Source organism: Pinus tabuliformis, chromosome 8 (assembly GCF_031772625.1).
Source record: "Pinus tabuliformis cultivar Carrire ecotype Pingquan chromosome 8, CPIR1, whole genome shotgun sequence".
In the NCBI taxonomy this organism is placed as follows: domain Eukaryota; kingdom Viridiplantae; phylum Streptophyta; class Pinopsida; order Pinales; family Pinaceae; genus Pinus; species Pinus tabuliformis.
In genome coordinates this window covers 2079439335-2079583513 of record NC_142294.1, presented here as the reverse complement: position 1 = coordinate 2079583513, position 144179 = coordinate 2079439335, and the positions used below count along the sequence as shown (strand labels likewise).

The 144179-nt window shown below is 39.5% G+C and overlaps 2 protein-coding genes across 2 annotated transcripts; both read left to right on the top strand.

Annotated features, from left to right (window-relative positions):
* The first annotated feature begins 23062 nt into the window (after window positions 1-23062).
* LOC149244827 (disease resistance protein RUN1-like) lies at window positions 23063-127499 on the top strand. Its single transcript, XM_089368081.1, has 3 exons — window positions 23063-23667; window positions 23801-25034; window positions 127098-127499. The coding sequence occupies exons 1-3, from the start codon at window positions 23144-23146 to the stop codon at window positions 127497-127499; spliced, it is 2160 nt and encodes a 719-aa protein (XP_089224207.1). The 5' UTR covers window positions 23063-23143.
* A 54-nt stretch (window positions 127500-127553) lies between these two features.
* LOC149244826 (uncharacterized) lies at window positions 127554-130206 on the top strand. Its single transcript, XM_089368082.1, has 4 exons — window positions 127554-128777; window positions 128945-128986; window positions 129320-129421; window positions 129540-130206. Exons 1-4 carry the CDS (start codon window positions 127554-127556, stop codon window positions 130005-130007), a joined length of 1836 nt encoding a protein of 611 aa, XP_089224208.1. The 3' UTR covers window positions 130008-130206.
* Window positions 130207-144179: the final 13973 nt, after the last annotated feature.

Sequence of the window (144179 nt, the reverse complement as noted above, 5' to 3'; positions counted from 1 at the left end):
AATTTACCTGCTCCTAATTTATCGAATTCTTGGTCATAAAGCAAGACCAAATCACCTTCTGAGAAGACACGGGGTTTGACATTTTTGTCGAACTAAGCCTTGACTCGTTTCTTATGGGCTTCGTTAGCCAAAGCGGCATCACGATGGGTTTCATCCAATTGGATTAATTCCATGAAACGAGCCTCTTCTTCCGAAGTTCCGGGGAGGAGATCAATTGCGAGTTTAAGTGACGAAATTTCACACTGGATCGGTAAGACTGCTTCTAGACCGTACACCAATTGAAAAGGTGTGAAACCGGTCGCGTTTCTTACCGAGGTTCGGTAGGCCCACAAGGCTGCATACAGGATTAGGTGCCATCTTCTTTTATGAACTCTGATCATCCTCTGCAACATATGCTTCAGGACCTTGTTGATTGCTTCAACTTGTCCGTTGGCTTGTGGATAATACGGAGTAGAGCTGTTGTGAGATAGCCCTAGTTTGGCAGCTAATTCGACCATCATGTGATTGCGGAAGTGCGATCCATGATCTGTAACTATAGCCTGGGGTACACCGAACCTGGCGACTACATGATTGAAAAAGAAAAGGGCAGCTGTTTCACCAGTATTGTCCAATGTAGGCATCGCCTCGGCCCATTTGGTAAAATAGTCAACTGCGACTATAATATACCCATGCCCCCCGGTCGAGGTGGGGTTACATTGCATGAAATCGATGCCCCATTTGGCGAAAGGCCCAACCGCAACTATTGGTTGCAGCGGTGCGGGTGGTCTTCTGGTTTTGCTATCAAAGATTTGGCAGGAATGACAACTTTGGACTGCGATTATGAAATCTTTGAACATTGTTGGCCAAAAATATCCTGCTCTTAATATCTTTTGGGCTGTAGCGAAACCTGATTGATGCCCCCCACACGCGCTTGAATGACACTCATTCAGGGCTTTTTCGGCTTCTTCATGGGTGAGACACCTCCTCAGAACGGTATCGATACCACGACGGTAAAGAGTATCACCGACGATTATGTAGTCTTTTGCTTGGTATCGTATACGTTTCTGTTCGGAGTGAGAGGTGTCAGGCCGAAACTTTTGGGTTTGGAGATAGATAATTATATCTCCATACCATTCATCGCTTGCAGATATCAGAAATAAAGTCTCGTCCGCTATAGACTCTTTGGAAGTCTCGTCGTTGGACGATGATGGGAGATCGCATAATAATTCTGCGAATACTAGAGCTTTCTTTGACTTGGATTTCACAAATTCCAGATCAAACTCTTGAAGGATTGCTATCCATTTGGAATATTTGCCCCCCAGCAACTGTCGCGACAGTATATAAGTCATGGGGTTGCAATCTGACAGAACGGTAGTTTTCCTAAAGAGGATATAATGCCGAAATCTTTGTACCGCTTGAACAGCAGCGAGCGCTAGCTTTTCAACGTAAGAATATTTACTTTCTGTATCATTTAAGTTTTTACTTAAATAATATACAGGATGTTCAACTCCATCGAATTCTTGTACTAAAACCATCGCAATGGTTGTATCTGCTGCAGCTAGATACAGGTTAAAATCCCTAAGATAATCTGGGGCGTACATTAATGATGCTTTTACTAAGGACTCTTTCAAAGCGTCAAAGGAAGCTTGCGCAACCTGGTCCCAATCGAAGGGTACATCTTTTTTCAGAAGACGTGTATAACCTTTAGCAAGTTCTGCGTAATTTGGAATGAACCTCCTCAGAAAGTTTGCTTTCCCTTGGAGTATCTGAATCTGAAGCAAATTCGAAGGTGGAGGCAAATTAATGATTGCCTGAACCTTACAGGGGTCGAGACGAATCCCATCTTTAGAGACTACAAAGCCAAGTAAACGGCCAGAGCCAACGCAAAACACACATTTGTGAGGATTGAGTCTTATCTTGTAGTGTCGGCAACGTAAAAATATCGCTCTTAAATGCTGCGGATGATCAGTCCGCTTTCGTGAATGAGCTGGAAGATCGTCGAGATACGGTTGAACAATGCTCTTGATGTCATGGAAAGCGTAATTCATAGCCCTCTGAAAAGTTGCCCCTGCGTTCTTCAAGCCAAAGGGTAATTTTCGGTAAGCGAACGTGCCCCACGGACATATAAATGCAGTCTTCGACTGGTCCTGTGGGCGGATATTTATTTGATTATACCCGGAAAATCCATCCATAAAGGAAAAGATTTCACATCCGGCGCATTCATCAATTATCTGGTCGATGAAGGGTGTAGGGTAGTTGTCCTTCGGACAAGCTTGGTTTACATCCCTATAATCGACGCACACTCTTATCGTCCCTTGTTTCTTCATAACATGGACAATATTCGATACCCAATCAGTTAGAGGAACCGGGTAGATGAATCCAGCATGGAGAAGTTTTTCAACTTCTGCTTTAATGGAAGCGGCTTTCTTAGGGTGCACCTGTCGAAGCCGTTGTCTTACTGGTTTGACATCAGGATACATTTTAATTTCATGTTCAACGATACTCGAGTCGATGCCTGGCATTTCATCGTATGACCAAGCAAAGACATCTCTAAATTCACGAAAGAGAGCGTTATATATTTTCAGTTCTGAAGGGGAACAACCTTTGCCAACATGGATATTCTCTACAACATCAGGTTTTGTTGAGATATTTATGGCTATAGTCTCTTCGATATTTGATAAGTTTCGCTCAGAATCCACCGTGTTTACAGTATTTGTTAGGAATTCAAAGACTGAAGGGTGGTAAAGATCTTTCTGAGTATCTTCCTCGTATTCTGGAAGAAGGGAACGATGGTGGTAATCATTCCATGGTGCCCCCTCAATCATCATTGATTGTAAGATTCCTTCGTCAGTCCCATGTACTTTCGACCAAGGATCTAACGGGGTACCATATTCCTTAGATCTATCTACCCAAACGCTCGACGAGCGTTGATTTGGGTTTGCCTCCCACGCATGAAACATTGATTGCTACAATATTTCAATGGGGTTTGGTGGCAACACCATTGCATGATCCATAGCGACTCTGCCTTCTGTGACTTTCAAGGTGGATACCATATTGCATGTTTCTACAAATGGTACATTTCCTATGCAAATAGGAGGTGGTAGAGCGAAAGTTCCCATCATAGTGGGGTCTTTCAACAGACCTACTCCAATGTCTTGAATCGAACGGTCGCTGCCATGGATCATGGGAACGCTTCCTGTAACTTGTGAACCATTAGGGAGGAAGTTTTGTTGATCGACGACCGTAATCCCTCCTTCAAAGGGGAATGCGATCTTCCTAAAATAAGTCGACACAACAGCTTGCATGGCATAAATCCATGGCCTTCCCAGTAGGATGTTATAGTCAAGATTGCCATCGATGACTTCAACATCTATTTCTACTGTTTTGCCCCCTAGTTCAACCTTCAGGTTACTAAGGATACCGTAAGGGGTATATATCCTCCCGTCGAATGCTTTTAACGTTGTCGATGATCGCGACAAGGTTGGAGATCCTAAAGTTTTCCAGCAACTCATCGACATAATACATGTCGATGCTCCCTCATCAATAATCGTTCTATGAACTGTTTTGTTGAGGGCTTTCACTTGGACGAGGAAAGCTAATTGAGCCGGCAACTGAGGATCATACCCTTTATGATCAAAGGATACCAGATTGGAATCTTTAGGATCCACCCCACCAATTGCTGATAACAATGCCTGCCTTTGGGATGGGCAATGCTGTAATACTTCAAGAGTCGACATAGCAGATGGCGATTGCACCAAATCCTCTACTATGTTGTAATGCTGTGCCGCTCTGGCACGAGGATTGAATGTCGACTTGTGTATTACTCCCTTTGGCGGTTTTATTGTTAATTCATGTGTGATGGGGGGTACAACTTCTGCCGAAGTTGTCGTCGAACTGCTAGGTTGATCTGTCCCTTTATCGCTCGACACCTGTGGATTCCCATAATCTTTGCTCCTTGTCGAAATTAAAGCATCATTTTGCTGTTTCGAAATCGACAACATAAGTACTTGGGACGGGGAAGCGTTTCCACTATCAACCAGATTTTGACCTGGGTTAGGAAATTGATCACTTGACACAGTTGAGGTATGAGGACTTTTAAAGAACCTCTTTAGCTCAGCTTTTAATGGGCAATCCTTAGTGTAGTGATCTTTGTCATCGCATATTTGACACGGAAACCGTTTCCTATTCCCAGGAGGGTTTGAAGAATTTTTCTTAGGGGATGACCCACCTTGTTTATTCTTCCTCCCTTTGTTTTGATTCTTCTTGCTTCCTGGTTGATTGGTTTCTTTGCCCCTATCTGTCGATACGGCATTTACTTCCGAAGTAAGAACTTCTTCATGCGCATTTTGATTCGAATCCTTACGGGCCTTCTTTTGATTGGTCCTTTTTGGATTCGCGTTTGCCGTGCCAATCACGCCATCGCCGGCATGAGAGTCACTGTTTGATTTAGGAGGAGGAGGGATTGAAAACTCTGGTCTAGGGGCGTCTGGGATTTTGTCATAGAGCGTGCCGGACTGAGTATATACTAAATCCAAGTATTGGGCACGAGCGATAACTTTCTCTTCTGTTACGACTCCTCCCTTTGCTACATCTTCTGTTATAGCGGGAAGTAATGACTTTATAAACCACTCAGCTAAAAGCTGATCAGGAACGTATGTTTTAACCATTCTTCGTCGACGTCGCCACTCATGTATATGATCTGATATATGAGTTGCGGTTGTCTGTTTGAAGTTAGTCAATATCTCTGTTCCTGTTTCATACCTTATTGGTAATTGAAAGTGGGTCAAAAATGTCGTGGCAAGGGAGCCAAAATTGTCGAACGAAGCTCTAGGCAATTCTATATACCATTTTGCCGCCGGACCTGTCAATGTCCTCTGAAAGAGGCGAAGCCTTATCGAATCGTCATTCAAAGTGTTCGACGAACACCATAGATGAAACGTCATCACATGATTCGACGGGTCTTCGCCTGGATTTCCATTGAATTTAGGAATGTCGGATGGGAGTTTGTGTGGAATCACTGGCCACCAAGGAGCGTAAGCAATTGGATCGTTTGTTAACCGATGTAAATCAGGCAACTCTAAAGTCGCCACGAATGGTAACTGCTGGTTCAAGTTAGGTGAAGCGTAACCAGGATACGATGGAATCGCCTGCACAGTCGGTCTTTGCATACCAGCATAATGGAGTTGATGTTGGTATGATGAATACGGTTGATGGACTTGACCACTATAAAGTGGTTGATTTTGACCATTTTGAATATTTGGTTGTCCAGTATTCGCAAATATTTGCTGTTCAGAACCTTGGTACACTTGTTGGAATTGCGGCTGTTGGTATTGCATTATCCACGGTTGCGACACCATGGGTTGTTGTGCTACACTAACCATTGGACCAAGATGTGGGGTAGTTGTACCCAAATGTACTTGTGTTGTCCCACCAGTAGGTGATTGTGGTTGGGTTGCAGGGTCAAGTGGCTGTTGCATGAGAACCTGAGCAATCTGAGGTTGACACACAACAGGCATTGTTTGAACTTGCGACACGGTCACAATAGCCGGTGTAGTTGGGATGTTTGTCACAGGTACACACTGTTGCATAGAATATACAACTCTCGGTGGCTGGGATAGCACAGGTACCCAACTACTCGTTGCAATTCCGCCATAACTTGAATAAGGTTGAGAGCTCCCGTATGGGTACTGCCCCCCATACGGTAGCAACCCAGAACTCAAGGCAATTGCCTGCCTCGGAGGACTGGATGGCCTAATTAGATTCCCAAAAGGGTCAATTTGATGAGCCTCACCATAAGAGTTACCAGACATTACTCCGGAACAAACAGGAACAGACCATACTGTCGAGATAGTCTCTTGCTGGACTCCTTCTAGCGACTGCGAGCTAGTTGGGACAGATGGTATGCCGGCGAACATTGTTGGATTTGCAGCAGGTAATTCTGCCGTCGCCGTGTCATTCGACACAGTCCTAGATGTCGACGGTTGTTCAGTCATTTTTAGTCTATCCAATTGATCACCTAGTGATTCTACAGGAACTTCCACTGGTGGTGGACAAACTTCTGTTGTAGCAGGAAATAGAGCGACCCCTACTCCAAATTGAATTGGAGTGGATACTTGCGGTTCTTCTATAATTTCCTCTATCGCAATCAGACCAGGTGGAAGAGGAAGACCGTCAGGTCCGTAAAAGATTTCCAGTGCCGAAGAAGGGGTTGTAGCGACCGCGACGGATGTTTGAGGAACAAAACTCTCTGGACCGGTTACAGCTGGAACTGGTTCAGTCATATGAGTATTTGCCCCCAGACTAGGATCAGTATTACTGTCCCTCTATGGCGATTGAACTTCTTCTATTGAGGCAGGGTTTCCAGAAATGTTTGGAGTGACCAGAATCTCAGATGTTGTTGGAACGCTTGTTCTAACTTTTAAAGGAGATTTTGAACTGGTTCGACGAGCTCGCTTTGTCCGGATAGTTTTCGATTCCGGAGACAAAGACGGTTGACTCGCAAGCCTCCGAGAACGACAAATATTCAATTGACTTTCTTCCACGATTGCGGATTACTCGATCAACTAAAATATAAAGGGGAAAATTTGTGTTTCCGATTTGAATGAATTTTATTAGACGCTTTTAAACATAAGTTTGCTTTTTCATGTTTTAAGAGTCGAGAAAAAGCTAAAGATGACTCTAGTCGCCTTCGATGTATTAACGAGCCCGAAGTGACAAATGCTCGGTTGGACCTTTTCAGTTATAGAGTTTGAAAAGGGCCAAAAGAAACTGCTCTGGAGATCTAGGCAGAGGGTGTGCCAAACCTTTCGCGAAACCACAGAATACGTTTTACGGTACGGGTGGTCGATCTTCGTGAATGCTGTGTTCACTGCATCGCGATTAGTAGGGCGGCCGACACGGCTTCCTATGGATAAAGGATAATTGCCTATAGGGGTCTCCCAATATATACGCGACGGTACGTGGGAGCACAAGTCCGTATTAGTGCCACCGACTCTCAGGAGGAATCACCCACCTTCGTAGAGATCGACAGTCACTATGTTTAACGACGCCGGAACACGTCTCTACCTAGACCTCTAGATGTTTGCGTTATGTTTCAAATGCGTTGTTAGGTTCATTCAGTATATTTTAAGTTGATCTTTTTAAAGTTTGCCTTTCAAGGTTCACCACGAGATGTATATGACAAATTCCTAAATGCAGCCTAAGATGAGAAGCAAGCTTTTTCAAATCTTTTTGACTGATGAAAATCTTAACTACTGAGAGAGAAAGAAGGCAAATTCTTTTCACACAGTTCATACAGCACAAACTAATGCACTTTCTCCTAAGTCATCATGCAAACTTTTTCAAATGCAAAATGCACAATGCATGTATTTTCTTTTCCCTTTCTTAATGTGGATGGATACAAAAAGAAAGTGGTTATATAACTTTGATTTCGATTTAAAGCGAAAGTAAACAAGCTTGTCCAAAATCAAAAGACGCCTTAAGATTCACTTGCTTAATCACTGGAAATACATGAAATCAAACCAAACTAACGAAAGTAAAATGACTAATCAGCTATGGACAGCAAACAAGCTAGCTCTTTAGACCAGCAAAACGCCTAACACAGGTTCAGATCTAAGAGGCCAAAAGCATGACTAGTTTACTTTTCGTTATGGGAAATTGTAAATGAGCAAGAAATACAAAGAACAAGTACAATTTCGTTATATAACAAAGGCTGAATGATGGCAAGTAATATTGGTTTCAAAACAGGCACAAGACTGACACTTAGCAGCAAAACTAAGTGAAAACAGGCAAGAGAAAGGAGGAAACCCCAAATGCACTAAGCAAATTTGGGTCAACGCAGGCTCTGCACAGTCAAACTGGCTCTCAGCGCAGGTAGCCAGTTCGGGACCTGCATTGCAAAGCAGGTAGCCTGTGTACTACCTGCTCTGGAAAACGAGAGTTGCGTTTTCACAGTTTCCGAGTCATAATTTTCTCAAAAATGCACGGTTTTTGCTCAAATCAGAAGCATTCAGTCAAGCAAACTTAAAGGGATGATTTAGAAGGTGCAAAGCTATCACTAAGAGCTTACAAGGATCTTTGTAGATCAGCTCTTCAAATCATGAATCTGCTCAGAAAATGAGCAAGAGTAGCAGCCCCTCTACTTTGCTTTTGATATAGTCAAAAGCTTTTCGATTCGGTACTCTTTTCTTCAGGAAATGAATAGCAAAGATACTACAAACACAATCAAACGGATACGATCCCCAGCGGAGTCGCCAGTTTGTTGTAGGGAAAAGTATCCGACTCGGATGACCTTAACCCACTCTAAGGGTGACAGTTCCTTAGCAACAACTGTAAAGCAAACTACTGACGGTTTTCTTCTTTATGAAAGCAAAAGAGAATGGAGAAAGCACTAACCGTTGCCTTGTGCTTAATGTCGAATCCAAACTCTCCTCCTTGGCCGCTTGCTCCTAGCTCTTTGTCCTTCTGCTCGCCCAGATGCAATGAGATCCTGCAAAACAACAAAGAAGGAAACTACAAGAGGCATGCAATCATAACTGGTTCATGGATTAGTGTAAACCAAATATGCAATCATCACAATATACAATTGAAACAAGAGCACATAGAAGAACCTCAATAGCTTTTATTAATGAAGAAATAAAGGTTCTGAGAGGATTACAACCATTGCAGGCTCCAACCCAGCAACACCTCCCAGCAGAAAGAATTGCTCTTCTTCACCTCTCTCAAACAATCACCCAATAACTCAAGAATGAAACCAACAGCATATCATTACTTTGCACAAAATTCCAGCCTCTTGAGCTCATAGGAGAGAGCTCAATATATAGATGAATTGAGAAAGGATGAGTCAGCTTGCAACTGATGTGTAGCTGCCTTGTGTCCTCTCTCTCTTCAGTTAATCTTTAGTTGATCTTCAGTTCTTGAGTCCACTTGGTGAACCTTGCTTCCACTTGGAGAAACAAAGCCTCTGACTCATCACAAGGCGAAATACCTGATCCAAGTGTCATTTTTGGAAGATTCCAAAGCTATGACTCACTCTGCCACATGTCCAAACTCACCCAACGCAGGTGGGCTTTGTTCTGCCTGCTTTGCAACGCAGGTACACCATGGAGCAGTTGTGTTTCAGCGCAGAAACCCAGTGGAGCACCTGCTTTGATTTCAGGATTGCTTGTTTTTGAGTGTTTTCAGGTGGAGAACTGATCTGAGAGCTGTTGGTTTGCTGACCTTGTTCCTCTAGGGGTAGGAACATCATGTTTAGGGAACTTTGGATCCCTTGGATTATTGACAATTCATGCTTGTTGCTGTAAGGCACAAAATTGTCTATAACATCTGATACCACTAATCTGGACTTAAACAGGAACGCAACAAATTACAGAGATAACTATAAGCACAGATATGCAGCGGAAATAATACTTCATTTCATTCATGTAAAATACTGAAATATGCTTACAAATAATGATGGAAATAAACTAGCTAGGGCGATGGTAGCTTATCTCTGAGAAGAGATGTGGTGGCTACATGCCTCTGATCTGTGTTACAATGAGGCTCGAAGGCCTATTTATTGTTGAGAAACAATGGAAAACCCTTAACATTCCGAAACCTAACCCTAGAAGATGAAACGCCAAATTGTGGGCCCTATTTGGGTAAATTGGTACACCAACTTCCCGGGGTCGTAACTTTGGCATACGATCTCCAATTGACGCATACAATAGCTCGTTAGAAATATCTATCCGAGCACTACCACTTTGGGAGGCAAGATAGATGCCCTAGATTTCCCAAAAAACGTCGTTTAGGGCCTGAAAATGGCTCCGGAAGTTCAGGACCCGAAAAACTGCTAGAAATAGTAAGTTGTGCTACAATTAAGGAAACTGAAAATGCTGATAGAAACAATGGTGGGGGTCCGGGTGGACTTGGCAGGTGGCCACCAATATCCACCTGGATCAAAACAAGAGTAATGCCACTCAGCCGAAGAGATGATAACTGGACCTTTGCCTCATCTTCTTCAATCCGTTGGATCCGACAGTAAACCTCTATTTGTCTTATCCAATTATTAATTTTTTTTGCACTACACTCTCCATTATACATGGGCAAGTCAAACTTTACATCTATCTTGAAGAATAGTTTCTTTACATGTATGTTTGGAATCACGATGAAAACTATCACTTGAAGAAGGAAAAGGAGGAGGATTTTCTCCACCACCTTCATGATTTGCTGATCTATTATCATCGACACCTTCCTTCTCATGCCCAAGTGCCTTCCCATACTTTGAAAACAGCTTGACCGCTTTCTCTGGCATATTGTAGAATACCTTACGGAAATTTTGTTTCTCTTCCCAACAATCTTCTTCATTTTCCATGTTTCTTCTTCGTTGTGCAGGTCCTGCTTCAAGATCAAAGGACTTAAGTGTTCCTTCTCCTTTTTGCAGCTTGTTCCAAGATCTTTGAATTATAGATGCATCAGAATTACATGAAACAAAACTTATAAAACATGGAACTTAAAATAACATAAAACAATGCAGAAATAACACGACAAGTGAAAAACCATGACACAAATATTTGATTACGAAGTTCATCCAATTTGGACTATGTCTCCCGACCCTACTCAATAGTGGGGAGACCTTCTTTCATTAAGTGGCATAAAAAGAGATAAAGGTACAAGAAACATTATTTACAGTCTTTATACCTCCAAGCTGGAAGATGGACGAAAAATGGAGAGACTAGCTTCAGAAACAGACAGTACCACTGAAATCTTGGCGAAAAATCATGCAAAACCACCTATCCGAACACCCAATTCAGATAATCAGGCCTTCTTCACCTTCTTGGAACCTCCCTGCTACTCAAGGCGAGGTCTCGCTTGCTACCAGTTCAGGGTCTATTACGCTCAATAGCTTCTGAGCTAATTTGCTAGTCCTCTCTGCCTTTCTTTGACACATACAATCCTTTATATATGTTAGTGGTAAAATACCTTACTACCTGGGAAGTTCCAAACAAATGACAAAGTTAGCAGGCGAGTTTGATTTAATAATACAAAGAATCTCGGCCCTGAATAATACACGGAAACAACTCTTTCAAATATGGTAGAACTCTTTTAACTACGTGTTTAACTTGGCGACCCTTTACTATCAACGTTTCCCCTTATCGACATTTACAATCGGCGAGTAGACCCAGAGCCCATAAAAAAATCGCCCTGCGATAACCATGGACCTGATGAAATTATTAACCATAATATATAATACATCAGGTCCAGAGGTTGATATCGCAAATCACAATCCGCGAAAACCCAAGTTTGATACAACATGCGACTGCTTCCCCTTGTGAAATGCGATTGCGATGTCGCAAATTGCAACATGATTTTGCAATTTCGATCGCATCGCAACTTGGCTTGCTCCGGGGTCGATTTTAACCCTTGCGAAATGCGATTACGTTTTGATCACGTCACAAGAATGGTCGATTTTCCTTAAGTCGTGACTTCTTTCTTCTACGATCTACAATATGCGGGACCAATGGCAACCTGCCAAATGGCGCATTCCCATTCACTAAGAGTGTCTGCCACGTCGTCTCCTCCTGCCACCTGGACAAGTCAAACATAAACTTTGACTTTCTCTATCTTCTTCATATGAACATGGATTTGAGTGTCATTCACACCGTTGGAATTGGGATGATGAACACTTCGATGCGATGCTAGGTTTATCCAAATTCTACCACTATGATTTTTTAGCTTTTTACCATGCCACTGGTACTTCTTTAAAGATCCACCTAGATCAACAACAGAAATAAAAAAAGAGAGTAATGTTCGTTGCAGACATAAAACTTCTAAAAAAAAATCGTTTTGATGAGAAGAAGAAATAAAGTTTTCATACAGTGGTATATGTATTTAAGGCACATCAAAGTGTTCATATTTTTTGCATACACTTTCCTATCTTGAGCAATGAAACCACAATGAAACAAAGGTACACAAATTTTAATTAAGTGAATACAAATAAATTTGAAAATCTGAAGTATGAGGTTTATTCACTGTTTTGTGAGTTTGAATTAGAATATTTGGGATATATGGATATTCAAGATATGTGATCATATTGAAGTTGTAGAGGAGGTATTGTGGTTGGTGAAGTTTATATAGTTATTTGATTGATTAAAGGTTACAGGTTCAAATCCTTGAGGAGATAATTATTAAAAAAATTGTGTTTTTTACAACAAAATTTGTTAAAGTTGAAAAGTCAGAGTTTGAATTGAAGATTCAAAGTTAAATTTATGTTGTAAGTTGGTGCATGATCGGTTGAACCTGCAACTGGTTAAATCCTCTTAAATTTGTTTGTATTGGGTGCATTTTTGGTGGTAGTTAACATCCCTTTTTTTAAGAAAAATTTAATGTCTCCTACTATTCATAACAGTGTCCAAGTCAACAAGGACATGCTCTCTCACATCCAATCATGTTTGCAAAATGCCAAAAGCACAATTGAATTCTTGGAGCTCGAGTCTCATTTTGAGAGAGATGAACTACATGAATTACAGAAGAAGAATTATGAACCTATTCATGTTCATAACAACAATTTGTTTGATCTTAGTCATCGGCCAGAGAATGATAAAAAAAATGAAGTGATTTTAGGAGAAGATTTGGATGCGGTTATAAGTTCTGATGCGAAACCCGTTATAAGACCATGGGAAGTGATTACACACAATAAAAATAGAACTGGTTTGGGTCCAAAAAAGGATACTCTGAATGTATTTTTTCACATTCAAGATTTTGCTAAACCTATACAATTCTGAAGCGCTAGATTTTTGGATGGTGTTGTTCTAGAACAAGTTGATAGATGCCAATAGTGTAACAGAGTTGGACATGTGAAATATTGGTGTTTTGATCTACACCTGTGTGAGCATTTTGGAAAGTGAAATCATCATACAAATAGATGTTCCAAAAAGAAGACTACTACAAGAGAGAAGCTAACTTTCGGATGGATTTCTTCTTGGGATTGGAAGAAAATAACCAAGAAGTTTTATAGGTCATATTGAAGCATATGTTTGAGAGTGATGACCAACCTTGCAGTGATGAAGAGTATTTCTCACCATGTATCCAATAAGGGGGGATTGCTGATGGTCTTCTACAGGTTCGAGTTCGAGATGTCAAGCAAGCCTGAGTTAGAGTTGAGTTGATTGAGCATTTCCATATTTGGAATTGTTCAAGGAATTGTTGTGACATGTCTGAGTTTGTGGTCACCTTAAAACCACATTTTTTGTTGTTCTGAGAATTGTTATGAAGGTTCTAGAGTTGGTGTTGGTTGAGACCTTGATTTCTCCCATATTGGTTTGTGGTCATCCTTAAAAACCATTTCTTGAGAGATGTTCATCTCTTGGCTGAGTTGCATTTCTACATTTTTTGCTCTCATTCTTGGACTTTGGTACATCCCTTCAGATTAAGGGGGGAATGTTAGATAGCTAATCCTCAGGATTATGCATGGGTAAGTTTGGGTAGTTATTGGAGTCCAAGAACACTCCTAAACTAATTCAAATGTTTCCTTTATGTATTAATATGTACACATTGTACATAATTGATTGAAATCATTAATATACATTTGATTTTGGTTTCCAGTTTGATTGTCTTACTTGCTCAATGTAGGTTGTAGGAGGGGAGACAAGATATTGTTGAGAAATGAGTCAATGACTCCCTCATTTACATATGAAAAGAAAACATATGTTAAAATGATTAAATGTAAGGTTATGAAAGAGAGATTCACAAGGCAATATAAGGTATTATGGATATAATGAATTTGCATACAAGTGAAGTAGCTAAGTATCTAATTTTACGCAGGGGCTTCAATGAAGCTTGCAACAGCAACACAGCTGCTAGGCCTTGCTGAGTCTCTTCTCTATTTTTGCCACTTACTCTGACTTACATGAACCTACTAACACATTTCACGCACTGTCGACCTTCTCAACGGCTTCCTCGCCTTTACACGGTCTGGCGTCCCTTCTGTGCATTGGCGAACCTCTGGCGAACCTCAATACAGAGTAACTTAAATAGATACTACCTCAACAACTCATTTTAATGCATAAGTACTCAAATGCGGAATGGTGATAACACTCATTTATATTATTTCAGAAATGGATTACAGAAGGATTACAATCTGTTCAATCCTGAGATAGACTGTGTTCGCGTTTACCAGACTTTAGCTACTCAGCTAGGAGATAGCTTACTACAGGCTACCTGGGGAGATCACAGACTCGGTCTTTGAACATTGATATTAACACTCATAAAGACAGACTCTCTATAGATTTGGCCACTTTAGGTTCTCACCTGTGCCGAACACACAGATGTGCAGGCTTCTCAGATCACCTAAGACTTTGAGATTTCTTCGTGATGCAAGCAGATCAGAAAGGAGTCCGCAGTTGCAGAGCAGGAAAAACTCTCGACTCTAAGACACCAAAACTTCAAAACACTCAAACTCCGAATGCCCCGAATGAGCCTTACTCCCTTTCTTATATAGGAAAAGGAGGGGACAAGCATCCGACCAACGGGACAACAAACTTGGTACTGAAGGAATCTGTCAGATCACGAGATGTGGCTCAAAGCGCACCAGAAGTCAGAGAAGTGCTCTGAGTCTCATCACTAAAGATTATTACAAATCTATGGAGAATAAAATGTACAAAGTGGATGCTTTTTGAACGCAAAAATCCCACGGAAAAATCTGGTCACAAATTGTCCTTGTGACTGGACATCATTTTTACAATGTGGAGATTTTTACGGACAAGTCCATGAGAACCAAAATAAATTAAAAAACTGAAATTTTGGGAAACTGAAATTTTTTATACACATTTTCATCCCAAGCCTTGGTAAAAATCCTTCTCACAATAATAGCCTTATTTAATATAATTTGATGCTTAATTTTTGTGAGAATAAGCCATTGGTGATGTCTGTTCATATGTTCTTTTAACACCTCGTTATCTCAAAAAGGATATCGATCTGGGAGAGAAAACATGTCTTTAACGGTATCATAAGGAGAATGGAAGAAATCAGGAATATTGTGTTCAAAACGTATATCACACCCCATTCTAACACATGATTCATGGTAAACATGATCTATGCCTGTTCTGTTCATACCATAATCGGTCCACCAATCCCATATCCAATCACTTTACTTGTTTCGTTGCATGATTCCTGTGGTCCCAAACCTTATCTTGGTGTAATGGGTTTCTTCTTTGCTGTCTTTATTTAATATGTCCCACCATAATCTTTTATACATGCCAAAATCATAGAATGTGTTTGGAAACATGAGGTTGGGGTCCTTTCAAGGCCATAGTGCTGCATTATGTGTTGGAAAAGGCCAACAAGTGTTCCTCATTCGATTTATTGAAAATATCTTTCGTATACCCCACTTCTACTTCCCCCGTGTGACCATATCATAATCAATTCATGAAAGTCATGTAGAAGAGCATCTTGTGCCTGGCTTGTAGCATTCATGTTGTTGGAATAGACCATATCGTGGATCCATCTGCTCCCTTTTGGGTACACTTTTCGTTCACGTACTAGATGTAATATATCAATGTATGCTTAGAGATTAGCATCTAATACTTTTGTATTTCTTAATTTCCAAGTGCGCTTCTAGCTTTCTTTGTATTCTGACCAACTAAGATTATCTGGAATTGTTCTAAGTACTTCTTTTTGTTGGCCTTGATCCCATTTTATTACTATTATCATCACATGTTCAGCTGGCTGAATAAATTCTATACTGAGAAAATCTGGCAGATAATTTTCTTTCCCTTTAATATGCTCCACTTCGAAATCAAAGTTGGCGAACAAAGCCTGCCACCGAGCAAACTTGGCTTCTCCCAGCTTTTTAATGTCTTTGGTTAAGACTTTTTTCATAGCCAAGGCATCAGTCCTTAGCAGGAATTTTTTATTTACAAGATTTACCTCAAATTTATTTATACAATTCCAGGCGGCTTTAACTTCCTTCTCTATAGTAGAATAATTTTGTTCCACTGGATTCCAAGTTCCTGAAGCAAACTGTACAATTTGTTCTGCACCTTCCTTTTTCTGTTTGAGAATGCCTCCCCAACCAATATTGCTTGCATCTGATTCTATGATCTTGAAAGCATTTTCATCAGCTACATAAGGGATAGGCAGTGTCTTGACTTTAACTTTGATTCTTCGAGCAGCTTTGGTATGGGCCTCAGTCCATGGAGGTGAACTTTTCTTGAGCCTTTGATTTAACAAACTTCTATCCTTTGCATAATCTTGATAGAAGTTACTCACATAATTTAGACATCCTAGAAATCTCTGAAGCTGGGTTTTATCAATAATAATGTCAGGGAACTTTTCAGAGAATTCTAATGCATGTTTCTGCAAGGATATTTGGCCATTGAATATGGTATGGCCAAGAAACTTTACAGAGGTTTGGAATACCTCTATTTTATTTTTGCTTAAAACCAAACCATTTCTTTTTACCAACTGTACAAATGTCTGCACATGCTTGAAATGATCTTGAATATTTTTCGAAAAAATTAAGATGTCATCAATATAGACCAGGAGCCAATCAAAGTAAGGTTTGAAGATGGAATCCATCACCTTCTAGAACTTAGAGGGAGCATGCTTCAATCCAAAAGGCATTACATTCCATTCGTAATGTCCTGCAGGCACGCTGAAGGTTGTTTTGAACTTATCTTTTTCAGAAATGGCGACCTGCCAAAAGCCTGACTTTAAATCAAATTTTGAAAATATTTTTGCTCCTGCTATCCTCCCTATCAAATCACCTTTGTGGGGGATAGGATATGTATTATCTGCGAGAACAGAGTTCAGAGGTTTGTAATTGATTACAAGCCTTGGGATGCCTCTAACCTGTTCTGATCTTTTATTTACATAGAATCTGTAACAGTTCCAAGGACTGTCAGATTCCCTGATGAGTCTTCTATTCAAGAGTTGCTTTATCTCTTTTTCACATAGCTCCCTGAACTCTTTTTTCATTGGGATTGCTCTGCTTTTGCATGGCTTCCCACCATACTCTGTTTTGTATGGTAATTCAACTGTGTGTTGTTTCTGATGCCAAAAGGCATTTGGTTCTTCTGAGTAGCATTCATCCCTTATTGTCTTTTTGAGCCCAACAATTTTCTTTTTGTTTAGAGGACTTTTCAATTGTTCTTCAATTTGTATTGAAGACTTCAGATCTTTTAGATCTGTTAACTTTACTTCAGCTTTGTCTAAGTCCCTGATTGTCTGGACCATGGTTGAAATCCTTGGGCTTGTGATGTAAGGCATTTCAATCCTTTTTGACTTTCCATCTGAAGTTGGGACTGTAATGAAGTAGCCAGCTTTATTATTCTTTAATCGTATTGAACCATGGGGTTCAACTGCGGCTAGAAAGATATTACCCAAAATGCAATTAGCGGGTATATCTAAGACTGCAAACTTAAGATTTACATAATGTTGGTCAAAACATACAGAAGCTTTTGGTACTTCATATATGAGTATTTTATTCCCCAGACCAACAACTTTCCTTTCTGCACCAATCCAGTATTTTGCTGGAATAACTTTTGAATTTAAGATATTTACATCTGCACCAAAATCTAATAGTGCAGTTAGTGAAAACATTTCTCCTTGTATACAAAGATTTATTTTTACATGGTGCTGCTGATATTCAATAGCCATGATCCTCATCTCTCTGAATCCTAGAATAGGATCTTTCTGCCCTTCAATGATTTCTACATTCGGGTTTTGGTAGGAGGTTGTAGTGTTCCAATCTGGAACACTTTCAAGTTGTTTTCCCTTTTCTAATTATGCAATTCTAGATTTTAAACTAGAAATTTCAGATTTAAGATGGTGTATTTCTCTACTTACCTCCCCCAAGGTGAGTGAGCGAACCTTGTCATGCAGTTGATGTTTCTGGAAGGATTTTGTATTTCACCCAAACAAGGCATCAACAAATAATGGCTTTTTGGCAATATTTTTGGAAGAACTGGATAGACGTAGCTGATCCATGAAAGCTGCAGTAAGTATTTCCTTCATATCACCTTCTTCCATTGCTCGGATTTGAGAAAGAATCTTGAATTCTTCTTCTTCAGATGCGACCATCAACACCTTCTCCTTTGGTGGTGCTATGTGTGTTTCCTCAATAGAGGATTCACTGTAAAAATAAGAATCATAATCATAAGGACATGCAAATTTTTCTAAGTCTGAGCATGCACAAGCTTGCATATGTGCATGTAAATCTTCACTAGATGAGTTTGATGAAGAGCTGAAGGAGTCACTAGATGACTCTTCTAATTGTTGCTGCTGTAGATGTTCTATGATTGAAATATTTGGGCAATGATTTGTGTCTTGATTTTTAGACCCACACTTTCTGCATTGTGTTTGGGTCTCATTTTGACAGCTTTGTCCTGTCTGCTTAAAGGTTGATTCTTCTTGCCTCTGTTCTTCTTTGATTCTTCGCCTACTAGACATTGATTAGATGTATGTCTCGACTTACCACAAAACCAACAGGTAATCTTATTCCATTTTTCTTGTTTGGAAGTATGCAGGTGTATATCTGAAGGCTTATAGTATTGTGTCTTAGGCACATACCTGTAGTGTCCCTTTCTGGTCCTTGGTGTGACTTTTCTTCCTGATGATTTTCCTTTATAGAATTTGGAAGTCTGCTTATATTCTTTTTTGGCTCACTTTTTGGCTTTCCTTTTTCTAACCAAAGGATCATCAATGGTTAGACCATATTTGTTGTATATAGATTTACTATCTGGAAGCCTTGACAACTTTTCTAAAGATCTATTTACTTTAGAACTGGTGCACAAACTGACCAATGTTTTTGTAATGAGAGAATAAATCTCTCCCTAGGTATATGATTCGAATGGTAATTGAAACACTTCTTGCAGTTTGATATAATCAACAAATTTGGATGGTAGAGCTGCAAGATATACTTGTTTCCATAATAAATTTTTGGAATCTTTCACTTCATATATTCTTTGCACCCAATCTCTGTGAAAGTCTTCAAATTGTGACATTTTGTTACATTTGAGGTTCATCAATATAACCTCATGTTTGTCAGCCAATTCTTCTTCAGAGCCACACCATTGCTCTAAGATCATCGAAGTCAAAGCCTTTGAACTGACCCATCTGCAGTATGGATGATATTTTCATCTGTATCTTTAAGGCATTCTTCTTCCATCTTAGCTATTAAGGTTGGGGATGATTCTGTTTCCCACCATCTGAGAAGTGTTCCAGTGAAACATTGTATGATGGTCTTGCATGCTTCAATCTCACTCTTACCCCTGAGACACATTAGCTTATATTTAGAAAACATTACATCAAGTAGTTGTCTGATTTGGCCAATGCTAAGATTATCAATATTCCACTCCTTGTGGGATTCTAGGAAGAATGTATGTGTCTCTGGAAGTTTTCCTTTTCCAGCTAGATCAAGATCTGGATATTTATTGAACTGATTTTCTAAAGGCTCATAGATGGGAAAAACCTTGGCCAGTTTCTCTTCTTCTTCCTGAAATAATGATGCCAGAGAAACATGTTCTAAAGATTCTTCCTTTTGTAATACTACCGTTTCTTTAGGAAATAAGGATGGAAATCTATCCACTGGTCTGTCCTGTATCTTTATGCTTCTTTTGCGTAAAAAGGAATCTGGAACTGGTTTGTCTATCTTTGATAGTGATATCTTTTCTACTTTCCCCGCCAGTTCACTTATTATTCCTTTAGTGGAATCGAATTGTTCTACCATTTTTTCTCCTACTTCTTCTATCTTGTTCAAAGATTCTCTAGTATATCCTCTAACAACTGAAAATGTAAACTGTACATCATTGAAATTTTTATTTACATCATTCAAAGAAACTTGCATGGCATCAAATTGATTTTTAACCTCTGCATATTTTATCACATTCATCTCTAGACCTTTAATGGCTATGTTTGTCCAGTTTAATTGTTTAATGGCCTTCTGAACATCTATTCCCAAGGCGTTATCATCCTTTAATACAATAGGAACGGCCTTTGCAGAATTTTGACCTTCTCCTAAGACAATACCTTTATAGGGAGGGAAGGTAGTTACTATCTCAACCTTACTACCATCTAAGGCTGACCAAGAATGAAGTGATGAAGTAAAGGCTCTATCATCAGCCATCATAGCATCTTTCGTCTGTCTCATAATTTTCCAGGAATAAAAAGATATCGAGGAATTTTTTTCTTCCACATATTGTTTCCATTCATGAGACAACTTAACCTTTTCTTCAATAGTATGAGCAGAACCAAAAGATTCATCTTTTGGATGAGTGAGAAGATCTCAATTTAACATGGTTTTCATCCATGCACCTCCAATTTTATGTTTGGGACAACCATCCATTAATGTAAAAAAATTATGCATTTCCATTATAGCATGTTTTTTATAATCATTTACAATTTGGCCGAATCTTGAATCAAGATTAGTCCATTTGCTTGTTCTAGAAATCCAAGACAATATCGAGGCTTTTTTGGCCTCAATGTGCTAAAGATTGTTGTTAACCTTGGATCCTCTTTTTCCAAAGTAGTAATCTCATGCATCATCATGATATGTTCAGCTTCATGGGGAAAAGGTATATCTGAACATTTAGGATTAGGACAAGGATTTATAGAAGTGGTAGGTGGAGCATCTCCTGTCCTAGGGTTATGGTTTTCATGCATGACAATATCAGCGAGATGACTGAGGTTAACAGGGCAATGACACTCTAGACATTTTACTTCAAGAGAGGAAAAATTGACTAATTGTGCGAATTCAAACAATGAAATATGTTTACAAGAGTTTGAACTAGAACTGGAGCAAGCTGTATCTACAAATTCAGGGTTTCTGTACAATGGTGAACTTCTGCACATCTGATCTATTCTCCTTCTATCAATGGTGGATCTTCTGGGGAATGAAATAACAGCAGAGGATGACTCTTCACGGATGTCTGCAGAAGTTATTCTCTTCATGGCAAGAGGTTTGGGATTTGACACTACCCAATGTTCTGGGAAAGTTAAATCTTCCCATTTGATGGTTTGATGTTCAATTTTCTGATTCCTGGAATCAGTTAACACCACAACACTAGCCTTTGACTCTTTACTAGGAGCATGCAATACTGCAGGACAGAGGGTATTAGTATGTCTAAAACAACCTCTGGTTTGGATGGCAATATTGTGTCTTTTCTTAGCCATATCGAATCCAGTGGTCTGGATTTGCAACTGGAGGATGCTTTCGATTGTTTCATCGAAAACATAAACTGAAAAGTTTGGGTAACAATCGAAGTATACTGGGCCATTAGACAGAGGGGCCACAATTCCTCCAATCAATGAATCTGTGTATTTATTGTGGGTTAGATCTCTAACAGTGGCTAAAACGAATGTATTTAGACCCTAGTGTGTCAATGCATGAATCCCAATTCTGATACAACCCAGATGGAGATATTGGGTTTTCAACCTCTTGGCTTCAGCTTGAAGCTGCTTAGGATCTAATAGTGGAATAGACTAGACACAATCGGAGTTTTCTTGTATTTGGCTGATTGACTCTTTTATAGATATTCTAGTGGCGGCTTTTAGATGGAAGACTGATAAATCAGAATAGACTTCTGAGGCATTTATACTTGGGAGATGCCATCTAGCAGTAGGCTGTAATTCTTCATACTCTAATTCAGCAGAATTTAAAACACTACTAGAAGCAAATTCGAACATATCCTTAAGGGGATTTTCTTGGGAAGATGGCTCTCTCTCTTCTAATTCTATGAAAGAAACAGACTTTCTGAATGGATCCATTTATATAGAGTGTTTTACTTGAGTACTAATCTGAACCAAACACTTTGGCTCTGATACCAATTTTACGCAGTGGCTTCAATGAAGCTTGCAACAGCAACACCGCTACTAGACCTTCTTGAGTCTCTTCTCTATTTCTGCCACTTACACAAACCAATACATGAACCCATACACGAACCTACTAACACATTTCAAGTGCGACAAAGTCATCTAGAATGCAAAGTGAAAAAAACTTATTCAACAAGCCACATGAAAGTGAAATCGACTTGGTAAAGAAAGAGTGAAATTAATAGGTTGTGGAAATTTCGATGCAAATTTATAAAAAATATAGACTAAAGAAATGTTTAAAAATATATAAACATGTTCCATCAAAGCTAGAAAATGTTCATTAAAGTAGCGAATAAGGATAAGCATTACACGTGCACTAAGTCAACACATCATGGATGAGCCACCATCGGTGAAAGACAGATGTAAGATGTGAATTTCCAGTGTAAAGATATTCTAAGAAAATGTTCAGTATATTAGTGAATAAGAATTCCGCGTGTACCTAGGCCCATGTTGGTAGGCAATGAACGAGTATGGTGGAACTGCCACGACGAATGCGTCAACTGTTGCCGCACATGCCCACTTGATTACGGAAGATTAAGCCCAAAGGAAACGAAGAGTGGTCGGCCGCTGCATCGTACCATTTATTGGAAATTTCCCTACGCGCCTATAATAATACAACCCCCACAACTCACGTGGGTGACGCATGGTACAGCGAAGACTTGTGGAATTCCCTCTACGCGCCGATCATATTACGACGTCGACACCCACAACCCAAGTGGGGTACGCATGGTACAGCGAAGACTTGTGGAATTCCCGCTACGCGCCGATCATATTACGACATCTTTAGATAAGACCTCCCACCTTCGTGACGACGGTGATTTTACTTTTCGACCTCCCTATTAGCTTTTCGACCGGCCATTTCTCTAGATTTCATCTCCATCTTCATTGCCGTGACAAGGTTTCCTCATCTTCCAAACTGATCCGATCGATCACTAGAAGGTATCAAGTATGGAGGCAGTACGGTTAGAGTGGGGCCTTCACCTCGAAGACTTGTGGAATTCCCTCTACGCGCTCATCATGAGGCAACTAAGAGTGGTCGGCCGGTGCATCGTACCATTTATTGGAAATTCCCCTCCGCGCCGATCATAATACGACACCCACAACCCACGTGGTTGACGCACCGTACAGTGAAGATTTGTGGAATTCCCTCTACGCGCCGATCATATTACGACATTTTAGATAAGACCTCCACCTACGGTGATTTTACTTTTGGACCTCCCTATTAGCTTTTCGACTGGCCATTTCTCTAGTTTTTCATATTCATCTTCATTGCCGTGACAAGCGTTTCCTCCACCTTCCAAACTACAAGGTATCAAGTATGGAGGCAGTAGCAAAGTCATCATGCCAGCCATACCAGGTTTTCATAAACCACAGGGGAAAGGATACAAAGAAGAATATTGCCAGCCTCATTTACCATGCCCTCGAACCCTATGGGTTGCGAGTCTTTTTGGATCAGTACGTAATTAGACCGGGAGATACCATCGAGACTGAAATCCGAAGAGCCATTAGCAGTTCCTCTGTTTACATTGCCCTATTCTCGAAGAATTATGCTAAATCACGCTGGTGCTTAAAAGAGCTTTGTTGGATGTTGACATCATCTCATGAGCCCTGGTTTATTCCCATATTCTGTGACGTTGAGCCTTCGGAACTTAGTTTCGTTGAGAACGGATGTTATGCCAAAGCCTTTGAGAAACACTTTGGAAGAGAACCCGAGGCAGTAGTGGTTGAGTGGAAGGAAGCACTCCGAAAAGCCGCAGGCATTTCCGGTAAGGTGTTCAAAGGGAAGGAAGCACTCGGAAAAGCAGCAAACAATTCTGATACGGTGTTCAAATGGAAGGAAAGGTGAATACATACTTTACTTATTATCATATCACAAAAGAGATATTTCACTTATTTATCATCTATCAACTTGGTGAATCTTGAATCATCAATTTTTCTAACTATGATAGACTGCAAATAATTTTTTTGTTTACAGTGACTATGGAAAGCTTGTGAAAAACATTGAAAACATTGTAATAGAACACGTCAAACGGGACCCATTAGAGTTGCCGCCTCGCCCAGTTGGACTAGACCAGGCCAGGAAGGATTTGGATGATCGAATTAAGAAACAAAGCTCCAAAAAGGTAGTAGTAATTGCCGGATTAGGCGGTATAGGGAAGTCAACTCTGGCGAGACATATCTTCAACGAATTGAGCCGTTCGGAGTTTAGAAGGGCTTCTTATTTGTTTAACGTCAGAGAAACAGATGATCATGTTTTGCAGCAGCAGCTCTGTCGTGATTTGCTGGGTAAAAATATGGTATCTAGCTGGAACGCGAAGAATATGTTACGAGAGAGTCTAAAAGGATTAAAGGTTTTGATTGTTTTCGATGATGTGGATCAGTGGGACAAAATAGAACGTGTACTGGATGTACATGCTCTGGAAGAGGGTAGTCGGATCTTCGTAACATCTCGTGATAAAGATGTAGTGGGGGCCTCTTATGCAAAAACTTCTTTCGTGTATGATGTACAGCGATTGCAGAACGAGCATGCCCGAGAATTGTTCCGCTATCATGCCACCCGTCAATCAAATTCACTTGAAGGGTTGGCAGATTTGGTGGAGGATTTTTTGAAAATTTGTGGGGGTTTGCCTCTCTGCTTAGAAGTTTTGGGGGAGCAGCTATATAAGAATTCTACTAAAGAGCACTGGCAGCGGAAGTTGAAATTATACTCTAAAGGAGCGAGTCTGCCCGAAGCAAACAAAGTAATTAACAACTTAAAATGGAGTTGCGAAGATATGGACAGCGAACAGCGAAGGATGCTTTTGGACGTGGCTTATTTCTTGGAGGGAGAAGACAAGGAACTGGCTGTTCAAGTGTTAGAGGGATTAGATTATGGGGAGGACGTTGACGACTCCCTCACAAGGCTCGATGAAACTTACCTCATAAGTTTCCAGAACGACGTCGACTATCATCTTGATCTTGATCAAGTTGCAGCGATGTTCCTTTCTGCGTCGGAGGCATGGCAACCATTGTTAGGTTTCGAACATTATGCGCCGGAGACACTGGCATATTGTGTTCAGAAGGCAGAGCGATCATTGTCAACAGTTTTAACGAAGCGCAGTTTAAAAATCATAATGCATAATGAAGTCCGGGAAATGGCTCGATGTATTGCTAGAGAAAATCAAAGCGAGCCACTACGCCTACGCTGCGCAGTGGATTTCGAAAAGCAGGTATGCGAAGTTTCCATTTCCTTGCAATTCTCCGCTTCTAATTATAATCTTTTGACATTTTGACTTTGGATGTTTCCTATAATGGCTGGTTTGAAATTATGCCATTTGATATTTTTAAAATTATGTTTTTTTAATAACCGGAGATTATATTGTTTTTTCTTTTGTTCAATAAAAAAAATTGCTTTTTAAACCGATTCTAGGTTTCTTAAGATTTAAAAAAACAAAAATTATTACGCTAAATATTTTGAAAAAAAATAAATTAAATTTTAATCTTTTCAATATAAAAGTAGTAAATTAAAATTTTTTTTTTTTTTTTTAATAATTTTCAAAATAAAATTTAATCTTTTCAATATAAAAGTAGTAAATTAATTTTTTTTTTTTTTTTTTTAATAATTTTCAAAATAAAATTTAATCTTTTCAATATAAAAATAGTAAATTAAAAAATAAATTTTAATTTTTTAATATAAATTGTTTTTCCTAATGAGTTGCTTGTTATTTTTATTTGGTTTTAATTTAAATAATAAGATATAAAATATATATTTAAAAAAAAATTATTCAATTTTTGGACAAAAGAATGTTAGGTAGATAGCTATCTACCATTTTTTTTTATGCAAGAATGCCATGTGATAGCTGTCCACCATAGTTTAAGCAAATATTTGCATAAAAATGATGGCCACTATCTATATAGAAATTTATTGTAAAAGAATTCCTAATTATTTTTATTTTCACTATATGTCTACTAGTTACAAAGAAATTTCAAAATATGTTGAAACTCCCACCTAGTAAAGTGTTAATAATTATATACTTTATGTATTTCTATAATTTTGGTCATTTGATTTGGAATTAATAAAATTTTAAAAAGTGTTTAAATATTAACTTCTGGGACCAATAACTTTGATTGTCAATTATTTTTTGCATAAGGCAGGTACTAAGCAGCAACGCTGCATATTAAATTTATTGTATTTTGTAATTAGATATTTCCAGTAATTAAACACTAGTTAAAAAATATGCCTTTTGATGTTTTGTTAAGAGGGTAACAATGGTTAAATTTGATATATGTGTGTGTGAGAAATATTCATTTTTATATGTATGTTTGCATGATAGAGAGATATATCTCTTGCATCTATTTTTATAGCAATATATCTTAGATATAAGCAAACTCCCAATTGGATTGGGGAAATACAAGATAAAACTCCAAGATAAGCACATATTGCATGGTACTTATAAACTCTCAGATAAACCATGGTGTAGTAGTAGGCTCGTTACTACACAAACCATGGGTTTTTGGGCATGCTACAAAATGCTTGTCTCTTTCCTAACTCACATCATGCAATCCCACACCATGCACCTTGAACATTAAACTCTGAAGCTTGGGGGTTTAAACTCGTGGTCATGGCCCATCTTTATGCTATATAAAAAACCTATGGTGATAGAGTAATGAGATTGAAGGGTATTTTCGCTGTTCAATAAAAATAATAAAAATGACATAACAATTTTTTGTTTGATTTGAGAATTTTTGTGTAGTTTGTTCAGCTTTAGCATGCTCATAATACATCCCATTTTTTAAAAAATGGATCTACTTAGTGGTTGGAAATGGAAATCTCAAATGGAAAATCACAGTGACTTTCTTACATTCCTTACATGATCACATTCCTGTCTTTCAAATTTTGGAATGCCTAATTGAGAATTATTCTACATGACTTACAAAAGCTAGAAATTACATGAACAATGAATATACATAATTTTCCTAAATTATTGATCAGTTTCACAATTACTAACACAATTTAATATGTTATTTTTTAATGTGTATATCATTAATTTTACTAGATTTTATTTAGTTTATGCGGAAGCTAAAATTAACAAAATAAACCTCATCTCAATAAAAAAATTTACTATGATCAAAAACTAATAAAATAAATATAATAATAACATTTAAATGACAAACCTAAATAAATATAAAATATCATTTGAAAAACAATTTTGACCAAAAAACCATGCAAAACAATTTTGACAAAAAAAACCATAGTAAAAAAACTTTGGTAAAGTGTCCATCAAATTTATACTCTGGGAAGATTAGTTCTTGATAATAATAAAATATTCCTTAAAAAAAAGAGAAAGAGGCCATGGAAATTCCGATTACAATACAAACTAAACATAATTAGTTCTATTATTACGATAAATTTTTTTAACGTAATTAGTTTTTCTCTTTCGCTGGTGTGTTGTGAAAAAAGGTAAAAAGGAGAACGTAGTATATAATCCAATCACAGAAATAGTACTGGGCAAGAAGACATTACAGACAGACTTGCCGTTGAGGTATCAGTTTATTTGTTTTTCTAAACTATGTCGCAGGCTTCCCAAAAGAAAAGTCCAAAGTCCATTACTTCAACAATTTTAACTTTTGGGATGGCATATTAAACTCAAAGTCTATCACTTAAATATTTCCAACTTTTGGAAGGTCGAGGATTAATAGCATCATATTAATTAAATGCAGTAAAACAACATTAGTAGAAATGGCATAACAAATTGCAAACGAATACGTTCTTCACCTTCCGTAACGAAGTTCAGTTAAAAGGAATATGTTTGAAAGAGAATCAAGTTACGTTAAATAAATCGATGTGAAAGAGGAAATGAGTTTCTATGGGATTCAAAACATTGCATAACTATTTTCTAATATAAACGTTGCGAGGTAACGAAAATGTTAAATGGGAACAAATTATTATCGGACACACAGTCCGTAATGTACAAGAAAACATTACATGAAAAATTATGATCAAGTTATCAGTTTATTTGTATTCTAAACAATGTCCATCGGATTTCTGAAAAGAAAAATCTAAAATCCACACTTAATTGCCATTTCTCAAACATTACAGACTTTGCATAGACTATCCTTCAAGCATCCGAATTTCACTATTTCTGTGTCTCTCTATATCCTTTACATTACACTAACGTAGAGATGTATGTTGTGGGTGGGTGTGTTGCAACCACAATAGACTTCTCTATTTTTCGGGAGCATGCAGGCTTATATTAATTGTAAATACCAAAGGCTCTAGATATAATGGTGCGGCCACAAGAGTTTTTGATGGAAATTTGGATGTGTAGCTTTGTTTATTACAAAATATTTGTGAAAACTATTAAGTTTATTATTTTATTCTCTCCAAATTATATCTATATCTGGTTTTTCGCTAAATTTTTCATATGTCAAATGTTCTAAATTTCCATGTGTTTCTCAACTACCGAGTTGGTTTTCAGTAGTTTGATTCCATTTAGTTGCTATAACCATTAAATGTGGTTGTTATTGAATATTTTCTCTACTTAGAAAATCTGGAATGCAAATTTTACTTCTATGAAAGTTTTAGGATTAAGAATAAGATTCCGTTCAGTTGCTATAACCATTAAATGTGGTTGTTCCTAAATATTTTCTTTACTTAGAAAATATGGAATGTAAATTTTACTTCCCTTGACCTATCTAATTTCAAAATCAAAGTTTGTGAAGAGAGCTTCTCATCCAACAAAATTTGACTCTCTTGGTTTTTTGATATTTTTGGTTAACACCTTCTTCATGGCTGAAGCACTAGTTCTAAGAAAAAACTTTTATTTATTAAGTGTATATCCAACTTATCAATACAATTCTAAGCAGTTTCCACTTTTTTTCAATGGTCGAATAGTTTTTCTCGAGGGTTCCACACAAGTGAGGCAAGCTGAATAATTTACTCCTGGCCTTCTTTGAGTTGTTTGAGGATTACTTCCCATCCTATATCACTAGCATCCATTTCAACAATCTTTGGCAAACTTTCATAAACATAGAGGATAGGAAGAATTTTTACCTTCTCTTTTATCTTTTTAAGTGCTCCATACTCCATAGTTCTGGTTTTTTTTAGTCTTTGATTTAGAACCTTTCTATTCTATGCAGCGTCTTTATAAAAATTACAGTCATAGTTTAGACAACCAAAAATGGGTTTTGTCTTTTATTTCATCTGGGAAATTTCTCTGCAAATACCATTGCGTGCTGCTGAAGAGCGATCTCGCCATTTTCAATGATGTGTCCAAGGAATTTAACCTTGGTTTGGAAGATTTCCATATTATTTTTGCTTAGAATTAAATCACTACTTTTGAAAACTTGTTTAAATTTATGTACATGCTTAAAATGTTCATCAATTAATTTAGAAAATATCAAAATATCATGAGATGATAATGGTCAACTATCATGCTAGGGTATCTAAGATATTTGTTTTGGGGGGTTTTGTTTTAATTTTTAGAGGACTAATGTCTGAAACAGATTTAAATCAGTGATGACTAAAGTTGTTGAATAATACTAATATTAACCAAAGGGCTGCTATTAAAATCCACACAATGATCTAGCTTATATGGTGATGAGTAGAAACAAAAAAATGTTGACTATTATAGTTTTCAAATAGAAAATTAAATAACGATAAGTAAGAAAACCTTCAAACAATGTTAAGAAAGTTTGACAAAATATGCCCAAGATTACCGATGATTTTATGATTTAGAGGGAATTACTTAAACAAACAGTTTTTATAATTCATTCTCTTTAAAGATGATCTTTTCAGAAAGCTTCTAAGAGTGAATTGAGACTCAACTACTCCTATATGGTTATCTTTGTAAAACTTAAGAATACGAAGAAAACAAGTGAATGAAAATTGGAAAACTTACCAGGAATACGAAAATGTATGAATCAAAATTCAGAATCCTTTGCTTTGGTATTAATGATTCAGAAAAAACTGACTACATTTAGTGATTACAAATGTTTCTTCAAGGGTGCCACCCTTAATAACTCGTTAAAGGGAGTTATTTATACAATCTTAGAGAAAAGAAAATATCTTAAACAAATTTACAAAAATAGATTAATACAAAATCAAGAATATGAAATGATAGTCGATTATTTTGGTGTTGAACTGTTGGTGACTGTTGAATGCTGCTGAGCTTGGTGATGACTGTCCCTAGAAATATTGATTGTTGTTTGATCCTACTTTTAGTCAAGTAAATTAGTTAACTGTTCCCAACGTTTCTCATCTGGGATAGATAACTTAGTCACCCTTCGATAAACCTCATCCATTTCTATATATTTAGTAAAAGTGGGTTTCACTAAAAATATATGTCTAATTTCATTTAGGATGGAAAAGGTATCTCTAAGTGCATTCAACACAACCCTTGGTGTTTCTTCACCTCTTATGTGTGAAACTGTAGTTGCATTGGTACTAACCTCAGCAAGTTTTCAAACATAGTCTTCAATGGGAATTAATTTATCATTTATCACCAGCATAGAGGGAGAAACCTTGCTGGTCAAGGGTTCCAACTTACTGAAAAAACGTTGAACTATAACATTAACACTGCTGCATTTATCCTCCAACTGAAGAATGAGATTTCAATAGCTTCCTGAGCTTTTTCCAACAAGTCCTTTTGATCAAATATTATCCTGATATAAGGCGAGATATCTTTGATTGATTCAATTTTCTCTTCCCTAACATTTCCTTTACCAAACCCAGTTTATTTCCAAGGTAAGATTCTTTGATTTCTTTATGCAATACCTCAATTTGACTTTTTGCCCTCTGCAACTCAGTTGCATGTGAACTGTATGTAATTCTTTTCATGTGTTGTAATGTCTTCATTTGATCCTACAATTTCTTCATTTCTTCTGTCTGAATAGACAGATTCTGCACAACTCCTACTGTTGTTCCTGTAGTTGCTGATGGCAGAAGCTATAGTTATAGAGATTGCTTTAAGAGAAACTACATCCATTGGAATATTGGCCCTTTTACAGTTTCCTCTTTCTCTTTGACAAGTTTCTCCATTTTCTCCTCCCTCTGTTTTATTTGCAGATTTTGTTTCATGATGAGCTTCATCATGTCAGATTTTTAGGTTTCAGTTTCTTCAATCTCTTTAGTCATTGGGTCCTTTGAAGCTGGCAATTTTAGCTGCTTCCTTAATGCTGAAATTTCAGTATTTTGTCTTGACAATTTCTTATGTAGTCTGTTAGGTCCCTATACCAATAGGAATCATAATTTTTGAATGACTGAGATTAAACATGTAATATGTACATACCTTTGCTTGTCCAAATGTTTTCCATATTCAAGAAAAAATTAAAAAATGTAAAGAGGGTATGTCCTAAAAGAAAAATGAAAGGACAAAAAGAATATAAAGGTTAAAAAAGATGAAAAATATGAACCCCAATAAAAGAAAATAAGACCATGAAAATGTGCAAACCAAAAATGCCACTACCATTTACTTTTTATGAAGCATAATAATGATTGTGTGCAGCTAGTTATTCATGCCACAATCCATGGTAATCAAATAGTTTAATCTTGGTTACTCCATGATTTGAATTTCATATTATAGATAGAAAATAAAATCTGACCAAACTGTTTAATCTTGGCAGATAATTAGATTAGGTAGAGTAAATAAAAGGAGCTCAATAGTTTAATCTGAGTCCTTGGATATAATATGGTTAGACTTAGATAGCTTACTTTTGTAAAAGAAAAGAAAATTTTTTGATAAGGGTTTTCCAGCTTAAGTGCACCCTAATAAAGAGAAGAAAAATAGTAGGATGAGTAGGTGGGTAAGTAGAAAAATGGTTGCAGAATTGTGATGATTGTTAGATAAAAGCATATTCATCATATTCATCATCAAAGTTCTAAGTATGGATAAAATTGGGCATGTCTCAAATCTACAAAGTCAAATTGATTAACCTCCCTCACTCATTACACCTTTCACATAACTAATTTCCAAGAAAAGTCTTAAGTACCTAAAATCTTAAGTCAAAGGTGTTGGAGAGGTAAATCCCCTCTACGGATAGAGGCGATCCCTACTAGCCCAGCAAGGGTCTAGCAACAATCGTACAATGCTGCTACGCATATTCCTAGTTACAATTAAACAAGAGGTAAAAAGCACCTACTTGGATTCCTGCGCTGTCGTTTGGCGAAGAGATGTTGCCTTCGCTCCTTCGCTTCAGCTGGTCACAATCCTCCGCGATCCCCGCGAATGGACACCTGCACACACGAAGAGAAAGCAAACGCAAGCGTGAAATCTAGTAAAAGTAACCATACATCAGTCAGAAAAGATATAATTCACATTTACCCATTGCATAGACAAACGAGAATGGAACAATAATAGCAGTCATCTATTATTAATCAGAATAGAGAAGAGTACAACCAAATGTTCTGACGTCGGTAACCTTCTCAGGAGGGGCCAGTCAGCATGTATCTCAAGCATTCACCTTTGAGGATGGTTCTCCCAAGACAAACAACTCTCTCTCTCTCACACAAATGTCACAAACAACCTTCCCTAAGCAATCAATCACTTCCACACCTAGCACACCAAACCTATAGCAGCAATCTGAGCACTACAAGCTCTGTACAATCCAAGCTATTCCAAGCTAAGTCTAACTAGCTGCTCATGGTAATGGTGAGAGTTTATATAGGAGAAGGAGTCTCCTAAAAAGGTGGAAGGATGAGCTTATCTTCAAGGGAAGTTGTTGGAAAGGGTCGAACAGACATGCCATAGAAGGGAGTCGACATTCACAAAGCTAACAACCAAGCCTGGAGAGATCTGGAAGGCAGGTTGTTTGAACAAATTCGCCCAAACTGGATCAGCGCGGATTATAGGGAAACTGCCGCGCTGTCGGCGCATCTCCATAACTGAAGAAGTCATGTCAGCGCGGAAGCACACGGGAAAGGCGCGCTGTGGACCATCGCGGAAAAGTGATGTTCTTCCGCGCTGGCAGCGCACAGCATACACTGGAAGGCGCCTGTCATCGCGGTTATTTTAGGAACAGACGCGCTGATGAACAAAACTTTGGAAAAATGGGTTTTTAAGCCAGTTCAGGGATCAAGCACTTAGTGATTGTGAATTCTGGGCACAGCAGGGTGACTGACAGGAAGGCAGTGATAAACTACTGTGTAACAAAAGGGGCTCAAAGCATTTCTCTGACTTCTGGAGGGAACGGACCCTCGGCCGAATGACTTATAGGTCCTAAGTACTAAAAGCCCCCTCATGAACATTCACCCCTTTTAAAAACACTCGTATTCCCCAACAATCCCCTTTTCCTATGAAAAATTTATTTTCCTAAGGAAAAGTCATTCCCCCCTAATGAACCCCTTTCTCTAAGGATAAGACCTTGTTATCCTAGAAAAAGTGATCACCCCCCATCAAAAAACCCCTTTTTCCAAAGAAACCCACAAGAACAACACTAAGCCTAAGTTATAATGTGTTTATAAAAGCAAATAAATTATGAATACACATTTAACTTAGCACTAAGTTATTTTCCGCTTTCAATTCATATTAAATTTAACTTTATATATTAAAATCCCAAAAAAGAAATATAATCCTTCCCGTATATCATTATAAATAAAACCCTTATATTAATACCCCACCTCGCAAACATAAACTTTATAATAAAACCCTACCCCGATAAAACGAATTAATTGATCGATCTGCGGTTAATTAATAATCAACCTCTGCCAATGAAATCACCCCCGACGCCCTTAACCCACCATAATCCGTGATTAATTAAAACCCGCTACTCTTAAACTTTCACCGGACCCCTCCATTAAGCTTCATGACAAAACTCTGCCCCGATCACCGTACGATCAAGCCCCCTTCGATCCAACAGTGGACGATCATATCGGGCGGCCTCTGAAGTCTGACCTTTACTCACCCGATATGGGTGGTTTTCCTATTGGGCCTCGATGCTACGTGGCACCCGATGAATGGCATCGGGCGACGTCCCCCCAAAACCACTCTAGCCCAAAAGCTGTGCGATTAAACCCGCTTACTGCCTCCCGCTAGATGATAAAACGTCCCATAAGCCCGCCAAACAGTTGACTTTGCAAATAAAACTAAAAAAAACTGATTATTTTTTGTTTTATCATGGAAAAAGACGCTCAAGCCTCCATGCAAGCTACAGATTACGTACAATTTCCAACCCACGTCCGATCGCCAACCTGTAGAAGCCACTAAACTTCTGGTCCACTCTTCAGTCACCTACACCTCCTGTAACTGTGCAAAGTCGTCCATTAGCCCATTCAGAGCCAAAACCAGGTATTTATTCAAATTCACCAAGAAACCTTGTCTCATTCCCAAACCTGTTACTCAATTGCTTTAAGTTATTAAGTAATTAAGTAAAAGAATTGCCCAAAAACCCCAAACTACTCTGAATTGAACCAAATTGCTCCAATTTGACTGAAAACCCTTTTTCCCCATTCTTAAATCCACAAGAACTAAGAATGGCCACTCCCATCCCCATGGATGTCCGACCACTTTCCACTCCCCACTTGGATTTAGACCATCTCCCTTTGGCAGACAAAGACTTCCAAATCAAGGACACCATTATCCAGGAATCCCCATTGAAATTATACTACCAGTACAGAGACCAGTACTTAAACCATCATACAAAATAGGTCTTTGGGTGTCAAATTTGCCTAAGTACCAATTCCCTAGAGTACATATCTCTCATGAAATCGTTCATTATTGCCACGCAAAATACAATCATAGCCAAAGAGCAGTGACATCCCCTGACCATATTGTACTTTTCACCATCATTGCTGAATCCATCAATGGAATGATGTAGTTGCAACCAGGACAAAATCTGAATCCCATTTCTATTGGAGACCTGCTAGACAAATTCCCCAAGATTACTACTGCCAGACTTGCTGAAGTGTTCCAAACTTTTATTGTGGAAGAGAAACATATCTTAGATGATCCTCCCCCATACATGTGGACCATATTTTCCAAACTTGGCCAGGACATTGTGTCAATGATATCTAGTGTCTTAGGCTATACTACTAGCGAATATGTTGATGAAATCATTATTGCCTTCATGTCAATTTTCATTCCTCGACAACCCCCTGCCATCATGTTTAATTATGCGAAATTCATAGCGGATAAAATGCATAATCAATTCATGAGAATGGACAATGAAAGAGTATTTAAGTACTCCTCTATTCTGTATCACATTTTCTTTTACTATCAAGTTGATAAAATTTCATTCCCTCTGCAAAAGTTTGATACCAGAGGCAACTCCGATCAGTAGTCTTCTGGACCCCTTTGATCCACCAATATGACTCTCCATATACTTACACAGACTTCATAGACCTTTTTGTGCATCCAGTAGCAACCATGCTATTAGGAAGTCCTCCCCCAAGGATCAGTTCAGATATCAGAAGGATCCTACAACTATCTAAACAACACAAAGTGGGAGATTGGTACTTGTACCAAAATCACACTGAAATCAGAATCTATCGCTGTGAGTTAGCACCATACAAATTGCCCACATACATCCCAATGAGGTTATTTGCTCTGGAGTACTACAGGGAGATAATCAACTCAGATGAGGTACATTTTGTAAAGGCCAAGAAGAAGGCTCAACTTAGAATAAAAGACTAGCTAGGCCCCTTTGTATGCAATAATAGAGAAGTTGGAAGAGAAGCAGATCAAATCCTTCAAAGGCTCAAACTGAAACAAAGCTTCATATGGAGATATGACCCCTTTGACTTTTTCTGCAATAGAAGACAGAAAAACAAATTGTCTCCTTACATCCACCACAGAATTCCTGAGATAGAACAATATGCAAATCAATTGGAATGGGTGGAAAATACTCTAGTGGATAGAGATAGCACTGAAGTTGTTGTCAATAATGTATTATTTGATCTAGAGAGGAGAATTGATGAAGATTCTTTCATACAGGTACCAGAAAAATCCCATGCCCAAAGGGAAACACAGGAACACAATGAAACATAAGCAGAAGAAGAACTTCAGGAGCAAGAAGAGTCAGAGCAACCAGACTTATCAAAAGAGCTGACTCAAACAACACAGCAAGAACACATCATGAGTACCCCTCCTATTGTGTAGACTTCTCTAAATGAGGAGATGAACCCCAAAAGAGATAGGGAGGAGGCCACTCCTTCTGGCAGACCAATTGCATAAACTTATGTCAAGAGGCAAAGGTTAAATCTTTTATCAGAGCAAGAATACACAGAAGAAATAGTTGGAAACACAAGCATAGAAAGGGTAGAGAGCAGGCAAGCTACTCCATCTGGAGGAACACAAGAAACTTTCATTACACCTACTCAGGTGTTGGAAAGACAACAATGTATGGAAGTCTCCTCATTCAGAGCTCTAGCTGGCCAAGACCAAGTTATCAGATAAAAGTACAAAGAGATAAAGGCCAGGAATGAAAGGCTAAAGGCTCAAAGCTATGCACAATACCTCATAATGGCTCCCACCAATCAAACAAGGCTTATGTCAGCATTTGATGTAAAGGAAGGTAAAATGAAAATGACTTACATGAAGTCTACTATGCAGCAATCAAGGTCAATAGTTGACCATTTAAAGACAGATTTTGAAGTGTTGGCAAAGGATATACATCCTATTGACCAGATTGAATTGCATAAACAGACAGGAGAAATGGTGTATTCCACATTAACCAGCAAAGCCATTGCAACCCATTAGTTACAAAATTTTCTAAATAATATATCAGCGCAATTCCAACTAGAGAAGGCCTCCTCACAGGCCAAGGATACAAGAATCAAGTCCTTGGAGGACTTAATCATTGAGTTGGGACATGATCCCAAAGATGTAAAGGCTGCAGAGAGATTAATAAAGAAAAAGAATGATGACATAGCTGCCTTGAAAAAGCAGCTCAAAATTCCACCATTGCATCATCCACAAACAATAGAAGTATTAGAAACTCAAAAGGAACAGGAGCTTATGGACTTGGTTCTTAAGTTAAATGATCAATTGAAAGAAACAGAGAAGGAGCTGGGCAACTCAATTCAGTCTAAACAGAGTGAGTTGACCACCACTCCACAGACTGTTATTCCTACAGTTTCCACTGCAGTTTCTTCAACCTTGGCAGCAGCACTAGCACCAACAGCCCCATTTGTTACAGCCATGCCAATCATAGCAGAATCCACAAGTACAGGTACATCTACAGACAAGACAATAGAATTAGACAAAGCCATGGAGGAAATGACCATCCAGGCTACAGAGCTGAAAAGATTTGAGGAAAGTGTCTAGCTTAGAAATTGACTGTAAGCTAGCACAAATACAACAAAAAGAGGAAGCATAGAAAAACTTGAGGATGAGTGAGAGGATAAAGTTCCTTGAAAAGGACTTGACATTGCAACAACCACTAGGACAAATAAAGGAGATGCTCTTGGCCAACATCATTGACTCTGTAAATGATGTTTGGCCATCAATTCAAGTAATTTTTGAGCAAATAGAACTGGTGAAAGTGGCCACCGAAGCAATCCAAAAGACAAAGGAAGACCTGGGTGACTAGCCTAAGGAGGCCAACCAACTTATCACTTCTTGAACATCAAGAGCAGGTATCAACTAGCTGAAATTGGTATAGAGGATAGAACCGAAACCATCATAGAAATAAAAAAGGTTCAGACTAAAATGAACCTTATGACCAATTTAGAAAAAAGATGCCAAAGCATGCAAGGAGATATTGACAGATTTATGGTGAAGTTTGAAATTTTGAGGGAAAAAGTCCTTCCCAGTCCTATGGTCATCAATGACAAGCTTATGACCCAATAGGACTATGTTAATAGATTACACAAGTTGTCCAAAGACCAAGCAAGCACTTCGGGAGTTAAAGCGTTAACCATAGGAAAGGCATTGTATGATAATTTGGAAAATCTGTTTTTCCTGGAGCATGAGGTAAAGCACATGTTTGTCAATAAGCCAAATTTTTCCAAATATACTGAAGCAGATGAGGTCTACAGAAAGATGCTTAAAGTAAAGTTACTTGAAGATGAATGATGGGTAAAATTGACAGATTTACTATAAAGTTACCACAATAAAATAGCAACCAGATGAAAAGGTAAAACAGGGTCAAAGAGTAGCAGGTAAAGTGTATCATTAGGTTGATGACAAAAAGTGATTCCAACACAAAAATATCAGTGAACTGAAAGAGTCAAATTCGAACTACAAACAACCAGCACAATCACAATAAAAGGGACATGAAGAAGCATTTTTCCATCTATCTCTATCTTCATGTTGAAGATATTTTTATTTTCCTAAAATAATTCCCAAACTGTTATGGGATATTTTGTATAAATACTTCATATTTCGAAGTATTAGGTGTGGATTCAAAAACATTTCTATGGACTATTTTCTCATATCTAAAAAGCTATTGTATCTAAGGCTGGACTGGTTTTGCTGGATCATGGAATAAAGCTCAAATTTCACAGGATTCTTGTGCAAAATGGAAATCAAATAAGTATTTTCTCTCATGTGTATTATTGCTTTTCCTTATGTTTCTTAATAATCATATGTATTTCTATGAAATCTGAATGGTAAATAAGGAATATTATTTCAGAATTTTCTTCACTGCACTCTTTCTTAACTGTTTACATTCTTAATGTTTTCTACTAAACTATCTTAGCTAGGGAATTCTTAATTGCTCCTTAGCTTCCGTAGTTTTCGTTCTGGTCTATGTAACAAAGGATTCTTAATTGCCCTTTGTTGATGATCACTATCTATTCCTCCTTTCGACCTGGGTCCACGGATTCTCAAGTGCCCTTCACCTTGGTTAGAATCATTCCATCTATCAGCTCTTAAAGATTTGCCTTTTGTTTTGCTAGCCTGCCCTATGAAGTTCCATTTGATAACTTGATCCAGTTGTGCCATCCTTTTCTTGACTCCATAGCCCAATGGTTTAAAGAAGTTATGTTAAAATTGGCAACTAGGGCCAAACTCCATGTGGGTCATCTTATTTATGGCAGCTGGTATTTTTCTTGGATCCCTCTCATCAAGAGATGTAGGATTGATCTAAAGATCAGCCAGAAAAGCCAGAAAAGCTAGAAAAGCGGAACTGTCGGAAAAGCTGGAACTGCCGGAAAAGCCAAAATTGCTGGCAAAGTTGGAAATGCCAAAAATGCCAGAAAAGCAGGAACTGCCAGAAATGCCAAAAATGCCAGAAAAGCCGGAACTGCTGGAAAAGATGGAACTGCCGGAATTGCTGGAAAAGATGGAACTGCCGAAAAAGCCGGAAATGCTAGAAAAGCTGGAAACGACGGAAATGCTGGAACTTCCAGAAAAGCAGGAAAATCCAGAAAAGCCAGAAAAGCTAGAACTGCGGGAAAAGTCAGAACTGCTAGAAAAGCCAGAACTATCGGGACTGCCGGAATTGCCGGGAACAACCGAAACTGCCGAAATTGCCGGGAACAGGCGAAACTGCCAGAACTGCCGAGAACTGCCGAGAACTGCCGAAGCAGCCGGAGCATATGTCTCCGAAGGAGAGCAGTATGCAAGGGACAACTAATTGGGACAGTTGTATGGTACTTAGCAACAAATACACCAAGCATACAATTTTACAGCTAGCATGCAACAACAAGCATGCTAAGGACAGCAAGCATGCTAGGGACAACAAGCAAGCAAGGGAAAACAAGAAAGCAAGGTGCAACAAACACATAGGTCAGGATGGGAACATGGTGCAGCAACGGCACATAATGCAGTACATTGATGGGTACAATCATGATTAATGAAGCGTGATGATATGCAGCGTAATGATGATGGGTGCAGTGTGGTGAGGTACAGCATGATGACGAAATGCAACACAACGAATATGAAGGAGTCACCTTGGAAAATTAGTTGAAGCAGCATGTCTTCAACTAATCTCATGTATCATCTTCTTAGAGATGATCTATGCTCTTATCTAGATAACTCAAAGTGTTGACTTCTGTTGTAAACGTACTATCTCTCTCTCTCTCTCTCTGTGCTGAACTATTGAAGAACATATAAAAAGAATTGATCAAGGGTTTCCCCAGATTAGGGTTTATCCCTGGCTAGCGCCACATCTTGTGTGCTCTTGTCTTGGCTTGTCTTCTTTGATTTATGTTTATGTTCTATCTGCAGTTTATTTTAATGCTGATGTGATTGCTTATCTAGAAAAGATATGGAGCCAATTGTGAAATTTGAAATAAATTGCTCTAAGCATAGAACATACCTAAAATCAAGATGGGATCAGAGCTGAAGTGAAGACAATGCCCAAGCAAGAGTGAAAGAGAAATCACTGAAGACAGTTGGGAAAGGACAAAAGGATCAATGGATTCCTCATCCCTCTTCAAATTCACCAAGGGTGAAGTCGAAGCAGAGAATATTATCAGAATGGCACAGTAGAATATGACCTACCTAAAGATCACTTCATTGGAAGACCGGATCTTAGGGTGGAAGGAAATGCAGATAACTAGTTCGGCCACTATGCGAAGGAGTGTCCGAATGGTAGGGACATGTCACTTGATGATGATAACAATCATTCTAGAGACATCTTCAACGATCAAAGGAATGATAGGTAATGCAGGTCATCAAGGAAATGGCCGACTCTTCATAGAAAGCAAGGAACCCTAGGTATGAAGAATCAAAAGTTGTTTTTGATAAGATAAAGAAGCGTTATATTGTATTGGCCCTCTCCTTCAGATTCTTTGGGAATCTGGCTTATAGATTGTAGTGCTTCAAGGCACTTCATCGGATAGATGGGTGCACTCTCTAATTTGGTAGAGATGGAAACAATCGTGGGATTATACTTGGAGCCGATACCACCTATCCCGGAAAGGGTGTAGGGAATGTTAACTCTCAATTGAATAAGGGTTACTCGATTCATTTACAGAATCTCTTTTATGTACCTGATCACAAGAAGAACCTCGTGTCCATCTTGGAAATGGAAGTCAAAGGTTTCAGGGTAGCATTCATCGATGGAAAGGTACCTGTTAAAAAAGATAATTTTCAAAGATGTTTTTTCTCATGGGTTTAGGGTTGGAAATTTGTATCAAGTTGTAGGATGGTCCATTGGGGATCATGTCAATTGACATATCGCATCTATAAAACTGGAGGTCTACCTATGGGGCCCTACCTGATGTGAGTCAAATGGTGATAGGGATGTCTGAATTCAAGTAGAGCATGAAGGTACATGTCTGAGATGTACCGTAGGAAAATCTTATAAGGGGACCATTCTCTTCATGCAGCAGGTCCACAGATTTGGAACAACCCGAGGAGTTTGAGATTCATGATCGGGAATCTCATGTATACAGGTGGAAGAAAGCCCTCTATGGCTTGAAGCAAAACACCCCGGGCGTAGTATGAGAGGATTGATAGTTGTCTGATGAAGCTGAGATTCACTAGGAGTGAAACCGATCCAAACCATTACCTAAAGGTTGTGGATGATAGACCTCTCATACCAGCACCTTATGAGGACGACCTATTTCTGACAGGTGCAGACCCTCTCATTTGCAGAAGTAAGAGGGAGTTGGATTCCGGATGTGGAATGATAAACTGCAAGCTTGTGACTACCTCAAGGATCTTAACTTTCAAAAGTTATATGGTAGTGATGTCGGACCAGATTTGGGAAATGCCTCTGAGTTTCATAAACTCATTCGCATTGATGTTCTTGGTGAACTTTCGTCTGGACATATGTTTTGCAGTTAGCATGGTGAGCTCATATTTGGTTGAGCCTCACTGGATTGGTGCCAAGAATCTTCTGAGATATCTTCAGGGCACAATCTCTCATGGATTGAGATACACTACTGGAAATATGAAACTGCATGATTATTCGAATGCTAACTGGGCAGGCAATGTGGAAGATCATTAGATCACTTCTCAGTGCTGGTTCTCTTTATATTCTACTTCGATATCATGGATGAGCAGGAAGTAGAAGTCGGTTGCTATAAGCACCGCCGAGACCGAATACATAGCTACGAGTATGATCTCGTGTGAAGCTGCATGGTTGTAGAAGCTCTTAAGTGGGTTGTTTGTACACATGATGAATACCACTGTGATTCTCTGTGACAACCAGAGGGGGGATTCGATTATTGAGGAATCCTGTATTCAATGATTACTATAGCATATAGACATCAGATACTGCCTTATCTGTGATATGGTAAGTCGATGAGCGAGGAGGCTCCATCGCATTGAGACTGATGTACAGGTCGCAGACATTTTGTCAAAGCCCTGGGGAAAGGTCAAGTCTGTGACTTTCTCGAACAACTTGGAGTTGTTGAAAGACCTTCTTATAAGGGTCTTGCATGTTGCATGCATTGAGCTCTAGGGAGCTTGGGGTACTTACTGGAGCAACATACGATCACAGGGCGACTCACCCTCCCCTGGTGGTGCGCTATGAACAGGATGATTAGTTATTCTGTGGGCCGGTATGATTAGTTCTCCCGTGGCAACTGTGGAACAGGGTGATTAGTTCTCCTGTGGGCCGGGATGATTAGTTCTCCTGTGGAAACTGTGGAACAAGATGATTAGTTCTCCTATGGGCCAGGATGGTTTGTTCTCTGTGGTGACTATGGAACATGATGATTAGTTCTCCTGTGGGCCAGGATGATTTGTTCTCAATGGTGATTGTGGAACAAGATGATTAGTTCTCCTGTGGGCTGGGATGATTAGTTCTCCGTGGCATCCACTAAAAGGGTGATTCGTTCTCCTGTGGACAGGATGATTAGTTCTCTTGTCAAGGCATCCTACCCATTCAGTCTGGGACTCATGGGAAGTACCTCTCATCTAATCAATGATCAGGGAAATGAGGATAGGGACCATAGTAGTACTATCAATGGATGCATCGTTGTATCTACCGTACTCCCTATGCTAGGATGACCTCCATTGATTTGGGAACAATGAAACTGATCTGGGATCAGTATTAGTGGTTTGAGACACTCTCTTGTGACATTGATCCGGGATCAATGAAACTGATCTGGGATCAGTATGAGTGGCTTGAGATGCTCTATTGTGACATTGATCTGGGATCAATGAAACTAATCTGGGATCAGTATGGGTGGTTTGAGACACTCTCTTATGATAATGATCTGGGATCAATAAAACTGACTTAGAGTCAATAAGAGTGATGTGACACACTCTCTTCAGATGAAACTGACTTCTGGTCAGTAGAGAATGGTATCATAAATTATCGATCAATTCTTCTTCTTCATGGTTCAGCAGAGTAGAGCAAAGCAGAGCAGAGCAGAGCTCAACAGATCAAAGCGGAGCAGAGCTCAGTAGATCAGAGCAAGGCAAGGCACTGATGGCAGAGATAGTACAGTTAGACATATGGATCAACGGATGGAGTTCTCCCTAGTTGAGAGGGAGTGTTAAAATTTGCAACTAGGGCCAAAATCCATGTGGGTCATCTTATTTATGGTAGCTGATATTTTTCTTGGATCCCTCTCATCGAGAGGTGTAGGATTGATCTAAAGATCAGCCAGAAAATTCGGAAAAGTCAGAAAAGTCGGAACTGTCGGAAAAGCCGGAACTGTCGGAAAAGCCGGAACTGCCAGAAAAGCCAGAAAACCTGGAACTACCAGAAAATCCGAAAAAGCCAGAAAAGGCGGAACTGCCGGAAAAGACGGAACTACCGAAAATGCAGAAAAAGCCGGAAATGCTGGAAAAGACGAAAATGCTGAAAAAGCCGGAACTGCCAGAAAATCCGGAAATGCCGGAAAAGCGAGAACTGCGGGAAAAGCCGAAATTGCTGGAAAAGCTGGAACTTCCGGGACTATCGGGAACAACCGGAACTGCCGAAACTGCCGGGAACAGCCGGAACTGCCAGAACTGCCGGGAACTACCGAAACAACGGGAGCATCTGTCTCCAAAGGAGAGAAGCATGCAAGGGACAACTAACTAAAATTGGGTCAATTGTATGGTACTTAGCAGCAAATACACCAAGCATGCAATGTTACAGCTAGCATGCAAGGGACAACTAGCATGCAACAACAAACATGTTAAGGACAATAAGCATGCTAGGGACAAGAAGCAAGCAAGGGAAAACAAGCAAGCAAGGTGCAGCCAACACATAGGTCAGAATGGCAACATGGTGCAACAATGGCACATAATGCAGTACAGTGATGGGTACAGTCATGATTAATGAAGTGTGATGAGATGCAGCATAGTGATGATGGGTGCAACATGGTGCAACGCGGTGAGGTGCAACATGATGTTGAAATGCAGCACAACGAATATGAAGGAGTCACCTTGGAGAATTAGTTGAAGCAGCATGTCTTCAACTGATCTCATGTATCATCTTCTTAGAGATGATCTATGCTCTTATCTAGATAAGTCAAAGTGTTGACTTCTGTTGTAAACATATTATCTCTCTCTCTCTCTTTCTGCTGAACTATTGAAGAACATATAAGAGGAATTGATCAAGGGTTTACCCACATTGGGGTTTGTCCATGGCTAGTGCCACATCTTGTGTCCTCTTGTCTTGGCTTGTCTTCTGCGATTTATGTTTATGTTCTATCTGTAGTTTACTTTAATGCTAATGTGATTGCTGATCTGGAAAAGGTATGGAGCTAACTATGAAAATTGAAATAAATTTCTCTAAGCATAGAACATACCTAAAATCAAAAAGTTAGTTCTTTCCATCTGTTCCCAGAGTTCCACCCTCCAACTTCAGTTTCAAAATCAAAATCCCATAAGCTCTAAGAACTAGCCTAAAATCTTATCTAAAGACAAAGTTAACTTATAAAGAGAGAGCCCTCTCTAGACTTAGGTTGGATAGATCCTAAGTCTAAAAGATTGGTTTTTGGTTACCTCAGATTATGCCCTCTTTGAATAACTTCAAGGGAAATTCTAAGTGATAACATAGTGGCGACCATACTGGGGATCGAACCCAGAATCTTTGGTTTCGCAGACCAGATCCTCAGTTTTAATAAACCTTTTAGATAATTGTAAATCGTTATTTTATGCCTCTTAAAGGATTTGTTTGAAGTTATTCACAAAACTTTATAAAAAGAAGATAATTGAAAAAGCTTGAAATCCTGGCTTCAAGGAGAACTCACTATACTAGGGCCAACCCAAACCCAAACCCTGCCCCAGTGTGTGATAATCCCAACCTGATTTCGAGAAGACCTAGAAGAGAAGAAAGTCCAGTTAGCCCTACACCTTCAGTCAAAGCAGAGTCATGTCCGGATGAATTTCTGTTTTTAGAGGAACTCCCTTTTGATGTAACTTTTGATTTGTCCTTGTTTAAAACCCAGTCTGAAACTGCTCTTGATAAGATTGTTTTAGACCCTGAATTCATTACATATCTCGAAATACAAAGGGAAAACCAACCAATTGGTGAGTATGTTTTAAATTCACCTTAGTCATCCTCTGTTATTGTTGAAATCCCTCAACTTTCTGAAACAATATCCACTCCTTTCAATTCACCATCATTTCCTTCTATTTCCGAGATTGTTTCCCAACCTCCATTGATACCATCACTTCCTCACCAACATATCATTACCCATCAGACACCCATAATTCTCAGTTCTCCACCAACTATTGTATCATCCCCTAATACCTCAACTCCCAGTTCTCCATCCACTATTGTATTATCTCTGAGAACCTCAACCCCACAATCTAGCCCCACTCTGCTTAGAGCCATGGGGAATAGATATGCTCCTTTAGTACTACCTGCCCAATTGGGTGCTATGCCACAAGATTATCAGAGTAAAATTATCTTGTTTAATGGCACATGATCCTACACAGCACATTATCATACAATAAAAATGATAGACCATTTCGAATTACATGAAATTGACATTGGATATGTCCAAATGAGAATTTTTGCCCAAACTCTAGCAGGAGATGTGAGAACATGGTTTAGATCTCTTCCTAACAATAGTATGGATAGTTTAGAAGTTTTTTACTAGAAATTTTTAAATAGGTGGAAGAAGAAAAACAACCCTCTTCAAATCCTTTCTGAATATGAAAACATTAAGAGGGGATCAAACGAAACAGTTCAGGACTACTGTACTAGATTTAACAACATATATAATGCCATACCAGTAGATCTTAGACCCCCGCCTGGTTTAGCTTTAATTAGATTCCCTAATGGATTTGATACAGACATGGCTTTTCAACTTAGAGAACAAAATCTCCCTACTTTAGAAGACATGCAGAGTGTTGTTGTGAGTGTGGAGGCCAACCTGCTAGCAAAGAGAGCTAGGATTAGAAATGAGAGGAGAATCCCAGTTAAAGATGAAGCCTCATCTTCAGACCTTAAAATAGATGTTCTTACCAAAAGTATGGAGAAACTTATGAATAGGATAGACAGTATGGAGAGAAAGCCTCAGTGGGATAATCAACAGGCTCCTCCAGTAAGGAATCCAAACTTTAGGAAAAACCAAAACCAGAACACTGGGAAGAATGGACCTGACCAAAACATTAGGCCTCCTTTCCAAGAGAATTATGCTGAAACTTCACATTCAGATGACCCTTAACTAGACACTCAGATAAATCTGATGGGATTGGATGAAGAAGATACAGTCTTCCTAACTCAAGATGATCAAGAACTGCATACGCTGTAGCAATTGCAGACCCAATCCAGGGAATCATTCAATTACAAGCAAGGGTATGACTTTGCTATCTTCGAAGTGCATAAACAATACAATTTGAGGAGAAAAAAGAACACTGATGCTCCATACGAAAACAAGAAAGCAATACCAAGTCAGCCTAAAAATATTAAAGTAGCTCCCATCACAAAAACTCTCCAAATCCTCTCTAGACCAAATGAGAACCCTCCCAGTCCCACTATTGAAGATATAACCAATGACCAACCTTCTGATGAGCAACCTTCCACTTCAGTTCCCTCCAAAGAAATAGGGGAACAACCTCCAGAAACTGTGTTACAAAATCCACTAAAAGAGACTCCAAACACTGAAAAAGAAGAACAAAATACTCCAAACCCTGCTGTTAAAATTCCAAACATTCCAACAGACAAATCCCCTTTGCCCTTCAATCTGGGAGCAGAGGTGGCCAAACTGAAAATATCAGTTCTTTTAATAGAACTGATTAAACATGAAACTTATAAATCTCAAATAAGAAAATATTTAAACTTCGTTGAGAATGAAGATTCTGTGAATTTATTTGATGATCAACCTGAACTCATTTTTGGTCCTGATGTAAATGGAAAACCAGTGGAAGGCAGGGTACCACCCTTCTACATTATCCTTAACATTCACGATAAAATCCTACACAATGCCATGCTAGACTCTGGGACTTCACACAATCTAATGCCTAAATCTGTTATGGAGAAGTTAAACTTGGATATCACTAGACCTTACAAAGACCTATTTTCATTTGATTCAAGCCAAGTTAAGTGCCTAGGACTTAGAAAGGACTTGTGTGTTTTCCTAGTTTAGTACCCTGCTAAGACCATTCTTATGGACATAGTTGTTACTGATATACCACCTAAAAAAGGCAAGCCACTGACACAGTTATCATAACATTCCTTGAGGCCAATATCGTATCCAGATTTGGATGCCCAACCAAAATCATCACTAATAATGCAACAGCTTTCAAATCCAAGAGAATGATTGATTTTTGTAATAAGTATCATATAACCCTAGGCCATTCTACAACTTATTACCCTCAAGGAAATGGATTAGCAGAATCCTCAAACAAAAGTCTGGTTAATATCATCAAAACTTTGTTAGAGGATAACAAGAAGACATGGAATAAAAAGCTAGTAAATGCCTTGTGGGCAGACAGGTTAACCACAAAGAAATCAATTGGTACCTCTCCTTACCAGTTAGTATATGGAATGGAAGCTGTCTTTCCTTCCTCTCTGGGAACACCAGTGATGAAGCTGCTTCAAGAATTGCAGGTTGAACCCAATGACATCCAAAGAAGAATCAACCAGACAATTCACTTACAACAAACCAGGGAAGAAGTGTATATTAGATCTCAAGTTGTGCAAGAGAGGATCAAGAAGATTTTTGACAGAAGAACCAAGGCTGAGAATTTCTACCTTGGGGACAAAGTGTTGAAATGGGACTCAAGGAGGGAAGATAAAGGTAAACATGGGAAGTTTGACTTCCTATGGAAAGGCCCATATATCATTTATGCTTTCAGGGGTAATAATGCTTTCTTCCTAAGAGAAATGGATGGCACAGAAGCAGAAGGTGGACCAGTAAATGGTCGAATTATTAAACACTATATTGAACCTAGTTACTAATTCCACTTAGCATTTGTACATACTTTACTTTCAAATGTCTAGAGTTAATTGGATGGTGAATTTTTGGAGTTAAAGCTTGAAGAGAAGGCCCTAAGCTTTAAATATTTTACTGTCATAAATAGTAATAAGGCAGAAGCATAAAGGGAAATGTTACATGAAAGATCACAGTAATTCAGAAGGCTACTGATCTACAAAGTTCTTGACATTTCACCAGGAAATGCCATCCCCAAGTGGAGCCACTGTTAGTTTCTGTTGAAGCCCCGAAAATCGGGTCTACAACAAGGGGGATACCCACCCGGTCCGGACCTTGAAAGAAGCTCCTTTTCTGTTTGGGATGGTGGGTCTGACTGGGGATAATGGGACCAGTTTCCCAATTTGTGTGTGTGTGATGAGAATTGATATTTCCTTTCTAATAATTCCTAAGTAAAATGCTTTTATTCTAAATCTAATTTTAACAATATGCAATTGTATTCTAATAAATAGAAATATCTAATTCTAAAACTAACCCAGGATTTAACCTTTCAGTTATGCGATCTAAAATAATTTCTAACAGCAATTGGTAATAAATATCATTCAATTGCTATGAGAAAAGAATTCAATAAAAATGAACCGTTTCGTATAAAAAGTTAGCCGAAACAATTGTGAGAAACATATCGCATAATAAGTCATTCATACATTAAGCATAAATAGAATAGTCATCACTGTACAGAAGTGCCAAATGATAACTCAAACATTCAAGCATTCATATATAAATAATTGAACATAAATATCACATTAACACATAAGCAAAAATCATTAAAAGATAAAAGTACCATTGATAACAAGTTCTACTCATGAGCTTCAGCGATAATGATTTATCTCTTCCTAATTCAACATCTAATAAGAGTACAAAAGTGCATTTCAGTAGCAGACATTAAACACAGATATCAATAAATCTTGTTCCATTCATTCATCAAAACCTCTTCCAAGGGTGCAAAAGTGCATGTTCTGAGAAAACGTTTTTGACAAATTTCAGGACCCTTCTCTAAATGCATGAGAGGGGTTGAAATACTACTAGCTAAATCCTAAAAATAGTCTATTACAAAAATATAGGAGGAGGTTTAAATGACCGTCCTCATCTAAGGCAAAAATAAATCAAAACTAAAACTAAAACTAAAACTGAATCTGGAAATTAACTATCTATGTATCTGTTCTCTGTGGTCGCAAGCATTCAGCATCGGCTTGAGGAGAGTTGGTTGGCCGACCTTCGATTTTAGTTGCCCTGCGAAAATAGAATCGGCAAGTGCTGGTGCTATCTTCTCGGCAGAGTTAGTAAGGCATTTGAGAGTCATGCATTGATTGTGTGGTTTAACCAAGTATTTCCAGTAAGAATCCCAATTCAACTTGGTTAACTTCTTGATGGACTCTACTCTTTCTTCAGCCTTTTGTCTCCAGCTTGTTTGCAGATGCTGTGCCTTTGGGAGAAATCCTGGAGTGGTCTCTAATATGAGGTTTGCTCTGTGTAGGTTTTCATTGACACAGTCAATGACATTGTTTGCCGTTGTGGCTGCTTCTTCTGCTGCTTGTTCTGCCTTCCTGATCTGTGCATCCCACTTATTAAAGAGCATTTCTTTGTGGGCTTCATTGATTCTGGGCACGCTTGCTTTTCTTCCTTCCTCTGATTCCTGCCAAGCCAAATAATCAGAAATTATTTTATCAATTAAATCATAATCATGTCGCAAGTCCACGACTTGATTAGTGATTTTGTCGCTTATCTCGCAATAGGAGCTCCATTGCGATATTCTTTGGCATAATGTTTCTTGCTGTTGCAAGAGTTGGTCATTTAAGGCAAGGGCTTCTGTGACAAACTCTGTAAGCTTGGGATCATCTCTATGCATCTCTAGCATAACCTGCAACTGATTTTCTTTTTTGACCAAACTGTTTTGGTATCCCAGCTGCATTTGTTGAAAATATTGCTGTAACTTTTCTAACTTTTCCTCAGCTTCGCGGTTGGCACTGGCTTGCTGTAGCTGTTGCTGCAAAATCTGTATTTGTTCCTCTCTATCCTTCAGTAATTGCTGTACCTCGGACGCTTTGTCAATGGTCGTAGAAGCATAGGCTCTTGCGATCTGAGATAATTTAGTGAGATTTTCAGTAGGGTCAGTGGTAGGATCTCGCCAAAGGACATCTAACTGCTCCGCCTCAGGTGAGAGCACGTTGTCCAATTTCCTTTTCTTTCTTTGCCTTCTTACCACTGCCTTATGCTGTGGACTATAAAATACATCTAGAGGAGGAATTTCCTCTATTTTGAGCATGATTTCAGAAGATGGGGTAATGGGAATATGCTCCATTTCTGGAGCATTGTTGACTATTCCAATGACCATATCAGTCACTGTCTGTACATTATTCTCAGGTGTCTTTGTGCTCTGCTCCTCAGTATTAATCAACTCATTGAATGTCTCCCATTCTTTATCCAGCTCAGTTCTTACTGGCTTTGGTGGTTGGATGATGAGAGGGGGAAGATTTACCTGTGGAGTAGTCAAGACCTGTTGCTCTGGGCGCTCTTTAGATTGGGCAGTATCTCTTACTGACCCTTCGCTTTTATTATGGTCACTCTCAGACCTTTTAGAGCGTTCTGGTGATTCTCTCCCAGACTTAGATCTGGACTTGTCTATGCCTGAACTTCCACTTAGACTGATACTGGGAGTTGGCTCCCTTATTGGTTCCAAGCGTAACTTATCCAAGGGGATGTTAGCTAATCTCCTTTCTCTGTACAATTTGAATTCTTGAAATTCTGCTGGGGGAAATTGAATTTGGGCCGAGTGCAGAACTTCTTTCAGTGTACTTTTCTATTGAAAGGTATCATCAAAAAGATCGTCTTCTTTGGAAAATACTTTTATCTTGACGACAGTAGTGAAATTCTTAATGATATCATAGGGGTCGAATTGTCTCCCTGGAAATTTGAACAATCATAGACATAACATATTGTCTACTTCTTTGAATGCATGACCTAAATCAAATAGTGAAAAGGCCCCACAGGCCACAGGAAATTGCAGCCAAATGGCCTTCTTCTTGTCCTTCAGCTCTTTGCTCATACCTCCCACCCCACAGGTCTGGTAGGCAATCTCTCGCGCCAATAATTTATTAGGGACATATAAGGGTAGGACATGAGGGGAAGAAATGCTTCCAAATACTCTGACATAGGTGAAAAGCTCTTCTCCAAACCATCTTGCGACAGGGAGAATATCAACTTCCGCTTCGGGGGAAAATCTTGGAGCGTCCCTATTATACAACATTTTGTGCAGAGGTAACATGACTCCATGACAAATTTTGTAAAAATACGGAATAAACTTGGAATCCCATAATTCCTTATGATAAATGTGAATGGGCAAGGGATTCTGAGTAGTCCACTTCCAACCCATTAAAGGAAACTTGGAAACATAATAGATTGTATCCATAACATAAGCAGCTAAATAGAAAGGAGGATAAATCCTCTGAGTAGTAGTTCTTTTGGACTGGTAGTTCCAAATAGCTGTAGCTAAATTATCAGACAATATCTTAGCCCAATCCACAATAGTAGCATTAGTGGTTGCATCTAATAGGGGTAGCCATTCAGATGAAAACTTGTTGACGTCGGGCTTTCCAAAAAGTCTACAGAGCATAGCAGCAACAAAGCAATACGGGGAAGAGAGAGAACCAGTACTGTACATACCGTGTTTATCCTTTTTTAGTGGTTCTTCCCTTGCCGACCAGTCCTTGGTGCATTCCGCCAAATCCTCGTTTTCTTTAGCGAACTTCTCCATGAACTGTTTATTGTAGGTTACCTATGGCTCTGGTAGATGATACATGAGCCTTAAATCTTGTGGAGTGAATGACTCAATGCGTTTTTGGCTCTGAGTCTTAAATTTTCTATTTGTTATGTTAGCACTATCCAGTACCCATTTGACCATGTCCGTGTATAGAAGAATCTTGGGTCTCGCCGCTATCCGGTGCAAGAATGAACATGCAAGTTCTGTAATCGACACCTTAGATGACCTGCATGAGTCTGCAGTTGCTTTAACCTCCATTACTCTGGGATTTTCTTCTTCGAGTAGACTGTACATGCCTTCTCAAGTAGTTATGCCGACGTCTCTGTTACAAGTGTTGTTTGTGTATAAGGGCGTCATTTATTTGTCTTTAGAAATCAGAGTTTTCCCTTCTTTCCCATTATACCCTAAACATTGCTATGTATACCTTTCTGCTTTCTGCTCCTGCAATTCACAAATAAGGAAAGAGTAATGATAAGAAATAAGGTGACGGGAAAGCTTTTAATGTCGAAATCATATAAAATATATCACCCTACGTGAAATGATCTTTCAATCAGATCTAAACCTTATCTCATTAATGATTATCAACTAACTCATTAAATTAACATTAATGCGCATAACTTGGCATCATATTACGAAAAAAAAACCCTTTTTGAACGATGAGCCTTGCAGATTTGCGATAAAGCGATTTTGCGATTTGCTTCGCAATATCGCAGATCACAATATCGTAGATCGCAATATCGCTAATCTGTTGTGTTTAACAATCATCTATCACCACATGTTTCTGCGAGATGCGATTTGCGAGATGCGTTATCGCATATTGCTGGGTTGAGGTATTTTACCTTAAGTGATACTTGAGGCATATGAAAACTGTGACGCGCGATGAGCTTCTTCAGTGTGTGATCTCGCATCGTGATTTCACAATCTTAGTAGTTTGCTTATATGGTGTCATCCATTACCTTTTTGCGATGCGACGCTTTATTATTGAGAGAACGATTTTGTTCGAACTTATCATAAAACTTAAGTCCTTTTGGATTTTTTGTGGGTGTTCTCCTAAGTTTATGATAGTAATATTTATTCAAAAAGGGATTATAAGTGCTAATTTTTTTTTTTTATTTTGAAGGGTCCCCACTTATTTAGTATTAGTAATAAAACTAAATAAGAAGGGGGGTTGTTGCTGGCCACAACAATTGGCGATTCACTTGGAAGAACCAGTTATCTCTAATTTTCTTTTGAATTTTCTAAACTTCCAAAACAGAAGGGTTTTTTGGAAAATCAAACTTTATTATAGAAAGATAAAGTACATCATGCTTTCAACTGTTAATGATAGTTTGTTTCTTCTATGTTAACTCTGATTATTTACTTCCTAAAGCTAGTCATTGTATTTACATCAGCCACTACTTGGTTTATAAAGATAAAAACAAAATCTCCTCTGTAAATCAGTTTTAAATATGCTCATTTGTCGTAGGTAGAGCCTCTGCTGCCAGCAGGCATTTATAGCCTCGACAGGGTTACCTGTTACCCAACAATGATCATGTATCCTACTTGGAGAAATATACGATTTTCAAAGGGAAATCCATATCCACACTTATTGCTTTTATTTTCTTTTAATTCTTAAAGAACAATGTCTTGGTTTGGTAGCCAAATTATGACAGTGCCACTCACTTGATTTATAACTTTGTTGAACAAGTTGGCTCGTGATGAGACCCCTTGTCTTTTGATTGCAACAATCTTGAGTCATTGCCCTGTTGTGGTATGCAGTTTTGGCAAAGTCAGCAAGCTATAATATCTATGATCATGATAAGTCGGCTTGTGATGAGACTTCTTATTTTTTAAGTTTACAGTGTATCACTGGATTATTCCTTGAAGCTCGTAATTCTCTAGGTGGGGAGGAAGTCATTGGTTCCTTAAGAATAGCTCTAGACGACAATGATAGAGTTTTTGGAAAGAGATTTTCTATAGAGAATCTTCGTTTTTTGTTATTGATGCTTTTCATTGACTGATATAAAACAAATTCCCACTAAAGGTTGCTTTTTATCAAAATTCGCAAGGTTGAAACTAGTATCATTTCCATGCTTATAGCTTTTCACTGTATCTTTCAATAATAATGACCAATTTTCCAAATCAGTTCTATTTATACAAGTGAAAAACAAAATCTAAAAGAAATACTAGTCTTTTTCGTGAATTCCAAACGTAAACATTTACAACTGGTTTTATTATCAAAATAGAGGACTAATTTACAAAAAATAGAAGAAGCGATCTTCTATGGAAAGTATTTTTTGAGGATCTGCCCATTAACAGGTAAATATTTTCTTTTCCCTGCTAAATCTTGCAACATAAAAGTGGATGGATCTATGATTTCCGCAATTTGGAATGGGCCAAGCCACATTCGTTGGAATTTCGTATGTTTACCTTTTTCTTCGTGAGCCTTATTCCATTTTAAAACTAAATCTCTAATTTGAAAGTCCTTTCTAGATACCATGTTTGAATCAAAAGAAGCCTTTACTAATACTTGATGATGAGCGTGTGTTATTTTAGCTTGTTCTCGTTGCTCTTCTAGCTTAAGGATTTGCAGTGGTTTTAGCGGTAAGGATGAAGTTGGTGTTTCGTCAATAAATTGAACTAAGGCCAAAGAGGGAATTGCTAGGTGAGTTGGGAGAACCACTTCTTTCCCATAAACGAAATTAAAGGAAGAAGTCCCAATGGAGGCTTTCTGCGTTATTCGGTCTGCCCATAGAGCATACATCAAAGATTTGTGCCAATTCTTATGATTTTGATCGATGGTTCACTTAATGATTCTGATTAAGTTTTTATTCGTTGATTCAGCCAACCTGTTCCCTTGTGGGTAATAATTGGCAGAGTATTTAAGCCTAAACCTTGTTTTGAGCGCAAATTCAGTCATATCATTGCGAGAAAAATATGATGCATTATCTAACATTAAAGCAGAGGGTAAACCAAACCTAGTGATTATGAACTGAGCTATGAAATCAATGATGTGTTTAGCATTAGCTGTCTTGAGAAGAACTGCTTCTACCCATTTAGTAAAATAATCTCTAGTTGTAAGGATATACCTATGTTGTTTAGAAGAGTGAGGAATGATCTCACCTATTATATCCAATCCCCATTGATCAAAGGGTTGATCGATATTGACTGGTTGCAAAGGCAACGACGGTTTCTTTTGTCTTCCAGCAGCAGTTTGACAAACTTGACATTTCCTTACATAGCTATGCGCATCTTTAAATAGTGTAGGCCAATAGTACCCTGCGCGCAAGATTTTATGTGCTGTAGCATCTCCAGCATAATGTCCACCTGCTAGTCCATCATGGAGTTCCTGCAACACTTTTCTAGCTTCAGATTTCTCAAGATATCCAAGGAGAACAAAATCATAATTCATTCTAAAAGGTACATCGTTTACGAGTTGATATTGCTTAGCCTTCAATCTTAGGGCTCTTTTCTTTGTATAATCCAGGTTTGAAGGAGCATATCCATTCTTTAGATAAAATATGATATCAGCATATAATGATTCAATATCGTTTAGGCTTACCTCATACATTTGTACTTCTTGATTTGAAGATGGTATTTCGGAAATAAGCGATGCTCCAGCTAGCATTTTGCAAAAGCCTTGACCTTTTACAATATTTGTTGGTTTAATTTCAGCGTCGTATTCTTGTAAGGCAGTAACCCAATTTGCTCTTTTCTCACCCACGTCTTTCTGTACTAAGAGATTTCTTACCGCTGGAAATGGTACTATGATTTTTGTATGGGTTTTAAGAAGGAAGGGTTTGAAGTGCTTGATCGCTTTGAAAACAGTGTAAACTTGTTTCTCGATGTCAAAATAACTTAATTCGGCCCCTTGCAAATTTGTACTGAAAAAGGCAATTGGGGCTTCCGCCTTGTCTTGATTTGCTTGAGTGAGTATCACAGCATATGATCTATCAAAGGCAAATGTATACAAAATGAAAGGATCAGAAAAATTTGCAGTTGCTAAGGATGGGACGTTTACAATCGCTTGCTTAATCAGATTGAATGCTTCATATTTCTCTTGGACCCATTTGAAGAGTGAATTATTTGATCGCTTTGAAAACAGCATAAACTTGTTTCTCGACATTAAAATAACCTAATTCGGCCCCTTGTAAATTTGAACTGAAAAAGGCAATTGGGGCTTCCACCTTGTCTTGATTTGCTTGAGTGAGTATCGTAGCATATGATCTATCAAAGGAAAATGTATACAAAATGAAAGGATCAGAAAAATTTGGAGTTGCTAAGGATGGTGCATTTACAATCGCTTGCTTAATCAGATTGAATGCTTCATATTTCTCTTGGCCCCATTTGAAGAGTGAATTATTTTTAGTCATTTCTTGTAAGGGAGATACAATCCTTGAGAAGTCTGGAACAAATCTCTTAACAAAATTAATCTGGCCAAGGAAGGATTGTATGGCTTTCTTGTTGTGAGGCAAGGGTATTTCGGAAATCTTCTTAATTCTATCGAGATCAATATGGATTCCAGATTTAATCCAAGAAGTTTTCCTTCACTTAATGCAAAAAAGGACTTTTTTGGATTAAGTGAAATCCCATACCTTTGGCAACGTTGGAAGATCTGTTTTAAGTCTCTAAGATGATTACCACGTTTTTTATAATATGCAGTAATATCATCCAAGTAAATTACTACTGATTTGGTTATTAATCCCTTAAATGCGATGTCCATCGCCCTTTGAAATGTGGGGTCAGCGTTGATCAGACCAAAAGGCATCTTTTGATATGCGTAAGTACCACAACGTGGTCTTTAGTTGATCGTCAGGATGGACCAAAACTTGGTTGTAGCCGGAGAAACCATATAAAAAGGACATTAATTCTGATCTTGCAACTGCTTGCAATATTTGCTCCATGGGAGGCAGCGGAAAGTTATCCTTTTGGCAGGCTTTGTTAAGGTTTCAAAAGTCAATACAAATTCTAATGTCTCTGTTTTTCTTTATGACGGGAACCAAGTTGGAAACCCATCTAGAATGTCAAACAGGAAAAATAATTTTGGCTTTCAATAATTTGTTGAGCTCAGACTTAATCTGGCTTTCCAGATTAGGATGGATCTTCCTCAGCTTTTGCTGGACAGGTTTTTCATCGGTTATCATTGGGATAGTATGTTGAATGATAGAAGTGTCGTAAGTCTTAAGGTCATTGTAGTTCCAGGAAAAGACACTTTTGTATTGTTTCAGGAGACGAACATAAGCTAATATTTCTTCAGGGGCTAGGCCAAGACCTAGGTTGATATTCTGTGGCTTGGTATCAGTTCCTAGATTTACTAATTCATAGTTCAGAGTTGAACTCTGAAGTTTTGAATTGGTAGATCTCTTGAATCGGTCTTTCAAATCATATAGGTCTTCCAACTTGACTACTGATTTTGGCATAGCATTATTAGTGCTTTCTTGTTGCAACTGTTTGTCATGTTGGTCCTCATCAATTATCTGATTAGTGTAAGATCCCTCTGATGTGAGGAAGCTTACAATATTAGGATCATCGTTGAAAATTCTCCAGTTTGTAACATTATCAGGAATCGAGGGTCTAAAGATCAATTCGATTGAGAATTTGTCTGGGCTATAGTCTTCTGAGGGAATGAGCTTGGAAGCTACGTTTGCCAAGAGGTCAGCACTAGCATTTTGGAGTCTGGGAATTGGTGAAATATTGAATGCTATAAAATGTTCAGTCAGATCTTGCACTAAAGATTGATAATGCTTTAAATGACCTGATAGACAATGTATAGTATTTCGTACCTGTTTAATAACAATTTCAGAATCTCCAAAGACTTGTAGATACTTGATATCTAATCCGATTGCCTTGTATAATCCTTGGACTAAAGCCTCGTATTCTGCAATGTTATTGGTGCAATCAAACTCGAGTCTACAAGTTAGCATAGTTTTGTTTCCCTTTGGACTAACTAATACACATCCTGCTCCTGCTCCATCGTTAGACTTAGAACCATCAAAAAGTAACTTTCAAAATAAAGATTTATTTACAGGGCTATCTATAAAATTAACACATTTAGAACTATCTGTTTGAGAAAAGTTTTCTACTTGAGACAAAATAGAATGTTCTAAGTAAGGCGAAGTATGAGCATTAAAATTTCCTAAGAAAGAGTCAACAGAATAGTTGCCAATTATATTTTTTCTGTATGCTATAGGTTCATTTTCTCCTTCCAATTCCGTCACTATATATTTTTGATGTCTTTCTCGCTCAACCTTTATCTGATTCGGTTTACCATTGTAAGGGAGCCACATATGTGACCAATCGGTTGCAAAGTATCCATGAAGCTTTTCAGACCAATCCCTACTAAGAATTAAGCCATAAAATTCTGGAATGTCTGCAACTAAAATATCAATGACTTGACATACCTTTGGATTAGATGACAGCCTTATGGTAACCTGATTTAGTTCACCGATCACTTCAACCTGCGACCGGTCCAGCTGAACTATGCGTACTGCAGATTTTTGAGGTTGAACGTTTAATTTTGCACATTGATTTAGGTAAGATATTAGATGAAGCTCCTGAATCTACCAAACAATTATGCAAGTTTTTGTTGAAAACTTCATAAGTAAGAAGAAATGGGGGAGTATGAGATCTTGACCTTCCTCCAATTAAAGCGATATTGTTTGGATCAACTTTATTAGTCACATTAGTTGGAGGTCTTCCCATCTCATGAGAAGCTTGCGAGATTACAACGACAGGCAGAGGTGCAACAGGTATTGTGTGTAACTCTTTCAAAAGTAGCTTTTGTTGATGTTTTAATTTGCTCAATTCATGAAAAGTAATGTTAGCCCTAGTCTTCTTCATGTCTTCAACGATATTATACTCCATCTCATTAGAAACAATCAATGTTTTAGATGGAGTTGGTGAATCAGATTGGACTGGGCTTGTTTGAGTTGCTTTGGGTGATGATTTCTTACCTGCGACTTTATCTTTAGATATCGAGCTTGCGCTCTTCTGTTTAGGAGTAGGTTGTGGAGGATCGAGTTGATTTCTACTTCTGGTACTGACTGGTGATGCCTCTTGATCCTCTTCGTCTGGGAGGATGAAGTCCCACATTCCCTGTACTTCTACAACTTCTTCTTCATCAGTAGGTTCCTCGTTAGAAACTTCCTCTTCTTCTTCTTCTGATTCTGCATTTGTGATAGCATTGGGAGGCTTTGAATCAATTGAAGGATTTTTTCTGTAAGGCTTGTAAGGCTTTTTAAAGGAAGTCTTTTCTACTTGTTTCTTAATGTCAACCATTTCGTTAGACATGGTTTTCAAAACTTTTTGCAATCCTTCTAAATCAAATGGGTCTTTTGATTGTTTTTTCTTGGGATCTTCTCTAAAAGTGACCTTCTTAGATTTTCGTTCATCGACAACGTTTTTCTTTTCTAAGGCTATGATACGTTTTTCTACCGCTATTGCTTCCTTCATATTATCAGCCAATGTTGTTTTGGCAGCCCTATCAACGAAGATCACTATGTTTGATGGTAGAGCAGATATGTACCATTCACTTCAAACTTCTTCGCTAGGCTTGGAAGCGGTAGGAATTTTATTCAAAAGTTTATTAAAACACGAGTTAAAATCTTTGATAGGTTCCCTTGATTTAGTCTTAAGATTCGACAGATCATTGATCAATGTTGCAGTAGACCTATCATCACCGAACTTAGTCAAGAATTGCTCTTGGAAAATATCCCAACTAGTGATAGATCCTGATGGTAATGAAAAATACCAGGATCCAGCTGCTCCTTGCAAAGTGTAAGGGAAGAGCCGGACAACAACATCTTCATTAGTAACTCCATTTAGATTTACAGATAACATAAAGTTGTTTATGTGTTCTTCTGCTAGCATGCCTGCTTCAGGATTAAACTTAGGCAACCATTTTTTAGGATGGGCCGGTATTTGACTCAAGGGCGCAAGCATTAAGACTGCCCCTGGGTTATTCCATGGGGTTTGGGCCATCGTTGAACTACTAACAGAGGAAAGCACAGAAGATGTTCCTTGTGGTTGGGAAGATGAGGATATTACAGTTCCAGATGATTGAGAAGCAGATGTTGAAGTTCCAGTAGTCTGGTGGACAACAATTTGAAGTGGAGGGGTGGATGGTTGACTTCACAGTGGAGAGGTTGAGATGGATGATGATGATGAAAGAGTCTCACTATTAGACCCTTTAGGTGATTTCCTTGCTCTTTTCCTTTTAGGTAGAGGTAATTCAGTTGGTTCGATACCAAACTTTTCACTCTGCAATCTGGTAAGAGGATGAGAAGGATTATATTGCGAAGTCACACTACCTTGAGATATTTCAGATTTTTGGGGTGATATAGAAAATCCTTGAAGTTTATGGATCAAAGATTCAACTTCAGGAGGTTCAATAGTAGATTTCTCTGAAATGTTCGGGTTTGTGGCAGTGGTTGTTATTTTATCGACTTCTCGCTCAAGATTTAAAGATTCCAAGTGTGATTGAAAAGTCGGGGGAGATGTTTAGAGCGATTTACTCTCAAAATGGTATTTAGATTTAGATTTACTAGCCATTCACAGTTCGGGCCCTCCTTCTAGCGCCAAATATGTTGAAGCCCCGAAAATCGGGTCTACAATAAGGGGGATACCCACCCGGTCCGGACCTTGAAAGCAGCTCCTTTTCCGTTTGGGATGGTGGGTCCAACTAGGGATAATGGGACCAGTTTCCCAATTTGTGTGTGTGTGATGAGAATTGATATTTCCTTTCTAATAGTTGCCAAGTAAAATGCTTTTATTCTAAATCTAATTTTAACAATATGAAATTGTATTCTAATGAATAGAAATATATAATTCTAAAACTAACCCGGGATTTAACCTTTCAGTTATGCGATCTAAAATAATTTCTAACAGTAATTGCTAATAAAGATCATTCAATTTCTATGAGAAAAGAATTCAATAAAAATGAATCGTTTCATATAAAAAGTTAGCCGAAACAATTGTGAGAAACATATCGCATAATAAGTCATTCATACATTAAGCATAAATAGAATAGTCATCACTGTACAGAAGTGCCAAATGATAACTCAAACATTCAAGCATTCATATATAAATAACTGAACATAAATATCACCTTAACACATAAGCAGAAATCATTAAGAGATAAAAGTACCATTGATAACAAGTTCTACTCATGAGCTTCAGCAATAATGATTTATCTCTTCCTAATTCAACATCTACTAAGAGTACAAAAGTGCATTTCAGTAGCAGACATTAAACATAGATATCAATAAATCTTGTTCCATTCATTCATCAAAACCTCCTCCGAGGGTGCAGAAGTGCATGTTCTGAGGAAACATTTTTGACAAATTTCAGGACCCTTCTCTAAATGCATGAGAGGGGTTGAAATACTACTAGCTAAATCCTAAAAATAGTCTATTACAAAAATATAGGAGGAGGTTTAAATGACCATCCTCATCTAAGGAAAAAATAAATCAAAACTAAAACTAAAACTGAATCTGGAAATTAACTATCTATGTATCTGTTCTTTGTGGTCGCAAGCATTCAGCATCGGCTTGAGGAGAGTTGGTTGGCCAACCTCCAATTTTAGTTGCCCTGCGAAAACAGAATCGGCAAGTGCTGGCGCTATCTTCTCGGCAGAGTTAGTAAGGCATTTGAGAGTCATGCATTGACTGTGTGGTTTAACCAAGTACTGCTAGTAAGAATCCCAATTCAACTTGGTTAACTTCTTGATGGACTCTGCTCTTTCTTCAGCCTTTTGTCTCTAGCTTGTCTGCAGATGTTGTGCCTTTGGGAGAAATCTTGGAGTGGTCTCTGATATGAGGTTTTCTCTGTGTAGGTTTTCATTGACACAGTCAATGACATTGTTTGCCGCTGTGGCTGCTTCTTCTGCTGCTTGTTCTGCCTTCCTGATCTATGCATCCCACTTATTAAAGAGCATTTCTTTGTGGGCTTCATTGATTCTAGGCGCGCCTGCTTTTCTTCCTTCCTCTGATTCCTGCCAAGCCAAATAATCAGAAATTCTTTTATCAATTAAATCATAATCATGTCGCAAGTCCATAACTTGATTAGTGATTTTGTCGCTTATCTCGCAATAGGAGCTCCATTGCAATATTCTTTGGCATAATGTTTCTTGTTGTTGCAAGAGTTGGTCATTTAAGGCAAGGGCTTCTGTGACAAACTCTGTAAGCTTGGGATCATCTCTATGCATCTCTAGCATAACCTGCAACTGATTTTCTTTTTCGACCAAACTGTTCTGGTATCCCAACTGCATCTGTTGAAAATCTTGCTGTAACTTTTCTAACTTTTCCTCAGCTTCGTGGTTGGCACTGGCTTGCTGTAGCTATTGTTGCAAAATCTGTATTTGTTCCTCTCTATCCTTCAGTAATTGTTGTACCTCGGACGCTTTGTCAATGGTCGCAGAAGCATAGGCTCCTGCGATCTGAGATAATTTAGTGAGATTTTCAGTAGGGTCAGTGGTAGGATCTCGCCAAAGGACGTCTAACTGCTCCGCCTCAGGTGAGAGCACGTTGTCCAATTTCCTTTTCTTTCTTTGCCTTCTTACCACTGCCTTATGTTGCGGACTATAAAATACATCTAGAGGAGGAATTTCCTCTATTTTGAGCATGATTTCAGAAGATGGGGTAATGGGAATATGCTCCATTTTTGGAGCATTGCTGACTGTTCCAATGACCATATCAGTCACTGTCTGTACATTATTCTCAGGTGTCTTTGTGCTCTGCTCCTCAGTATTAATCAACTCATTGAATGTCTCCCATTCTTTATCCAGCTCAGTTCTTACTGGCTTTGGTGGCTGGATGATGAGAGGGGGAAGATTTACTTGTGGAGTAGTCAAGACTTGTTGCTCTGGGCGCTCTTTAGATTGGGCAGTATCTCTTACTGACCCTTCGCTTTTATTATGGTCACTCTCGAACCTTTTAGAGCGTTCTGGTGATTCTCTCCCAGACTTAGATCTGGACTTGTCTGTGCCTGAACTTCCACTTAGACTGATACTGGGAGTTGGCTCCCTTATTGGTTCCAAGCGTAACTTATCCAAGGGGATGTTAGCTAATCTCCTTTCTCTGTACAATTTGAATTCTTGAAATTCTGCTAGGGGAAATTGAATTTTGGCTGAGTGCAAAACTTCTTTCAGTGTACTTTTCTGTTGAAAGGTATCATCAAAAAGATCGTCTTCTCTAGAAAATACTTTTATCTTGATGGCAGTAGTGAAATTCTTAATGATATCATAGGGATCAAATTGTCTCCCTGGAAATTTGAACAATCGTAGACATAACATATTGTCTACTTCTTTGAATGCATGACCTAAATCAAATAGTGAAAAGGCCCCACAAGCCACAGGAAATTGCGGCCAAATGGCCTTCTTCTTGTCCTTCAGCTCTTTGCTCATACCTCCCACCCCGCAGGTTTGGTAGGCAATCTCTCGCGCCAATAATTTATCAGGGACATATAAGGGTAGGACATGAGGGGAAGCAATGCTTCCAAATACTCTGACATAGGTGAAAATCTCTTCTCCAAACCATCTTGTGACAGGGAGAATATCAACTTCCGCTTCGGGGGGAAATCTCGGAGCATCCCTATTATACAACATTTTGTGCAGAGGTAACATGACTCCATAACAAATTTTGTAAAAATACGGAATAAACTTGGAATCCCATAATTCCTTATGATAAATGTGAATGGGCAAGGGATTCTGAGTAGTCCACTTCCAACCCATTAAAGGAAACTTGGAAACGTAACAGATTATATCCATAACATGAGCAGCTAAATAGAAATGAGGATAAATCCTCTGAGTAGTAGTTCTTTTGGATGGTAGTTCCAAATAGTTGTAGCTAAATTATCAGACAATATCTTAGCCCAATCCACAATAGTAGCATTAGTGGCTGCATCTAATAGGGGTAGCCATTCAGATGAAAACTTGTTGACGTCGGGCTTTCCAAAAAGTCTACAGAGCATAGCAGCAGCAAAGCAATACGGGGAAGAGAGAGAACCAATACTGTACATACTGTTTTTATCCCTTTTTCGTGGTTCTTCCCTTGTCGACCAGTCCTTGGTGCATTCCGCCAAATCCTCATTTTCTTTAGCGAACTTCTCCATGAACTGTTTATTGTAGGTTACTTGCGGCTTTGGTAGATGATACATGAGCCTTAAATCTTGTGGAGTGAATGACCCAATGAGTTCTTGGCTTTGAGTCTTAAATTGTCTGTCTGTTATGACAACACTATCCAATACCCATTTGACCATGTCCATGTATGGAAGAATCTTGGGTCTCGCCGCTATCCGGTGCAAGAATGAACATGCAAGTTTTGTAATTGACACCTCAGATGACCCGCGTGAGTCTGCAGTTTCTTTAACCTCCATTACTCTGGGATTTTCTTCTTCGAGTAGACTGTACATGCCTTCTCAAGTAGTTATGCCGGCGTCTCTGTTACAGGTGGTGTCTATGTATAAGGGCATCATTTATTTGTCTTCAGAAATCGAAGCTTTTCACTTATTTCCCATTATACTCTAAACAATGCTACTTATACCTTTCTGCTTTCCGCTCCTGCAATTTACAAATAAAGAAAGAGTAATGATAAGAAATAAGGTGACAGGAAAGCTTTTAATGCCGAAATCATATAAAATATACCACCCTACGTGAAATGACCTTTCGATCAGATCTAAACCTTATCTCATTAATGATCATCAACTAACTCATTAAATTAACATTAATGCGCATAACTTGGCATCGAATTACGAAAAAAATAAAACTTTTTTGAACGATGAGCCCTACAGATCTGCAATAAAGTGATTTTGTGATTTGCTTCACAATATCGCAGATTGCAATATCGCTAATCCGTTATGTTTAACAATCATCTATCACCACATGTTTCTGTGAGATGCGATTTGCGAGATGTGTTATCGCATATCGCCGGGTTGAGGTATTTTACCTTAAGTGACACTTGAGGCATATGAAAACTGCGACGCACGATGAGGTTCTTAAGTGTTCGTTCTCGCATCGTGATTTCGCAATCTTAGTAGTTTGCTTATATGGCGTCATCCATTATTTTTTTGCGATGCGACGCTTTATTATTGAGAGAACGATTTTGTTCGAACTTATCATAAAACTTAAGTCCTTTTGGATTTTTTGCGGGTGTTCTCCTAAGTTTATGATAGTAAGATTTATTCAAAAAGGGAATATAAGTGCTAATTTATTTTTTTATTTTGAAGGGTCCCCACTTATTTAGTATTAGTAATAAAACTAAATAAGAAGGGGGGTTGTTACTGGCCACAACAGGTTCCTATACCAATAGGAGTCATAATTTTGAATGACTGAGATTGAAACCTGTAATATTGTACATATCTTTGCTTGTGCAAATGTTTTCCATATTCAAAAAATTAAAAAAATGTAAAGAGGGTATGTCCTAAAAGAATATTCAAACGAAAAAAAAAACTAGAAGGTAAAAAAAAATGAAAAATATGAACCCTAAGAAAAGAAAAAAGACCATGAAAGTGAGCAAGCCAAAATGCCACTCCTAGTTTATTTTTATGCAGAATAAATGATTATGTGCAGCTTGTAATCTTTGCCACAATCCATGATAGTCCAAATGTTTAAACTTGGCTATTTCATGTTTTCAATTTCATGTTTATAGATAGAGAATGAAAATCTGACCAAATAGTGTAAACTTTGCAAATAATCAGATAGGTAGAGTTAATAAAAGGAGCTCAATTGTTTAATCTGAGCCCTTGGATGTAATAAGTTTGGATATAACTAGATTTCTATTGTAAAGAAAAGAAAAATGTTTATAAGGGTTTGCTAGCTTAAATGCACCCTAATAAAGAGAAGTAAAAATGGTAGGATGAGTAGATGGGTAAGTAGAAGAAAGGTTGTAGAAAGTTATGAAGATTGGTTAAACAAAAAGCATATTGATCATTCTCATCATGAAAGTTTCAAATATGAGTGAGCAAATGAGCATGCATAAAGTTCACAAAGTCAAGTAATTAACCTCCCCCATTCACTTTACCCCTTTCTTTTACTAATTTCCTATAAACAAAGTTTAAAGTACCAAAACCTTTAAGTCAAAGAGGCTCAGAGCATTTCTTTGACTTTTGGAGGGATTGAACCCTCGGCTCTATGACTAATAGGCAATAAGTACGAAAATCCTTTCATAAAAATTTATCCCCCTTCATTTTCCTACTAAACCCCTTTTTCCTAAGGTTTAAACACTATTTTCCTAGGAAAAATAATCAACCCCATATAAAAACCTTTTTTCCCAAAAAAACCCACAAAAGCACTTTAACCTAAGTTATAATGCTTATATGTGAAAAACAAATAAATCACAAAAATATATTATACTTAGCGCAATTCATTTCCGCCATGTCCATATTAATTTCTAACTTTAATATATATTAATTCCCAATAAATACCCTTTTCCCGTATGTATTTATTAAATCCCTTACTTTAATATCCCTAGACCTAGTTTAAATATAAACTATATTTTTTTCCCAAACCCCAAAAAAGTCATTAATTAATCGATTTGTGATTCGACTAAGTAAATCCCTCCGATAATGAACCGGACGCCTTAACCTCTCCTTAATCCGTCATTTAATCAAAACCGCCGCTCTTAATCACCTGTCGGCCCCCCCACTAGCCTTTGCGCAACTCCCACGCCCGATCACCGTGTGATCGCCTCCCATCACATCTGACGGCTATTATCCATATCGGGTGGGCTCGATGTCCAAACATTACCTGCCCGATAAAGCTGTTTTTCGTCAGGCCCCTGATGCTACGTGTCACTCAATGTATGGAATCGGGCGGCCTCCCCCTAATACCACCCAACGCCCAAAAGCGGTGCGATGGATACCACTTACTACCTGCCCGCTACACGACAAACTGTCACTATTCACCCAGCTAAACGCCAAAATAACCACTGTTCACCTTACCTGCCAAAAGTTGACTTTCGCGCATAAAGCCAAAAGCCCCAAAATCATTTGTTTTTATCCTTTTTCAACTGAAAACTTCCATGCGCACACCTGCGAACGTCGAAGCTACCACTTACGTCCAGTGGCCACCCTAAAGACGCCACCGAGCACTCATTTCGCCTTCCAGTCTACACACAACCTCTTCGACCATTCGCAGTTGCCGGTTAACTTGTTCAGAGCCCTTTTTCCTCAAATTCCAGGTATTTAAGCCAAAATTCACTGGAAAACCTTGTCAAATTCTGAACCAGTTACTTAGTTTCTTAATTAAAGTAAAGAATTAATTAAAGGAAACTCAAAGCAACCCAAGCCTAATCTGCAGTAAAACTCCATTGCCCTAAAAAAATGAAAATCCCTTCCTCTGTTCTCAAATCCACAAGAACTAAGAATGGCTGCCCCAATTGCCATGGACGTTAGACCCATTTCCACTCCTCATTTAGACTTAGACCATCTCCCTCTAGCCGATAAGGATTTTCAAATTAAGGACACCTCTGTCCTAGAATCCCCACTGAAACTATATTGCAAATACAGAGACCTATTCCTAAATCATGCTGACAAAATTGGGCTTTGGGAATCCAATTTTCCCAAGTACCAATTCCCAGAAGTGCATAATTTCCTTGAAATTGTCCATTACTGCCATGCAAACTATATCCCCAGCCAAAGAGCAGTGATGTCCCCAAACCAGGCTGTACTCTTCACCATCACTACTGAATCTATTAATGAAATGCTACAATTTTAGCCAGGACAAAACCTAACCCCTCTGTCAATTGGTAATCTACTAGACCAATTCCCCAAACTTACCACTGGTAAACTTGTTGAAATGTTTCAAACCTTCATCAGGAGGGAAATCATATCCCAAGAGATCCCCCTCCATATGTGGCTACCATATTTTCCCCCTTTGGTCAAGACATTGTAGCAATGATATCTAGAGTCCTAGGTTATACCACCAGTGAGTATATAGATGAAATCATCCTGGCTTTCATGTCTATTTTTACTCCAAGACATCCCCCTGCCATCATCTATGATTATGCTGAGTTTATAGTCGACAAAATGCATGACCAATTCTTGAGAATGAGTAATGAGCGAGTCTTCAAATACTCCTCTGTCTTATACCACCTTTTCCTATATTTTCAAGCAGACAAGTTCCCATTTACTCTCCAAAAACTTGACACTAAAGGTCAACCTAGATCAGTAATCTTATGGACCCCATTGATACACAAATATCACTCCCAATACTCATATTCTGACTTCATTGACCTATTTGTGTATCTAGTTGTGACAATGTTGATAGGAAGCCCTCCTCCAAGAATAAGTGCAGACATAAAAAGAATCCTGCAATTGTCAAAACAGTCCAAGGTAGGTGATTGGTACTTGTACCAAAACCATACTGAGATCAGGATCTATGGATGCATGTTACCACCATACAAGCTCCCCAAATACCTCCCAATGAGGTTATTTTCTTTAGAGTATTACAGGCAGATGATCAGTGCAGATGAAACCAATTTTGTTTATGCCAAAAAGAAGGCCAACTTCAAAATCAAAGACCAATTAGGCCCCTTTATTTGTAATTCAAGGGAAGCAGGCCATGAAGCTGATATGATATTACAAAGCATGAAGTTCCAAAGGAGTTTTGCCTGGAGGTATGACCCTTTGGAGTTTATCACTAAGAAAAGACAAAAGGTCAAGCTGGGACCTTTCATCCATCACCCCATTCCTGAAATTGAAGCCTTTGCAAATCAATCAGAATGGGTAGAAGGGACTTTGGTAGATCAGGACAACACCAAAGTTGACATTGAAAATGCACTTATTGACTTAGAGAAACAACTTGATGAGGGTTCTTTCCTGCAGGTGCCAGGAGAATCACAGGTACAAGGAGAATCACAGGGGCCAGGAGATTCTCAGGTACAAGATGAGTCACAGGTGCAAGAAGGATCAAAAGTACCTAAACAATCAGAAGTACCTGAACAATTAGAGGTACCAGAACAGTCAGATAGACTAGAGGCCACTATGAGCACCCCCCCAGTCCTACAGACTCCTCTAAATGAGGAGAGAAACCTCAAAAGAAACAGGGAAGGGGCCACTACTTCACAAGCCTATGCAGAAACAAGCCAGGCTAAAAGACAAGGAGTGAATCCTGTCTCAGAATAGGAATATACAAAAGAGACAGTTGAGGTCGCAAGCACAAAGAAAGACGGGAGTAGGATGGCCACTCCATCTGGAGGTATCCCAGAACCTTCAACATCACAGACCCAGATGGTGGAAATACAGCAAGTGTGGAAGTATCCTCTTTCAAAATGCTAGCAGACAGAAATCAAGATATAAAAGAGAGATACAAAGAAATAAAAGTTAGGAATGAGAGGCTGAAAGCCCAAAATTATGCACAGTATTTAAATATGACTCCTACAAACCAAATAAGGCTCATGTCAGCCTTTGATGTTAAAGAGGGAAAAATGTAAATGTCATTCATCCAACCAACCACTCAGCAGCAAAGGACTGACAAATTTCAAGACAGTGGACTTTGAAGCACTGGAAAGGGATATTCATCCCATTGACCAAATTGAGCTGCACAAACAGACAAGGGAGATGATATACTCCACCTTGATAGGGAAAGCAATTGCTGCCCACCAACTGCAAAACTCTCTGAATAATATATCAGCATAGTTCCAGTTGGAGAAGGCCTCCTCACAGGCCAAGGATACCATAATCAAGTCCTTAGAGGACTTAGTCATAGAGTTGGGACATGATCCCAAAGATGTAAAGGCCACAGAAAAGCTAATAAAGAAGAAGAATGATGATATAGCTGCACTAAAGAAGTAGCTCAAAATTCCTCAGCTACATCATCCACAAACCATGGAGGTCCTAGAAGCCCAAAAAGGACATGAAGAGCTTATGGACCTAGTCCTAAAGCTAAATGACCAGCTCAAAGAAACAGAGAAAGAATTGGACATTTTGATTCAGTCCAAACAGAGTGACCTGGCAACCACTTCCAGAACTGCCATTCCCACAGTGTCAACAACAGTTCCTTCAAAAATGGCAGAATCATTGGCACCTACAGCTCCACCAGCCATAACACTGCCAATCACCACTGATTCTACTACAACAGCAGGAACATCAACTGAGAAGACAACAGAATTGGAAAAAGCCATGGAGGAAATGTTAATCCAGGCAAAAGAACTAAAAAAGCTAAAGGAGAAAGTGGCAAGTTTAGAAACTGATTGCAAACTTTCCCAAATTTAGCAAAGAGAAGAACCACAAAAGGCCAAAAGTATGGATGATAAAATCAAAGTCCTAGAAAAAGACTTAACACTGCAGAAACCACTAGGACAGATCAATGAGATGCTCTGGGCCAATATCATTGACTTTGTCAATGATATTTGACCATCAATACAGGTAATATTTGAGCAGACATAATTATTGAAAGTATCTACTGAAGCTATTGCAAAGGTAAAAGAAGAACTGGGAGACAAGCCAGAGGATGCAAATAGACTCATCCACTTTTTGAACAGTAAGAACAGGCATGAGCTCCATGAGCTTGACATAGAGGATAGAACTGAATTCATTTCGGAAATTAAGAAGGTTCTCTCTAAAAGAAACCTCATGCTCAACCTGGAAGAGAAGTGCCACACCATGCAGATAGCCATTGACAAGTTCATGGCTAAGTTTCAAATTTTGAGGGAGAGAGGCCTTCCCAGTCCAATGGTCATCAACGATAAACTTATGACCCAGCTGGACTATGGTGACAGGTTAAGAAGGTTGGCAAAGGAATAGGCAAGCACATCAGCTATTAAAGCCTTGCTAACAGGTAAACTATTGTATGATACATTAGAGAACCCGTTTTTCTTAAAACATGAGGTGAAACATTTGTTTCTTACCAAGCCCAATTTTTCAAAGTACATAGAAGTAGATGAAATTTACAGGAGAATGTTAAAATTAAGATTACCTGAGGCAGAATGGTGGGAGAAAATGACAGATTTACTATAAAAAGTTTCAGATCATAAGTTTACCACAGTAAATCTGAAGACAGCCAGATGAAACAGGTAAAAGGCAGATCAAGAGGGTCAAAGAGTAACAGAATCAAAGAGTATCAGTAAAAGATCAAAGAAAATAAGGTTCCAGCATAAAAACACCACTACTACCAGCCAACCTAAAAGGCTCACAACTCAACAGAAACAGCTAGCAACACCACAATAAAAGGGACAACATGATGCAGTTTTCCATCTGTCTCTATCTTCATGTTGGAAGATATTTTTATTCCCTAGATTAAATCTCAGACTATTATGAGATATTTTGTAATTATTTTTGTATAAATACTTCACATTGCGAAGTATGCACAGTGGATTCAAAGACATTTTTATAGACTTTTTTCTCTCAACTCAAAATTCTATTGTATCAATGACTGGATTGGCTTGCTGGACCAAGGAATAAAGATAAGATATTTTGCAAGATCCCTGTGTAAAGCGAGAAACAAATAAGTATCATCTCTTGTTTAAAGTTGTGTTTTCTTATGTTTTCCATAAATCTTTTATGTATCTCTAAATTCTAAAAGTTATAACATGGAATGATATTTCAGAAATTGCTTTAATGCACTCTGTCTTGACTGTTATACTTTATCAATGTTTTCTTCACATACTTAAGTTAAGGAATTCTTCACTGCTCCTTAGTTTAGGTAACCTTCTGTGATCTATAACAAAGGATTCTTCATTGCCCTTTGTTCATGATTATCCCTTGTTCCTCATTCTGATCCCGGTCTAAGGATTCTTAAGTTCCCTTTTACCCTGGTTAGAACCTCTTCACCCATTTGGCCTAAAGATTTGCCTTTTGCTTTGCTAACTTGCCCTGTAGACATTCCCTTTAATGATTTGGTCCAATTCTGCTATCCTTTATTTGACTCCATAGCCCAATGGCTTGATGAACTTGCTCTATCCATCTTCTCCAAGAATTCCACCACTCAACCTCAATTTCAAAACCAAAACCTCACAGAACTTTAATAACTAGCCTAAAATTCCATAAAAACAAACCTAATTACAAAGAGAGAGCCCTCTCTGAGTATAGTTTGGCTAGAACCCATACTTAAAAAATTTGTTTGTGGTTAGCTCGGATTATGCCTTCTTCCAATAACTTCAAAGGAAATTCTGAGTGACAACAACAGGGACATTTTTTCCTCACCTACGGGGGTACCTTTGCACTGCCAGGTCAAGCACTCCATTGATTTGACCCTGGACGTGCTGCTACCCAATGGACCCATTTATTGACGATCTGTTATGGAGAACGATGAGATCAAGAGGCAGATTCAGGATCTATTGCAAAAAGGGCACATCAGACTAAGCTCATCATCCTGTGGGATCTTGATTGTATTGGTACAGAAGAAGGACGGGACCCGGAGACTCTTTATTGATTATCAGGCACTTAGCAAGACCACTATTCGGAATAGGTACCCAATCCCACAGATTGATGACCTTCTAGATCCGCTCAACGGGGGCAAATATTTCAGCAAGATTGAATTAAAGTTCGGTTATCACCATGTGCATATCAAACCCTTTGATGTGTGGAACTCTGCCTTCAAATCCAAGGAGGGCCTTTTCAAATGGTTAGCCATGCCTTTCGGGTTAAAGAATTCCCCCACAACCATCGTGAGATTGATGGAAGACATATTACGATCCTTCACCAATGCATTTGTTGTGATGTATTTAGATGGCATGTTGATCTTCAGCCAGATTTGCAAAGAGCACCTCCACCATATTCGACAGGTCCTCCAAACCCTGCAAAAACAAAATCTGTGTGCCAATCTGAAGAAATGCACTCTTGGCATGACCCAAGTTCAATATCTAGGGTAAATCATTGATGAGCATGGGATGCATGTGGACCCAGCCAAGATACAAGTTATTCAAGATTGGCAAGCCCCAACCACTCTAACAGAGCTCTGTAGCTTTCTAGGCCTCGCCAATTTCTACTGCGGGTTCTTTTTGGGGTTCTCTCATATCACTTGGCTATTAAGTCAAGTCACCAAGGGCGGAGTGAAAGAAAATTTCTTTTGGTCTGAAACCCAACAAAAGGCATTTGTCGAGTTGAAGCGGGCCTCTGCTCTGCACTAGTGCTCACGTTACCAAACCTGCAACAACCATTTGAGATTGATACGGATGCCTCTGACTATGCTGTTGGAGTAGTTCTTACTCAACAAGGGCATCCAGTGGCTCGCCATAGTGAGACACTGTTAGACACAGTCTGAAAGTATCCCACCTATGACAAAGAAATGTATTCCATTGTGTAGGTATGCCATCAATGGAAGCATTACATTCTGGGGAAGAAAATGGCCATCCACACATATCACCAACCCTGAAGTTCATATAAACACAAGGGAAGTTGCAGAATGATCACCATCAGAAATGGTATACATACCTATAACAATTCCATTTGAACATTACGTAGAAGAAGGGAAACACAAATAATGTTGTAGACTGCCTCAGCCAACCACAAGTCATGGCACTGATCACTATGCTCAACTTCTGTGGGCATGATACTTCAGGATGGCCTCAACTTTACAAGAGCCATCCAGAATTTGGCAACATATACTAAGAACTCATTGAAGGTAAGAAAGTTCCAATTTTTCACCTCCGGGATGCACAGTTATTCCACTTGGGACATGTCTGTGTTCCTTCAAGCAAGTGTGCCAATATTATTTGGGAGGTGCACTACAGTTGAGTTGCTGGACATTTCAGAGAAGAGAAAAAAATGTTAGTACTGCAAAAGAATTTTCATTGGCCGAACCTTTGTCAGGATGTTGGGAGGTACATTAAATCCTACACTGCCTGTGCCATTTCCAACCAAGCATCAAGAAGTAAGTCCTATATACTCCTCTGCCTAATCCTTGTCGACTTTGGGAATCCATCTCCATGGATTACATGTCGAGCCTTCCTTCTACTAAGAAGGACAATGACTACGTTTTTGTGGTCGTCGACAGATTCTCTAAGATGGCCATTATGGCGGCTTGCAAGAAGAGTATCACAACAAAGGTCATTGCTAAGCTCTTCTTTGAGCGAGTGTGGGTACAGTTTTGGATTCCACAGTCCATTTCCCTAGATCAGGAAAATAGATTCCTAAGTGCATTTTGGTCAAGTCTCTAGTCGATGTTGGATACCAAACTTACTAATTCCACGACTTTCCACTCCCAAACTGATGGCCAAATAGAGGTCGTCAATAGGATGATTGTACACATTTTATGCATGTACAACTCGAAACATCCATGCACATGGGATGAAATCCTCCCATGTCTAGCATAGCTACAATAGATCTCTCCACAACTCAACAAGCCCCAACCCTTTTCAGGTAAGGTTGGAATTTCAGCCATTATGTCCCATTGATGCGGCCATACCATTTGCAGCTACTCAGGAAGATTCGGCTCACGTCTAGTCCAAAGCTAAAAGGGCTAACAACTTCATTGAGTGCATTCAACACATCCACCAGTAGTTCCATGATATATTGGATAGAGCCAATGCTAAGTACAAGCAACGCCATGATTAACATCGGGTGTCACACAAGTTCCAGGTGCGTGAATAGGAGCGCCTTGCTGGACCCCCTGCAAGCTTCACCCAATATGATATGGTACATACACCATAACCAAGGCTCTAGGGGACAATTCCTTTGAGATCAACATTCCACTGCTCCTTGGTCTACACTCAGTGTTCAATTAAGACCACCTTGAGCCATACTTTCCACCATTGTTGGACACATCCAACATTGTAGAACAACTTAAACCAAGAATACATGGAAAAATCCACAACTGATCAAATCATGGGCACACAGATCAAGAACAATCACCAATAGAGGATCCAACTATATTGAGTTGTCAAAGCAAGAAAACTCCTTCACCAAGGCATGTGGCTTACTAGGGACCAATTTCAATAGAAATTTCCTCATCTCATGGAGGCTCTACACGCAATGGGGACCAATGCTTCGTAACGAGGGAGGACTGATCTAGTTAGATATTGGTGGCCATCCACCTATTTCACCTAGAAAACTAGTCGATTTCATCTGTATCCTTCTTTATTGCATCATTTGCTATTTTTAGCATTTTTCCGAGGCCTGAACTTCTGAAACAGTGTTGACACCATAAACTACGTTTTTTTGAGGTCCACAACAGGCTCGTGGCCTTAGGAAGGGCTTGTCACAAATCATGTAGTACTCAGAGAGATATTTCCAACAAGTAATCATACGTGCCAAATGAAGATAATATGACCAAGTTACGACCTCGAGAAGTTGGCTTCCCAACTAACCCAAGCGGAACCCACAAACTCTTGGTGTTCCATCTCTTGGGGTTAGGGTTTTGGTTTTTTATGGTTTTCCTCTATTGTTCAATAATAAATAGGTCCTTGAACGACACTGTAACATAGTTTAGAGGCATGTAGCCACCACATCTCTTTTCAAAGATAAGCTATCATCGCTTGAGCTAGTTTATTTCCATTCTTTTTGTAAGCATATTTCAGTATTTGATATTAATGAAACACAATTTTATTTCTACTGCATGCCTGTATTTATGGTTATATATGTGATTTATTGCGTTGCTGTTTAAGTTCGGATCAAATATGCACTTGTTTCATTCCTTCCATGTATGCCAGAGGAGAAACCCTAGTAGCATACATCAAGCTCTATTTATAACTAGGTTCTTAAAAATCATATTCCTCTAAGAATAAACTATGGACATAATATTGCTTAGTGTCCTATTTAACTGATTGAAAAGAGATAAATATTTCTCCCATAATGGTTTTGGAAAAGGCTAAGAGTTGAAGAGGTGCTCAACATCTTCCTTACTATCTTTGCATAAGAAACATATAAAAGATATTTCAAAACTTCTTTTCCTTATCTCATCCTAAGTTAATAAAAGGGATTTCAAAATAGTTTTGCCTTATCCTGTCATGAGTTAAAGTCTTCCTATGCAAGAAAAACATAGGTACACAGAAATATTCAACCACATATTTTGACATCATTTTATTTTCCAATTATCTTGTCGGGGAATGGAAGCATGGTAAGTTATGATGGCATAATATTCCTTGATAATGAAAAACCTCTAGATCTATAACCACATATGAGTTTTATCATAGGCCTCTAAGATGATTATTTTTCTTTTTTTTAAAGAGGACCAAAAGGTTTTATCTATAACAGCGTCTGAAACTTGAAAACGTAAAACAACTTTTTGTTCCTTTCTATGTCTATCTCAGATGATTCTCGCGCCTTTGCTGTGTTCCTTGCTACTAGCTCAAATGATTCCCCTGTCTAGCTTTCTATCATCAAACCCAGTATAAACCATAATTGCAAAATTAATAATGGGAAGCAACCTGCACATATAGACACTGAAAATTTGGCACGTTCTTGTGTCTCGCTCTCCCTAAAACAATTTTCAGCTGGCACCCCAGTGTCTCGCGCTCCATAAAACAAATTTCAATTCGCTAGATGGCTAGTTATTGTGCCGTAAATGAACAAGTGGCTAGTTCGTTGGAGGAATGGTCGGTCGATATCTGTCTGCCACGAAGTCCTTGTGGTTGAGCTAGCTGATAGTTGTGCCAGTCAAGCTAGCAAAGTGCTTTGTCTAAGCTGATAGTTGTGCTGGTTGAGTGTCTTGCATGTAGGCTACAGGCCACTACACTATATGAAATACATGTTAATTATTCATAATAGATTCATTGACGCAGACCACTCCAATATCCGAAAAAACATGTTAATTATTCACAATAGAGTCATTGTTATAGGCCACTCCATTGTAGATTTTTCTGTAGATTCAAAAACTTATGTGATTTTCTAAAACACAAGACAAGAATCTACTCTACTCTTCTCAGTAGAAACGAAAATTGATCTCCTTTCACTTCTATCAATCCCTAAGGAATCTTGAACCTATCATCTCAAAAACATCTACCAAGACTCCTTTGGCTAGGTTCCCTCCATTGTTGTAAGGTTGATTGATCCATCCTATGGAATAATCATTGGCATAGTTCCATTCATATCTTCAAAGTTTCAACCCTATAAATTTAACAAAGTTTCCACCATATCTATGAAACAGAAAATTTCACCCACTATAACATTGCCAGAACTTTCTACTTGCAAATTTCATTAATTTATCTCTACACTAGTGGATTGCAATTCCAATATGAACAAATATCATTCCACTATGGAGATTTATATATTTAGAAGTCATTAATAAATGTTAGTGCCTGATATGTTTCTCAAGAAAGGAACCTATTGGACTAAATGGAAAAAGAAAATGTACTGAGGTATAAAACAATTTCCATGCACACCATAGAAATAAGCTACTTCAATAATATTTTTCCTCATGCCATTGATAAAAGTTTCCCTTATTGACTAATTGATATTATGATTGTTAAGTTATTTGATAAATTGAAATATATCAACCACTAATTATACATGTTCTTTATTTCAATGTTTTTAACAATAAAGTATCAAAGGTTTAGTTAAGAGCTAGTAGCAATACGGATTAGTTCAAATGGAAAATTCACTCGCAAAAGAGTTCATAGAGCTCTCGATACAAAATGTTATTAATTCCCTTAGGGTTACTAGTTGGTATTTTTGTTTCCAATTACTATTTTACTCCATTTGAAGACCAATAAAGGGGGTAAATCCACGAGGATTGACAATGCACCACCAATATCACTTATCAATTTTAATACATTGGTGAGTGAGGGAAAACATTATAAAAAATATGAAATGAACAATAGTTCATTTAGTAAGTGTTGGCTTATGGGGGCCTGACCCAGGTTCAGAGTTATTTAGCCAAACAAATCCCTACACTACTGGCCCTTTCGGCATCAGCCCGCGGGGCACAGACTGAAGTCTCACTTAAAGTAGTATGGGGGAATCTTAGAACCAAGTTTCCGCACCCTTGAGATGTTTGTGATGTCGATTTAGTCCAACTAGACCTGCCTTCGCGTAGATCTCTTAACGCTCTGTTCTAACCTTCATTACCTCCGCAATCTATTATGATCGGCTTTCGCACAGCCCTAACCAGGGTCTGAGATGCTTTCGCGCTGCTATGGCAGTGAACTGCACTATTTCCCAAACTAGACCGAGTATCTTACTTATCTTATTATCTGATCTTAGTTATCTTCTTGTAAACAGATCTTCCTACTTGCATTCACTTAACCAATACAATTATACACATTTGCACATCATATAAGCATTAAAAGTGAAATTCATACCCAATGTAATAGATGTATAAAACAGGAAATAGATACACAGAAATGATAGAAACTTATCTTTATTATTGCTTCCAAATGATGACAGACTCTGACTCACCCTGCACACTCAGCTACAGGGATCCGTGCACTCAGCTGTGGACTACGAGGGCTCTGCGCACTCAGCAGCAGAGCCTGTTCCTACTCTACGACCCAAAACTAGACTTTATACTTCATATCTATCTCGCATACATCATTGATTCTTCCATATTGTGATGTCTTAACTACTTAGAGCCTCGCTCTATTTATACAATCCCATGGTCCGCAGACCATGGGTGGATCTTCTAAAACCGACATTACAATAAGAAAATAAGGGCAGACAACCATATGACTCTTTTACAAACTACGTGCTCTGCGCCCACAAAATGTGGAGTCTTTACATTGGAATTACAAAATTGACCAAAATCTAGGCTCTAAGCCCCAAAACTTCCCTCGGGGGGTCCCGCGCCCAACAAGCCCCCAACACAAACATTGTGACTCACCCTCGAGTCACTTTTTCGGTGCAGAGATCTTTGCGCGAAGACCTCCAAACTCTAATTGGATTGCTGCAAGTTCGACAATGCACTGAGTGGCTTCCTACTGGATTTCCTCTACACATTGTTCAGTGACCATTCTGGCTGAAATGATGCCCTGAATCCTCTCCTGTGTTGCTTGCAGCTGCGCGAGCTTTGCTTCAATGGAGGCTATTATGGTATAAGCCTCATCAATCCACGACCGTAAGCATGCCTTCAAAACTGCTTCCTTATGCCGAGCAACACCCAACTGCTCCTTGAGCGCCTTTGCCTGCTACATCCTGGCAAGCCTCTACATAAGGGAAACTGTCTGCGTGGTCCCTTTTACCTCGTCATATCTCTATTGCAGCTCGCGTGCCTATGTCTCTAGGTGCTCTATGTTCGGGTCCTCCTACAAGGTGGTGAGGACCTCGAACCACTGCTCGAACAGCGTCATGCAGTCTGTCACTGCACTGTTAAACCCTGACCATTTCAGCTTTGGCATCACGCACCCCTGTTGCTAAATTCGAACGCGTGCCAACACCAGTTCCTTTGCTTGGATGGTCAATTTCGAGACAATATGGAAGGCTTCCTCCACCACCTGCACTATCTGTTTGTTTTGCACCACTACCTCCTTGCATTGTAGGCTCAACTGCTCAATGTTGATGCGCTGCTCACTCATTAATTGTAGCGCATGACTCTCCTTGGCGCGTAGTTCTACAGTGACTCCATCTGGTAAATATAGAGCATCTCCCGAGGGAGCGTAACCATGTTCAACTTGATCCCTTTCAACCCGTTTACCATAGGTTTGTCAGCCTCATTTTTTGTAACGAGTGCTCCATCTAGCAACACTATTATGTTGGTCATCCTGGTGCACAACATTTCCTCGGCTGCTGAAGTGCCCACTGCGAGGCTGGTGGACACTGTGCTAGCCTGTGGAGTGTGCACATGCAACTCTATATTTGTGCCTGGAGAGCCCCCAATACTAATTGGTGTTGCTCCTCAAACTATAGGAGGGCCTTCGCGGTGACGTCCCTCACCGTTTCGCCAATATCATGTAGATCCCCATCAGTGAGGGTGATTGGGTCGAACATAGTCTTTGAGGAATTTGTCTTCTTTTGCGGCCCTACTTTGTCTCTTGGGCATGGACATTTCAGCTGGGTGGATGCTGTCTGCAGGTCCGCACCACCTTGTTCTGTGTCTATCTCTGGCTTGGGCGAAGGCAACTTCTGTCCTTCGCACTCTTCTTCTGCTGTCTTCTGCTGCTCCTCGGCCAACTTCGCAGCGTCGTGCGCCGCCTGGGCCTTAGTCGTTGCTTCTTCCTTCCTGCACTTTTCCGCTAGCTGTGCCATCCGTAGTTTCGTCTCTTCCTTCTTCTGCTGCGCGGTAGACTTCTCTGATTCCACCACGGAGCTAGCTGGAGTGTGGCAATCTAGCGGCTGAGACTCAAGGACTGCAAATATCACATCATCAATCGACAAATATGGTAGCTCATGCCACATCTTTGTGGGGTCATTTCGCGCCCTTGTGAAGAAATGGTGGAACTCTGCTTTGAACTCCGCGAAGCTCTACAGACTATTGTAGACCGTGGGCGATAACCGCAACTTGCAATTAATCCCCATTCTGATGTTCATCTCCATGAGCACCCAAAAGATCTTGCTCTCCCTTATCCTTTATGCATCCCTGGTTGCACATAACGAAGCATACTTCGTTGCCTCTAGAAGGTCCTACACGATCGTCGGGAACTGGCTATCTTCAGGCAATTCTCATGCCACCAGTATTATTGACAACAGAAGCCATGCATGATGAAATGTTTTTCCCTGCTCCTGTGCCTCGCAGAGGTTCTCAAGGAACTACCGCATATATAGTTTGCCTAATTGAATTGGAACCCTTCTGCGCATTGCGCTACTAGTGCAACCACTAGCGCGGGCACCTCATCTGTGCGACACTTTTTCATCACCTTCCCTGCCAATATTTGTGTCGTGACCTTAACTGCAGGGTTGTTGATGCTGTATATGACGTATCCTCGCTTCTTCTTCTCCAGTTTAAACTTCTTTTTCATGGCCTCCGCGATGGCCAAATCATCACTCTTTCCTTTTGAAATGTTCGCTGGGTCCTCCCCTGCGTAAGGGAGCCATGTAATCTTGTGAATCACATGATCTGTGATGGGGATGGGCTCTTCCAGCCACACCCATCATGCACCAATCATAGCAGCTGCCTGATCACAAAAATGGTCACTGGGGTGCGGTGGTAATGCGACACCCAGAGCAGGTTTAGTAACCTTGCTTTCTCAACACCTCGGAGCCCTTTGCATGGCTCCAACTCTATTATACAGCCGGCGCATCTTTCTTCTTGCGCATTGGCTACGTGGTTGCTAAATGTGGGAACTTGTCATGGTTCGTGAAGTCCCAATTCAAATTTTAATACGAGAACCCATCCCAAGTGCGCTCCTTCAAAAATAATGCCGTCAGGGAGCAGCCGAGTTTGCAGAGAGCTCTTGCTCTCATCTATATCCTTGGGCACCTTTTCTTTACCCTTTTACAGAGGAACATATGCGGGCAGCCTGGTGAGAGGGTCCGCACCCTTCGTTTCGACTTCCATTTTTACATCCTCCTCCTCCACCAGGATTTCTTCAATCCATTCCTCTTCATCGCCCTCCAAATTTATGGCCTTCCCCTTTCCCTCCATGGTGAACTTAGTCCTCAGTGGATTTCTAAGCGAGATGCGCACCGGTACCGTGGCCTGCTTGTCTTTCTTGGGTCTCGGCATGCACGGTGATTTACGGATCTCAGTGAATATTTCGGCGCTCTCTGGGGATTTTACTTCCGTAATTGCCTGCGCGGCTTCCTCGGCGGTCATTGCTCCGGTATCCATGACTTCTTCGGGTGCTACCATAGTGCGATTCCACAGTTCTTTCAGTGTCTCCGGTAATTGCTCAAGTAACGAATTCGCCTTCAGATTATTGAACAAGTTTTGGTTCATAAACATCTGAGTGCTCAACAACTGAGTTCTCAAATTTCCAAGTGTTTTTTTGTGGACATTCGTTTGTAATTCATAGTGCCTTTTGAATTTGAATTTGATCGCTCCCCCAACCTTCAGTCCATTAATGCTAGATTGGTGGAAGATTTTCAAGAATCTAACCAATAAAGTTCGCCTTAAATGCCTATTCCCTGCTTCATTTGGCCTCAAACCAAGCATCACATCGTGAATAGTGACTCTAACGGTCACTTTCTGGCCAACCTACATTACAACGTAGCTACCCTCGCGCTGTCGCGGACCCTGTGACACTTCGCTACAACGCGCAGTCCTATCATTGCGCAGTTCTCGGGCATAGTAGTTTATAGTCCTGTGCTTCCTTTCAACTACCTGGAGCGCTAAGACTGTGCTTCCGTCGGTTAGTCAGATGGCCAGGCCACCTGTGTATGGCTTCAAACGATTTCCATTCACTTTTCCCGGGAAAGGTTCTCCATTTAACTTTACCAACTGCACCTCGTCACTATTTGTAATCTCCTTAATAAAATACGGCCCCAGCCAATGCATTCTGAGCTTCCCTGGGAATTTATCGAACTTACTATCATACAAAATCACCAAATCATTCACCTTAAAGGTGTGCAACTTAATATTCCGATCGTACCAGGCCTTTTCGCACTGCGTTTGGACCTGCTGGTGAAATCCAACCAAAAATATTTCTTCTTCCAACTCATCCAATTGCGCGAGCCTCTCCTCTAGGGCTCCATGATCCATCATACCTGTGAGTGCTACTATATGCAGACTAGGCATGATGTACTCCATAGGCATTACAACGTCCACTCCATAGACAAGCCTAAAAGGTGTCTGTCCCATCAGCTTCTTGCATGTAGAATATTTTGCGCAATTTCTCTTCCTGCATACTGTCTTCCCAACATTAAGAGCCATTTGCAAGGTCACCCCCCAACACATGCTTCTTGACCATGTATTTTAGCGCAGAGTACATGTGCATTTGTGTAGGTTAGGGTTGTTTCCCATAGGCCTGCGTCCACTTGGCCAGATGCGCGCGCTGATCATCCTGTCCATTGTACTTGTCTGTCAGTCATACCTTAGGCTTCCCAAATCGTACTCTCATCATCCTCTACATTCACGCCAATCATCAAAGCTTCCTTTGTGTGTACCCCACCATCTCGCAGGTGTAGCGCGCGGTACCCAGTCCAAGGCCTGGAAGCGTTTCTTTTCCGGCACCTCCCTTTCAAATGAATCCAAGAAGGTATCTACCTCATTTAGACCATCATAAGTAGGCAGATCTCTTACTTCTGTAGACACGTAACACAGCGACCTAGTCATCATATTGCAATTCAACGTATTTACCTCATGTAACCTATTCTGCCATCGCTCTATTTCTTCATCAGAACCCAAAGTACAGGTGCCCTCGCGCTTCCATGTAATCCGCCCATCCGCGATGGGATTTACCCAGTCTTGGTCTCGCACTGCTATCTTTTACATGCAGTCCAAATCATCATAACTCTCATGTTGGCATTATGATTCAGGTGTTGTCCTTGATGGCAAACCCATTCAGGTGATAAATCAAGAAGGACGCAGGAAATATGTTCAGCAAGTGCGTCCCCGCAGGTATATCATACAAAACCCGCGTCCAGGGACGCAGGCCAGCCGTTCAGGAGGTGCGTCCGCCCAGTGCACACATTTCAAGGCAGAGAAAAGCACGTGGGGGTTTCTTGTGTGGTATCTAGCCGACGGTTTTGTGTTTCTATGGTGTCGGCTCGTGGTTTTGTTCCATGTTTTGGGGAGAAGCTTGCCTATATAAAGCAAAGGAGTTCTTTTGGATTAGGCATCATCTTGGTTGAATATCTTTTGGTGAGATCTAGTCCAGATCTATGAAGGCGAATCTTCTAATGGACTGTGATCTCTATGGCGCATGAACAGATCTGTGGATCTGAGTGTTTGGGTTGGTTCTGAAGTCCTCATATCTTTTATATCTGAAGGGACGCAGGTTCAGTGAAGGGAAAGTGCGCCGGGACGCAGTACAGTAAAGGCTCAGGTGCGTCTCTGAGGCAAAGGACGCGGCGCGACTGTGTTATTGGGTGCGTCTCTGAAGCAAAAGACGCGGCGCGATAGTGTTTCTGGGTGCGCCGGTCGCAGCAAAGCATAGAGGAACAGTGCGTCGGCACGCAGAACAGTGGAAGGTAGACTGCGTCCAGTCGCAGGCCACAGAAAGAAAATATGCGTCCCTGTCTTAAGATAATCTGTTGACTGTATTTTTCTGTTCATAAGGTGTTCTGGGTTATTTCTGTAATTACTGATCTGATATCTGTAGTGGACTGTATCTGTTGTATACTTGTTGATCATTTGATTCTTCATAAAAAGAAGTAGGGGGTTGTAGCTCCCTTCCAGGAGAGACTGGAAAACGAGAGAGAGTTGTAGCTCTCTGCAGGTTGCAGCCTGCGTGCTGGTAAAGGACTGCACCAGTACAAAATCATTGTAAAAAGAATTTCTTGAAAGAAGATAGAGACATATTGCAGCAGGTGGTTTTCTCCCGCATTGGGTTTCCACCTTATATCTTGTGCTCTTTGGTGTGATTGTCTATTTTCTTTATTCATGCTCATTATTTTATGGTACTGATATGCAAGAATAATTCAAAAGATCAAATAAGGAAGATTTGGTAAATTGCTTGATAATACTGATTCACCCCCCCTCTCAGTATTATTTCCAACAATTGGTATCAGAGCAGGTCCTTCAGAAAAGCTTGATCGCTTGAAGGTAGATCGTTCATCATGAGCAACTACGAGAAAGAAGCATCAATCAGGCCACCCGTCTTCGATGGGACAAACTTCAATTATTGGAAGGTAAGAGTTACTGCATATCTTCAATCTCTTGGTACAGAAGTTTGGAACATTGTAGAATCAGGCTATGCCTTTCCTTCAGCTACTCCTACAGATCCAGCTGAGAAAAAGCAGTATGAAACAAATGCAAAAGCAGTCAGTACTCTATTAGGAAGTATATCTCAAACAGAGTTCATGAAGGTCATGCACTTCAAATCAGCAAAAGAGATATGGGACAAAATGATCACTAGCTATGAAGGAGATGAACAGGTAAAAGAAGCTAAACTTCAAACTCTCAGGATTCAATATGAGACTCTCAAGATGTATAATGATGAAAGTGTGGCTAATTATTTTCTTCGGGTAGATGAGATTGTTAATTGTATGAAAAATTTGGGTGAAGAAATAAAAGAGACTATAGTAGTTCAAAAGATTCTAAGATCTTTATCCCCCAAGTTTGAATCTAAAGTATCTGCAGTAGAAGAAAAGGAAAATCTCCGTGTTCTCACTATGTCTCAGCTGCATGGAATTCTAACTGCTTATGAAATGAGAAAGGGAGGTCCATCAGACAGAAGGGAAGCTGCTTTTAAAGCATCAGGCAAAGAAGATCACTATGAAGCAAGTCATGTTCCAGAAGAAGAGGAAGAAGAATCAAATTTTGTCAGAAATCTTCAAAGGGGTTCTGGAAGGTTCAGAGGTAAGCTACCTTTCAAATGTTTTGCTTGTGGAAGAGTAGGTCATTATGCTGCAAAATGCTCTTATAAGGATAAAGGAAAGGAACCAGTTAGATGGAACAAGAAACAGAGTGCAAATAAGAAAAGCTACTACACCCATGAAGATAGTGATGGCTTATCAAACAGTGATGAAGATGAACAAGGTAACAAATATAGATTGTTAATGGCATTTGAAGATGATGATTATGAGGATGCTGTAGATGTGGATAACCTTTATGATGAAATTACTAGACTCAAGAGATGTATAGAAGAAAAGAACATGATTATTGATACTCTACAATTTCAAATTGATGAAAAGGAAAAACATCTTGAAAAATTAGAAGGTGAAATTGTTGGTCTTAGAAAAGAAATTGAGAAAACAAAAACTATTAATCTCAAGTTTGTCAAAGGATCTGAAACTTTGAATAAGATTATCAGTGTGCAGCGGTCTCCACTAAATAAGACAGGTCTGGGCTATAATGGAGAAATTTCTCAAGCATCCACTTCAAAAAGTTATCTTGATGCAGCAAGAAGAAATGAGCAAGAGCACAAGGAAGATCATCAGGTAAAGCAGGGACAAACGTCAAACAGAAACTATCAGGGGCAATCCAGCTTAAGGGTGAACAAAAGCTACAACCAGCCACAGGTAAAATCTTCCCAATTTGGTTCAAGAATAGATGAAAATAGAAATTACAATCAGTTGGCTGGTAGATTCAATAATCGCATAAACTTCTTCAATGGACAATGCTTTTCTTGCCATAACTTTGGTCACAAAGCAGCTCAATGTGTTGCGTATAAAACAATCATGACTAGGGAAGCTCAAAAACAAAGAAGTATGACAGGGATTACAAAAGGGACCTATAACAACTTTTCAGCTCTTGAAAATGAAGTTGAATGCTCTATTTGCAATAATTTTGGACATGAAGATTTTGAATGCAGAAGCAGGTTTCCGGAAAGAAAGGTACAAGAACAAAAAAAGGAACAAGCCTCAGGCACCAAAACATGGAAAATAAAGGAACCTCAAACAGAAAGATGTGGGATAGCATTCTATGCAGAAGGACAAGAAAATCTATGGTACATTGACAGTGGATGTTCAAAGCATATGACAGGTGATAAAGAAAAACTTGAATCTTATTCTAATTTAGAAAAGGGAAAGAAAGTCTCTTTTGGAAATGATACTCCTGCAACTATAAAAGGAAACGGTATTGCTCCTTTAAAAGAAGATGTTAAGGCTGGAAATGTTTTGTTTGTTGATGGACTAAAGCATAATCTTCTAAGTGTAAGCCAGATGTGTGATCAAAGAACCGAGGTTATATTCAGATCAAATGGATGTCTTGTTCGTGATCTTGATACAGGTAAAACAGTTCTCAAAGGAAAAAGAACTCCAAATAATCTATACATATTTGATGAAGGACAACAACAATGCTATCTAAGCAAGGATGAAGAGCACTGGTTATGGCATCGAAGGTTGGGACATCTAAGCTTCTCACAAATAAGGAAAGCTTGCAAATATCAGGCAGTTCGCGATCTTCCAGATATCAAAATTCCTGACAACACCATATGCAGATCATGTCAGTTTGGAAAACAGACCAGAACTAACTTTCCAGAGAAAGAAGGATCAGCCAGCATGCCTCTTGAGCTAGTACATACAGATGTATGTGGACCATTCAGAAAAAGAACACCTAGAGGAGAGGAATACTTGATATTATTTATTGACGATTTCTCCAGGTTTGTTTGGTTAGGACTTATGAAGCACAAAGATGAAGCTTTCGAAAAATTCAAATCCTTCAAAGCTTTGGTTGAAAATGAATCAGGTCACAAAATTAAGTGCCTCAGATCCGACAGAGGTGGAGAATTTACTTCAAATGAATTTTTCGATTTCTGTGATGAACATGGGATAAGGAGAGAATTTTCTACAGCTAGAACTCCTCAGCAAAATGGAGTAGTGGAAAGAATGAACAGAACAATCCAGCAAATGGCTCGTGCTATGCTTGATGAATCAGGAACTCCTGCAACCTTCTGGGGTGAAGCTGCACATGCGGCAGTAATTATTCTCAACAAGACAAATGTCCGAGTGAACAGCACTCAAACTCCTCATGAGCTCTGGAGTGGTAAAACTCCTTCGGTAAAGCACTTCAAAATCTTTGGGAGCAAATGCTATATCAAGAATACTGAGGAGCAGCTTGGCAAACTTGATCCTAGAGCAGATGAAGGAATTCTTCTTGGCTACTCTCCACATAGCAAAGCATACAAATGCTACAATAAAAGACTTGGCAGAATTGTTGACAGCATTGATGTAGTGGTTGATGAGAAGGGATACATTCCTAGGCAAATACATCGTGACGACATTGAAGAAGATGAAAGCTACCCTCAAAGACAGAATGATGAAGAAGAAGAACCGCAAGAACAATCTCAAGAAGGACCTCACGAAGAAGCAGAAGAAAGAACAAGAATAGAAGAAAAGACTCCATCCAGATATGTTCAAAAGAACCATCCAGAATCTCAGATCATGGGACAAAAAGAAGCAGGTATACAAACTAGAAGAACAGTTGCAGAAGCTTCAAGTTATTTGGCATTACTCTCCTCTACTGAACCACAAAATGTGAAAGAAGCATGCAAAGATGAATGTTGGGTGAAAGCAATGGATGAAGAACTTGAGCAAATCGAAAAGAACAACACTTGGGAGCTGGTTCCTAGACCAAAGGATAAGAATGTTATCGGAACAAAATGGGTTTTCAAAAATAAATTGAATGAAAATGGAGAAGTAATTAGAAACAAAGCCAGACTTGTTTGTAAAGGGTATGCTCAGCAAGAAGGAATAGACTTTGAAGAAACTTTTGCTCCTGTTGCAAGACTTGAGGCCATCCGAATGTTTCTTGCTCTCTCAAGTTGTCAGAACTTCAAAGTATTTCAAATGGATGTGAAATCAGCCTTTCTGAATGGAGACTTGGATGAAGAAGTGTACATTGAACAGCCAGATGGTTTCATTCTTGGAAACGATCCAAATCTTGTATGCCGATTAAAAAAGGCTCTCTATGGTCTCAAACAAGCTCCAAGGGCTTGGTACTACCGGTTGGACAAATATCTTCATCAACAAGGTTTTTCAAAAGGTTCAGCAGATAGCAATCTTTATATAAAAGTTGAAAATGACAAATTACTAATACTTGTTGTGTATGTAGATGACATTATTTTTGGCAGTAATGAAGAAGCTATGAGTCAAAGCTTTGCCTCGGTCATGCAGAAAGAATTTGAGATGTCCTTGCTAGGAGAACTGACATACTTCCTTGGTTTGCAAATCCAACAAAAGAAAGGAGGAATCTTTTTATCTCAAACCAAGTATCTCAAGCAGATTTTGAAAAAATATGGCATGGAAGATGCAAAACCAGTATGTACACCCATGGTCACAGGATGTAGTCTCAGTGCAAATGATGAATCTGCAGCAGTACATCAACCAACTTACAGATCTATGATTGGAAGTTTACTATATTTGACAGGTACCCGACCAGACATCATGCATGCAGTTGGAATAGTTGGAAGGTTTCAGGCAAATCCAAAGGAGACTCATCTTCAAGCAGTGAAGAGAATCTTCAAATATCTTCAAGGGACTCAAAATTATGGCCTATGGTATCCTAGAAATACAGATCTTACTCTTCATGCCTATACAGATGCAGATTGGGCCGGAAGCGTGGATGACAGGAAAAGCACAAGTGGTGGTGCGTTCTTTATGGGTCCCAGACTGGTCTCTTGGTTCAGCAAGAAACAGAGTTCAATTGCCTTGTCTACAGCTGAAGCAGAATATGTTGCTGCTGCATCTTGTTGCACCCAACTCCTTTGGATGATGCAGAATTTGCAGGATTATCAAATCACTTGTACTCCTCCAATCCCTATCTTATGTGACAACACAAGTGCAATCAATATCTCAAAGAATCCGGTTATGCATTCAAAAACCAAGCACATACCAATCAAGTACCATTTTCTCCGGGAACAAGTACTTGAACAGAAGGTCAAGTTGGAGTATGTTCCTTCTAAGGAACAAGTTGCTGATATTTTCACCAAACCGTTGCCCAGGGACACTTTTGAATACCTCAGGCAAAAGCTGGGGGTTGTTGATGCATCATCTTACTGCTGATCATCTTCCTATTGGTGGTATAGGCTCAAGGGGAGCACATAATGCATTGTTGGCATTATGGAGAAGGAGATCTTGGAAATAGCTGCAATATGTCTCTATCTCCTTCATGATGGATTTCTGGTTACAGTTCTGGAGATGCATGAGCATAGGGGGAGCATACCCTTTGCCCTTGATGTCAAAGGGGGAGAATGAAGCTGAAGATTATGTGGTTGCCATCAAGTCCAAAGGGGGAGATTGTTGGCATTATGATTCAGGTGTTGTCCTTGATGGCAAACCCATTCAGGTGATAAATCAAGAAGGACGCAGGAAATATGTTCAGCAAGTGCGTCCCCGCAGGTATATCATACAAAACCCGCGTCCAGGGACGCAGGCCAGCCGTTCAGGAGGTGCGTCCGCCCAGTGCACACATTTCAAGGCAGAGAAAAGCACGTGGGGGTTTCTTGTGTGGTATCTAGCCGACGGTTTTGTGTTTCTATGGTGTCGGCTCGTGGTTTTGTTCCATGTTTTGGGGAGAAGCTTGCCTATATAAAGCAAAGGAGTTCTTTTGGATTAGGCATCATCTTGGTTGAATATCTTTTGGTGAGATCTAGTCCAGATCTATGAAGGCGAATCTTCTAATGGACTGTGATCTCTATGGCGCATGAACAGATCTGTGGATCTGAGTGTTTGGGTTGGTTCTGAAGTCCTCATATCTTTTATATCTGAAGGGACGCAGGTTCAGTGAAGGGAAAGTGCGCCGGGACGCAGTACAGTAAAGGCTCAGGTGCGTCTCTGAGGCAAAGGACGCGGCGCGACTGTGTTATTGGGTGCGTCTCTGAAGCAAAAGACGCGGCGCGATAGTGTTTCTGGGTGCGCCGGTCGCAGCAAAGCATAGAGGAACAGTGCGTCGGCACGCAGAACAGTGGAAGGTAGACTTGTTGGAAATAATACTGAGAGGGGGGGTGAATCAGTATTATCAAGCAATTTACCAAATCTTCCTTATTTGATCTTTTGAATTATTCTTGCATATCAGTACCATAAAATAATGAGCATGAATAAAGAAAATAGACAGTCACACCAAAGAACACAAGATGTAAGGTGGAAACCCAATGCGGGAGAAAACCACCTGCTGCAATATGTCTCTATCTTCTTTCAAGAAATTCTTTTTACAATGATTTTGTACTGGTGCAGTCCTTTACCAGCACGCAGGCTGCAACCTGCAGAGAGCTACAACTCTCTCTCGTTTTCCAGTCTCTCCTGGAAGGGAGCTACAACCCCCTACTTCTTTTCATGAAGAATCAAATGATCAACAAGTATACAACAGATACAGTCCACTACAGATATCAGATCAGTAATTACAGAAATAACCCAGAACACCTTATGAACAGAAATATACAGTCAACAGATCATCTTAAGACAGGGACGCATATTTTCTTTCTGTGACCTGCGACTGGACGTAGTCTACCTTCCACTGTTCTGCGTGCCGACGCACTGTTCTTCTATGCTTTGCTGCGACCGGCGCACCCAGAAACACTATCGCGCCGCGTCTTTTGCTTCAGAGACGCACCCAATAACACAGTCGCGCCGCGTCCTTTGCCTCAGAGACGCACCTGAGCCTTTACTGTACTGCGTCCCGGCGCACTTTCCCTTCACTGAACCTGCGTCCCTTCAGATATAAAAGATATGAGGACTTCAGAACCAACCCAAACACTCAGATCCACAGATCTGATCATGCGCCATAGAGATCACAGTTCATTAGAAGATTCGCCTTCATAGATCTGGACTAGATCTCACCAAAAGATATTCAACCCAGATGATGCCAAATCCAAATGAATTCCTTTGCTTTATATAGGCAAGCTTCTCCCCAAAACATGGAACAAAACCACGAGCCGACACCATAGAAACACAAAACCGTCGGCTAGATACCACACAAGAAACCCCCACGTGCTTTTCTCTGCCTTGAAATGTGTGCACTGGGCGGACGCACCTCCTGAACGGCTGGCCTGCGTCCCTGGACGCGGGTTCTGTATGGCATACCTGCGGGGACGCACTTGCTGAACATATTTCCTGCGTCCTTATTGATTTATCACCTGAATGGGTTTGCCATCAAGGACAACACCTGAATCATAATGCCAACAATCTCCCCCTTTGGACTTGATGGCACCCACATAATCTTCAGCTTCATTCTCCCCCTTTGACATCAAGGGCAAAGGGTATGCTCCCCCTATGCTCATGCATCTCCAGATCTGTAACCAGAAATCCATCATGAAGGAGATAGAGACATATTGCAGCTATTTCCAAGATCTCCTTCTCCATAATGCCAACAATGCATTATGTGCTCCCCCTGAGCCTATACCACCAATAGGAAGATGATCAACAGTAAGATGATGCATCAACAACCCCCAGCTTTTGCCTGAGGTATTCAAAAGTGTCCCTGGGCAACGGTTTGGTGAAAATATCAGCAACTTGTTCCTTAGAAGGAACATACTCCAACTTGACCTTCTGTTCAAGTACTTGTTCCCGGAGAAAATGGTACTTGATTGGTATGTGCTTGGTTTTTGAATGCATAACCGGATTCTTTGAGATGCTGATTGCACTTGTGTTGTCACATAAGATAGGGATTGGAGGAGTACAAGTGATTTGATAATCCTGCAAATTCTGCATCATCCAAAGGAGTTGGGTGCAACAAGATGCAGCAGCAACATATTCCGCTTCAGCTGTAGACAAGGCAATTGAACTCTGTTTCTTGCTGAACCAAGATACCAGTCTGGGACCCATAAAGAATGCACCACCACTTGTGCTTTTCCTGTCATCCACGCTTCCGGCCCAATCTGCATCTGTATAAGCATGAAGAGTGAGATCTGTATCTCTAGGATACCATAGGCCATAATTTTGAGTCCCTTGAAGATATTTGAAGATTCTCTTCACTGCTTGAAGATGAGTCTCCTTTGGATTTGCCTGAAACCTTCCAACTATTCCAACTGCATGCATGATGTCTGGTCGGGTACCTGTCAAATATAGTAGGCTTCCAATCATAGATCTGTAGGTTGGTTGATGTACTGCTGCAGATTCGTCATTTGCACTGAGACTACATCCTGTGACCATGGGTGTACATACTGGTTTTGCATCTTCCATGCCATATTTCTTCAAAATCTGCTTGAGATACTTGGTTTGAGATAAAAGGATTCCTCCTTTCTTTTGTTGGATTTGCAAACCAAGGAAGTATGTCAGTTCTCCTAGCAAGGACATCTCAAATTCTTTCTGCATGACCGAGGCAAAGCTTTGACTCATAGCTTCTTCATTGCTGCAAAAAATAATGTCATCTACATACACAACAAGTATTAGCAATTTGTCATTTTCAACTTTTATATACAGATTGCTATCTGCTGAACCTTTTAAGAAACCTTGTTGATGAAGATATTTGTCCAACCGGTAGTACCAAGCCCTTGGAGCTTGTTTGAGACCATAGAGAGCCTTTTTCAATCGGCATACAAGATTTGGATCATTTCCAAGAATGAACCCATCTGGCTGTTCAATGTACACTTCTTCTTCCAAGTCTCCATTCAAAAAGGCTGATTTCACATCCATTTGAAATACTTTGAAGTTCTGACAACTTGAGAGAGCAAGAAACATTCGGATGGCCTCAAGTCTTGCAACAGGAGCAAAAGTTTCTTCAAAGTCTATTCCTTCTTGCTGTGCATACCCTTTACAAACAAGTCTGGCTTTGTTTCTAATTACTTCTCCATTTTCATTCAATTTATTTTTGAAAACCCATTTTGTTCCGATAACATTCTTATCCTTTGGTCTAGGAACCAGCTCCCAAGTGTTGTTCTTTTCGATTTGCTCAAGTTCTTCATCCATTGCTTTCACCCAACATTCATCTTTGCATGCCTCTTTCACATTTTGTGGTTCAGTAGAGGAGAGTAATGCCAAATAACTTGAAGCTTCTGCAACTGTTCTTCTAGTTTGTATACCTGCTTCTTTTTGTCCCATGATCTGAGATTCTGGATGGTTCTTTTGAACATATCTGGATGGAGTCTTTTCTTCTATTCTTGTTCTTTCTTCTGCTTCTTCGTGAGGTCCTTCTTGAGATTGTTCTTGCGGTTCTTCTTCTTCATCATTCTGTTTTTGAGGGTAGCTTTCATCTTCTTCAATGTCTTCACGATGTATTTGCCTAGGAATGTATCCCTTCTCATCAACCACTACATCAATGCTGTCAACAATTCTGCCAAGTCTTTTATTGTAGCATTTGTATGCTTTGCTATGTGGAGAGTAGCCAAGAAGAATTCCTTCATCTGCTCTAGGATCAAGTTTGCCAAGCTGCTCCTCAGTATTCTTGATATAGCATTTGCTCCCAAAGATTTTGAAGTGCTTTACCGAAGGAGTTTTACCACTCCAGAGCTCATGAGGAGTTTGAGTGCTGTTCACTCGGACATTTGTCTTGTTGAGAATAATAACTGCCGCATGTGCAGCTTCACCCCAGAAGGTTGCAGGAGTTCCTGATTCATCAAGCATAGCACGAGCCATTTGCTGGATTGTTCTGTTCATTCTTTCCACTACTCCATTTTGCTGAGGAGTTCTAGCTGTAGAAAATTCTCTCCTTATCCCATGTTCATCACAGAAATCGAAAAATTCATTTGAAGTAAATTCCCCACCTCTGTCAGATCTGAGGCACTTAATTTTGTGACCTGATTCATTTTCAGCCAAGGCTTTGAAGGTTTTGAATTTTTCGAATGCTTCATCTTTGTGCTTCATAAGACCTAACCAAACAAACCTGGAGAAATCGTCAATAAATAATATCAAGTATTCCTCTCCTCTAGGTGTTCTTTTTCTGAATGGTCCACATACATCTGTATGTACTAGCTCAAGAGGCATGCTGGCTGATCCTTCTTTCTCTGGAAAGTTAGTTCTGGTTTGTTTTCCAAACTGACATGATCTGCATATGGTGTTGTCAGGAATTTTGATATCTGGAAGATCGCGAACTGCCTGATATTTGCAAGCTTTCCTTATTTGTGAGAAGCTTAGATGTCCCAACCTTCGATGCCATAACCAGTGCTCTTCATCCTTGCTTAGATAGCATTGTTGTTGTCCTTCATCAAATATGTATAGATTATTTGGAGTTCTTTTACCTTTGAGAACTGTTTTACCTGTATCAAGATCACGAACAAGACATCCATTTGATCTGAATATAACCTCGGTTCTTTGATCACACATCTGGCTTACACTTAGAAGATTATGCTTTAGTCCATCAACAAACAAAACATTTCCAGCCTTAACATCTTCTTTTAAAGGAGCAATACCTTTTCCTTTTATAGTTGCAGGAGTATCATTTCCAAAAGAGACTTTCTTTCCCTTTTCTAAATTAGAATAAGATTCAAGTTTTTCTTTATCACCTGTCATATGCTTTGAACATCCACTGTCAATGTACCATAGATTTTCTTGTCCTTCTGCATAGAATGCTATCCCACATCTTTCTGTTTGAGGTTCCTTTATTTTCCATGTTTTGGTGCCTGAGGTTTGTTCCCTTTTTTGTTCTTGTACCTTTCTTTCCGGAAACCTGCTTCTGCATTCAAAATCTTCATGTCCAAAATTATTGCAAATAGAGCATTCAACTTCATTTTCAAGAGCTGAAAAATTGTTATAGGTCCTTTTTGTAATCCCTGTCATACTTCTTTGCTTTTGAGCTTCCCTAGTCATGATTGTTTTATACGCAACACATTGAGCTGCTTTGTGACCAAAGTTATGACAAGAAAAGCATTGTCCATTGAAGAAGTTTCTGCGATTATTGAATCTACCAGTCAACTGATTGTAATTTCTATTTTCATCTATTCTTGAACCAAATTGGGAAGATTTTACCTGTGGCTGGTTGTGGCTTTTGTTCACTCTTAAGCTGGATTGCCCCTGATAGTTTCTGTTTGACGTTTGTCCCTGCTTTACCTGATGATCTTCCTTGTGCTCTTTCTCATTTCTTCTTGCTGCATCAAGATAACTTTTTGAAGTGGATGCTTGAGAAGTTTCTCCATTATAGCCCAAACCTGTCTTATTTAGTGGAGAGCGCTGCACACTGATAATCTCATCCAAAGTTTCAGATCCTTTGACAAACTTGAGATTAATAGTTTTTGTTTTCTCAATTTCTTTTCTAAGACCAACAATTTCACCTTCTAATTTTTCAAGATGTTTTTCCTTTTCATCAATTTGGAATTGTAGAGTATCAATAATCATGTTCTTTTCTTCTATGCATCTCTTGAGTCTAGTAATTTCATCATAAAGGTTATCCACATCTACAGCATCCTCATAATCATCATCTTCAAATGCCATTAACAACCTATATTTATTACCTTGTTCATCTTCATCACTGTTTGATAAGTCATCACTATCTTCATGGGTGTAGTAGCTTTTCTTATTTGCACTTTGTTTCTTGTTCCATCTAACTGGTTCCTTTCCTTTATCCTTATAAGAGCATTTTGCAGCATAATGACCTACTCTTCCACAAGCAAAACATTTGAAAGGTAGCTTACCTCTGAACCTTCCAGAACCTCTTTGAAGATTTCTGACAAAATTTGATTCTTCTTCCTCTTCTTCTGGAACATGACTTGCTTCATAGTGATCTTCTTTGCCTGATGCTTTAAAAGCAGCTTCCCTTCTGTCTGATGGACCTCCCTTTCTCATTTCATAAGCAGTTAGAATTCCATGCAGCTGAGACATAGTGAGAACACAGAGATTTTCCTTTTCTTCTACTGCAGATACTTTAGATTCAAACTTGGGGGATAAAGATCTTAGAATCTTTTGAACTACTATAGTCTCTTTTATTTCTTCACCCAAATTTTTCATACAATTAACAATCTCATCTACCCGAAGAAAATAATTAGCCACACTTTCATCATTATACATCTTGAGAGTCTCATATTGAATCCTGAGAGTTTGAAGTTTAGCTTCTTTTACCTGTTCATCTCCTTCATAGCTAGTGATCATTTTGTCCCATATCTCTTTTGCTGATTTGAAGTGCATGACCTTCATGAACTCTGTTTGAGATATACTTCCTAATAGAGTACTGACTGCTTTTGCATTTGTTTCATACTGCTTTTTCTCAGCTGGATCTGTAGGAGTAGCTGAAGGAAAGGCATAGCCTGATTCTACAATGTTCCAAACTTCTGTACCAAGAGATTGAAGATATGCAGTAACTCTTACCTTCCAATAATTGAAGTTTGTCCCATCAAAAACTGGTGGCCTGATTGATGCTTCTCTCTCGTAGTTGCTCATGATGAACAATCTACCTTCAAGCGATCAAGCTTTTCTGAAGGACCTGCTCTGATACCAATTGTTGGAAATAATACTGAGAGGGGGGGTGAATCAGTATTATCAAGCAATTTACCAAATCTTCCTTATTTGATCTTTTGAATTATTCTTGCATATCAGTACCATAAAATAATGAGCATGAATAAAGAAAATAGACAGTCACACCAAAGAACACAAGATGTAAGGTGGAAACCCAATGCGGGAGAAAACCACCTGCTGCAATATGTCTCTATCTTCTTTCAAGAAATTCTTTTTACAATGATTTTGTACTGGTGCAGTCCTTTACCAGCACGCAGGCTGCAACCTGCAGAGAGCTACAACTCTCTCTCGTTTTCCAGTCTCTCCTGGAAGGGAGCTACAACCCCCTACTTCTTTTCATGAAGAATCAAATGATCAACAAGTATACAACAGATACAGTCCACTACAGATATCAGATCAGTAATTACAGAAATAACCCAGAACACCTTATGAACAGAAATATACAGTCAACAGATCATCTTAAGACAGGGACGCATATTTTCTTTCTGTGACCTGCGACTGGACGCAGTCTACCTTCCACTGTTCTGCGTGCCGACGCACTGTTCTTCTATGCTTTGCTGCGACCGGCGCACCCAGAAACACTATCGCGCCGCGTCTTTTGCTTCAGAGACGCACCCAATAACACAGTCGCGCCGCGTCCTTTGCCTCAGAGACGCACCTGAGCCTTTACTGTACTGCGTCCCGGCGCACTTTCCCTTCACTGAACCTGCGTCCCTTCAGATATAAAAGATATGAGGACTTCAGAACCAACCCAAACACTCAGATCCACAGATCTGATCATGCGCCATAGAGATCACAGTTCATTAGAAGATTCGCCTTCATAGATCTGGACTAGATCTCACCAAAAGATATTCAACCCAGATGATGCCAAATCCAAATGAATTCCTTTGCTTTATATAGGCAAGCTTCTCCCCAAAACATGGAACAAAACCACGAGCCGACACCATAGAAACACAAAACCGTCGGCTAGATACCACACAAGAAACCCCCACGTGCTTTTCTCTGCCTTGAAATGTGTGCACTGGGCGGACGCACCTCCTGAACGGCTGGCCTGCGTCCCTGGACGCGGGTTCTGTATGGCATACCTGCGGGGACGCACTTGCTGAACATATTTCCTGCGTCCTTATTGATTTATCACCTGAATGGGTTTGCCATCAAGGACAACACCTGAATCATAATGCCAACAAGACTGCGTCCAGTCGCAGGCCACAGAAAGAAAATATGCGTCCCTGTCTTAAGATAATCTGTTGACTGTATTTTTCTGTTCATAAGGTGTTCTGGGTTATTTCTGTAATTACTGATCTGATATCTGTAGTGGACTGTATCTGTTGTATACTTGTTGATCATTTGATTCTTCATAAAAAGAAGTAGGGGGTTGTAGCTCCCTTCCAGGAGAGACTGGAAAACGAGAGAGAGTTGTAGCTCTCTGCAGGTTGCAGCCTGCGTGCTGGTAAAGGACTGCACCAGTACAAAATCATTGTAAAAAGAATTTCTTGAAAGAAGATAGAGACATATTGCAGCAGGTGGTTTTCTCCCGCATTGGGTTTCCACCTTATATCTTGTGCTCTTTGGTGTGATTGTCTATTTTCTTTATTCATGCTCATTATTTTATGGTACTGATATGCAAGAATAATTCAAAAGATCAAATAAGGAAGATTTGGTAAATTGCTTGATAATACTGATTCACCCCCCCTCTCAGTATTATTTCCAACATCTCATAGTCGCGAACCGGTTCTGTATAGCGCGATCCTTCAGCAGGGTCCAGGGGTACAATTACGTGCAACGATTTCTTCTCAAAAATCATATTGCGGTTCTTCAAATTAATTACCCTGTTCATGTCAGTGGCCCAACAAATTCCCAAGAACGCTGGGTAGGGATTGCTGTCATCAACAATCTCTATCACTTCAAAATCTGCTAGCGTGCTCGCTCCCTCGATATCCACAATAATTCCTTGTAATCGCCCCATGGGTATTATTTTCTGCTGGTTTTCCATCCTTAGTTGAATTGGAGACCATTGTAGCACAATCTCCCCATTCGTTCCCATGCCTGTTTCGGTAGAACATTCGCATCCGATCCCAAATCCAGGATGACTTGATCCATTTCATATTCTCCAATCTGCACGGTTAGTCTCGTTTCTCGTCCCGTCCTTGTCCTATGCTTTCCAATCTTGTGGACTACGCGTGATTCTCTTGGCGCAGTCCCAGCGCATTTGCTGATGAGTTTCTGTAACCCTTTCAAAGCCTTACTGTCGGGCAGTAACTTCATATAGGTTTCTAGGAACGTTGTGAGCATAGATGGGTCCATTTCCGGCTCTGGTTTATCCTTGCTTCCTGAAGTGGAGGCATCAACGAAGCTCTTCTTAGCTTCCATGAAGTTTCCCGAGCGCGCTCCAAATCAAACTCAGCTTCTTTCGTCGAAGCTTTGCGAACCCAAGTACTCTCTTCTGGATGTTTTCCTTTGTCATCTCCCATCGCGATTCCACTTTGGAGCACAATGTTTACATTTGGATCTTCTTCGCGTAGCTCAGACCTCATCATCTGCAGGTTTTGTGTCAGGGAAGGTGGTAGCGCTCCTTTGTCGCGTATCCTAGCTATCAACGTAGGACAATCCTCTATCTCATGATCAAACAACGTGCAATACTTGCACGACAGACGCGTTGGATTTATGCAACTGTGGGCATAGTGTCTTGGCCCTCTGCAATTGTAGCAAATCAACTGTCTGCGACCTCTTCCAGGTCCTCCTCCGCCTCGGTCTCGTCCGCACCCCTGAAATCCTGTTTGCACCATTCCTGCATTTTTTTCAAGGGGCCCTGTTTCGGCCTAAACTCTGTAGGTGGGTGTTCTATCCATCATCAATTCATAACTCCTACACGTGCGCTCGTCATGTCCCACCAATCTACAAAAGTTGCAGAACAACTGTTTCCAATTTTGCGTATACTTCTGTAACAAGTGACAATTGTCCGTGGCATGTTTTCTAGCTCTTTGGCAGACCGTGCACCACAAAGTAGTTGTTGTGCTAGGTCTTGCTTGAGCTTTTGACCTTAAAGGCATTGGTCCTACTCCTGCGAGGTGATTTGTAAAAACCGGACAGTGGTTTTTGTCAGGACCCTGACCCTTGCATTTTACACAGCATACTTTTTCACGCACTTCTGGTTGAGTTGTCCTATCCTGTTTCAGACTCTACATCTCAAGGCACAGATTCTTCAGTTGTGCATGGATCTGCTGAACTCCTAGGTTAGAATTCTGCATTGAGGGCTCATGTAGCCTCATAGAAATCTTTAGGGCCTCTACCTGAGTCGTTATCTTCTACTGCGATAGCATAAATGTGGTAGTAGTGAAGCTACAAACCATTCACGATGTTGTCCATCTGTAAGATTCATATTGGCTTCGTGAATTGTATATTTTAGTCTCTGATCCAACTCCCAAGGAGTCTCGCATGGTAGCATCGTGATTTCTTTGAATTCAATGATCGATTGTGCTTCAGACTTAGGCCTGCTAAATTCTTTATTTAGCGTTGTTTGGATATCCGTGACTCCCGCATTTGGATTATCATTGGAGTACTTAATATACCAAGTCAACGCACCATCTTGCAGGGCACTAACCAGCGTCGCTTTCTTTATATGGTCATCCATAACACCTTGTGCTTCCCATACAACCCTTACAACGAACCAGAATTGGTCTGAATCCTGATTTTCCAAACCTTTGGACACAGGTAGCTTCACTGTGTTTTCCATACTGAATCGCGGTGGTGGTGGAGTTGGTACGGGTTAAGATGGAGGCGATGGTGATGAAGCTAGTGGTGGTGTGGGTAGAGGTGGTATTCATGGAATTCTTTGCCTTAACAAATATATATCACTTCACAGAGAGACCTTCACGAGCTCTTCCTTGTCCCCTCGCGGAGGTGAAATCAAGGGGATATTTTCTAGACCTTCATTTCCTTTGTTCCTGTAAACCTTTCTGCTTCGTGTAGCTCCGAACATCAAGGTAACTACATAACCCGCTTTACGCACAATAACATTTTAATCCAAGTTTTCAAAGATTTATGTACTTACCTCGCCGTCCTTTGAGAAAGCATTGCTCTGCCTCATTGTAGCTAACATAGGTGTCAACCGTGAACTTAGTAACGAATCCTCCTATAATTTGATGCAGTGCTGACCCCGTAAACCCAGGATTCTTCCACTACTATAGAGATTAAAAATCTCATCTCCTCACACAATCAAATTTCAACCCCAATTGCGCCACTGGTTTTAGTACACTGACTTATATATATCCTTCTCCACGCAAGTCTTGGTAATACGCACAGTTAAACATTAATGGAGCCACCACGCTTCCGCTGCGAACAGCTAAAAGATATTAATGGCCACGCGCTCCTGTCATCCAATACACAACGCTCCTTGCTGTGTTTCTCAACAATTCGATTTCAAACAAAATAACATATCAGTAGCACATCATAGCACATCCACTGGGTTAATATACAGCTCCGGTTGACTTCAAAACAAATAACATGCAGCGGCCATATACAGGCATATATATAAATGAAACAGTCACAAAATAAATGAAATCCGCGCACAGGATTTATGCGCACAGAGTTTTGAGCGCACCCCACAATTCACATATGCAATATTGAAACACTACACAACCTGTAGCGTATTTCGGGGCGCCGTCCATAAAATATACGCTGTCTACCAGTTCAATTGTCACGATTAAATGCCCCGGCGTCCCAATGTGAGTCCACGGACAGTGCCGCTGTCCATACTAAAGGCGCACAGCTCGATCTGTTTATTTTAATTGATGGTTGGCGCACAGTAAATATATGCTCCACAAGCATACAGACAGCACTTTATAAACCCCGGCCACGGACATGCAATTTCAGTCCGCCTTACTTCACACAGTCTTTAACACAACATGTATAAGTGCCGCACAGCAGATTGAATAAACAAACAATACCAATATCATTTGCAGCATTTAATCATAAGCATTCATACCCAATTGACTTAAGTTTATGGCCCACGGTATAATTTCCCTTTCCTCTCTGATATCGGCGTTGATTACATAGACTGGATTTGTTTTCCACAGCAAGGACGCAGGCACACTTATTTATTAATTGATCTGACTCTCCGCGACGGCTTTAAAAACGATGTTTCCTTTGGTGGCTTTACATATACAATATATGTACCCACTCATTTAGATGCCACGCAACATATAGTGAAATTATGATGGGAAGACTTGCATATCAGACTGGCAGTCATAAATATATATCCTCTACTCTCGGTGTACACGTTCCTTCAAATAGGTCCGCGTTTCAATTGCCTTTGACTGATATACAAACAATCTCCGTCGCTGTATATATATATATGCGCATTTAACAGAACCTGCAATCACTTAAGGTTTAATAGCCGATTATCATTATATATACGTGTTCAAACTACAATCGTTCCACGTGTGATCGCTGGCTACTCTACCATTCATTCAGCAATCGATGCATACATAGCACACAATGGACAGCGTTAAAACAAAACAGAGATAGGGACGCAAAATCTAGTGTGGACAGGTTCGCTCCCGCGGTATGTCTTCAAAGGAGACCATAGCATAACCACAGATTCGGCAATCTATATCACATAAGCCAAGCACCAACAGTTAACAAATACACCATTTGCGCGCTGGAAAAGAACGCCTGCATAACTGTAATTCAAGGCGGTCTATCACCATACGAAAGGCAAGCAGATCCAGAATTGGACACACATCAATTGCGCATTGAACAAATAAAAACCATCAGCACTTCATGCGATTCCAAGTTACATAACACTGATTTCTACGACCATATACAGAATCATAGCTCGAATTTTATTAAACGTAATCATGTCCATACAATTCGAATTCAATATACTTATATTCACATAAAACAAATATTCACACAGAGTTTCTATTAATGGCCAGATATGCAAATCTATGGCACTTCTACAAACTGCCGAAGGCTGCCAAGGAGAACCTTGCTCACTCCTCACTCCTCACAATTTTTCCTCTATATTTCTCTCCAAACTCCTTCCTATTTAAAAATCATTAAATTAAATGCTCAATCCCTTAAAATCCTCAACAACCCCTAAATTTCTCAACATCCCTAAAGGATAGGTTTTTATCCCTCAAATCCTTCAATTTACTAAATTTCCTCATATCCTTAACCATTTCTCTCATATCCTCTTAATTAATAAAAGGATATTTACAAAATCCTCACCTTCTCCTATTTAATTCAAATTAATTAATAAAATATTAAAAATCATCACACCCCATATTTACAAATTAATATTATCACACCTCATATTTACAAATGGAGAAAAAGGTCTTGATGCTCCTGCATCAGACTCCCCATGTAAGAAAATTCATGACCACCTAGTCATAAGTCTGGATATCTCCTCCTGGATCCCAAATTTTATTTTGTAATATTTCTGTGCTTGTCGATTGCTTCACTGCTGTTGTCATCTGCTGTTGTCTTCCAGGTTTCCATATTTTGTGCTGTAATGCTCCACTTGCTCTGCTCTTGCAATCTTTCACTGTCATTCTCTTGTTGTCGCTCCTTTTCTTTCTTTCGGCTGTCTTTCTCTGGGATGTTTTTATCATTAACCTCCTTATCAACTCAATTTCTCTGTCCAGTATGTCCTCTGTTTGCTGATTGTTTCCATCCCTTGATTGCTGAATTCTCATTCTTGCTTGCTCTTCACTTGTTTTGATCACCTTTTCTGCTGCTGCTACTATAAATGTTGCATCACATGTTGCTCTAGCTGTCAATATGAATGTTGCGGCCTCCCAAACTTCCTTTCCCTCTGCAACATTCCTTTGCTCGTCACCTGCAATTTCATCTTGATTATCATTTATGACAACTGCTTTGTCATCCTTCATCAGCAATCCATCCTGGACATTCATCCTCTTTTCTTCCAAACCTGCAATCATACACAAATCATTAGTTTTAAAATCACAAGACCTTACGGTCTTGTTTGATGCTTCAGCCATCAAATCTTCGGGCTGCTTTGAATCATTCATATGATTCAACTCCTCTAGCTCTTCATCACTTTCAAAAAGTAATGGTCCACTCTCTTGGTAACATATCGAAACTTCAACATCTTCTTCAGCATCTTCCTTTTGTTGTAGCTCAACTGTTTCGAGCTTCTCTATCCTCTGCCTTGCATCTATAACCTGTTCAAGTTCCCTTAGTTCCTTTATCAACTGCAAAGTTACGTGAGGATTCCACTTCTCTTTTAGTCTCTGCCACCTCAACTTCTTTCTCATGACATAACCACGCTTCTGGTCTTCCTTATTTCTCTGCAACATCTCCATTAACACCTCAAGCTGAACTGCTATCTCAGCCTTCTCCCTCTCATATTCCTCTTTGCTTAACTGTCTCTGTATGCCAATTGCCTTGGCATCCTTCTCCTTTTGTCCTCTGCTGTGGTTTATTTCAGAACCTTTGTGACGACTGTCACTAGTCATCATCCTTTCCATCTCTATGAGTTCCTCACTCACTTTACTATGAGTTGTACTAAAGCCTCTTCAGCAGCAAGTCCTATCTTGCCGCCACTTACCTCACCAAGCCCTCCTCACTCGGTCTTTTGGCAAGCAATTGGTTCTCTATCTCCAGAACCTCCTTTGAGCACTTTTCTTTGCTCTTCCTGGCTTCAACTCATCTGCCTGTTCACAACTGTCTTCCTTATCCAATCTCTATTGGATTTCCTCAAGGTTCTGCCACACCTATGCTTTCACCAGTTTTCTGTTAGCAATTTTAAACATGTCTTCTATGGATTTTCCTTTTGGGAGTTGCAAAAATACTTCTGCTTTAATGCAAAGACTACAATCTTCAAATTCAAATAAACCCAGATCACCTTACCTTCAAGATCTCAGTCTGATCTTGTCTTTTCGTTTGCCTGTACTTTTAAATGGACCGTTCTTCCCACTAGCTGTCAGCTTGTGTCTTCAAACTCTTCAACTACCTTCAGAATCTCACACTCCTGCAACTTTTGTTACAACAATCTTTATGCTTCCTCTGTCAATCAGATTTAAAATCTGATTCTCTCTTTCAATCTCCTGGCGACTTCAGCTATCAGCAACAATTCCCTCTTTGCTAAGCTTCTTCTTTGCTGCAACCATCAATTCTCATTTCATTTCTTGTCAGTAAAACCCAAATCAAAATTAACCAAACACAATACCTGCATGACTCTTTAGCTGTACTCTGGTTTGCTTTCACTGTTAGATTAGAATCTGACCTCCTTTGCCTGCATGCACATCTGCTACTTCATCATTCATCACACATTCAGAAATATATTCCAATTCAACAAACCTTCTGTCTTCATTCAGAAAAACAAACAACAGAGCCAAGCTCTGATACCAAAAATGATGCAGTGCTGACCCCGCAAACCCAGGATTCTTCCACTACTATAGAGATTAAAAATCTCGTCTCCTCACACAATCAAATTTCAACCCCAATTGCGCCACTGGTTTTAGTACACTGACTTATATATATCCTTCTCCACGCAAGTCTTGGTAATACGCACAGTTAAACATTAATGGAGCCACCACGCTTCCGCTGCGAACAGCTAAAAGATATTAATGGCCACGCGCTCCTGTCATCCAATACACAACGCTCCTTGTTGTGTTTCTCAACAATTCGATTTCAAACAAAATAACATATCAGTAGCACATCATAGCACATCCACTGGGTTAATATACAGCCCGGTTGACTTCAAAACAAATAACATGCAGCAGCCATATACAGGCATATATATAAATGAAACAGTCACAAAATAAATGAAATCCGCGCACAGGAATTATGCGCACAGAGTTTTTAGCGCACTCCACAATTCACATATGCAATATTGAACTACTACACAACCTGTAGCGTATTTCGGAGCGCCGTCCATAAAATATACGCTATCTACCAGTTCAATTGTCACGGTTAAATGCCTCGGCGTCCCAATGTGAGTCCACGGACAGTGCCGCTGTCCATACTAAAGGCGCACAACTCGATCTGTTTATTCTAATTGATGGTTGGCGCACAGTAAATATATGCTCCACAAGCACACAGGCAGCACTTTATAAACCCCGGCCACGGACATGCAATTTCGGTCCGCCTTAGTTCACACAGCCTTCAACACAACATGTATAAGTGCCGCACAGCAGATTGAATAAACAAACAATACCAATATCATTTGCAGCATTTAATCATAAGCATTCATACCCAATTGACTTAAGGTTATGGCCCACGGTATAATTTCCCTTTCCTCTCTGATATCGACGTTGATTACATAGACTGGATTTGTTTTCCACAGCAAGGACGCAGGTACACTTATTTATTAATTGATCTGACTCTCTGCGACGGCTTTAAAAACGATGTTTCCTTTGGTGGCTTTACATATACAATATATGTACCCACTCATTTAGATGCCACGCAACATATAGTGAAATTATGATGGGAAGACTTGCATATCGGACTGGCAGTCATAAATATATATCCTCTACTCTCGGTGTACACGTTCCTTCATATAGGTCCGCGTTTCAATTGCCTTTGACTGATATACAACCAATCTCCGTCGCTGTATATATATATATATATATATATATATATATATATATATATATATATATATATATATATATATATATATATATATATATATATATATATATACGTATTTAACTGAACCTGCAATCACTTAAGGTTTAATAGCCGATTATCATTATATATACGCGTTCAACTACAATCGTTCCACGTGTGATCGCTGGTTACTCTACCATTCATTCAGCAATCGATGCATACATAGCACACAATGGACAGCGTTAAAACAAAACAGAGATAGGGACGCAAAATCTAGTGTGGACAGGTTCGCTCCCGCGGTATGTCTTCAAAGGAGACCATAGCATAACCACAGATTCGGCAATCTATATCACATAAGCCGAGCACCAACAGTTAACAAATACACCATGGTGCGCACGATCTTATCCTCTGATTCTTCCAACCATCGCACTAAATCTGCAGTCCACACAATAGGACCATCAAGCTTCCACCTTCCTTGGCTATCTGCTAGCTTCGCGATCCACTCGTATAGATCAGTAGGGAAGGACGCGAAGAATATTTCATGGATGTCTGTATACAGGTAGCTGTCTAATCACTCTTCTTTTGATAGTCGTGGGTTTTTGTTCTCATGAGTGGCGAACTCGTGAATTCTTCTATCCAACTAGCCTTCAATTTCCTTCTCAGTTGGATTCCAATAATACGACATCACACATATCTCATGCAGATTCTGGTCCCGACAACAGAACCATTTGTTAGCTTATGGGGGCCTAACCCAGGTTCAGAGTTATTTAGCCAAACAAATCCCTCCACTACTGGCCCTTTCGGCATCAGCCCGTGGGGCGCAAACTGAAGTCTCACCTGAAGCAATATGGGGGGATGCTAGAACCAAGTTTCTGCACCCTAGAGATGTCTGTGATGTCGATTTAGTCCAACTAGACCTGCCTTCGTGTAGGTCACTTCGCACTCTGTTCTAACCTTCAATACATTCGCAATCTCTTACGATCAGCTTTCACGCAGCACTAACCAGGGTTTGAGATGCTTTCGTGCTACTATGGCAATGAACTGCGCTATTTCCTGAACTAGACTGAGTATCTTACTTATCTTATTATATGATCTTAGTTATCTTCATGTAAACAAATATTCTTATAATTGTTATGGATCACAGAAGCCTCAATTCAACCATAAACAAATCTTCTTACTTGCGTTCACTTAACCAATACAATTATACACATTTTCGCATCATATAAGCATTAAAAGTGAAATTCATAACCAATGTAACAGATGCATAAACCAAGTAATAGATACACATAAATGATAGAAACTTCTCTTTATTATTGCTTCCAAATTATTACAGACTCCGACTCACCCTGTGCACTCAGCAGCAGGGGTCCGTGCACTCAGCTACAGACTACTCGGGCTCTGCGCACTCAGCTGCAGAGCTTCTTCCTACTCTACGACCCAAAATTAGACTTTATATCTTAGATATATCTCGCATACATTATTGATTCTTCCATATCGTGATGCCTTAACTACTTAGAGCCTCGCTCTATTTATACAATCACATGGTTTGCGGACCATGGCTGGATCTTCTACAGCTGACATTGCAATAACAAAATAAGGGCGGACAACCCTATGACTATTTTACAAATTACGTGCTCTGTGCCCACAAAATGCGGAGTCTTTACATTGGAATTACAAAATTGCCCAAAATTTGGGTTCTAAGCCCCAAAACTTCCCTTGGGGGATCCCACGCCCAACTATAAGTAATAGGAAAATATTAATAATATATAAGATATATAGATAAAATATAATGGAGCAATTTGTAACACCCACTCCCCAATCATTTTATGTTATGATTAGTTACTGTCCTACCTACTAAGAGATTGATTGATTGCTAATTTCTTGTTGGTATTAATAGTATATATACAAGGTATGTGTATGCTATCTACATACCCATAAATCACATGGATACGCTAGTATTCTATGGTCTATTATGCTAGATGATTGATTAATGATTAAGCTTATGATTAGCGTTAAGATTGATTAAGCTTGATTATGCTTTTAAGTATAACCTTATGAATAATTTAATATTAAATTAATTTTGGCCCTCTCATGATTCTTTGACTTTGATTAAATAACTAAAATTGTTTGATTATTTATCATGTATTAATTCTTATTATTTGGTGGGGGGGGGGGAGAATTTCAGTTATGGGACTTAAAGAATGGGTAGGTGAACCATTAATGGGGAATAAATATTTTTGGGAAGGAGAGGGAATAAGTCTTGGAAGGAGAGGATGGCGAGAAGGAATTTTGGTCATTTTTTCATATTTGGGTTTGTTGAAGTTTTGGGGAGAGAGGAGAGGAATAAAGTTGAAAGAGTTTGGATACTAAGGGTTCTCTAAGGAGGCTAAGAGAGTTTATAGGAACTTGATGATTTGAGTACATGGTTTGAAAACATTATGGGTGGAAATTAGGGCTTGGGCACAGAGAGTTAGGGAATTTTCGGAGGTTCCCTAGAGCTAGGATGTTAGAAAGGTTGTTCCTAGTTGGTTAGGTAACAAATTCAGTCAGGTGGGCTTGAAGAGCATGGGAAGGAAAACGACTTCATGGACCTCACTAATTTCAAGCTTGTTTCTTTGCATAGTTTTCGCATTGAACCAAACAAATTTTTCAACAAGTGATATCTAAAACTATGTTATAACAAGTGCTATCTGAAAAATTACAAGGGTCCGGGAAGTGAAATATATATATTTTGAAGTTCACCAAAAGCAATTTCTCATTGTTTCCAATGTTTTCATGGATTTCTAAATATAAAGAAAAGCAAGGGATCGACTGGCTGCGATATGCGACTGCGACCCGAAGGGCGGACCCGATAGAGGAGCTAATCATGTTTCTGGACATTTTGAAGTACAAAAGAAGCGGAATGGGCGGGAGTTCTCAGTGGCACAGAACTTTCTGTACACAACAGAAAACAGTCAAAGGTAAGCATTTTTAAGAGATCAGAAAGGCAACAACACAACACACACAGCTCATCCCAAACCGTCAAAGCAGTCATGGAGCAGTACATCGCAACAAACCACCGCATTCAACAAGCAGTATGGCCGAGGGGAAGAGGACGTGCCTCGAGCAGATCAGCGCATTTATCAGTTATGGTGCTTCATCCATATTACACTCTGCCTGCTCGAGAAGTACAACAGAGCATCCGAAAAGGCCGATTTTGTCCATTAAAGCAGTCAGATTTGTATCACAGGCCCATATTAGATTGTAAATGTGGTTGGCGGTCCATTATGACCCCTCCACGCACAGGTTAGCAACATTTTTGTAATCAAACTCTTTATATACCCAGACCATAGATGGGGAGAGGGTTGATGGTTTTGGGCTCTGATGTAATATTCAACTTCTGGAGACTGTAATTATTATGATACCTGCAGCTTCTGGTTTGCATTTTCAGCTAATGCAAGCTTCTTTTGCTGTCAATTGCTCACTTTCCACTTCTTCTTCTTTGTTCCAAGCTGTGTCTACATGCATTTTTTATGTTCTCTTGGTATTTAGCATTAGAGGGGCTGTCATCCCACCTCTATGTTAGAATCTAGCATGTATCATTGAATTTGTATGCAGGTTTCTGTTGTTTTAATGCCAGAGAGCTGTCATCCTGTCTGTGCATTAAAAAATAGATTTACAGACCTTATAACTGGTTGCAGCTAGCCATCACAGGGTACTGTGTATCTGCTGGTGTGATCAGTGTTCTCCATCTTCACATTTTCCTTAAACTGTGAGTAGTTGGTGGTCTAAAGCCTTGTACTCTGGGGGTGTTTACCCATGTCAGGGGTTAAGCATAGTAGAAATGGTTATCTGGCTTGAATATGCATAATTCCTTCCATTCATCCATTTCCAACATTTTGTTGAATTTGTAATGTTCCCGAGCATCTCTGATATACAACCTAGGAGAGTTTCTTGGGGTGATAACAGGCCCAATAAGCCAACAAATGGTTCCGTTGCCGAGACCGGGATCTGCCTAAGGGATGTCTGATGTCGGAACACTGGAACCCTACAAAGAAAGAGCTTGAAGATTGGTTGGATCAGAAGCTTCACGAGTTCGTGGTTCAGGAAAACAGAAATCCACGGATATCAGAAGAAAGGTGGTTGGATCGTTACATATACACAGAGATCCATGAGATCTTCTTCGCGTCATTCTCGATAGAGTTGTACGAGTGGATCGTGAGGCTAGCTGACAACGTGGGAAGGTGCAGACTAGATCAACCCATTGTGTGGACTCCAGAATTGGTGCGCAGGCTAGAAGCATCTGAAGATAAAATCGCACGCGCAGTAGATCACTGGTTGGATTAGATAATAGGAGGGTTTATCACTGAGTTCACAATAGACACAACTGTGAGTTATAGTGAAGCAGAAAGGCATTTTCTCCAAGGACCGCGGGGTAAGTACATCAAATCGTTGAATACTTGGATTAAAATGTTGTTATGTGAAAAACGGATTATGCGCATTTATTGATGTCTGGCGTAACGCGGAGCGGAAGAGGCTACCGAGGAACTGAAGGATTAGAGAACAGTCCTCTGATTTCTATTTCGCGAGAAAGCGAGGAAGAGATCGCAGGGTTCTCTCTAAGAAGCACAGTCCGGTTGATTAAGCAATGCATTCCACTGATACCACCACCGTCCATGCCATCACCTACTTCACCTACATCAAATCCATCTTCACCGACTCCACCTCCGCCACCACCGAAGGTTGGGATGGCGAGTGCAGTTAAGTTTCTGGTATTTAGAGGCGTAGGAAATGAGGAACCAGGTCAGTTCTGGTTTGTGGTAAAGGCTGTATGGGAAGCCCAGGGCATAATGGATGACAACATCAAGAAGGCTACTCTCGTTAGCATGCTCCAGGACCATGCGTTGACGTGGTATATAAAGTACTCGAGCGATCATCCGAATGCAGGAATAGCAGCGATCCAGGACGCATTGAACAGAGAATTTAGTCGGCCAAAATCAGAGACGCAGTCGGTCATTGGGTTCAAGGAGATCACGATGTTACCTGGTGAAACCCCGTGGGATTTGGATCAGAGATTGAAAAGCACAATCTACGAGGCTAACATGACATTGACGGATGCGCAACACTGCGCGTGGTTTGTGGCATCGTTGACACCACATCTGAAGACGACGTTATCATAGCAAAAGATCTCAACCCAAGCCGAAGCATTAGAGACAACAATGAGGTTGCACGAAACTCCAATACAGGATCCGGGGTTGGGAGTTCAGCAAATCCATGCGCAACTACAAAACCTGTGCTTAGAAATGCAAAGCTTGAAGCAAGAAAGGGCGCCCTAACCAGAGGCGCGTATAGAGGTAGGGTGAATTAAATGAAAAAGTCAAGGGCACGACAAGGACCACTGCCCCGTCTTCGCAAACTATCTGGCAGGAGGGGGCCCGATGCCATTAAAGTTGGAGGTACAAGCAGGGCCAAGTGTGGCACCCGCGCTCTGGTGCGCGATTTGTCAAGTGGGGGGAAAGCACACAACAGACAATTGCCACCTGTTGCAGAAGTATACCCAGACCCCGCAGCAGCTGTATTGCAACTTTTGTAGATTAGTGGGTCACGACGAGCGAACGTGTCAAAGTTACGATTTAATGATGGAAAGGACCCCAGCCTATCGAGTGTAGACTGAAGCATGAGGTTTCGACCCAGTCGTCGGGCCACGCAGGGGATTTCAAGGACGCGGACAGGGAAGAGGAATGGGGCTCGGGTGAGGGCGCAGACAGCTGATCTATTATAAATGCGGAGGGCCGGGGTACTACGCTCACAACTGTACTAATCCAATGAGGATATCTTGTCCATACTGTGAGTAGTTTGACTGTGAAATGGTAGATTGTCCGACGCTTATTGCCCAGATGTGTAAGAAGGGGGTATTGCAGCCTACTTCAACTCAAAATGTCCAAATGATGAGGTCGGAACCCCGCAAAGAGGACCCCAGCGTAAACATGGTACTAAGGAGTGGCACAACCACTGGAGGAGATGCGAGGAAACAACCTAGAGAAGATGGGAAGGGTCGTGATCCTCTGACAAAGGAACCTGACTTGGAAATTGAATAGGCGAAAGGGATGTCTAAAGAAGCTTAGAAGATCTTCACGGAAGTCTCTACCCCAGGTAATAGGGACCTAATTGAGCCATGAATGGATCCCTCTATGCTTACCACCTTTTTAGATACATGTATGAAGTTGCAACGCGGCAATAAGGTGGTTAAAGGTCTCCAAGAATTGATTACTAGGTGTGCGGGATCAAGGGAACCGCGCGTAGTCCGAAAACTCGGGAAACATGCCCTGCGCACCGGGCGGGAGATGCGAACGATGGCACAAATCGGTGAATACAAGATGGACTAGATCAGTCTGGATCTAGGGTCAGATGCGAATGTGTTTCCTAAGCCAACGTGGGAATGCATGAGTAGGCCTGCACTACAGTGGTCTCCTATTCAACTATGGATGGCCAATAAGCAAAAGATCTTACCGATGGGACAACTACAAGGGGTAACAGTGGACATTGAAGGAGTAAGTACGTAGACTGACTTTGAGGTAATAGAAATTGTTGATGATAGTAACCCATACCTTGCATTGCTAGGAATATATTGGGCCACGAACATGAATGGGGTCATCAACTTAAAAAGACGAAAAATGACATTTGAGAAAAAGTCACTCCGTGTCATAGTTCCACTGGACCCAGCTGAAGGAGCACGCTACACCAAGCCAGTGTGCGATGAGGACAGTGATGATGAACTAGACTGCATCTACCAGATAACAGCGCAAGACCAGGATTGGGTGAATCCCTCAGCGGATGGAAGACTCTCATGGGAGTGCGATAGTTCCTGCACATCGGATTCAGATGAGGAAATTGAACGATGGCAGAATCGATTGCATGAAGTCACAACACTCAACTGTAATATGATGATTAGATCATTGTGACGCGTGACCACTGAAGTAAGACAACGGCCAGCGGATAACGGCGCAACAAATGAGGAGCAGTTCGTCAACCCTGGCACTTCAATCATAGAGCAGGAGCGGCATAGTGTGACGAAAGAAGCGTTGCGCGCACCAGTATGGCGTGCACATAGGAAGATGAGGTGGAGTGAGCACGGAGGTAGAAGGTGGTTATGGGTTAGAGGACTTCCGTGGCGACCAGGGCAACCATGATATAGTAGTTCAAGTGCCCGTCTACAATGGAGCCCACAACGGTATGAGGTGTAACCATCGACCCAATGGCATCTGCACGTCACAAGGGTTCATTGGGCTAATAAAACCATAAACCAAGCAGGGTGTGCACAGAGAACTCTACCCGTGAATAAACACACTGAAATCAGGGGACCGAGGAGGATTTCCTCAGCTGCTGCCCCTGCAGTTCGACCGGAACAAGAAGACTTGGATGAAAGGATCCGACAGTCGTGGGAAGCCATTCGGCATGGCAACATGAGACTTCACGAGCTAGAGGAAGCGGGGATCAAGCTAAGGAGGAAAAGTGCGAGGTTGGATGAAGAAATTGACAAAATAAAATTCGAAGTCACACAAACGGGCCACACAAAAGAGCCACTAAGGGAACCGGACCTGGCCGGCCCTCCTACACTACTAGCACAAGCTGTGACCCTACTATCATGGTTGCGACTGCACCCTAGGGCACAAGGGAGCACAGACCGCAATACGCTACCAGACTCAAAGGAACGCGAAGGGTGCCCGCAACCCGGGCTAGCAGGGAAGAGGAAGGCTCGCACGAAGGGTGCGACCACTTGACTATCTATAGGAGGCCCAGTCTCAGCGCTCCACACAGTTGAAAGAGGGCGCATGACTATAAAACATGCTACAAAATAGTTGCGCGATTCGATCGTGGCGCGCAAGGCCAAACAAATGCATAGAACGCATCTGCGTACCAGGGGCTGCGCTGTCGCAGAGGAGGGATGGAAGGCGACCGTTACAGTTACTGTTCATGATAATATGTCCCATTTAAGACACCAAGGAGCGGGCAGCGGGAAATTAAGGCATAGGGTTAACCACCAAGATCGCATTAATGAGACATGAATAGGGCGAAAGGTCGACTTTGAATTTGAAATCGTATATAACAAGCAAGTGAAGGGGCACACAACAAAGCTTGATCATTCGAAGAATAGGACACCCTGGGTTCAAGCCGAGAGGAGCAAGATGAATGAAAAACAGATGGAAGAAAGCCCGTGGTTTCAGGCAATGCCAAAGGAATTGCGAGAGTCATTCCTCAGGTCGATAACCCCCACCAAGGAGGTTCCACAAAATCCTACGCCACAGGCAGCCGAAATCCCTAAATCACCCAGGACGCCGCGAACCAAGAAGGACCCCCAGATACTAGGACCAGTAAGGATGTCGCCATGAAATCCGCAATTTAGCAAGCTCACAATGGAAGAAAAGGGCAAAGCCGTTACTATTGAAAGCGACGAGGAGGAAGAGGGACCTCCAACCTATGTTGAAGAAATGAAACCAGACGAAGAAGGCAGAGAAGATATCCAGCCAGTAAGATGACCCAAGTATGTTCCTCCAAGCAAAGGAAAGGCTAAGGTCCCTACAAATTTGGATGACGTTGACAACATACTCATCACCCCATTCCTTCCTAAAGAGGTGTCCTTCGAAGGAATGACGATCGGCCACATATCGACTATGAAGTTTGAAGACTGGGACCTTACATATACCAATAAGTTTCCCCATTTGGCGACCAATGAACTAATGAAGCAAAGTATGGAGGGAACTGTTACGACACTCCAGCCAAGGAAGTGGCTGCGAAAGGTGGAGGAAGTTGGGTTACTCTGTCTCTTGTCCATCCCACATTTTCAACGGCCCCCCATCACAATATTGGTCATCCGACAATTTCTCTGCTTGGTACACGATGGATACTTATGGATAAACAAAACCGTTCCCATCACAATCGAACTTATTCACAAGATCACGCAACTTCCCTATGATCACAGGGACCCCATGGAAATAGTTGCCATTAGTGGTGATGTGATGATGACAGAAACCTTGAAAAAGAAATACAATTTGGAGAAGAAACGGCGAGGGTATGGTATTTACAGTATTACGAACAAAGGGGTTCGTGTTGCTATCTAGCTGCTGGCAGGAAAAGTGATGCGGAAATGTCGCGCCAACGAGGTCCCAGCGATAGTCATCGCACTAGCAGAGCAGTGCGCAGAAGGGGAACGGTTCGATTGGGTGCAGTTCCTCTGTGACGAATTCCTGACCAACTGTCGGGAGGTCCAAGAGGAGGGCAAAACTTTCCACTATGCATGGTTGTTGTTATCCATCATGCTAGTTACAAGTGAACTACCCGAAGACAGCGAGTTCCCTTCCTTCGACCAGGATTGGCCAGAAGCCGCCAAATACGTGTCGCTCTGGGCAATGAGGGACACTGAAAGAATCCAGGGCATCAAGATTTTCTGGATATTGATGGACGCAAACGTTCGACAATGGATCACCCAGCGACCTCATCTGTTCGACGATATATATGACATTATGAAGAACATTGTCGAGTTTAAAGCAGACATGAACTTTGTCTACATCCAGGCGTGCAAGGACCCCGACCAGACGTGGACCATACTTCCTTTCATTTCCATTGATGAAGCTATCTACGCGGTATTGGATACCTGGCCACCGGAATGGCGCAGACCAGATGCGATGAGGCCACTATCCAAAAACAGAACGCTGAAGCTAAGCGCGCAACACAACAAAAGAGGAACGAACAACACGCTGCAGAAGTACGGGTGGCCCGGGCGCCGGCTCACACTTCGCAAGGCAAGGCACCAGTAAGAGGGGCTACGACGACAAAGGATGAAAGCGTTCCGAAGGTGCCCACAGAGACGGCCACAGATACAGGGACAGAAGGAATGCCGCCAACCACCACGGGGCGCCCTTAAAACAACCACAACCGACATAATGGACAAAGCTGCGGAAGAAGGCTAAGGTGTCTAAATGGGATGGAGAATTGCCACATTGATCGAGGGCGACCTAGGTGACATAGGGGACACATTTCCTGAAGTCACCTGGGAAGCAATTGACGAGGCCATGTCGAAGCAACAGATTGTGTTGGGGGCGCTCCACGCGCAGATACAGGAACTTGGGACATGGGCCTCACAGTCAGGAACCATCGCTACTCGTGGAGTTACGGGTATGTTAGCCACTGAGCAGCTGCTAAAGGCCCAAATGGCTAATACTATCGCGATCCCAGCAGGAGCATTGATAACAAAAAATGCAGTGGACAGAGCTGTGGTGGGCCGACTTACGGGGCTTGGATTAAATTTGGCTACCCTCCCGCGCGAAAGCTTGTACCAGCTCCAGGACAACGCAACGATGGAGCTTCGCACTGGGAAGGATGCGCGGAACAGGTACTCAGCGAACAAAGAATTAATATAGAACAGTTGAGCCTCCAATGGGACAGAGTCAGCAGTTGGAGCAACTGGTAGGGGAAGCATGTTCGTGTGCCCCTGAGCTAGAGATTGTGGCCGAGTTGCCTGTTGGCATACAAATCCACAAGCTAGCTAGTGGGTTCCGTGAAGTAAAGGAGGAGGCCGCGAGGATTCATTTGGATCTCAGCTTGCAGATTTCAAAGCTGAAACTGCAAGTACCGCCTTCGACACCACCAGAGGTCATCGAGCAGCGTAGAGGCATCATTCAATCCGGGTGGGAAACGATCACGTGTGCCATGAAGGAGTGCGCCGACTTGTTGGATCAATAACTTATTACGTTCACTTCACTCCAGGAAGATCCAACCTTACAGGGATTGGAAACAAAGGCAAGGGAGCTCCAACAAGCCTATGATAATGTCATAGGGACTATGCAGATGGTCACTATTACGCAGCGCTTGGCCAAGACGAGGGAGGCTCAGGCCCTAAAGATGCAAGCTGTTGCTGCTCGACAGAAGGAAGCAGTGATTAAAGAACATCTCCAACCATGGCTTGATGAGGCATTCGTGGTTTCCACTGCCATCGAGCACAAGGTGGCACACATGCAGGCAAAATATGCACCCGACAAAGCAGTTGAAACAGAGATTGATGTGTTGGAGGCTCGCATCGAACAGGTACAGCGGATGGCGGAAGAGTTTTCGGCAAGTACAAGTGAAGCACAAAATATGTTGACCGACCTCCGCGTGAAGATTTTCACACCAGCCGAGTGACTCAAGACGAGTCACGATGATTGTGTTGGGGCCCTGTTGGGTAGCGAACGCCCCTCATAACGATTTTGGGGCTCAAAGCTCGCAATTTTTGGTAAAGGTATGGTAAAGACTCTGCGAGATGCGCAGAGCACGAAGTGTAATGAGTCAAGTCAAAGGGTTGTCTACCCAAAAATAATGTAAAATGAGTTGGCCTGCATGGAAATGTATAAATAAAGCAAGGCTCTATGGTTAGAGAGAAGTTTTTTGGTATTTAATTTTGGATCACGAATGTAATGGGTTTATGAAGAAAGAAGTCTTGGAGCATCTGTAAGTGAGAGTCAAGGGTGTTGGTAGATAGATAAAGGCTCTGCAGCTGTGTGCGCAGAGGCCTGGTAGAGTCCGCAGCTGTGTGTGCAGACCCCTGCAGCTGAGTGCACAGGGCGGATCTGGTTGTACTGAAGAGAAGATCAATAAAGATAAGAATTTATGAATCATTGTGTGTTTTCTTACGGATCTGTTTATTGCTTATGTTCTGAATTTATGCATTATCTGTTATAATTGCGCACACGGGGTTTTAAGTTTAAATTTTTGCTTAAAGACTGTAATAAAAAGCTCAGATCTGTAATAATTTGATTAATAAGAAAGTGCGTTTGCGCGGATCTACGCGAACGCTCGAAGAGCAGTACAGAGTGGCGCGAGACCGCATACGATTGTGACCCCTCCAGACCACATCAAGACATCCCAAGGGTGCGGAAACCTGGTTCCAACACCTTCCCCTGCTACCTCGGGTGAGACCTCAGTCCGCGCTCTATTGCCGAAAGGGCCGGTAGCTACGGGATTTGTTTGGCTAATAACTCTTCCAAACTTGGGTCAGGGCCTGGAAATAAAATTACAGAGAAATTAGATAATCATGTAAGTGTATCATAATATTTGCAAATCTCATCCTCATGGAAGCCCTTTGAAGACTATCTCCTCAAATAATAATGCTGTACCATACATAAAAAAATAAAATGTCCCTTACAAATCTCTTTTTATCTTATTCCTTCATCATCTTTGTTTGTAATTCTTAGTTTGTCATTGGCCTACGTAGCCCAGTTTTTAGGTTTTGGTTTTTATATCAACAAGAGGAAATATGTCCTCTTATCTTTTAAAAAGGTTGACATTCCAGGTTAGATCTACCTTTCCCAATGACATATAAGCTTATATCACTAGGTCATAATATGTACTTCATGTTTTCACGAAACATAAAATGTTTTCTCCATAAAGAGAAAACTTAGCAAACACATTTTATGCCACGTAAATCCACGACAATTCTAAAAAATGGGTTGATAATGTCCTAAATTCCAAGTCATTAGTATCATTATGGTCTCTATCCCTAATAATAGCTTTCCATTTCTAATTACTACCCATTTTCCTTCATTTATGACTTCATTTGCTATTTGAACTTAATCTATGTCTTATAGATCTAAGAAACATTTTTGAGAAATCATATTTTGTTTCAAGTATATTGAAAAATTATGTATTTGATTTAATGCAATGACCAATATCCTTCAAAGGTGAGCGTTTATTCCCTGTATAAAGTACTACATCCAAAGCATATTTTCCCCAATATGATATTTGTTACCCAAACGCAATACATTGTATCCTATGCAAATTAAGTAAAAAGTATACTTCCCATGTTTTTACATCCAAAGCACATTTTCCCCAATATGATATTTGTTACCCAAAGGCAATACATTGTATCCTATGCAAATTGAGTAAAAAGTATACTTCCCATGTTTTTTTTATTGTACGATGATATGTACTTGTTATTTTTTTAAACTTATAAATTGAACAAAATTTGAAATATGTATACTTTAAAAAGATAACATAGGAACACATAATAAAATACACAATTATAAATCAATGAAAATGAAGGGGCATTTTACCTCAACACAATAACTTAAACCGACTCAACTAGCATATGATCCAAAAGATGTATTGGATATTTAGGTATTTACACTATTTCATGTTGTCTGTAGAGAAACTTCTATGATGTGGAAGAGAATGAGGAAGGAGATTATCATGGTATGAAAAAAGAAAGAAAAGGAAGTTGTCTAGACTAACTGCATAAATTTAGTTATGGATAAACTACAACTAGCTTGCCTAAGTAAAAGTGAGGATTGATTGGACTCAATGCAACAACTAGTTTAGCAACTTGTTTTTGAAAATGTCCAAATGAGAGAATAGGTAGAGCAGTCATAATAGAGTAATAAGAAACAAAATACATATGAGCTATCCTTTATACTTGAGTAGGAAATTGTCACATTTAAAGAGGAAAAGAATAAACTATGAGAACCAATGGATAGGCTAGATACTCTTAATGTTCTCCTCAATTACTAGCTGACGAATTTGACAACCACCTGGAATGGATTTCATATTCAAAAGGTACTTAATAAGGACTTGTTGGAGAAGAAGAATTGCACATTTGATCCTTGGGAAGTATCATCCCTTGTACTTGGTTTCAGTTTAATTGCCTTCTATATTGGGTACTTATTGGTTTGGTCAATGACTATTCTATGTCTTGTTTTGATAAGCTAAGTGTGCAATGCCTTCCAGGTTTATAATAAACAATCCTTAAATGTGGATATATGTAATTTTCTACTCATCACCTCAGTTTTTCTCATCAATTTCCCCGTTTAAATAGGTTAGAATTCTTGCATTCTTACATTCAATATAGCTACTAACCCCATAGGTGCACCCATCATTGTAGTGATCACACACACATCATATTACTTACACACAACTAAGCATAGGCACTGAGCCAAAATTTGAATGGTCCTCTCATACCAAATTTTGTGAGGTCTAGTTGGGACCTCATACTAGAGAGAGTCACAAACTATTGTTGGGAAATTTTTCGCTATCAACATGTATATGAATTATGGAATTGGGGTCCATAATAAGGTCGAGACCAAAAATTGTGGTCATTTAAGTCCTCAAGATGGATCCTAAAGCTTTTCTATGGAAATTTTCAAGGTGAGAGAAGTAGTAAAAATGACACATAAATTTGATTCCTCCAAATATTTCAGTCTAAAATTTGGCTAAAAAATAATATATTAATCCAACCACAATTATTTATACTTTACAGACCTTCCTCTTGGATCGTATCTAGCAACATATGAACAAATTTCTTTACCTAGAACATCTAAGTAAAAGGCCTACTCACATTGCTTAGAAGAACATAATATGCCATCATCAAAATCCTCCACCTCCTCAAGTTAAAAAATAATATTAGGGGAAGGAAAAGTTACTTTGAATCCTAACACACCAATAGGATTGACATTAAAGGACAAGCTCAGGAATACCTGATTGAATAAAAGAGAAACCATTCCACATTACTCTCCGGGTTCACTTAGTGTTGAGATGAGCTTGGAGGAGTTGGAGAAAGTATTCCCTCTCTAGAACTCGTGATCTTAGACCTCCTAGATCTTGTAAAATCCCGGCACAACTATTGGGACTCTGTAAATGAAAGGAAAAAATTACCAAATTTGGAGACACTTTTGTCTGACTTGGTGCAGGAAGAAATTCAACGGAACACTAGAGATGGAGTAACATCCAAATCCAACGAGGAAGAAAATTTTCCCTTGGTTGGAAAGGGAAATAAGGCCCAAAGAAAACTAGAGACTAGCCAGAACAATGGCAAGAAGAAGGACTTGAGGAAGATAGAATGTTTTTGTTGCCATGTATCTGGGTACTATGCAACAAAGTGTTCGCACAAGAAGTCTAACAACAAGCCTTCAAGAGGAGCAATAGGTGAAGAACTTCCCTCACAATTCGAATTAGACTTCACCCTAATTGCATGTATGGTCAAAACTTTAATGGGAAGTGTGTGGTATCTATATTCAGGTGCCTCGTTCCATATGACATGATGTAAATAATTATTTAGTATCCTAGAGGAGAAGGATCTTGAGATGCACATAGAACATAGGGATGATGGGTGGTATAGTACCAAAGGAATTGGTGCTGTAACCTTTAAGGGGGAGTCGTGATCCCATCTTCATTTGAAAGATGTCATGTATGTAGTTGGGATGAAGAAGAACTTGATCTCTATAGTTGTATTGGAGGGCCATGGCTATGATGTTGTTTTTATTAAGGGGAGATCCTTTCTAAGACATGTAATTACCGGGCAAGTGAAATAGCTTGGAGTTTTTGTGAAGAACCTATACAAACTTGAGGTGGAATCTTGTGCTGCACTAAGTATCATGGTAGGAGAAGTGCATAGTTGGGATGTCGGAGAACTATGGCACGAAGACATGGGACACTTACACCAGGGGGCCTTAAAAATCATGCAACATATTACCATCGATCTCCCTAGATGCACCCTTGACCAACATGATGTCTGCAAGGGATGCACATTGGGGAAATATGTCAAATCCACCTTCCAGGGATGAGATAACAGAGTTGGAGTAATCTTGAAGTGAGTCCATTATAATGTATGTGGACCATTCTCTACAACCTCCACAACACACCACAAGTATTATGTTATTTTTGTTGATGACTTTTCAAGAAAATGTTGGATCTTCTTCATGCAGAAGAAGGATGAAGTTTTCTCAAAATTTATTGAATTCAAAGCATTGGTTTAAAAGGATATTGGTCAAAAATTGAAAGCCCTGAGAAGTGATAATGCAGGAGAATATGTATCTAGCACCTTTAAGACTTTTTGTGCCAAAGAGGGTATTAGAAGAGAACTAATAACACCCCGTAACTGACAACAAAATGGGGTGGTTGAAAGGAAGAAATTAAGAATAGTGGGACTAGAAAGATCCATGTTTTATGATTATGGGTTTCCATTACACCTATGGGCATAAGCATGCAACAACATAGTTTATTTGTAGAATCAGAGTCCTCGTTGAATACTTTTCATGACCACACCCTAAGATTTCTATGGGAGGAAGCCAGCTATATCTCATTTCAAAAATTTTGGAGCCACTGTGTATTGTCATGTCTCCAAGGATAGCAGGATGAAACTGAGCCTACAGTTGAGATAGGAGTATTTCTAGGATACATAGAGACACAACATAACTATAGGGTATATTTTTCATAACCCAGGATGACAGTAATGAGGAGAGATGTCAAACTTAATGAGGAGAAGGCTATGAGATGCTCTCTAGAGTGAGAGTTGAGTATCCCACCATAGGAGGAGTTTATAGTTCCTAAGAAGGAGCCTCATGTAGAGCTTTAGGAGGTTTTGGAGAAACCACATGTAGAGGAGTAGAAAAGAGGCCAAGTGGAGGCACCCACTCAACCAAAATCTTCCGTAGATGGGAGCAATAGAACCAAAGAAGCTAACAGATTGGTACAGGATGCACAGGAGCATGTGGTACCTCCTTCATCTTAACATGGGAAGAGGAGGTCACCAGACAGGTACATTGGGTATATGTCTCTGATTACAGAGCTCATTGAGTTAGAGTCTTCTACATTTGAGGAAGCAGTTTCTCAACGAGTGTGGGTTGATGCCATGGTGGAGGAGTATCACTCCATCATGAATAAAAATGTATGGGAGGGGGTATGAAGGCCAGAGAACAAGTCAATAGTTGGTTCCAGATGGATCTACAAAGTGAATTGTGCATTTGTTAAGAGCATTAAGAAGTACAAGCCTAGATTTGTAGCCAAAGGCTTCTCTCACGTAGAGGGAGTGGACTCTGAGGAAACATTTTAACTAGTGGAAATATATTCCTCAATCATAGCCATTCTAGAATTAGCTACACAGATGGGGTGGAAGATCCACCAGATGGATGTGAAGACAACCTTTCTCGTTGGTGTTGTTGACGAATAAATTTACATATAGAAGCTAAATGGATTTGAGACATATGATTGGGAGATGTGTGTAAACTCAAAAGAGCTCTGTATGGTATCAAACACACACCCTGAGCATGTTACACTCCGATTTATACATATCTAAGTTGATTGGGATTCACCAAAAGTGAATCAGATGACAACCTCTATCACATTGTGGTATATGGAAAGTTGCTTATCTTGGTATTGTATGTTGATGACTTGATACTTAGAGGGAATGAGTTGTTGAATCGATCTTGCAAGGAGGACCTTGCAAGAGAATTTGAGATGAAGGACATTGGATTGATACATTACTTCCGTAGGCTAGAAGTATGGCAGGGTGATGATGAGATGTTTGTGAGTCAGGGAAGTATGCCTATGAATACTTCAGAGATTTTACATGGAGAACTGCAAGTCGATGGACACACATCTAGCTACAAACTGGAGGAAGGAGAGTGCTTCTTCAGGAGAGGCAGTAGATGCTACCATCTATAGACAGCTTATTGGATCCTTGATGTATCTGGTGAACACAAGGCCCAACATACATTATGCAACTGATCAGTTGATTCAAGCCATGGTGAAGCCTACCAAGCTTTATTGGAAGGCAACAAAGCATGTGTTGAGGTACCTGAGAGGAAAAATCGAATATGGGGTATGGTACATGAGGACAAAGAGAGTGAATATCCAAGGATTCACTAGTACAAAATAAGAAAGGAGTCCATCAGAAAAGAAAAGTACTTCGGGTTCTATCTTCAGTGTTGGGTCTGTAGCTATTTCCTGGTATAGTAGGAAATATAGGTATGTGGCACTCAACTCAGCAGAGGATGAATACATGACTACAAGTCAAGAAACATGTGAGGCCATATTGATGAGGAAGATACTTGTGGGTATTTTCAGTCAGCAGATGGATTTGACAATGATTTATTGTGATAATGAGAGTTGTATCAAAGTCTCTGAGAATCCAATATTTCATGATAGGTCCAAGCACATTGATATCAGGTACCATCACTTACGTAATTGTGTGCATATGAGAACTATGATGCTACAGTATATTCTAACTAAGAAGCAAGATGCAGATATATTGAAAAGGGTATTGTCAAGAGGAAAAATCAAATTCCATAGGAGCAAGATATCGGTGGTGCAAAATCCCTTTCTTGCTAAGAGGGAGTGTTAGAAATTGTAGCAAGAAAGGCTAAATTTGACTTGTTCCCTAGTCAAATTTAGTAATTTGATATTCCAAATCAGCAAGATGGCTTGGATGGCAGTGAACTTCTGTGCCATGGTCTTCTCTACTAGTTTACTAAGTAAATTCGAGTTATAGCATAGAAGTACAGTTGTGGATGTAGTGTTGCTAAAATTTAACAATCTAATTTATTTATTTTCAGTTTGAATCAGTTAATAGAGCTGAAGCAACTAGTCGAGTCAGTTGAAGGTCAATTGAGTGGTAGAAAAATTGTTAACCGATTGATCTCTCATTTAAATTGGTCAATCAGCTAAAAATAGCCCAAACATAAATGGAATTTGAATTGTCGGACTGAAGTGGAGGAAAAGGAACATTGTAATTATTAATTGTATATTAGTTGAGTGTACATACTGGGCATTGAGGCAGATGATCAATTACTTGGGATTTTTCACAAGGAAATAATGAATTCCCCTATTATTTAGGAGTTAATTTTCTAAAAAAATTTGTAAGGAAATAGAACAAAGATGCGGCCTTGAATTGACTAAATGTTTTCCAGAGTAGGATAATCAGTAGGAGAACAAGTTTACAGTGCAGAGTGTGCTTCAAAATTGAAGCAAGACATTGTAATAGTTTCTCATTCTCATGTGATTAATGAAAAGTAGTGAAAGGGTTTTTCCCTGTTGAGTTTCCCTATAATAATTGTGTTCTTGTGTTGTTTTGATGGTTGCATGTCATTGCATGTGTTTTTAAATTGTGATTTCCATTTCGCGAAATAGTAGAGGAAATTTATAATCTCTTGTTTTTAGTTCGAATACATCAACAGTAGAAAATTTATATTAGTTTTTACATTCTTAGGGTGTTGTAGGGTACAAATATCTCAAGGATGGGTCGCTGAATAATGTTTCCAACACTCCTAGTTCTGCATGGACAACACTCTCAGCCTTCAGGCTTCTCACCCAAAATAAAACAACATTTGGTCAAGTGTATAGACCCTTCCCTTACCTTAGATTTGATCATTGGGGTCGATGGATTATGGTTGGTGTCTATACACATCACATGGTTCCACTAGGGTGTGGTTTCACCAACACCCACTAGGTATTGGACCTGCTAGCATGTCAACAAAGTCATGTTCTCCCACTTCCTCTCGACCTCAAAAACATAGCATATATGGACTAAAAAGAAACCTGGGCTAGGTTCATAAAGCAAAACTACAATTATTGTGCGCCCACCGTCTTGTAGTTTCAAGGAGACTCATGGCCCAATTCCTGATACCTAAATTCTTAGTTTTGATAGAATAACTAGCGTAGGGATTGATTAAAGTAAGTACACCCATAAATTTGGAAATCCACTCACTGAATATGAACACATAATTTTGCATTCACCATGCACATAATAATGAATAGCATATTCTAGCCACACTTTAAAATTCACGTGCATACATGACACCGTTTTAATCATGAAGATACAATGAGCATCAAAACTCAGACATTCATTTACATTTACAAACACGCAAGATCTTGCACCATTCACAATGTAACAAGATTCATCACACTCCATAAGGCAATACACATAAGCAATGTACACTTATCTGTGTGTTTAATGATGACTGAAAAATGAAGGAAGGACTTCAATTCTCTACCCAATTGTAAGTGAGCCACATTGCAATCTTTCTTGCAACTGATTACCCTAAGCTAGATCCAAACTCTGAGGGGATGCATATTAAAGGAAATTCAAACTCAAGGCTTAATCACATAACCAGGAGAAGGAGCCCACTGTTTAGTTAGTTTATCAACTGCTCTGCAATAGTAACCATCAAAGTGACTCACTGCTTGAATGCAACTACTATCTCTAATCGCATCAAGTGAGATCAAAGAGACACAAGTGGAATTGATGTCTAGGAAATCTTGCCAAGAAAAGTTGTCCCGTTTTTTAGAGTCGGCTATACCCACAAAACTAAAAGCCCAAGCCCAACAAATCATTGTCTTTATATAAGATAATGTGAATGGTAAGTGAAATAAAATCCGCAAGTAGCCGGGGACTTAGGGTGCATTACCAGAGTCAATTTTGCAGTGGTTAGGCCATTGTCTTAAATATAAAGTTGTCTTAAAATGTTTGTTTCAAACCTATTTTTAAATATAAAATTTTGTCTTAAAATATTTTTGTCTTCAACTTATTTGTCTTAAAATATTTTTGTCTCAAACTACTGTCTTAAAATATTTTTGTCTCAAACTACTGTCTTAAAATATTTTTTTCTTAAATTTTATCTTTAAAACAATTGCATTGATATTAAATTTTAATATAAAATATCTTTTTATTGTATTGATATTAAATATCGATGTAAAATAGCTAAGACTTTTTAAGAAAAGGGTAAAAAAATGTCTTGGCATTTGCATTGCTAGTTTTATATAAAATATTGGTTGGAAAATGGTAACGGGATGGCTGGTTTTTAAGGATTCAAAAGAAGAGCCCTCGAGGGGCTAATGTGTAGGAACTAGGAACTACTAACACCTATTTATTTTCCAGGGGTTAATGTGTCGGAACTACTAACACCTATTTATTTTCCAACATGTAGCCTGTTAAAACTTAGAGCCCTACGAACTGATTGCCTCTCTCAACTGTACGTTGTTGTTCAGATTCCGTTTGACAATTTGTGACTGCGATGTTCTTCCGAATCAGTTAGACCACTGATCTGTTACTGCTATGAGCCATTAGGGCGTGAAAGTTTGAAATATAAATAAAGTTTTGGATAAAATCTTCCATAGTAAAAAACGTTTTGGTGAATAACTGTTTGGTAGAACTACTCTTTTATTTGATGAAGAAGCTCTGTTTTTTTACTTGTGGACAAAAAAGAAAACGGTTCGGTAGAAGTTCAACAAAGAATTTTGCGCTGGGTGTGCGTTCAGAAAAAGTATTCATTAAGTTGGTGTTGAGCAGAGCATACTTATTTCGTCCTTGAATGTGCTTCTCAGAGTGGATCACCTTCCCGTGAGGTACGAGGCATCTGCATCCGTAAAGATCAGAGTCCATCTCAACTCCCAATGGACATAAACATTACGGGTGTACGTCTTCTGCTTGTTGAACATAACATACCCGACCTCGAGACGTTTCTTGGTTCCATCTCCGGGAATTTGGTATGGCTTCGTTGGCGTGTTTCTCCCTTCATTTCCCTTCCTCGTACCATTTCAGTCAGAAATTTAAGAGTTTTGGAACTTCAAGGTCCTCAAGACGTCCACCTCGAAAATTTCTTCAGTTCTATTGATGAGGACGAGGTAAGTAACTCTAAAATCTTTTACAAGTATTTGTCCCGCGCTCTCGTTAATCATGTACTCAGTTATGTAGTTAGATTCATGCACTCACTTCCTGAAAATTAATTAATTAATTAATTATCGTCATTGCAGATACCTTCGCATTTGCGTGTGCTCCACATGGATTGCAGAGGGCATGCATCTTCAAGTACTTCGAGCAGCGCCCAGCCAGTTGATCTTCAACATTCCAAGAAATCATTTGATGGAATTAGTGTTTTCCGTTTTCTTCGATGGATAGGCACTGCGATGCAAGACTTGACTAAGATAGTGTTGAATATAAATTCAGAATCACTCCCATTTGACTTCTCGGAGCTTAAAATGCTAAGACATTTAGATCTATCTGGCTCTTCTAATCTAACCGCATTGCCCAATTCCTTCTCTCAATTATTGCAACTTCAACATTTGGCATTGCGAGACTGCAGTAAACTACAAATCCCAGTGGATATTTTGGGAGAGATTTCCACACTGAAGCATATCGATTTCAAAGGCTGTGTTCAATTGGTAGACTTGCCACAGGGAATCGCCTCTCAGAGGCGTTTAAGATACTTGAATTTACTAGAGACTAGTTTACAGAAATTGCCCTTGACCTTAGAACCACCATATGAGTTAGAACAACTAATAATAGGGAGCAATAGATTCAGAGAGTTAGCATGTTCCGTGGCCTTTTTAGGGAAGTTAAAAGAGTTGTTTCTGGTTGGATGCTTGGAATTGGAACATATCAGCATGCCTATTGAACAGCTCACATGTTTGGAAAGGTTAGAAATATATGGCTCCAAATTGTGCATATTACCAGCAGGAATCTCACTGCTGAAACATCTGAAAGTTTTGACTATAATCTGTTGTCCAATAGAAAACTTTTCCTTGGATAACAATGTCATGGATGCTTTAACAGATTTGACTTTGACCGACACAGCCATATCCGACTTGAGCATTCCTGCCGGTGCATGCCCTATGCTGGAAATGGTTGATCTTTCACATAACTGTTGTCTGAGCCAGGTTGAACTCTCCCAATCAACACTTGTAAAACTGAATCTGGAGTGTTGCCAGAATTTGCAGGATGTTGAACTCTCCCAATCAACCATTGTAAAACTGAATCTAGAAGGTTGCAAGAATTTGCAGCATATGAATCTTCCAAAACTTGGAAGTCTCAGATTTCTCAACATAAAGAGGTGTGGTTATGTCAGAATCCAGAATGTTGCAGAATGCGGGTCACTGGAAGAGATTACGGCGGAGGAGTGTCGTTTCACGATCGGAGCAGCATGGAGTCAGTTGGAACGGCCAGCATGGAGTCAGTTGCAACGCCTAAATTTCTTCACGTTTACACAAGAGTTTCACAACTTTTGTGTGAGTACGTGTAACGAATACTTATTTCATACAAAATTGATGTATATATTTTCTCTGTCGCGAAGAAATATGTTGAGAAAGATTTCCTTAATTTTATTTAAGTTTTATTTGTAAAGAAACCATATATCCATTTTCGTTGTGATGAAGAAACACGTTTTTGTGTGCAGTGGAGATGGCCGAAGCACTCTGAAAGCCTGGTGGCAGTAAAGGTAATAAATTAAATTATAGAATATTAAGGAACCGCTGGGATGGCAGTAGTAATAAATTAAATTGTAAAATATATTAAGTTTGTTGTTTGTTTTTAGGAAAATCATTGTGAGAATTATTCATCAATATAAGGAATTTGGAGATACATAATAATATTTCTCAAAATTATTTTAAGTATATTTAAATTTAATTAACATATTGATGATCAAATAATGATAAAATAACATCAATTTCAATTTTTGAAATATTTATATTTATATTTTAAATATTAATAATTTAAATATTTTTATACTCATAAATCTAAAATTAAATTATCTACGGTGAAATTTGTGCAGGAGTATGAAGAATCACGTGTTGGGAAAGCGCTGGAGTTCCCTAATCAAGCCTATTATGATTCTCGGCAAGCCTATTATGATTCTCGGCTGGTGCTAGAGAAAGTATATTCACACATTTCAATTTTTGAAATATTTATATTTATATTTTAAATATTAATAATTTAAATATTTTTATACTCATAAATTTAAAATTAAATTATGTACGGTGAAATTTGTGCAGGAGTTTGAAGAATTACTGAACAGTTTTAATGGTGTGACACTGCTGGAGGTCGCTTATACAGCCTATTATGATTCTCGGCTGGTGCTAGAGAAAGTATCTTCACACAGTGCAATATTGATGTGCTTTATCACACACTATCGACCATGGGAGGGTAATCACTTCCTTGTAAGTTTCGAAGCATACAATGGTGGTTCCCGACCAGAGGACTTTGAAATCCGCGGTGATTACGGTGGTGAGAGAGCATGGGTACATGTGTATATGTGGACAAAACGCTCCACATTATTTACAGATGAAGATAATATCTACGACAATGTGAGTATTTACAGAAAGGGTTGGTTCGTGAAGGGCGGTGACAGGGGATGGATACTCACGTTTTCAAGTGAAAACCATGTTTTAGATGCGTTGAATCAAATCATAAATCATTCAGCGGAAGTGGAATATGGTTTGGATTGGTTATTTGGTGAGTAAGGTGAGTGAAATATTTCTGGTATGCAAATTTCGTGCAACAATTGTAAATTGTTGTGGCTACGCTTATTGTCCTCAGCATATATTGCGAAGGTCAACAAAGTAGGTACTAAGTTTATGTTTTCGTCATGTTATTTTTTTTATGGAATTTATTAATAATATTATAAAAAGTTACTGCTGGCCTCATCGAGAGGTATAATTAGTTAAGAGAACAATTATTTTATTATCATTTTCCTTTTTGATGGGAGATTGACACCAGGAAAGCTATATAGAAATCGAAATTAAATGATGTAACTACAATTAAAACTTGTGCTATTTGTGTCCATTTATCATATATGGTGCAAAACTTGATACAAAATTTGCATCGTGTTTTGTACCAAGTTTAGCACCAGGTTTTGTGCCAAGTTTTGCACCATTCTTTGCACTAGGTTTTGCATCCAATTTGGCACTTAATTTTGTTTCACCCACTTTTGCATTCTCTATTTCATCCACTTTTTGCACATACACTTGCATTAGCTTTTGCATCCTCTTTTACAACCTCTTTTGCATCCATTTTTGCATCATTTTTGCATCCCCCTTTGTGCCAAGTTTTGTGTCTAGTTTTGCATCTGCTTTTGTTGCAACTACTTTTGTATCTACATTTGCATAATTCTTTTGTATCCATTATTATGTCCAGTATTGCATCCACTTTTGTTGTGCCACAATTTGCGCCTATCTTTGCAGAGCTTTTGCTTTTAATTTCATCCACAATTGCATCCTCATTTATGTCTAAGTTTGTATCAACTTTTGCATCTGTTTTTGTATCCACTTTTGCGTCAGAGTTTGCATAGAGTTTTTCGTCTCCTTTTTCATTTACTTTTGTTGCATCGAATTTTGCATCCAATGTTGCACCCATGTTTTCATCCCTTTTTGAATCTTCTTTTGCATCAAAGTTTGTTTATTTTTTTTGCATCTATCATTGCATTCACTTCAACATCCACTTTTGTTACGCCACAATTTACACCATGTTTTGCACCTACTACTATACCCATGTTTTCTTCCACGTTTACATCCTTTTTTGCATAAAATATTACATCTCATTTTTATGCATCGGGATTTGCGTTTCGTTTTGGATCTACTTTAGCACCTGCTTCCGTTGCATCCAATTTTGTGTCCACTATCACACCCATGTTTGCGTCCACTTTTGCATCCCTTTTTTCATCCTCTTTTTGTGTCCTCCATTGCATCCACTTTTGTTGCGCCACAATTTTTGCCATGTTTTGCGCCTATCATTACACCCACATTTTCTTCCACTATTTCATCCACATTTGCATCCGCTGTTGTGTCCAAGTTTGCAACAAATATTGTGTATGTTTTTGCATCCACTTTTATGTTAGGTTTTGTATTAAGTATTTCATCTCATTTAACATCTACTTTTTTATCTACTTCCATTACATCAACCATTTCATCTAATTTTGTGTCCGCTGTTACACCCATGCTTCTGTCCATGTTTACATCCCTCTTTATATCTTATTTTTCATCCAAGCTTGTGTCATTTTCTGTGTTCGTTGTTGCATCCACTTTTGTTTCACCATAATTTGCTCCAAGTTTTTGGCATACTACTGCAACCATGTTTTCTTCTACTTTTCGATCCACACTTGTATCCTATTTAGCATCCAAGTTTGCATTGATTATTGCATCTATTTTTGCATCCATTTTTATTGCATCCCCTAAACCACCTAAATCTCAACCTCCTATCCCTCAACCCCCTAAGCCCTAACCTAACCCTTAAACCATAATCCTTGACTCCTAGACCCCTAAAACCCTTACCTAAACCCATTAATTCCTAAAACCCCCTAAAACCTAAACATGTTAACCCATAATCCTTAAGCCCTTAACACCAGGGTCATTTCCATCATTAGTTCATCATGTGCTTGTTGTCCTCATGATAATTTTCCTTGTCAACTCCAAGTACATTATGTAATTATAACATCATGTATGTTAATTTTATTGTCATCATAATTGTCATCTTTGTTTTCATCATATTTTGATGGAGTTTCGATGAACATGTTCGTAATTCCTATAACATTCTTATTAGAGATTTCCTCAAGTGTGGGACTTTGGAAATATAACCCACAATTATCATCATTTTCACTATCATTGAGCATGTTGTTAACAGCTACAATTATTCTCACATTAACCATTTTCCAAATGAGATATGGATCTATATTTAAGTCATGGATGTATCATTGGTTTGATGACACCTTACCGTGGCCATCTAAGACACTAGTTATAGGAAGATGTTTCTTTAGCTACCACATTTAGCTTGATATGTATGATCCCCATGTATATGATATCTGCAATGTGTATTATTTTTATTGCAATCACTTTACCACTCTATTCTAACTCTTGTTGTTTTGGCTATAAGTGGTAAGATGAGTTGTTTCATGGTGTTTCAGAATTTTAATTAGATAAGTGTGTCATCTTGATGGTTTGGGTATGTAATTAGTGACTTGAGTATGTGTTACACATTGATCTTACTGTACTCCTTATTTCTCTCTTAGTCAAATTTTATCCAATGTAATTACATAGCATATTCTTTCATTTTCATCATGTGGAACCTTTATGATTAAGCATTCATAAATTTGTGACAAATGATTTCCCCTTTTTTCATTTGTAATGAAAGAAAAGCAAATGGTGAAAGTCAAAATCATTGAAGGTACACTGGAATGATGTATCTAAGTCTAAACTCAAAGATTGAAGTGTGAATTCATTTAAATACTATATCTATGAGTTGTACCAAACTGATGAAAGCCTCATTCCTTAAGTCCTAGATATGAGAAAAAGGAAAAGAAGGGAAGATAAGGCCCAGTGAATGATAACTCATGTAGTCCCCCTCTCTCTGGAAAACATATGAATATATACACTCCTAGTCACACTTGATCTCGTGTTTGTGACAGTTAAATCATGATGTCCCCTTTCCCCTTGCATTTACACATCATCATCTAAGCACCTAATTGATGATCTATGTAATTCTTGTTTCCTAAGGGTTTCATGTCTACTCTTGGTTTAGTTATGTCACACTATGGTCAATTTAAGCAATGGAGTGAAATAATTAAGTTTACAGATTTATTAAAACATTATATTAAGTTAGTCACCACACACACATGTATTACGTCTCATTTTATCCACATGTGTGGGTTGGAGACTCATTGCTTGAGTGCTTTAAACTTTCTTGATGGTTTGATGTTACATTATGGATTATTCATGGATGATAGAGTCACTCACCTAGGGAAGTGTACTTTCTACATATTTGGAGGCATTTATGAGGGTTTCTATGCTCACATGTGTGACTCGTTGGAGGAGGGTCAATTTCTTCTTTGTACACATGAAATTTGCTTTGGTTTATGAATGAGATGTACAAGCTTCAAGCTTGGGATAGTATTCAATGTCTCTTATTGTTTATGTGGATGTTTGTCATAGTTTTGATTGGATAAGTAGCATCTTTCTAATAGATTGGTTGTATGTGCTACTCTCCTTGCATGGTGAATATCTTGCCTTAGTTTAATTGAAATTATCACAATAGTATTTTTCCTTGTATATATTTGAAGTATATCGAGCCTTAATGAATTTAATGGAGTTTGGTGTCCAAACTTATCTCTTTTTTATGGTTGTAGAACCTTCAAAACTAGTTTTGATTCACCCCATTAGCCCAAGTACACTTCTACAAACAAGTCACAACTTTCTAGCCATAAAAAATTTCAATCCAAAACCTTGTTTCCTATTGTTAATTAGATTTAGAAATTGCTATGTAATCCTAAGCTCAATTAGGATCACTAGAAAACAGAAGCATATGGCTAACCCAAGACAATAAAAATCCCCAAGTCAAATCATCATGCAAGAAGTCTCCTTGCAATTATTAATGCTACAAGGGTTTGAGCAAGTACCTTGCCTCCTCGCAGGTTAGTGAAGGGTTTTGAGTCTAATGCAGAATCATCTTTGCTCCAATCCATAGAACTCTTCTTCTTGCTTTCGTTCCCAAACCTACACATAATGACAAACAAACAAAAATGACAACTGACTTTCTGCAGAAGATTTCCAGCTCAAGACATCAAGAAATACATGAACGTAAATCACTGCAAATGCTGAAATAAAGGAAGCGAACATGAATCTTCATTAACCATATAGACAAGAATACAACAATATACCTTCAACTTCAGTATTCCTCTCTACATTCCAGCAAAATCGCCCCACTATAATGAATAAGAAATCAAAGCAGCATGAGGCTCTCAAAACTGAATCACAATAGCAGTATATGACTTCTTGATTCTAGCTCACAAATTCTAACTAGTTTCAACCTCTAGAATGGCCTAGTATAAATAGGAAGGGGAAGACTCCCAAGAGTATGAATGTATACATTTAGGATAAAGAGAAATTAGATAAGGTTCTCAATAATGTGTCCTAGCCAACTCTAATAGATGAGATAAGAACATGGGTCGAACTAATCTTCTAGGAACCATAAGTATCTAAACCAAGTATCCCAACCACATAGATAAAACTATGAAATCTCAATCATAACTGCATGAACAAAATGTCTTTCGTGTGATTAGAGGGTTCCAACTATACTCACAAGCTCGGATGTGTGCAATTGGGGAGAAAATATGGGAAAATGAGTGGTCAAGGCCAAAACAAAAGGTTAACAACATAATGAATCAAGAGGACTTAGAACCCTAGGTCGAAAAATAGGCTGATAATAGATGCCTCCTAATGCATGAGGTCAGAAGAGTAACTCATGATCAAAATGCATTATAATAAAGCTGAGAGGTCAAAAGAGAAGTGAGGGGACAAAGCTAAGAACTCAGATCAAATGTTACCAAATTTTGAAGTCTCACTTGTGCTTATAACATCCCCAATGCGGGTGTTATCACATTTGTTAAGTTTGACTTTTTTTAAAGCTCACAATTGCAATATCAGTCAAATTTTTGTAATAAACAAGGGAAAACACTGATGATGGGGCTATCAACACTATTGTAATTTTGAATTTTTTAAAAAATAAGCTGACAATGGGAGTGTCAGCACTATCGAGTGTTTGAAATTGTAGACAAAAGAGATTTTGCAGATAGCCAAGGTATCATCGCCAAAATGACAAAATTCAAATCTATGTTTTATATTGTGCTAAAATATTCCATGTCAGCAAAACAGATAATCATTTCTCAAACACGCTCTGTTAGATCCGAAAAGAGAGATCACATGTTGAAGGGATTGTTTTTTCCACCGAAGAGGTTTGTGGGCTTAAATTTCATGATCAAAGCTTTAAATCCTTTCTAATCTACTATCAATTAGTTATCATAGTACACACCAGGACATGTTTTTAAATAAATTACTGCATATATAAAGTCACCAATATAAATTACGATTATGTTATCCTCTATGGTAAAAACACTCTTTTTGTTGAGTTCTTGCCGGAGATCAAGGATCAAATCTTGATCCCCTGTTTTTGTGTGTTCGTTAGGCTGCGAAAGAGAAATGGGAAAAAGTGGAAAGTTGAATAGGAGAGAGCCGAAAGGGTCTGATCTTCTTGAGGTATACCTGGAGATCTATCAATGATTTCGATAGGGTGGATGGGAAGAATTCTTCAAGCGATGCACCTATTTTCATGATGAAGTGACCCGAACATTTTCCTAGGGCTTTGATGGGCAACCGGTAGAGGTTGGAGGAATTTCTTTCCAGATGACAGAGGAATTAATTTATGTGGTTAGCCCAAAGATGGAGAGAAATATTTCATAAAACACATATTGTCTGGGGTTGATGTGCCTTTCTTTCTAAAGGATGAATTCAAAGAAAAAAACTAGAGAGGAGGGGTGCACAGGTCGTGGTTAAAAGATGAATGGAATTATTTACTGTGAATTACTCAATCCTATTTTACCTATGAAGGGCGCTACAACTGTGTCAACGTCTACCATTTCCGATTTCTAACTCATTTGGCAGGTCAGTTAAGAATTAATGCCTCTTATTTTTGTTAGAATGTTAAAGCATATGATCACTTGAGTTCGAGCCAAGTCAGACCCATCCTCACATTTTATTTATCATACATCTCTGATAAATTTATTAATTCAAATCTAGCTAAGGAAAGACAAGAGAACTTGGGAGAATTTTATATTTTGGGGAGGGTTTCAACCTCAACCTGTTAAATCTAAAAGAGGTAGGAAAAAGGGTAGTAAGAAGGAAACAAAACAAGTCAAACACCCTGAAACAAGAATATCATCTAAAAGAAATTTTGTTTTACAAACAAGAAGTCAAAAAAGGGTGGAGAAGACCTCTCCTCTAGTTCCTTAATTACATTATTTTTATAATATAAAGAGTGATAGGCTGAGGAAGACACAACAAACCCCTCCTACTGAATCTAGTTCCTCAATTACATTATTTTTATAATATAAAGAGTGATAGGCTGAGGAAGACAAAACAAACCCCTTCTACTGAAATCCTACCTACAGGTATCCAGTTGCCATAGAAAACTAAGGGAAAGATGACTCAGTCCAAAAATGAAAGAGCCTTAGCTGAGAAAGCCTTGTTTGAAATGTTTAAAGGGGGAAAGGGCATCACACTAGGTCGTGGAATAAGCTAAGACTAAATATCAAGTTAAAACAAAACCCAGAGCTTGATAAGGAAGTCATAGATGTGGATGATATCCCACTAAGAGAAATGGTTATAAACAAGGAGAGAGCTACCCGTTCGAAAATACAAAAGAAGACAAAGGTTGACAAGAAGGGAACTCCCATGGATACTAGAGAAAGTAAAAGACAGAGGATGGCCAATGTGGATGTTCTTTTAGAGGAAGCTAATACCCTTAATTGAAAATTTCTTTTTGAACTTTTGAATTTTTGACCCCTCACTGTAAAAATGAATTGATAGTCTTCAAATGACAAATCACTTGTTGGCGTTTTAGGATAGGAAAAGGTGGAGGAGAATTGATAGTTCCATTGTTCGTGCGTTTTGGTGAACAGTTTGGATGAAAACGCCGACAGTCGGTCCATCAACAGAGTTATCAGTTCCTCACTGCTAAAGGATGATAGTGGGATTATCAACGCTTGCACGAAAGGAACCCGAGAACACAATCTACACACAAAAAAATCCATTTTTGAAGGAATAACAAGGCATGATTCCCAACAAAGGAGGGAGAACAACGATGCAATTTCGAGTCCCTGTTTTTAGCCTGATTTACAAAAAGTCGTTTTGATTAGAAACAGATAGGTTTTAAAAGACATTTTACATGCATGTACTTAATGATATACACTGTTATTTTTAGATTATTGTAATTAAAGATAAGCTATAAACCTGTTTTTGCTATTGTATTCTCTATATAAATAGTTTCTGAAGAAGGAAAAAGGGTTGGAAATTTTGAAAGATAACCTTGTTTATGTACTGCGTGATCATATTATAATAAAGCAGTCTATGTGAGGAGTTCACAAACATTCTTGTGTCACAATTCCCTGTCTATCTCTTGGTTTTTAATATTTTATTCAATGTATGAATGCTAAGTGGTTTGAAATTGGAATTCATCAGATATCTAAATACTTGTTTTTTCACATAAATATCACAATGATTTCCTTTACCATCCTCCGGCTTCCTAAAAATTATTAAAGGATTTGTAACTATCTCTCTTTTATAATGTTTTCTCGCTGAACCTGTGAGTATATAAAGATGATTGGGTCAGACTCCATGCCCAATGGTGAAATTTTCCTATAGTCTAACCAACCTCATTTTTTCTTAAATAAATATGGCCATAGGATTTATTGCAAACCTTCTACCACTCTGATCTTGGGTAGTTGAGTTTTAGGTAGAGATCCCTCTCTAGGTTGAAGGGTCAACTTTCAACCTCAAAGCAATTTTGAGGTTACCTTAGAGTTTTTTTCCTTAGCCATGGTTTTCTCTAATTGATAACAGTGATCATGCCCATCCTCAGTCACAAAGAGATACTAAACATGGATGCCAAAAAATACACTGCGGATCCATAACATGAAATACTAGAACATGGTCATGAAGAAATATGGAGTGGATGCATGTGACTCATTAGATAGAGCATAGGTACGAACAAATACAATGTGGATCTATGTCACAGTATACATTAGTCGAACTATGGACATATGAAAGATAGAGAGGTGCCCCAGAATAGTCGTCAAAATACATAAATGATACATAACTCCAACACAACATGGGAAGGGTGCCATATAAGAGTGAAATGTTCCTAACCCGAGCTCTTCGACATAACCCTGACGGTATGAATATATGACATGTGAATAGATGCGCTGAGGTCGAGCATGGGAGAAACCACCTAGTTACCAACCAATGAGGTAAACTAGTAACAAGCATGTGGGAATCCACCAATGAAGAAAATGGACCCTAATGTACCAAGTACAATCCATTAAGTGTGAATAGATGAACTGATGTCGAAAAGTAGTGAAATTGACTGATCTTGAGTTGATAATTTAAAACCATTGTCAATTGCGGGGAATCCTGCCGCTGAGGTCTACAAGCTCTAAGGTATTACTGGTTCCTAGATCAAGTTCTTGGATAATTAATTGAAGTTGACACGAGAAGATATATTGAAGGAGGGCCTTGATGAATCCCCCATCAATCGAAATGCAATAGACCAGGATGATGTGATGTATGGATGAAGTCATGAAGCAATGAAGTAAAATTGACATAGGGTTTCCTGACTCAGAAAGGTCAAAAAATTACTGTAGATGGTTGGCACACGCTGAAACTTCCCTAGAACACATAGTGGCATGACACAAAAGTGACTTGGAAACATGAATAATGAGCACCATGCGATATCATGAAACAACCTAGGAGGCATTGAAGCATGTTCCATATGACTGGAAGAGTAACTAGTCGAAGGAGTAAATAGAATCCTATGGATGGTACAACTCCTAGGCAAGCTAAAACCTAAATATGAGATAAGGATGCAGATAGGTGCCATGTTCAAGGGTGACACGACTAACGTTTCCATTTTGATGACTAATGGAGATGAATGTTCCCTTCCCTTTCTCTTTTTCAAAGTTCATTTTTCGTAAGTTTAGTCCCCTAAGAGATAAAAGTATACAATGGAGAACCTACTAGCCATAGCAAATTAGAGTACTCATTTTTTGTAACAAGTCTACTTAGCCCGAAAAATGGTTAAAATTATATTGAATAGAAAACCCTTCAAGTAATTTAACGAGCATTAAGGAGGGAAGTTCACTCGACAATCTTTTCTAAATTAAGGAGTTTGAAAAGAGCTCAAAGAAAAATCATTCTGGAAGAATGAGTGGTATAAGGGGTAGAAACTAGTTCTGGTTATGATGGAACTGTTCATGACATAAAAAGAACAAGAGGCTTGCTAGTAGGACTACTTATTGTAGTGATTCCTCCAAGAAAGGGAAAAACACCCAGTGAAAGTGAACGGTAAGCCAAGCAGGTGATGACAATGGAATGGAAGAAACCAAGGCTCATCATGTAGAAATAGGATGATAGAAAATGGTAATCATAAGGGATGAGGCTCAGCTTCTTGGTCATGGTGGTTTAGAAAGAGGAATTCCAAAAAAGAATAAAAATCACTACATGGACACTAGGATGGAAAAGAGGTGCTATACTAGGGTATCCATGATCAAGTGAGCTCTACCGCCAAGTGACGACATGCATAATGGAAAGTAGCTAAATTCGCAACTTGACGGGATCAAACCTAGGGCATAAATATTGCATTAACGATAAAAATGCAATGAAGATGATGAAAATGACTTACCCTTATATGTCAGGTTCAATAAAAACGCACCTAAGGTCCATGTGAAGTCCAGCCTTAAAAAGAAGTTTGAAATGACAGACTTAGGACACTTGCATTATTTTCTTGGTCTTCAAGTCTTGCAATCCAAGGAAGGTATTTCCCTTTCCCAATCCAAGTATGTCTGTGATCTTCTACGCCATTTTCACATGGAAGACTGTAAGCTAGCCCCTTCTCCCTTTCAGTCTGGAGCCAAACTTTCAGTCACTTATACTTCCGCTAAAGTTGATGCTACCTTATACCATCAACTTGTAGGAAAACTTTTGTATCTGACCCATACTCGTCCTGACCTTTCCTTTGTTGTTGGCCTTATTTCTCGGTTTATGCAAAACCCACATGAAAGTCATTGGAAAGCATCTAAAAGAATACTTCGCTATGTTCGAGGTACAATTCAGTTTGGGATTCATTACAATGCTGAAGCATCTCCTCTATTGGTTGGTTTCACTGATTCTGATTGGGATGGTGACCCTGATGATCGGAAGTCTACTGCAAGTTATGTGTTCACTCTTGGTTCAGGAACTATTACATGGGCTTGCAAGAAACAAAGTGCAATTATCTTTCTTTAGTAGAAGCAGAGTATCATGGTGCTGTAGAAGCTAGTAAGGAAGCCCTGTGGCTTCGTCAGATCCTGTCAGAGTTTGGATTTCAGAAGCAACATTCGACTACACTTTGATGTGATAATCAAAGTGCGATTCAACTATGCAAAGATCCAGTCCAACATCAGTGTAGCAAACACATTGCACTGCACATGCACTTCATCAGAAAGCTCATTCATGGACGTGTTCTTGAAGTGCAATATTGTTCAATATATGATCAAGTTGCAGACATCTTAACAAAGGCTCTCACAGAGGCGAAGTTTACTAAACATCGATTTATGGTTGGAGTTCAGGAAGTTGTCACTAAGGGGGATAGGCTCTAATGCCTCATTCCTTCTCCTATGTGTCATATTTGTACATCCTTCAATCATATCCCAAGTTGTTCTGAAGGGGGGATGTTACGATATTCCAACACATAGGAAATAGTTAAGTATAACTTGGTCTAGTGTAGAGTTAGGTAAAGTGTGTTTCTTTACTATGTACTTTTGTAACTTACAATTCAACGGTCACGATATGTAGTGATCCGACGGTTCATTCTCTCCTCGGTATTACAGACACTCGATCCGTGGCTTAACACCCGCTTGGTCCATGATCTCTATTTAAAGAGCATGGAGGGTCATTTGTAGGGTAACCGTTCATGAGAGAAGCTTATATAAATTTTCATTCTTTTATTAATAAATTGCCTGAAGTGGCCGCGTTGGCTCAGGTCGTGGACTAGTTTCCTCTTTGAGGGTTTTAACCACGTCAAGAATATTGGTGTATTGATCTGTGATCTATTTGTGAGTGGTGCCCTTTGGTGTTCTGCCTGAGGAACTTACCCTCTAAATTCCTACAGTTGAATGTGCTCGTAGTATGTTAAAATGTAAAGGACTTTCTAATAGTTTTTGGGTTGAAGCCATTAATACAGTTGTATATCTTAAAAATAGAAGCCCTACTAAGTTTCTTGAGCACAAAACACCATTTGAAGCATTTTATGGTTTTAAACCTAAAGTTAGTCATCTAAGGATATTTGGATGCAAGGCCTTTGCTCATATTCCTAAAGAGGATATGAGAAAGTTAGATGCCAAAGCCATAAAATGTATTTTTATTGGATATTGTACTGATAAAAAAGCATATAAAATGTATGATCCAAGTACTCACTGGTCTTTGCAAGTAGAGATGTTATATTTCATGAGCATGTAGATAAATAAATAAATTAAGATGAACATAATGTATGGCAACCTACTTATGAAAGCTTTAAGGAAGAAGAAGAAGTTGTGGAATCAACTCGAGTTTAAGAACACATGGACATCTAGATGACATATCAAGGAGTCAAAGTCCACAAAGAAATGATGAAGGCACTCCACAGAGAAGAAAAAGAGGAGACGGTACTCCACAATGTAATGAACCTCTAAGAAGGTCAACACGACAGATTCAAACCCATATCAGGTATAAAGATTATTTTTTAATGTCTCAAGTAATGACTGTTTTTGAGACCTCAAATTATGAACAAGCTAAAAATAATAAAGAATGGATGGAATCAATGAAAGAAGAATATGACTCTATAATGAAAAATGAAACTTGGGAACTAACAGAACTACCTGAAGATAAAGTTCCTATAGGATCAAAATGGTTGTACAAGACCTTTGCTCCAGTTGCAAAAATGAATACAATCAGAATAATGATAGCATTGGAAACTAAATATGTTTGGAAGCTAAATCAATTAGATGTGAAGTCAGATTTTCTAAATGGTGACTCAAAACAAGAAATTTATGTTTTTCAGCCAGAAGGATTTGTAAAGAAGGGACAAGAACATCTTGTATGGAAGTTAAAAAGTCCTTATATGGACTAAAACAAGCACCCAAATCTTCATATGAGAAAATCAACAAATTCTTCTTTCAGTAGGATTTAACAAAAGAAAAAATGATCCTAATCTGTATGTCAAGATAGATAGAAATGGGGATATAATATTACTCTCTATATATGTTGATGATCTAATAATAATAGGGAGCGCTGATAAATTGATTAAAAATATAAAGATGAAGTTTTCATAGGAATTTGAGACGAAGGATCTTGGTCAGATGCACTATTGTCTAGGTCTTGAAGTATGGAGAGATGATGGAAGGACCTTAATCACACAAAGCAAATATACAAATGAAGTACTAAAGAAATTTCATATGAATGGATGTAAAGCAGTGAGTACTCCATTGGAACAAAATATCAAATTGAGAAGTGAAGATGAAACAAAAGAGGCGAATGAAGCATTGTATCGACAATTAGTGGGAAGACTAAATTATCTCACTACCACTAGACCAGAAATTGCTTATGCAGTAAGCATACTTAGTCAATTCATGGCTAAGCCTCATGAAAGCCATTGGATAGATACAAAAAGGGTCCTTCGTTATTTAAAGGGAACTACCAATTTTGGTATTGAATATACTAATGCTTGTAATGTTGAATTGACAGGTCATTCTGGTTCTGACTGGGTCAGAAATCCAAATGATAGGAAATCCACCACTGGATACGTCTTCAATATAGGATCGGGAGCTATATCATGGAGCAGTAAGAAACATGCAACAATTTCCTTGTCATCAACTGAAGTAGAGTATAAAGCATTATGTAGTGCCACCTGTGAAGCTATATGGCTTAGAAGAATACTTGAATATGTTGGTGATGTTGAAAATAGCAACAAGAAGTGCTAAAAATAGCACTGCTATAAATAGCAGTTTGGGTACGAGTGCTGGATTGAGCAACAGGGAATGAAAAATGGAAGTGCTAAAAATAGCGTTCTATTTTTAATAGTTCAGGATGGATTCCTATTTTAGTGAGTCCCTGAACTAAAGTGGTGAAGTAAAATTTGAATTTGAACTTAACAACTGTTTGAAAATAAATTATTTAATTCACCATGAGTTAATTAGTTGTGAAAAATCAAACATGAAGTCTATGTGAGGACATGCAACAGTTTCTCCATTAATTGAGGAATTTATCCATCAGTTAAAGAGATAAAGATGAGTTCTATATTGAGTAGTAATTAGTTGGCTTAGTTAACTGAGTCAAGTCCAGTTATATTTGATTTAAATAGTTTGTTTAAATTAATGTGAGTTCAGTTAGTTAATGTTTTCATGCATGTAACTGCTGCACTTCAGATCGCTGAATATTCTCTCATAAATAACTCATGCATGTCAGTGCAGACAGAGACTCGGTTGAGATCAAAGAAGGGACAGTGTACTATTAGTTGGATGAATTTTTTTCCTATAAAGGAACCTCATCCATGGAGAATGATTCATCTCCTTCAGGATTGCGCAGTTACTACTGAGCCAAGTGAGGAGTGTGAGGTGGGAATTCACATGTGTGGAAGCACTGGACCCCAGGAAAAACTGCGCAAGGAAATAGGAGGGTTGGGGGGTAGAGGAGAAGGTTTGTGAGAGGCCTTTGACTGTCTATGAGTAGCAGAGGGATTATACTGAGAGCTGGATAGCTTCCGAGCTAAGGCTTTGTGTAATTCTGAGACTATTTTCCACTTGTATGATAATACAGAGAGTGGGGTTTTAGGCTGAGGCTTTCCACAGATTATTCTTCTGTGTTATGTGTGATTGCTTCTTCTTCTCAGTTATATTTGTTCTTGGTTGATACTACTCATATGTGATTAAGCTTCCGCAAAGTTTATGGTAGAACTAGATCTAGTATTATGCTTTAGTACATTGCATATATTAGTTGATCTACAGGTGAAATTTCTACATGGTATCAGAGCACAGGTGATCAAGGAAGAACAATATACAAGAAGGGACAAGTTGAAGTTTGTGA

What these genes read in the sequence shown, in the direction of transcription:
- LOC149244827 (XM_089368081.1), top strand. Translation starts at nt 23,144, where the DNA reads ATGGAGGCAGTAGCAAAGTCATCATGCCAGCCATACCAGGTTTTCATA. An exon ending in GTGTTCAAATGGAAGGAAAG is followed by an intron (nt 23,668 to 23,800) that starts GTGAATACATAC and finishes TTTTGTTTACAG; the next exon opens with TGACTATGGAAAGCTTGTGA. An exon ending in CAGTGGATTTCGAAAAGCAG is followed by an intron (nt 25,035 to 127,097) that starts GTATGCGAAGTT and finishes TGTGCTTCTCAG; the next exon opens with AGTGGATCACCTTCCCGTGA.
- LOC149244826 (XM_089368082.1), top strand. Translation starts at nt 127,554, where the DNA reads ATGGATTGCAGAGGGCATGCATCTTCAAGTACTTCGAGCAGCGCCCAG. An exon ending in AAGAGTTTCACAACTTTTGT is followed by an intron (nt 128,778 to 128,944) that starts GTGAGTACGTGT and finishes TTTTGTGTGCAG; the next exon opens with TGGAGATGGCCGAAGCACTC. An exon ending in AAAGCCTGGTGGCAGTAAAG is followed by an intron (nt 128,987 to 129,319) that starts GTAATAAATTAA and finishes AAATTTGTGCAG; the next exon opens with GAGTATGAAGAATCACGTGT.